A 144,179-nucleotide genomic window follows, 5' to 3' on the forward strand; every position below is an offset into this window, starting at 1 on the left:
TGCATTCTTTGATAAAAATTGTTTGCTTGGGTGTGTACTATTACCTCCTAAAATTTCGCCCATCTTTTTATATGAAAAGTGAATACTCAAATTCGAAATTCACGCATCTTAATATCGTTCTTTTTTTTAAAAAAAAAAAAAAAAATTATGCGGAATTTCGTAGCAATAATCATTGAAAAGGCGATCGAGAAATGAAATAGACTTAATTACAACGGAGTCTGTGCAGATTGAACGAATTAAAAAGTGAAGACTCAAATTTATTTGCAAGTCAAAATTTTCAAAATTTTTTACTTTTTATGAAAAAAAAAGTTCAGTGTGTTCAGAAACTATCTTGTGGGGTGCAAATTTTCCACTCAATTTATGCTTTTTAAAAAAAAATAAAAAACGTCGCTAGGGGTTTAGAAAAGTCTCCTTTTCCTGAAAATAGTTGCTTTTTTAGCCTTTTCAGGCAAAAAAAGTTGCCACAGTCGCCTTAAGCCAAAATAGTTGCATTTTAGTCGCCTGTGGCAACCCTGCGAAGTAACTTTTATTAGAGAAATTTAAGTCTATTTGGTTCTTCTAGAATTTTTTTTTTTTTGCATTCGTCAGAGAAAACGTAGTTATTTGTTTATGAACACTTCATTACTTTGAGGGTGATAAAAAAAACAACCCTTTAGTTGAAAATGTAAGCAGTTGAACATGGGCTTACACTTTCTGTGAACCAGGATCAATCTTTAGAAACCAGTGTGTTATGGAGACGGAAGAATAACAGCTTTTTGCTTTTAAGAAATATAACATGAAGACAGCTATTGTATTTATTGATTATTATTTAAAAATACATAAAATGGTCAGAAGCAAGGTATACAAGAAAGTCGTGATGTATGTCAGCGTCATCTTATCGTTTTTTATAACCGTCGTTGAACAGCCGACCCAATTTTCGGGTTTACGACTACAAATGTTCAACTCCGTAGCCTTGTAATTTTGAACCATATCCAGAAGACAAGGGAACTCCTGGATCAAGTAGTGGGAGAAATTTACCTTCGTGGAGGACTTCTTGATGGAACTAACCCGCATTTGCGTTACATGGAGAGGAAGACCACGAGAACCTCCCACGGTTAGCCTGATAGCAAGTGGACTCTAACCCTAGATCCGTCTACCACTGAGGATATTTCACGTCAGCACTGTGGTCGGTGCAAGCCGGATGCGGAATTCGTATCGACCAGCCATCGCAGGGATCGAACCCCGGTTCACCTTATTGGAAAGCGAACGCTCTATCCCCTGAGCCCTCGCAGCCCCATCTTATCGTTTATAAGCAAAACGGTATACAATTCTTTCTTGTCTTCATCTTTGATTTAACTTATATTTATTTCAAATGTATTTCATTGTAACAGTGCTATATTTTTGTTTTGTGTTAATTTCGATGCCTAATTAGTTAGTTTATGTTTTACATGGCTTCATGCCTGTCTTTGTGTTACTTAAGAAATATATAGTGAAAGAATCTTTGTATAAGAATACAGAATGTATCCTTAAGAGAATTGATACTTGATGGGCATGGCTTACTCAAAATGGAACGGAAAGAACAGGTGCTAACATAAACAAATGCCAAGTTTCAACAGCCAATCAGGATCGAGATACCCACACTAGGTCACCTGCAGGTATCCCATTTCATTACATATCAGCTTGATATTCAAATACTATGCCTATTAGATTATTAAAAACAAACACCAGTACATATTATGTTCAGAAATATATTTTTTTAAGGAAAAATTCAGGTTATTAAAGTTTTTTTAACATTTAAAAAAAAATTTACAAAAATTTTGGGCATTAGCTAAATATTTTCACACTATGGCGACATTATTCATTGACTGCTGCAGATGAGCAATTAAGAATAACAATGTAAGGACTCTGAGTCATATGGTCAAGAATCACAGTAATACAGCAAGCCAAGAGATGAATTAGAAATTGTGGATGGCTATTGAAATGAATAGCTAAAGATGCTGTTATACAGACAATTCCTGAAATAGTGTTATTTATGCATGACTACATGCTTCAACAGATGATTATTTTAAAAATAAAAGACTTGTTATAAATAAAACTGACAGAATTTCTAGTTAACCATTAAATTGAGAATGTATATCATTTAGCTTTAAATATAGTTCAAAAGTCAATCTAAATCGCAAGAGAAATATGAATTTCTTGTCTAACTACCACTAAATTTTTTTGAGCATTTAGATATTTCAGTCCTACTTTGATATTTTGTTTTGAAAAAAGTGCCTTCATATAAAATACAGTAGATGCTACAAATTTTGTTTAATAAATTCTTAAACTTTTGTGACTACTTGTTGATTTCAAATGTCCAGTGCAAAGTCTTTATGTGACCAGCAGAATCGATAAAGCTTCATGTTCATGCACTTCACATTTACCAACAGCATACCTGCCAACATTTCAGAAATAAAATAACGAAGATATTACTAGTGCAATTTTTTTAGGTTAAGAGTTGAAATTTGATGCATCATACATAATCATGTAAATCAAAAAAGAGAAATTCAAAATTGGAAGTAATATAAGCACTTACATTTAGCAAAGTAAAAAATATGTACATAAATCTTAACGAAAGATTTTTTAAACCATTATTTATATTTATTTAAACTATTAATACTCAGTATACTGCAGTACTGGCAATAGTACTATCTGTTAAGGAATAAGATAAGTATTTTTTCCATCAGCGGATATTTTATCATCAATTTTTTTTTGTTTAACAAATACGGACAAATGTGAGAATATATGGGTAAACAGGAGATAGTAGTAAAATACAGGAATCTCCGTTAAAAAATAGGAGAGTTGGCAGGTATGCAACAGTACCAATGTCTAAAAAAGATGAAGCTGTGATTCCAAGAATTTTTTAGTAATTTAAAGTTTAAAAACACCAATATTTTTAAAGAAAAAGATCCGGTCCAAAGCCAAAGCCTTGAATAAACTTAGTTTTTTATTAATAACAAAATTAAAACTCTTTAATTTTTGATTTATATCTAGATACATGGCCTACTTACGTTTAAGAAAAAAACTGCAATGCAAGCAAAAAAAAAAAAAAAATTAAACAACAAGTCTAAATGATCAATGCTAAGCTTAATCATAACTGTTCAGTAGTCTATTCTGTTACATACGTGGCACACAATGTTCCCCAAACTGCCTAAATTACATCAATCTTAAATACTATTTTCAAGTTTTTTCTCACAACTTCAATTAAAACTATATTAATTACATCAGTAGGCATTTATCTGTATTATTTACTTTTTAGTTTGTTGTGCGAAACATGCTTGTTTTATAGTAGTTACTTTTAATGGAAATAACAGGGATTGAAAAGATAAGTTTATCTAGTCAATAAAAGGCAAAAACGAGCATCTGAACTAGATTAAATAATTGAACTTGATTTAAAGTCTAAATTGATTATCATTTACAATGAATGAAGAAAAAAATTTATGGTCAAACCAAAAAACTACACTTTTAGTGGCCATGTTTAAAAACATGTTTCAATTTACATGCAGAGTATATAAAAAATGTATGGACATGTGTTCAATTATTTTTTTTTCACCAAAAATTGTGCTTTAACTTAAAATGCCTATATGCAAACCATTAAATAGTTTTTGCCTCCTTTCACTAACGTGTCTCTTTGAATTATGCCAACATTAAGTTTGTGAATCATATGGCCAATCTCCTCATATTTGTAGAGTTTCATTTCTTTTATCAAAAACACATATGATTATGGATAAACAAAAGTTTGTTTCACAGAAAAAAGAAAATTTGAATTTTGCAACAACTTAGGATAATTTGGAATCTTTTCCTTTACATAGCATTTTAAGAAAAACTTAAATATTTCCATCATAGCCATACAATTTTTAATGACAGGAAAAAAAAAGTACTGTGTTTTAAGGAGTGAATTGCCATTTTCATTATAGATGAGCTGAGCTGTATAAAAATGCTTAAAAAAAAAAAATTCAAAAAAATTTAAGCTAAGGATTTTTTTAAAATAAAAATAAAGTAATAGAGTTATTTTTAAATCGTGCTTCTACTGTGTGTTACTGGATATTTTTAAAAGAAACAAATTATACTGGTACTTAAAATATATATTTATTTTTAAAAAAATGAGGAGAAACAATGAAAAGCAAATGATACAAAAGACATCATGATCGCAGAACAATGAAATTGATTTTAGCAACAATAATTAAATCTGATTCTAAAAATTTATACCAAATATGATACCCACTGATGAAATATAACATAATAAGGGTGAAAAAACAGGATTATGAAGACTGTAACTACCACAGTATTATAAAATGTTCATAAAACGGTTTTTTTTTCTTCTTTTTCTTTTAAAGTGCACAGCATCTTAAGGTTGATTAGCGGCAGCCATGTTCATTGTTTCACTGCTACTACTGTTGCTTGAATCACTTACATCTGGAGGTCCTGTAACTGCAAAAATATGAAAAATGCATTTAGAATATTGCAAATTAACAGTATTTAGCAATTAACAGTTTTTGGAAATGAGCAATTAACAGTTTTTGGAATGTCTTTAAACAATGACACTTGGAGGGGAAGGAATGGGTTGTAGAATGAAATTGTAACAACGGAGAGGGGACAACAAGTATGACAACATACATTTTATTTAAAATAAAAACATTTAAGGATCGCAAATTAAATAATTTTATATTTTTCGTTTTTATGTTATTTGTTTTATATTTTTGTAATCAAAATAAGTAAGGTTAACAAATAAACTTTTAAATAAGATCTAAAGCATATTACTTTGTTTATGAATTATTAGTGTACGTTTATGAAATTTAGCAAAACACGTGACAAGAGAGGGTAGAAGTATGGTAAAATGTGACACTTTCTGACAAAAGGGAGGAAGGGGTCAAAATATTGAAAACTAAGTGACATTTTTGAATAGCCCCTTTACACAAAGCAATCTTTAGACTTTTAACATGGTATATAAATAGAGTAGAATATTAGCTAGATTGAAACTAACACTGTCAAATAAATTTAAAAAATAAACAAACAGTGAAACTAATATTTTATTAATAATTCAGAGGAAGACATTTCCAATAAAAAGGTTTAGGCAGACAGACATAAACAATCATATAAAATCCTGAAATTAGTGGGAATCAGACACAGAGAAATAAAGTTAAGCATGAAAATATTAGGATTCACAAAATCCATATTTGAGGATTTCTAAAACACAGAATTTTAAATTACCAAATACAGTCTATTCCTGATTATCCATGTGAAAATTATTCACAACTAAAATGGCTATTTGAGAAAGGACAAGAATCCTATTTTTGAAGTTTTAAAAGATTCAATGCTAAAAATGTATTCACTTTTGAGATAAATTATACATAGCAAGAGTTTTTTGTAGCAATGAAGTGTAAGCAGGAACACAATTTCATCTTATTTAGTCTTTCAAATTTAAATTTTTTTATAGAAAAAATTGCTGCTAAATCTTTTTTTATTATTTAGTAATCAATAATTTAAAAGTCAAATAAGAAGTAAAAAAAAAATAATGAAGTAATAGATTTATTTCAACTATTCAGTTTATATGATAAAAATTAATGTTAACAAATCAATAAATAAAAAATGATAAAAGAGAAATAAGCCTCAAGCCCTTTCTGCATTAAAATAAAATTGAGACCATTAAATTGTGCTTAGTTAGTAATCAGACTTATTTCATTTCAGCTCCAATATTTTTTTTTACTCACAAATCTAACAAAATCACTACTAACCTAATTTCATAAATAAATATTCCTAATATAAAATACTGAACTGTAAATATCATTTCTTATTTCAAAAGCATTTTCTTTATGCAAGATGATTATCTCTTGAGATATCTTTCCATTCTAAACTCTATTACTATCAGACTATCATCATCTTTCACGAGGTTTTGTCTTCGGACCATTCGTTCGGCAATATTTAGCCATAAAATTATTAGGAGAGACAGTGATAAGTATTTATAATTTCATTTTTTGAAATTATATTTTTTATTCACTTGCAATAACAAGAGTTGAAAAAACTTTATTCTAAAAAAATAAAAAAGGGAAGATCAAAAATTTTCTTTAATTATTTTGCAAAATATCTTCAATTTGCTTATTCGTAATTGCCCTGGATAATCAAAAGTTTACTGAATTTTATTTACTCAGACCAATCATCAAACAAGTTAACTCTTAACAAACTAATGCTGCCATAAAAAGGACATGACCCTTTTACTTGTGGGTTCAATGATGACACTAGTAACAACTAGTGTGATACACACTAGTAACAACAGTATTAGCATTTGATTTCCCTGTAAATACTTATATTAGTCATTATAATAAATTACTATAATTAATTATATTATAATTATACCTGGAGGAAAGTAAATTTGAACTACTTTGGAACCATTAAGGGTGAATAAAAAAATTTTGGTTCAGTTAAATTGTCCATATATACAAACTCATTAAGAACTTTAAGCATATTTTTCCATTTTCAAAAATTTTTTTAAGGGTAAATAAAAAAACGTTGGTTAATAGTGCAGTTGTTGTTGTGTCTTATACACAAAGTGTTAAAGTGTCCATATACACAAATTCATTAAGAACTTTAAGCATATTTTTTTTTCCATTTTCAGAAATGAAATTATTCAAGCCTGGTCACAGAATTGACCAGGTGATTTGATTTTGTTGGGATTAAAGATTTATGTAGTAAACCTGCAAATAATGGTAATCAGAGCAACCAGTCATTAAAAATATATAAACAAGTTTCTTTTTTTATTGTTACATCAATTTTAATGTCATTTGTTTTTTTTTCCCCCTAAAAAATTCACATTTGTTTATAACTAATATATTATTAATTTCAATAGTTAACTCACTAGTACGAAACTAATTTCTTATTAAAGGTTTTAATTTTGTGTCTTGTTTTAAAAAAGAGCACATTAGCAACTTTTAATACATTCCTGTAATTAAAACAAACATTTGCTTTAAAGTAAATGGCAATAAACTTGATGATTAATTATAAAATGTGAGGATTAATTACAAAACTATTTAGCTGCTATAAAAAATTTAACATATAGAAATTTATCATTAAATTACAGATGGGGAGGGGGGGGGAATTACACACTTCTGACTTATTAAGGCCATTACTTTCTAATTTATTTCTCTAATTATTTCTATTTACTCATTGTAACAAAGTTTCGATAATTAATGATTCATGAAACAGTACATAATTCTCGGACAGAATTGTCCATCCTTATGAAATTTAAAGACTAGGTCAAAACTGTTTTATTTAACAAAAAAATATCAATTTTTTTTTAACCATCTGTTTCTATGCTCTCAGATAAAAAATAATTCCTCAAAAGTTTATAAGAAAATTTTGAATAGAAATATGATAAGCGGACTTTCCTTTGAATTAAATTTTAATCTTGTAAAACAGTAAGTTTTTAGATTTGAAAAAAAAAAAAGTAGTTAATTTCTAAATTTGTTTTTAGTCATTTGAAATAATAGTAGTAATAATTAAAAGGTAAAAAACAAATTTCTTTGTAATTGCAGAATTTTATTTTAAATTTCATGTTTTCAACAAATTTAGTCATTTAAAATAATATAATAGCAATAATGAAAAAGTGAAAATCAAATTTCTTTATAATTCTAGAATTTCATTAAAAAACACCTAAAATTTTTCTTAATGATTATTATAGAATTTTATTTTTCTAAGATAATTAACAAAATTGCAATTAGAAGAACAAAGGTAAAAGAATACAATTTGACTTAAAGGAAGTAGAATTTAAAGATAACAAATTACCTGTTAAATAAAAATAAAAAATAAAAAAAAAGAGACCAAAGAAAATATTTCCTACTGATCTTGGTCATTTTAGAATGATAATAAACAACTCTTAAAAAATTAAATATTTACATTTTATACAATAACAATGAAAACAACATAAATTCCAATAATTAATTATGATGAAGGACATTTTACATGAAAATAATCTTTGGAAAAGATAAAACATTTTTATAAAATACATGCACATAACACTATTCGACATAAATTACATAAATGAGAAAACTATTTGAAGATAGGAAAAATTAATAAAAAAAAAAGACTACCTTAGTTCAACCAGAATATCTGTCTATTATTTGTCTACATATTTAAAAAATTTTTTTCCAGAATATAATTTGCTTCCATTACGCGTATATAAATCTTCTGGAAAGATAAATCAGTTAAAATTTTGAACAAGTAAAAGCAACACACACAAATGAAGAAAAAAAAACTAATATTTTTACCTTGTTCTCAGCAGTTCTGATATAATATAAATTATACAGAACTGATTCTCAAGGATAACCTACAAATATTTTATGGAAATAAACTACAACTGCTATGTAGTAAAAAAAAAAGATTTTTATCAAAAGCGCATGCATACAGACTTAAAAACTAAAGCTTGTGCACATGCAAAGCAAAGAAGTAACTAATGCGAAGGAATTTTATTAAAAAAAAAACAATAAAAGCATAGTTAACTGTGATTAATTCATGAAATATGCCAAGTTTCAGAGCAAAATATGTTAAAAATACATTGCTAACAGGTATCATTTAAAAACTTTCATAACATTTAAAATAATTTTAAGAAATTTGTAATACTTCAAGAATAAAATTAATAACACTTTACTAGTTTCTGAACTGTTTAAAGGGCCTTTTTCGAGTAATGTTATGTTGAAATATTTTTGAGATTGAGATAAAATTTATAAAAAGAAAATCCAAATTTAATTATCTAAAATTTTTTTCAAGATCTTTTTCTTTTCTTGATGGGGAGTTGGGTTATTCAAAATTTTACATGCATTAAAGAATTGGCCATATACTTGAAAATATAATAATAAATATAAATTACAAATTCTGTGCTTATTACAACTAATAAACTTCATGAAAAATGATGAATTGCACAAACACATAATGCACAAAAAAAAAAAAAAATTATTCTCTACTGTCAGGCATGTATAATATACACAAACGCCTTTAGGGAAAAATATTTTAGTATTACTGAAAATGAAAAAAAAAAAAAGGGGGGGGGAATCAAAATTTCCTTCTTTTAATGAGCAGATCAATTTATCAGATGTCAATGAAAGAATTTTTTTCTGCTTCATGCAGCTTCACTTTTATCGCAATTATGTAATTGCATTTGCCTTTTAGGGATGAGTTTTTCAGCTCTTTTTAAAATTTAATAAAAAAAAAAAATAATAAAAAAAAAGATTTTTTTTTTTAATTCTTGAAAAAAATTATCTTTTTTTAAGCGTATTCCTGACCATGTGGACGTGGACAAAATTGCTCCATTATTATCAAGAACAGAAAAAGATGACATGAACTACTTTAAAAACCTAGTAAGCAATGCAAATAAAATCATTTTTAAATTTTTAATTTAAAATATTGAAATAGTAACTTAGGTAAAAATTTTTTTAACATGTAATAGGATAGTCTCGATTTAATTGATTAAAATTTTTAAATCTTGTAATTAACTGAACTGTAACATCAAACCCTGAAATAAAAAATGTTTTCCTGTAATTCATTGAAAATTTCTTAGTGAACTGTAAAGCCCTAAGATAATTTTTTTAAAATTACTTTGAGTTAATAATTCATAAAGAAATTAATAATTCATAATACATATTTTAAACATTGAATGTTGAAAATGAACTGATCAACACCTATCAAGATTTTTTAAGGCACATTTCCTACTTCTTGATTACTGAATTTTGTTATCGGTTTTTGAACTGAATAGCATCACATAAAATATCAATTTTAACAATATAAATTTTATAAATATTTGCATTACTTAGACATCAAATAGTATTAAAGTTAAATAGTGAAACAGAATTTTTTAAACATATTTTTAATATTATTTGTAACATAATTTCAAAATAATTTACTTTGTGTAAGAATTATATATATATATATATATATATATATATATATATATATATATATATATATATATATATATATATATATATATATATATATATATATATATATATATAAAAGCCTTTAAAACATTTTTGAAATATCATAATTTATTTCATCGATATAATAAATAAAGTCATCAATATAAAAAAATTTCCTATAAAGCACAGAACAAATAATGCTTTAACGTTGAAAAAAATATGATTTCTAATTTAAGTTTACTTTTTAATGCGTCTTTATATCCCAACCAATTTTTTTTTTTCTAACTGAGAAACATTTTATATATATTTTCTTAATCTTTTAAAATAAAGCATTCCTTACTATTCTATCACAGTTATCACTTTACTTGTTAATGAAAACTTGATTTTTAAGGAATAAAAGTGCAATTAAGAAATAGGTTAAATAGAAAAATCAATAGCAGTGCAGAAAGTCAGTGCAAATGAAATTTACGTTTATTTTGTAAGCAGGCAGATGTAAAAAATTTAGAAAAATAAACAGAATACATAAGCTTTTTTAAATGTTTAATTATCAATTGAAAGAAAGATTTATTAAAAAAAAAAGATTTAGATAAGGTTTTAAAAATCAAAAGTAGCAACTAACCCAAAAGAATATATATATTTTTTTAAATGATTTTGGAGCTACAACAGCAATTTTGAATAATTAAACTGAATGAATGATAAAGCAAATGGAATAACTAAAATAAATATTTCTACTATCTTCCAAAGAGCGACAGCTATAGACAGTAAATATCAAATTAAAAAATATAAGTAAAACTTACCTTGTGTTTGAGGAGGACCGACCATTGGATTTTGCATTGGTGGTTCGCTGTTCATGTTAGGAGGATGGCCTTGGGTAGGTTGAGCTGATGGTACTGGTGGCATACCTATTAAAATAGAAAAAGATACATATTAATATTGCAATGAATTTAGTGATAAATTATATTAAATTTATTATCTTCTACATTAAATATAATAAAAAATTCATAACTCTGATTTTCTAAAAATTAAGAAGTTTTGCAATATTTACCAACAGAATATCAATTAATTATAATACATAAGTTCATAATCATTGAGGTAAGTTCATATTATACAGTACAGAACCTCTTATCCGGAAATCAGAATACCGGAAAACCAGAATGAAATTTAATACATTTTCCCGCCATTTTTTTTAAAAAAATTTTTTCCTCAAAAGATTTCAGAATTCTTCTTTATTTTTTAAAAGATGTTTACCATCATTTTAGAAATAATCATTAGTTCCCTACACTCTCAAAAAAGGAAGAGCTTTTTAAAATTATTTTAAATATACATATATTTTTTTTAGTTGAGTTTGACAGTAAAAAAAAGGCTTTTTGTAGCGATTCAGAAAACCGGAAAAATCAGTTATCCAGAATAGCAATGGTCTCGATCGTTCCGGTTAATCGGTTCTCTACTGTACTTATACATGCATCAGCACTCATAGATAATTTTAGATAAAATTCCTTTGCAAACAATTAGAAATTAAATTAAAAGTATTTTCCCACAATACTTTTGAGAAAAATACCTATTACCTACATTTCATACCGTATAATAAAACCAAATAAAATCCAGTTAAATATGTTTTAATGAATGAGAGGAATAATCTAATTTATTCAGTGAGACCTCGATATAAGGTCACCCTAAGGGACATCACAAAAGTGACCTTATAAGCGGGGTGACCTTTTAATCGATTCATTAGCAGTTCGTAACTAACATAAATAGCTAACTAAGTACATAAATAGTACACATTATGATTTTTTAAAAATGGTTATACAAACGAAAACGATCAGCCATAAATTAAATATTTCAGTCAATAAATTTTAACAGAATTAGTAAAGAATTAAAGAAAGATAGATTTTTAAAAAACTTTTAATTTAAAATAAAGTTGTTTACAAATTTCCTCAAAGTGTACATACACACATTACATCTTATCTTATTTAAATAATCATTTATGCGGGTCTGTCTCGTTTCTGGTTTCATTTTTCGAACAATGATTTCTAGATTTTGTAACTTCTCAAAATATTACTCAGCTCCCTCATGGTTTGTAAAAAAAATTCGTATGACATTGAAGGCTTCCACTTGAAGCTAGTCTCAGGATCACTGTCATTGTCCTCAACTTGTGAAACAATTTCAGAAATTGCAGTTTGTTCGTTGGCTGCAACATTTTCCTAAAACTCGAGAGGGGTAATTGCCTTGTAAGGAAGTTAAATAGGCTTTTGTTAGAAAAAAGCTTCCCTCACCTCAGATAAAAATGACCTTATAAGCGATAACGATTTTAACAACTTGACCATATATCCGATAGTCTGTAACAAAGAATTTCTATTCAGTGAGCCGGGACTTTGGAAAAGTGACCTTATATGCGGGGTGACCTTATATGCGGATGACCTTATACCGAGGTCTGACTGTATATTTACGATATTGGGTGCAGACAAACAATTTTTAATAACTTATTTAAAAATAAATAAATTAACAAAATATAACAAGAGTAAACTTTTACTGATAAATAAATTTAATTGGCTTCAAAGTGGTCACCTTAAGCAGCGATGCAAAAGCTTAACCACAAGTTCACAACCTTCAATTTTCCCTGTTAATCTTTAAATTACTGCTTTAGCAAATCCGAGCTCCTTTATACAGCATTTATGTAAGCAAATGATTTCAAATTGTCATTTTCCATGCAATAACAACTCTAAAATAGATTTTTTATTCAACATAGTAAAAGAGCCAGAAAAACAATATGTAAACTAAGAGATATATTTAAAACTAAAGTGGTAGACAAAAATAAATAAACACATAAATTAAAAAGAAATTAGTTAATTTCAATTCTATAATGCAATAACTTGGTGAGAGTTTTTTTTCTTTTTGCTGTACAATGTATATAGTTTAATAGTTTTATGCCAAAGTAATAAAAAAGAAATCAAGGTTAAAAAAAATATATAAATTACAAATCTGATATCTGAATTGAATTGTAAATCTGATAGTGATTACAGTCAGTATCTGATTTAAAATTTTTTTTTTCATTTTAGGTTAAGGAAAATCAATGTCTCTTAAAGGGATAGAAAATGTTACTTTAAACTTAAAAAGAAAAGAAAAAACTTTTACTTTTAAAAACTATAGCATGTTAAATGATTTTCCATACATTAAACATTAGCGCAGAAAGCACAATTCATTAAAGACATATTTCTATTAAAATCTCAAAAACTATTCACCAACAGCCCTATTTTTTAAAAAAAATTTAAATTTTAAATGATAATCAAATAAGCTAAGATTTTTTTTAATATTTCTATAATTCAACATTACGAATTTTTCAAAATATTTTCTTTTCCCTCCTTTCTTTTCTTTTAATGCTCCAAAATGAAGAAAATAAATGAGTAAATAAATCCTATGCACTTAGAAAAAAATTAGATTGATCCACACAGGCACCAGCTTTCCTAACTACCAATAAGTAATATATGCAGTTAGCATTTACAAAATTTTAATTAATTTTATGGTGTACTTAATTCTATATACAGTACAGAACCCGTTATCCGGAAACCAGAAAACCGGAACGTCAGTACATTTTCCCGCCATTTAAAAAAAAATTTTTTTTTTTTTTTCCTCATAAGATTTTAGGATTTTTCGTTCTTTTTTTGAAGATGTTTACCATACCATCATTTTGGAAATAATAATTAGTGTATTACTTCATCGTTTTTTCTTCTTTTTAAGATTATTTCCAATTTTTTTTTTTCAGTTGTGTTTAACAATAAAAAATAACGGCTTTTTGTAGCGATTCAGAAAACCGGAAAAATCAGTTATCCGGAATAGCGATGGTCCCGATCGTTCCGGATAATCAGTTCCCTACTGTAGTATACAATATTAATAAAAACGAGCATGAACTTGCAATTAAAAAATTTATATTCAGATAAAAGCACTAAATTAAAAATTATACACAGATCTCCCTAAAATAAAAAGACAGGATGCTTTTTCAAAAACAAGAGGACCTTTAGTTTTGAAGGACAGTTATCTTGTAAATTATATCTTTACATTAAAAAAATTTCCTGGGAGTGTAGTGTCACTCAGAAAAAAAAATTTAGTTTTTAAAATTTATTAAGCATGCAATATTTTGTATTTCATAATTTGAATTCTAATGTATGAGTGCATTGTTAGTACAGGAAAGTCAGCAGTGTCTGATAAAGAAAATAAAATTATGCATAACATTAAAAATGAAAAATTATAAGAGAAAGTGAAATGAAAAATTATAAGAGAAAGACAGAAAGGAAGAGAACACAACCCATAGAAGCAAGAAACTAAATTAAGGAAAATGTCAAATGCATGCATCTAAGAGCACCCATGAAGATGACATAGCAGAGCAAAGATATCCCTGTTCAGTTGAGAAGACAGGAGCCCAATCTTCCAAGAACTGTGCATTTGTTTAAACTGCAGTGCAACAAAAGAAAAATATATTAGTACCTTCCAGTTTTAAAGTGAAAGGTCAAACAATGACCAATTTAAAACTTTTAGTTTTAAATATAATACTGGTCCAGCGATGAAAGAAAAAAAAATTTATGCAGTAAACTAACTGAATAGCTTCGAAAACAAAACAAAATTTCTTGTTCTATGTATTTTAATACTTTAGACTCTGACTCAAATTGAGTGGATAATAAAGAAATGAAAAGATTTCCAATAAAATTAAATCAAAAAGAAAAAATTAAGATGAGTAATTTTTAAGGTCAGCTACCAGACACTGCTTGTACTAATAAGATACAAATATTTACAATCAAATAAATAACAACTATAAAGAAAAATATTCAAAATACTGAATTAAAACACTTGTGCCCTATGCAAAAAGATACTTTTAAACATTTAAACTGGAGTGGTAATTAGATTTTTTTCCTCACAAATCAAAATAATTTATTATTATTTTTTTATGAGCCTAATAAGACACTAAACAAATTGTTGTCAGAAGTCATTATCTATTTTGAAATCTCAATAACTTTTTTGTAGAAACTAAAATTTCAATTCAGTCTTGATTCTTCAGATTGAATTTTACCAATGTAGCAGAATTAATGTAATGCAATGTAAAATTAAAGAAACAAGAGCATACAACTTAGTTTCCTTAAAATTCAAGTTAAAATTTTATTGTAATCTTTTACAGAAGAATTCACTCTTGTTTTAAACTTTGCTATTATGTGAAAGTATAAATTAAAAATTGTCTCAATTTGACGAAGTAAGAAATTAATATGGGTACAAAGCAGCTAAATCATTCAAGTATTAAAATGCGAATAGATTATTTATTAAAAATAGTCTATTTTAATAGATTATTTATTTAAAAATAGTTTTGTAGTCTGCATAATATTAATTGTATTTAAAAAGTATTACAGAAAAATTTTCAGAAATAAAATTTGGTAAACTATTTCTACAAATATAAGATTAGACTGATAAATAAAATAGAACCTTTTCAAATGAAACTGTTATTTTAATTTAAAACTAGATACAATTTTATTAACTAATTCTGTGTGCTGATGCAATTGCTTTTGAAAAGCATAATTTCCATAACTTGAATAAACCACAAACAGAGATTAGAATAGGCGAAAAAATCTTTTTAGTTACTTAAATCAAAATTTTATAAAATTAGATATAAAGCTAGAGCCAAACTAATTAACTAACTCAAAGCCAACTGGTTAGTTCTTGCTTTCCAGTTTTTTAGAGAAAAAATTTTATTTATGCAATTCTCAAAAACTGAATACATAAAATTTGACCTAATTTTTCTAGAGTTGTAATACTTACAGTGTTATGTAGAAGCAAATTAATAATTTTTAGAATTATAATTGCTGCAGATTCAAAGCATTTATGGAAAATTTAAATTGTCATAGTTATAAAAGCTGTTAGCACTTATGAATAATCTTATCAGGGAATGCACAGAGTGTACCTGAAGAACTTAGCATTTCGCACACTGTAGCTAAACAAAAACCATGAAAAACACTAAAAATTCATATTAAATAAGGTACCAGTAATAATGTGCCTACCATGCTGAGGTCTTGGTACTCCTCCAGGCATCATGCCTGGTGACATCATTCCAGGTCCGGCGGGTCGAAGACCACCATGAGGCATCATTGTTCCATTTGGTGGATAATTTCCTGCGGGTGGATAGTGAGGACCGGGCATTGGAGGTGGGCGATTATGGTGCTGCATCATTTGAGGGGCCATTCCCATGTTGGGAGGGGGCCCAGGTTGTGGGTGCCCTTGCATATATGGATGCTGTTGCATGGGATGTTGCTGAGGCGGTGGTTGCTGCTGCTGCTGTTGTTGTTGTTGTTGAGGCGGAGGTTGCTGTTGTGGTTGTTGTCCAACATAAGGATGCATTGGCATTTGTTGATTGGAAGGAGGAATCTGAGGAGGTCCAGGAGAAGGTATAGGTGGGGCTGGGGATGGATGCGGAGAAGGATGTGGAGAGGGTTGAGAAGGAGGGTGAAGAGTCGGGGCAGCAGGAGAAGGAGAAGGTGGCACAGGGCTTGGACTGGGTTGGGGTGTTGTAGCAGTCACTGGTACTGGTACAGCATGCGGGGAAGTTATTGAAGGTGAAGCAACTGATTGATGGTTTACAGATGCACTAGTAGATCCAGGAGACTTGGAAGTAGGATAAGTGGCCCTTGCCTGGGGTGGACACTGACCTGACAATGAAACAGGAGAGTCACGTCCTTGTTCTCCACTGTTACTGTTAGGGGGTGTCATCATCATAGCATGAGCCTGCTGTCTGGCACGGAACTCGGCAGCTCTCAACTGCTCCATGTGAAACTGCTGCCGTTCTTGGATCAATTGTTGTCGCTGATATTCAAGCTGGAAGAGGGTTAAATTTTTATAAAATCTATTAATGCAAAAAGGTCACAAACAGAATCATATAATGTTCATAAAAATGTGAGATTTTTTAGGATATTATATTCTTATAATTCTCACAAAGCTAAAAAAAAATAGAGATTATATGAAATAAAACTATTAAAAGCTTACAATTTTCATGTAAAAAACTTCTTTAATTTGAATTTTAGTTATTAAAACAGAAAACAGTTCTTTTAATTTTGTTAATAAATAACTATAATATAGGAGAAATAAAAAAAATTTAAATAATGCAATTTTAAAAAAAAGTAAAAAAACTTAATGAACAGAAAAAATTTATTGACTAGTCATATTTTTTTGAAATGCTCATTCACGATTTTCTAATTATGAATAACAATAAGTTACTGTACGCTTTTTTAACTTTTAACAAGAAGATAACTCAAATTAAAAAAATAGGTTAGAAAAAAATAATGGAATGCAAGTAACATGAATTTTAATTTTAACAAGATTAAATTGCTATCCATTATTTAATAACTTTAAATGATAACAGGATAGATTTAGATAAAAAGTTGATCTTAGAAACATCATTTTGATTCAAAAAAATCTATAACTTTACAATTGATCATCTAATAAGCCACATTAAAAAATCCATACTTTCATTCTATGATCTCTATTTTTATCAATATAAGAACTCAAAACTGATTTCAATCATATTTTCCAGTTTGAGGTTAGCCCTATATCATGAGGGTAAAATATACAAACCCGTTGGGAAAAAAAATTTATTCAGAGAAAATACGTTGTTTGATATGATTTTGCACTCAAATGAGTTTTTATTATTTTGCTTGCTATACATAAAAAAAAAAAAAAAAAAATTAGATACCTACTTATTGATGTATTGTTTAATTTAACGTAAACTTTATCCCGAACTTTCAAGAAAGAAAATGCAGTATATAATGACTTAATTTTAAAGAAAATTAATACTTACAGTTTCTCTCTCTCTATCCATTATAGCTTCCAGTTCTTCAAAATGGCGAAGTTTGATTTCGAGTTTTTTCATTTGTGTTTCAACTAATAAAGCCACTAAAGATTTGATTTTTCTCTCTTCAACAGCAGCCAAATGCTAAAATAAAAAATAATTTATTGCAACTGACACAAACACATAAAACAAAATCTTTTAAGCAGTTTTCTCACTAACTTTAGCTTTCACTGCAGCAGCACCAAGAGCCGCTGCAGCAGCGGTAGACAGCTGAGCATCTTTTACAGTCCTTTCTTGCTCAGTTTCCGGAGCCTTAGGAGGAGTTGTCTCGATCGGCTCTTCTGGAGTATCCTCTTTCTCTTTTTCACCATTTACTTCAGCATTTTCTGGATTTTCGGGAACAGCTTCACCAGATTCTGAGTTAGCTGCATTTGGTGGCTTTTCAGCAGAAGTTTCAGTTTTATCTTGAGAAGATTGGTCAACATCCATTGGTTCAGTCTTAAAATAAGATAAATACAATACTGAGATACTTATCATACAACATTAAGATATGCAAATTTTGAATTTGAGTAATCACTTCTTCTTGCTTTATTTTTGCCGATTTCCTCTTAAATCCAAATGATTTTTCGACCCATTTTTTTCTTTTGCCAGTTTGTCTACAAATTTCCATGTGGTTTTTAAAATCCTGATACATTTAATATGATACAACAACTTGTGAGTTTTAAATTGTGCATTTTTTTACTCTCTTTATTTACATAAATTTCACTGTAAAACAAAATTTTTTAAAAAAAATAAATAAATCCTTTTTTTAAAGGCAGTTTTTGCTGAGCCTTATTACGTGATTTTGAAAATGCCAAATTTTCAATATATACATTTAAATAATCACTTTTTGATGCGCTTTATTCATACCGATTTCATCGTAAATCCAAGTTGTTTTTCAACTATTTTTCGGTAGTTATTTGATTTACATTTCTAGATGGTTTTAAAAATTGAGAATTTTATTAAAACATGGGAATTTTAAATAACGCATTTAAATAATTACTTATTGACATGATTCATTCGTGTCGTTTCCATTGCAATTTGAGCAAATTTTTTGTGTTGCAACTATTGCAATGTTTTTCCATGTGATTTTAAATAATTCCGTTTTTCCCCCAACTATGATGTTATTACAACATTAGAGTATTCAATCATGCATTGAAATAATCACTTTTTGATACAATTTTGAGTATTTTAAATCATAAATTCAAATTATTCTGCCACTGTTTTCCTGGCAGTTAGAGCCATGTATTCATATATTTTAATACAATGTAATCGCAACATGAAAAATTCATGAAGTGTCAGAAAACATGAATTTTTAAGGTGCTCACTATTTGCTATTTTTGCATAACTCATGTGATTTTTCAGGACAAAACCGACAAAGAAAACGTTTCCTATTTAAAATTCATGAAACCCCGTAATAATTGAAGAAAAAGAAGTAATATCTGAAGTATAATACCAATTAAATATTGAATTTTATTTTATACTATAAGTTTTACTTTAATCTTTGGTTTTTGTTTAAAACCTATAAATTTCCTTCAATTAAAATATTTAATTTAAATTTATATAACTCATCAAAATATGTATTTATTAGTTAATTTTTTATACTTTCATTCTGTAAAGATTATGCTTTTTTTTAAAAAAGTTTTTATTTTAAAATGATTTTTTGTACTAGGTGATATGACAAAAAAAGCAATAAATGTAATGAATTTTACAATGAATTTAATAAAATTTAAGTTTTGGTTTCTAGCAAAATTGGCCAAATCAAAAATAAAATCTTTTCAAGAGTCTCTGCCTTCTTATATTGAGTACTAAATGACACTGTTTTAAAACATATTAAACCAAAAAGTTTTGGTTCCTATCCCATTTTGGCTAAGAGTAAGCAGAAAATAAGCTTTCATTTAAAATGTTATATTTTGGAGATGGCCAATTTAGCAACTAAAATGACAATTATATTAATCAAAAGGTGATTGAAAAAATAATCTTGTTACATTAAAAATCAGTAAACATTCATTTAATTTTATCTGCTTTTTAAGTAGAACACTAAAAAAAAGTTGATTTTTTTTTCAATTATTAACTGTTTAAAAACTTCACTAACCTTTCCTTCCTCAACCTCCATTTTTATTTGTATGTTGGGTCCAGCAACTGCTGCTGTATCGTTTTGTTGAGCTGGAGCTGGCACATTTTCTTTCTTGTTTTCTTTATCAGCTCCTTCTTCTAAAGAGAGAAACATAAAACGTAATTATTTTTTAAAAACCCATTAATCCAAAATAGCTGGATGAACAACTAGTAAACACGTAGAGTTTAAGGTTTGAAATTGCAAAACAATATTTTCCCTCCTTGGTTCCTGAATTAGGCCTTAAAAACATTCCTTTTAAAGCTACTTGCTACACTCCAAAGTCGGAGTCACCAACCTATAGGGGATGAAATCTTCCACGATAAGTAGCCAAATTTTTGTATAAAATAAATATTTAATTTTAATCAATCCTTAACTAATTTATCATTTTTATATGAAACTTTGAACATTTTACAAATAAAAAACATAATTTAACAGGAAGTGTAAATTTGGATGGTAAACTATCATTCTATAATATTCAGTTTCTTGAGAAAATATTATTATTGGAAACTCCTATTATTTATGCAGTTTAAATTTTATAGATAACCCTATCGATTATTTGATAACCTTCCATTTTTTTCTATCTTGAAAAGTGTAAATTTTGTTGTTCTTTAAGTTATATATCCTGTCCAGACCTACTAACTTTAGACATTCAAAAGGTCTGAGACTTTCCATTGAATTGAATGTAAGTTTTAATGGCGCAAGGTCCAGAGAGGACAAGCTGCGCCCTGAGACTTTCCATATCCATGGCATAGCGCAAAAAGCAAAACAATAAATATATAAATATTTAAAAAAATAATAAATTTAAACACTTTTTTAATTAAATTTATATAAACAACTTTTTAACGTCTAAAAATTACAAAATAACATTAAAACAGATTAAGATTTAACAGATTTATTTAAAAACAGATTAAGTGGCTTATTTAGCATTTTTAAACGACGTTTAAAAACATTTCAGAAACTCTTTCTGGTTTACCTATCAAATTAGTTTGTTCTGATAAAGAACAGAATTAAGTCTGGATTTTCATCATAGGGCTAAATATTTTCTCCCAAGACAATACTGCCAGCTTTAACTAGGCCAACACAACACACTGTTGGTTTTACTTTTCCTGCAATTGATTTTACCCCATTTTGTATTTATCCAATCAAAAGAATAAAAAAATTCTGTTCCGAAATGTCTTTGCACCATAAAGTACAAAACAGAGTTTCTAGAATATCAAGAAACAGGCTTTGCTATTTTTTCCTTTAACTTTTGTGAACACAGAAAAACTATCACCAAAAATTTGGTACTCAAAAATAACAGTTGAATTATTACTCAAATTATTTATTTTAGCATGAATTGAGATATTATATGCTTTGCTAAAAGCTGTGTTATTATTTTTTTTAAAAAAGGTTTATCAGATATTTCCAAATATTTAAAAAGGTTTTAAAAAGAAATATTAACAATAAACTAAATGCACTCAAAGTACAAAACTACTGACATTCGGGAAAGTTTTCAGGGGTGAGCATGGACCCTCTTTCAATTTGTACACGTACTTAAAAAAAAAAAAAAAAAAAAAGCCTTAAAAATGCTTTTATGGCTTAAGGTTCTGAGAGTGAAAGCAAAAGTTTAAAACTCAGGCCTAAAGCCCGAGAGTTAGCAGGTCTGCCTGCCAATCCTATTTTACTAGCTCTTATATTCACGTGGTTCTTTTAAAATCTCATTTTAAGTCCTTTTATTGCTTTATTAATAAACAATGCTAATTTTAAAATAGATTTTTGAGCAATATAACTAATCTGACTATTGCATTTGGTTAATTAATCAATGTTAGGAACTCTTGACCCAATAATTGTATTTAAAAAAAAGGACTTGTTTCATTTAATGAGAAGCAGAGAATAAAATGATAAATCAAACATCCAACTCAGTTAACAAGAGAGCTTAAAAAAGATAAACTCACCTCCTTCTTCTCTTTCTAAAGTGCCAGCAATGCCAGTCATGTCTAATCCTGATTTAGGATCAGAATTACCATCAGCTGCGGCAGCTTCAACATTTTTTATGTGAGCATCAAGAAGAGCAGAAGGAACTTCGTCTTTTATTTTCGCAAACTCATCTGCAAAATTTATTGGAATGAATAAGAAGAGTTTAGCAATAATATCTGATAAAATAATCAACAAGTATTTTATCAGAAAGTACAATTTATTTATAATTAACATATCTATTATATTTAGATATCAAGATTCCATCAATCTTGGAGAAATTCACTTTCATGATACCAATACTAGATTAAAAATTAATATTTAAAATATATACATATTCTCAACTAGATTTAACCAATTGGCAGATTAGCAAATGGCCAAAATTGGGATATTAATTCTCCACAATACACTATTTCCTCTTCAATAACATGGGAAAACCGGTTTTGCTACACAAAGAAGACTGCGAGTTAAAATACAACTTTGTACGTGCAGAATCATCAGGTGATAAAAAAATGATCACAGATCAAAACTAGAACACATTCAATCAAAATTTTGAACATGCATTATCTTTATTAAAGCCCTTAAATGTTACAAGCCTGCATAAAAATTTCATTGCTAAGAAAATCGTTTTTTCCCCTCCAATAAATGAGATAAAGGAAAAAAAGCTGGTCGGTTGTAAAACAAAGCAACCACATTTTACTATGAACTCAGGTAAAGGATGGGCTACCAGTTACAAGCAAATAAGAAATGGCACTCATTACTTTTGAGTCCTTTCTTACAGCAAAAGTATGGTAAAGTTCATAAAAATCATAAGGGATTTAGGTACCCATAAGATTACACGTTATATACAGATACTGTTATTTAAAACTTTTTTAATATGGTTAAAAAAATTTTTTTAACTCTTACCCATAGCAGCTTGAGCTGCTGCAGCAGCAATGCGAGGATCAACAACTGATGCTAAAAAGGAGACTGTTGACATTATTGGATTTCCAGCCTTTGAAAATGGAATAGGTTGAAATGCTAGAGGACCTGTTAATTAAAAAAAAATAAATTATAATTTAGTAACACGTTTTATAAAAATTATTGCAAGATAAAAGATTACTTCCAGATAGTATTTTTTCCCCTAACTGATTAAAAATAACAAATAAAAAAAAGATTGTTCTTTTGGATAAAGTATTTTTTAAAAAACCCCTTTAAATCTATTTCACTGCTTTTACCATTCAGCATTCTGGTTTTGGTGTAAAATTGTTAATAACAGATATTCTCAACCTTAAAATGGTGAAACCATAAAGATAAAATAGGTCAAAAATTTTAAGAAAATATTGAGCCTAGCTTACGTTGAAGAACTTCATCAAAATACTTTGAAACTAATGTAGAAAATTTCTTTTTTTCTTAGACAGCTAATATTTTATGGTGACTTTTATTTAGTCACAAAGATCAAAAATGGCAACTGATAATTTTAAACTGTATCCAATTAAGTTAAAATAATTTTAGGTTCAGTTCGCTCAGGCTTCTAAAAATCCTATGGTGAATGAGTGTACTCTTACAAGGACAGAGGCAAATTCAAATATAACTAAAGGGAATATGTAATTGAAAAATTATGAAAAAAGAACACTTGGTCTAAAAATATTTAATCTTAACTAGATAGAGATTTTTAAACCAAAACTTGTTTTCTACTAGACTTAGGAGTTTTATTATTTCAAGCTGTACAAAAATGTCTTTAACCTAAATGACTAAAATTATAAAAGCATGAAAATTTCTGGCCCATTTTCACTGTATTATAACTAATTTATTTTTTAAAAAGTATATTAAAGTTCCTTAAAATTTACATAACAAATAAATATCTACTAGTCAATATAATAGAAAAAATTACATATTTCAAAACAATTACTTTTGCCAGAAAAAGAACAATTATTTAACAGTATCAAAAGTTTATTCTAAGGATAGCAGCACACTCATAAGTTGGTTATTAAAAAATTAAAAATTATTTTTGTAGAAACAAGCTTTTTGAAATATATTTTCAAGACAATGATCTAGGCTCATACAAATATTTTTTGAAAAGGCACACTAAAACTACATGGTTTATAATTTGTATTTCACTATTGTTTCTGAAATCATATCAACTTTATAAACTAATTAAATTTTAACTTCAATAGCTGCAAACATTTTTGAATACTTAGAGAATATTTTACCTAAGGCACCCCCTCCTGCTCCAGGATCATCAAGATATGGATCTTCGATCGGTAGTCTTAAGAAATGCAAGATGCATTCATCTTGAGTTCGGCTGCCAACATGCTCACATACTTTATTCCAATCATCTTTATACATTTCTAAAGCTTCTAATAACAGAAGAGTTTCTTGCTCTGTCCATTCTCTTGATACTGTTGCAGCTGCTTTGTTCTAAAGTATTCAATATTAAAGTGATATAATTTTAGACATATTTCAAAATAACTTAAATAATGTATCACAATAAAGATTTAGCAAAAGCAAAGTAATCAATAAATAAGTTAAATAATAATAAATAAGGCAAATTATAATAAAGTTAAATAATAATAAATAAGTTAAATAATACTTCAATTTCTTTTTATTAACATGTTTTCTTAGATAAAAAGCATAAAAAACGGATCCAGTTTTCATAAATGAACAAAAAAAAAAAAAAAAAAAAAAAAAATTGCCGATCATATTACGATATATGAGAAAATAGTCACCTAATTCTTCAAAAAGTCACCATTTTAAAAAACAAGTGCTTTTGGATGTTTTTTTTTTTTTTTTTTAAATTTTCTTCAAAAAATAAAACAGAAATAAATAAAAAAGGCAGCGGCAAACCCAATTTTAGATCTTTATTATTTTTTTTATCTAAAAAAGTAAACAGAATAGTTTCCTACTCTATTAATTCTCCTGATACTGTTGCAGCTTCTTAGTTTGAAAATACTTAATACTAACTTAATGATTTCATTTATACATATCCAAAAACAATATAAAATATTTATCAAATTTCCAATATAACATTTGCAGGCTTCTTAGTGGACTAATTAGAACAAAATTAGGAAATTTTTGTACTGTATACATATACCATACCATTCTTCTTCTAAAGCAAACTAAAAAATATAATTAAGATTATATTTTTAAATTCAGAATGACTTTGTTTAGAAAAAGTTTTATTTTATCAATACTGAATTAATCTTTAGTTCCAGTTTTATTTTAATATTGAATTACTCACAATAGTAAGTCAATTCATAGAAAAAATTTATATCACTGTAATATTTAAAAAATATTAATAATCAGAATCAAATCGATAATATTTCTTCGTACCAATCTTCATATATCTATCAATCTGTATCTCCCTATCTATCAATCCGTATGCTTACTCTAAGGGTGGTCCTCACAATGTCTGAGCCCCTATCCTGTAACATCCACCATGCAAAAGGGCGCAACCACAAACGATTTGTAGCTTACAAATTTTGGGGTGGGGTTAAATTTCACTGCTGAAATCAAAGCTGCTTACTTGCAGGCTTAGCATATCTGATATATTTAGCTATGTATATATTAGTTATGTATGTATCTGATATATTATAAGTTCCGATTGATAAACTTCAAACTAAATGATAAAGAATTTTTTATAATTACATTATATTTTGGAAAGTACATCACAAAAGCGATTTTTTTTTTTCAATTCCTTTCCAAACACTTTTAACGTTTTCCTTGATGGCATCACCCTTCATCGTTCTATAGTTGTTAGCCATGCTTTTAAAATTGCATCACACTCAGGTTACTATTACCATTTATTAAAAAATACAGTTTACTTTATTCACATTTGTTAACATTATTTCTTCAATGAATTACTTTCTAACTTGCCCTTAAGCCTAACTTTCCTCATGTAAGTATTGATAAAAATTTATCCTAATACAAAAACTTATTTTGTAAGACCAAAAAATATAAAATAAATAAAAAAATTTACCTTCATATAAGCATTTTTCTTGGCATATTGATCCAACCTCAAACCAAAGTTATCATTGATAGGAGGTTTTGTAACTCCTTCTTCAGTTTTGACTTCAGGAGTTTCTTTACCTTTATCCAGATTAAGCATTTGTTGTGCTGCTGAGGGCTAAAACATTAAAAGAAATTGTTTTATGAGAAAAATTTTAAAGAATGTGGGTTTATTACAACAGCAAACTAAAAATAAGAATTGCGGATTATCATGAATAAGTATCAAAAAATGAAATCTCAAATGACTCAAACTTATATCAATAGTGAAAGAAAACAATGTTTGATATCAATAGGAGATAGAGATGATCTCCGGGTCACTTTTAGAGGTCTGAGCCCACCTAAGCATTACTTAGACCTAATTTTTATGATCTAGTAAATCAACCTTTGATGTCTAAACAAGGAAATTAGTAAATTAAAAACTACTCTACCACCAATTGAAAGAAAAAGCAAAGAGGAAATCTGAACCAACCAAAACTCTAAGATGACTAAAACAAAAATTAAAAAGAAAATCAAAATCTTAAAGTAAACTAAAGTTATTCCACAATTAGCGCTAGCCTTACAAAGCAAAAGCACCAAACAAAAGCAGCAGATTGCTAAAATTTTCAAAGCTTATAAATTTTCTATTATTTATACTTAATAACAGAAACAAATGTTTGTTTCAAAGTGGTAAAAAAGTTGATGAAAATTTTATCCTGTTTTGTTCTTAGTTGACAAACCCGTCCCACACTTTATATAGCCTTCCCGCAAAGTACGGCTAAATTTTGCAATAATAAAATGCTGAATTTGCATTATTCATTAAATCAGATTGCTTTATGAGTTGTAAGTGAAAATGAAAAGCAATACTGAATGCATAAACAAATTTTCATTTGTTAATAAATAACCAATCATACATTAAAGAAAATCATAATAGCCAATTATACATTAAAGAAAAAACAGTAACTTTAAGGCAAACTATATTTAAACTCTAATAAAATGACCCCATTCATAAGCAAAGAGTGGACAGCATTTTTTGTTCTAAATGGAAGAGAGGCACGGTAATCTAAATTGTTTAATTTCGAACTTAATTTTTTGAAAAAAAGATGAAACTTACTCTTCAATCTTAAACATTTGATTAGATTGGCAAGATTTCGCACATTTCAATAAGGAGACATTGTCCTAAGTTTTAATTTTTCCTTATACACTTTGTCTTCCTTTCTTTTTATATATTTAGCTTCCTGGTACTCTTATTTTGATAATAAAATTCAGATGAATTAATACATTTTTACAAAATATATTTTAGTAAGTGTATTAGTAAGATTATTTAATTCACCTCTAAATTTTAGATTAAAATTGATTAGACTACAATTGATTTTGACTATATTTTCAGTTCACTAAAACTGCATGCCTTTCTTTTTAAAAAATGCTGTTTTACAACATTAATTTTTTTTAATTGGTACTAGCTTTAGGTACGGAATAAAATAAGAAACTAGAAAAGTATCTTAATCAAGATACCATCTTTTTTTGGAGGAGAAACTAAATGAACTGCAGTGATACATGGCAACAAAATCAAAACAATAAGGCAGGTAACAAAAAGAAAAACATTTACAAGCAATTTTTGACATTTTATTTAATTACTTACAAACTAACATTATAGGCAACTTAAATACCTGATTAGTGCGAGGAGGATTCAAGGGCTGGAGACCAGAGGGTGTATCAGCAAGAACATGGAAATGCGAGGTAGACGGTGGGCCCATAGGAGTTGGCCTACTGTCTGCATCAACTTGGTAGTTTACGAGACCCCACTGCTCCAAAAAGGCATGCACCCTGTTGATAAACAAGGAAACTAATGTTATTTTAAATGAATGCTAGATAAGTTATGATTTCTTTAAAAAATACATAAACACTCTGAGAACTGACCTTAGACTACATCAATACAAGGTTCGTCTCTAAGTGTTAGCGTTTTAATTCTTTTTCAAAAACAGAAGATAATTTTTAAGCATTCCTTACAATGATTTAATTCCTTATAATATGAAAATATTATACCAACACTCACAGCTTATTAAAATTATAAAACTGTATATAAGTCTAATAAAGAAAAGATCAATAAGGTACTCTTAAATAAAAGAATTAACCCCTTGAGGCAAATAAATTATTACCTCATGATTGCACAAACATCTCCAGCTAAGTTCCGCCTGCAAGCAGTTACAGTTAAATACTCTGTGGGATTCAGTCGATAAGTATCAATCATAAAATTCCTATATGCAATGTAGCTGTAAACACAAAAATATACAACAATGATTATTCAACACATAAAAGAAATTTAATGCTAAAATATTTTAAAATTATATTTTATATCCTTACACTTCTGGCGTTTTAGATTTGTTTTTTAAGTTGAAGAATTCCGGCAACCCTCTTCTTTCTATAGCATGAACACTGAAATAAAAACAATGTTTTTAATGGCGGTAAGGAAATTAAAATGTAAAGTTAAGAGAGTGAAATAAAAATATGTTTTACCTATTATAATCAAACCAGGCTGCATAACTAGGGATCACAATATGATTGGCTTGCTCAGTCACATTGTCATCTTGGTTGTCTTCAGGCAATTTATCTCGACTCTGACTGTTGGGAGAACCAGGACGTGATGTTTTCATTTTCTCTTCTTTGTCTCCCTAGAGTATTGAAAAAAAATTATTATATGCTTTTAGGGTGCATATTTTGTGCATTGCTTCCAACAAAAAATAAGCACCTTTTAAGAACTTTTTAAGCACTCAAAAAAATTTGACGCACTATATACATTAACAAAATGCAAAATTATTTTCCAAGACTTTACACGATCATGATAAAATAACTAATTTCAGACAAAGAACTTTTTCCTTGATTATATTAACCATCATAAAAAGATCGAAAGGTTTTTCAGTTCAATTTCAGAAGGTGGAAAATGAAGCATAGAACCATCTATACCAGGAAAACCTTCCTCATGGTATGCTATCTGTTACAAAAACAGTGGAATTTACCTAGAAATGCATCTAGCTCAATTGAACTCTTGAAGAAAAAAAAAAGATAATTGTTGCTATGTACAAAACAATCACCCAATATAGAACTTACAACAATGATCTTAATTTCCAGCTCATAAGCCAAACGAAATGATAAAGCAGCAAAAGAGGAAAAGTCATTTTGTAAAGTTTCTTAGATGCGATTAATTGTCTACCTCTACCATCAGTATCAAGTACATAATATATTCGTAAAAATCTGCTGCACAGGTTTAATGATTCGTTTTTTATTTATTAAAAAAATAAATAAATAAAAATCCTATTAAACAGCTTCATATGTCACATCTAATTTCAAATTTAAAAAATAAAATATTATTAACATAACACTTTTCGAAACTTCATGCAGTAAAAAGCATAACATACCTTATCGTCAGTGTCATTTCCATCTAATTCCAAAAGAGTGCCACCTTTCAAAGGCTGAGATTCATCTTTATTGCTTCTAGGATTATTTGCTATAAAGATTAACATGTTTTAACATTCGAAACAAAATTAAAACAACAAAAACCTAAGTAAAATATTTAAAACTAATTAAAATGGAAAATTCCACAATAGATAAACATAAACTTTATATTTTATACTATAATAATACACTAATTCAACATCTTTATTTAATTTATTGAAAACAAATTAAAGCAATTTTGATAGTAACCTAACTAAAGGCAATTTTATTTTAAAATTTCCAGTTAAGCTTGCCTTATCCTAACATTTAATTAGATTATTACTTGTCATCCAAAAAAAAACTGAGTTCTCACAACAGTTAATCTCAGTTTATATATAAGGTTCTCGCTAGTATTGTGACAATTGTCGCCAAACGTTCTGCAAGTGTTGCCAAATGCAATTCAAAATTTTTTATTTTTTAAGAAAAAAAGAATTCAGTGTGATCAGAAGCTCCCGCAGGCTTTCCATCCAATTTATGCTGAAAAAATCACTAGGCGTACAGAAAAGTCTCCTTTTCCTGAAAATAGCTGCTTTTTAAGCCTTTTCAGGCTAAAAAAGTTGCCATAGTCGCCTCATGCCAAAAATAGGTGCAAATAGTTGCATTTCAGTCGCCTGTGGCAACCCTGTGTAAACCATAACAGGAATTATGTAATAGTAAAGTTCGATTTTTTTTCTTCTCAAGTTTGCCAGCCATATTTAGTTTATGGACCCCTTAATGAATATCTAGGTGGTCCTATTGGACCATTAAATTTTCATTGCCAGTAAATGCAAACCTATATGATCAAGTCTATAAAAATAATGCTGTGCAGGTAAAACTTTATAAGCGAAAGAAATTATTATTAGTGAAGATATTTTTAAAAATGGACAGCCCTAAAATATATGAAAATACCCATATTAGTGAGATTTCCACTTAAGATAATCAGATGATTTATTGACATGAATTAGAACTGGCTACTGGCTTTTAGCAAAAGGTTCATCTTTTGATAAAACTTTTATACCCTTGAGTTTTCCTCGAGAGTTTTTAGAAACTCTGATTAAGGAGTAAAATGCACTTGAAACAAATTTTAAATAACATTGCAATATGAGTTAAGCAACTTTGTCTTACACAAACAGCTTTAATTAATTATTTTTCAATAAAAAATAGATTATACTTACTGTTTTTTTGAATGTGTACTTCTTGCACATTAGGTTCTGGGGATGGCTCTTCCATATCCTTTGTTAAATCATCCATTTCGTCATCCCCTCGCAATGATTTCTTTTTTGTTAGCAGAGTCGGCCCTCTACTGCTCCGACTAAAATATTAACAACACTTTATATTTACATTTCATATAATTACATTTCAATTAGCAAATGATTAATATATGAACCATGAATAACTGCCTAAAAAATGGGGTTTTGATTTTAATTCATATTTAGTGAATAACAGCCACAGAATTTGTATCTACCTAGCAAAAAAAAGAACCATGCCATGGGATTTTTACTCTAATAAAAATGCACCGTCAATAATGAGAACTGGTTTATGTGTTTACGTTTTTATGTTATATGTAAATATTATAGAACAATGTTCATAAGACAAATTTTAGTATAGTTCAGCCTTTTTCTCTAATTTTAGGATTGGAAATAAAATAAATTATTTACAAACATTTTTAAAAAATTGCTTTCAACAATGTAATTTTATTTATATTAAGTTTTTTCATTTTCATCTTGCTGTAGTTCTCATAAAAACTAAAATTTTTTTTTAATGTTATTAATTTTAATGACACTAATAATAAAAATCACATAAATTTTAAAAATATGTATTTACGACTACATAAATTTACACACTACTCATAATATAAAATAAAAAAACCTTTTGTTTTTGCGCTTTTCAGAAACAGGAGATGGAGATCGTTTTCGTTTCTTTCCTTTTTTGTCCTTTTTATCACTATCAACGCCAGCAAGTAACTGGAAAAAAAATTATGTTTTATTATGAAAATGTAATAAATTTGTCTCCAAAATTGTTTTTTAAACAATTAATTATTATTATATAGCAATGAACTTTCTAGAAAAATACTATAAACAAGTTGAAGAATAAAGTAGTTACATTTTTAGCTCAATAAAATAATTATTTTAAATAATAATATAATTTCAAATGCAAAGTTTATACCTCTTCAATAGTGTATTTGCCTCTAGGAGAACGCCGACGTCCCTACAATATAAAAGTTTAATAAGTCAGTTTCAGTATGCATTTAGAAATAACATTTAAAAATTTATAAAATCTAAAAATAAAATCACTCATAAAAAAATTATTCTAACTATACACAATTCAGTTTTAAATAAAGTTAGTGATTCTGCTGGACTTCTGAAATTACGTGTCCTTAAATTTATAACACTTTATTCATCTAATAATATTCATAATATTATATTATACATTGAGAGACAAAAAAACAAATAATTTCAAAAGAAGAGTAACATTTGAACTATTAAAGCTCTTAGGATTGATCATAGAAAGATAACGATTTAATTTAATATTGAGAGTTATAATAATTTTCAATACTCAACTATTAATAACAAAGGAAAAGAAATCTTCTGATATATGTTTGAAGTTCAGTTTTAATTTTGCCAACATAAATCTTAGTATATATATTTACACACACACATATATATATATTCCTTAGCTAAAGAATTATGCGTTCTGAGAAGACTGAGGGGGGTGACTTTAAATATTAATTAGTGCAAAACAATATTTTAAGTGACGAAATTGTACACAAAAACGTATTTTCTCAGAAAAAAAATACCCCCCCCCAACAGATTCGGATTTCCGGCCCCCAAAATATAAGGGATCGGGAATCTGGTTTCAATAGTTTGGTCAGGATAGCAACGAAAAGTTTGGAACCCTTAATGTTATTTTTACTTTTTGCATATTTCACCAAATCTCAAAACTTTTTCAACATTTCATTTTTAAAGTATTACATAACACGGTAAAATACAAACTTTGAGTGAAATCTGTTGGATACAGAGAGATCAAATTTTAAAAAAGTTCTAAATTTAAAATTCGATTCTTCAAGGACTATTCAAACAATTTTGATCAAATTTTGTGTTTTGCCATGTGAAATTAAGATAATTTAAAATGATGTAAAAAATTTTACACCTTACTATTCAAATTTTTTTAGACTAATATTAAATAAAAATATAAATATTTACAGAAATTATTTTTTGTATGGAATCATTTTTGGATAAACAAATTTTATAATTGTGTGCTAATATTTTATCAATTTGCTTCTTGAGATATGGTGGAATAAGCAAAAATTAAAATTAACATTGAGAGGTCAAAAGGTCTGACCGTTCTGCTGACCAAACTATAAGGACCTATACACCTCATAATTTGGAGGTCAAAAATCTGAATCCATCAAAAAAAAAAGTATGTTTATTCAGAGAAAATATGCCTTTGTGTCTGATTTCATAACTGCCTGCACTGATTAATTAACATATTTGAGGACACCAAACCATTAAGATAGAGTCCTAGAACATGAAGTTCAAAAGTTATTCAGAGTGGCCCCCTTTTTTTTGGCGCACTGTACAAGGGTAATTAAAATTAGCATTTATTATACAATAAAATCAGCCTAAAATATACAGAAACTGCAAGTTTTGAATAAGCAAGAATACTAGCTTGGTTTCAGGCATGTGATGTTGGAACAATAAGGTCCTTTTCCAGATGTGTGATAATGGACTCATCCCACCACAAGGTTATATTTTGAATAATAAGACCAGTATGGAGTATTAAATTTCAGAATGATGCAAAGAGTCATTTTTAGGTTATTAAATCAAATGCTTGTCTACACTAACCATGTGAAAATGGAATGTAACATAAGAATCAATATTCCTTTCAAATTTGTTTGATAAAAATTATGTTAAGTAAAATTAAAATTTTCTTAGCATCTTTAATGTATATATAAATGTAAAAAAAAAGACAAAACAAAATCTCATTTCAACGATATTTATTTTTAAAGCATAAAATTTCCCATAATAGAAATAATTATTTCTACTCTTTTAATGCCTTTGATTTAGAAGTTGTACCAAAACAAATTAAGAAAATACATTTCAACTAAAGAAAAAACTTACTAATGCATCCATCTCTACTTCATAATCATCAACATTCATCCACTCATTAAAAGTATCCAGATCAAGCAACCAACGAGCATTAACCTGAAAATATAAAATAACTTTGAAAAACAAGTCTTAAAATTTAGAAAGGTTAAAATACTTCAAAAAATTTAAAATACTTAAATTCAATAGTAAGTTTAAATTACAATAAAGCATTTTATCAACAATTCATTTAAATCCTATTGTTTTTATGTTATCTGCAGAAAACTTGTAACTAAAAATCAATCCAACTGTGCTCAGATACAAGTTGTTGATACTAAGTTGTAAATAAGATACTTAATTTAGATTGATAGTAAACGTAGTCTACAATAAATAAATACTAAAAATAATAAAGTGCTCCGGCGAAAGTCTGTTGTTTACTAAGGGGGTCATGATTAAAGCAATGTGGTTAGCATTGACTGCTAGTCACCTATCCCAAACAAGCTGGTACCCATCTAACTGAAGCTGGGTTCTTTATATTGATAGTTCACATTAACATGGCTCAACTTAATTTATACCTAATCAAATATTGTAAAAAATATTGTTAAGACAAAAAAAAAAAAAAACCTTTTCCATCAACAGTACTTAAAGCACATTTGATTAAACAGTCAATAACAGTATCTAATAGAAGGAGATTTTAATTTGAGAAGTTTAAATCACGAAAGATTAGATTTGAGCTCACATTGCAAACCAAATTAGAAGGACCACTGGTAAGTAAATATGAATCTAGTATAGATTACAAACAAAACTAATAAGTTACATTATTTTTTGTCACTTACCTCATAAGGCCCATCAACAGGATCAGGTATATCTGGTTCTTGGTCGATTTCGGCCCCAGTCACCCAAGTATCGAACCTAAAAAAAATATATATAATTTATCTGATTAAAATTAGTTCGAACAAAAAAAATTACTTCAAAATAAAAAATATTTTTCAAAAAATGAAGACCTGGCTAGTCTAATAGAAAAATCTGTGAAAAATGCTAAGTTAAATCACAGACTTCTTGCAGCTATAATGCAATAAATTTTTTAAAAAAACTTATGAGTTTCAGATCTGTTTAGATAATTATCACTTTTAGGGTTATTTAGGACTCTATTCCCTAAAATTTGAACTAAGTATTGAATTTCAATCAATCCTATATTTAAACTTCACTGATTTTCCAAAGAATTTGACTGCATTAAACGTGAGCGTTTGTGGTGGAGAGTATTAACATAATCAAAGACTTGAGTAGAAAAGGATCTGCTCTAGTAAAATGGCATAGCAACTGAGAGTTTTAGGATAGAAACCAGTATAAGGCAAAGCTGTGTTCTGTCCTGTCTGTTGTTCATTACTGTCATAGACTGGATTATAAAGAAAACCACCAAGAATAAAAGAACAGGAATTCAGTGGAATTCTACACACCTTTTTGAGGACCTTGATTATGCAGACAATATTGTTATGTTATCAGACAGATTCAAAGATATCGTATGAAAAACACAAGATACGACAGAAACTGTAGGCTTAAAGAGAAATACTGAAGAAACTAAAGCAATGATATTAAACAGCCAAATTGTAACTAAACTCAATGTCCTAAACACTAGATATCAAAGACATTGATATTTTTAGTTATCTTGGTTCAATAGTGTATACTACAGGTGGAACTGACCTGACTAAGATGTTACATCCAGACTGAAAAAAGCATGTGGTGTTTTTGAAACATTATATAAAATTTTGAGTTCTTCAGCATTAGTAATCAATAAACTACTCATCTTCAATTCAATGGTTAAAGCAGTCCTATTTTATAAGTGTGAAACTTGGAAACTTACTAAGCCTAAAGAAACCTTTGAATCCTTTCAAACTAAAGCTCTATCAGGGGTCTGTTTAGAAGAAATTTGTGTCTGTTAACGGACCCTTCACAAAATATATTTTCATAAAAATGGACCCTTCACAAAATATTTTAACTTAAAAACGGACCCTTCACAAAATGATTTTTCTTTTAATTGAACCCTTCACAAATTTGTTTATCTTCTTTATTGTTTTGTTAATTGAATAAATCCTTCCCAAGGAAGAAAACAAGGAAGATGGATGTAAACGAATTAAGTTTTGTCTGCTGCAGACGATTCTTCCATTATTCGTCCGAAATGAATATTTTGCGTTCAGCAGTATAGGCTAAATACCAAATATTTGTATGTTGCACCTCTAATTTAGATGCAGCAATTGCTGTTTATTTTTGAAAATTTAATTTTTTTTAAAATTTAATTTTACAATGCTGAGCATAATCCTGTATCAATTTACAATTTAAACACTCGTTGAAAAAGTTTTTTGCAATAACCGGACCCTATTTGCACAAATTCCTAATAGCAGGACCCTGGTTGAAAGAATGTGAGTAATTTTTTCACAATTTCACAAAAGCCGGACCTTTCACAAAATGTCTGGACAGACCCCTGTCTATGAAAGATTTTCAAAATCTTTTATCCTTTCATTATTTCAAAAGAGCAACTATATTGAGGGGACAAAACGAGACCCATTGCTGAGGTTAAATCAAACATTGAAGATGGATGCGGATGATACACATTCTGTGAATGCCTGCCACTTAGTTTCCTCATGTAGCTCTCACCTGGAAGCTGAAGGAGGGACAAAGGAAGCGAGGAAGACCGAAACTAATATGGTGAAGAATTATAACGCATGAAAGAGATGAGCTTCAATGGTATAGCTGAAGCTTGGCTATGGAGGACAAGATATGAAACCTTAGGAGCCAGAATGGTGTAAAAAAATCTTCATGATGATTCTCTAAAATATTGTACTTTAATTGCAAAAACCATGAACAGAACAGTAAAAACAATATTAAACAACGTTCCCCTAGTTATACAAGATTTTCATAAAAACCTTCCAGATTTAAAAAAAAAAAAAATTACCATTTATAATAATAAAAATAACTATGACAGATACAGCAGAAATATGTCTCAAACTTTGAGTATCACTTCCACAATTTTTTTTTTTTAAACAGGCATTTCATTAGTTGATTAAAAGGAATTGAAATACTTAAATGTTAACTATTCTTTATTTGATAATGTGAGAGGGAAGTGGGACAATGAGCTTATTATTAAGCTGTTGTTAGATATGACTTAAATGTTTATGCTAAAAAACATGTAGATATTTATTGCAAAAATAAACAATTAATGCAGATGATGACAGTGACACTCACTTGACTGTTTCTATTGTTATCTCTTAGATTACTTTATATAACATACTCAACTTAATCAAAAAAATAACTGCATTTCATTCCTATGCCAGAGCAGTTGCTGAAAAATTCTGAACTTTACATTTTAACACAAAATAACTTGAATCTTTAGATTCTACTTACGAGTCAGGATAAAACCACCAGTGTAGCATGACATTTTTATCCCGTCTAAAAACCACACGCACCCAATCTTCTGAAATTTAATAAAGAAAATTTAGTAAACATTTTAAAAATATGAATCTAAGGTAAAAATGTTTCAAAATAGTAGTCTACAAATAAACCAAAGAAAAATACAAGTTGCTAATGATAAGTACAATGTCTTAAAATAAGTTTTAAATTTTCTTTATTTTTTTTAAATTTTTTTAAAGAAAAGGTTTTAGAGTTAAGAATTCTGAAACATATTAGTTTTATTAACTAAAAATAAAAGCAAGAAATGCCTGAAATGTTTACAAGTTTTTACATAGCTGCCAACATGGATAAGAAAAAATCCAGTAGATTTTGCGGAATACTAAATATTTTACAATGTTTTATAATACATACAAAATACTAAATATGATACAATATACTAAATATTTTACATATAGGGAATTTTAGGGATTTTTATTGTCATCAAAATACAAAAACTTAATTAATGGTAAGTAAAATTTACCAGTTACGATTGACATTAAATGATGAACTTAAAATGCTTTTTCTTATGTTAACTCATAATTTTTAATAATAATAGACAAATAATTTATTATTGATAGTTTAAAGATATTCAATAGTTCAATTAATTTAAAAAGAGAATTCCAAATAAAAATAAACTCAGAATTTTTGAAAAGAAAAACTTTAAACTGAATACTATATATGAAGCTCATATCATTATGCAACACTAATTTAAATATTCACGCAAGCAATAAACTGAGAAAAACTCTATTTCAATAGGGATTTTTTTAGGCAACTTAATTTTAGGGAATTTTCTAAAATGTACAAAAACTGGGAGAAATTAGATGAAACCAGTAAAAGTGGCAAAATCCAGTAGTCTACTGGTAAATCCAGTCGAGTTGGCTATGTTTTTATCATATGATTTATATAATTTTGTATTGGGGCAAAATCTTCTGAACTATAATTATTCTCAATCCACATATGATCAATTAGAAGTTTATAAAAATATTGTCATACAGGTTAAATGACACCAATCAATTGACATGAATAATCATTGTCAATTTGACATGACAAGAAATTTATTGTGCTTAAATTTAAATATTTGTATTAATGTTTAAATATTTGCATTAATAAATAATTAAGTATTTGTATAAATTAAAATAAATATTTGTCACGTTTAAAGAATTTTTCGGTTTGAATCACAACTGAAATACTTTATGAATTAATTTATGCATATTAACTTCTGAATATTACATTTTAGCAAAAGGAAAAAAAAAAAGGAAAGAAATTCATACAAATCTAAACAAATGAATTTCAAATCAAATTCTTATTTTGAAATGAAATAACTCACCAGGTCCATCTGTAGTTGGTAAAGGTGGGTGTACTAGATGAGATGCATCATCAGGGTTTTCTGCTATAGTGCCTTGATGACGCTTAATGATGTCCTTTAATCTGGGTACCAACTGTTTTTCCACTTCAGGCATTATAAAAATGTGCGGAAGGGTTAAACATTTATTTTGGACCAATGTTTTTTCAATCGTCATGAACATTTCTACATTGCGATCCATACGAGATGGAGATTGAAAATCAAATCTGCGCCTGAAATAAAAGAATAAATTTCTTTATTGGATTGGACATCCAGGAACTAGATCGCATTAACATGTTTATAGTAGACATTCAATATAAATTTATTCTGCAAAATTTTTAAATGAGGAAAAAGATATTTAATTGCCTTCCTCATTTTATAAATCTATATTCAATGTGTAGTAAACACATTGATTTCCAAATTGAATTTCATTAATTGATGAGCAAAAGAGTTTGCAAGAGGATGAGAGTAGAGTAAAAAAAAGGGGAAATAAAAGATTCTTAAATATTTATCTTATGTATTTATAAATAGAATCTTTTAATTCTAGTATATAACAAAGATTATTAGATAAGTGGTTGGAAACAATCTTTAGAAAAAACTCAAAAAGTAATAACAAGAAATTAATTTATACAGTAGAAAGTCCAAAACGGAATCATTGAGAATGGATTCCCTACTGAGGAAAATGGATTTTTCGGGATAATAGATATTTAAGGTAAACGTGCACAATTCATTAAAAAAAAATCAACAATGAACAATAATTTTAATTTCACACAATAATTTAAATTTTTCTTCTTTTTTTTCATTTCATGAAACGAATTAACTGGACAGAAAAAAATTACATTAAGAAAAGCATCATATTCTAAAAGTAAATTTTAATTACTTAATATTATTCCATTTAATAAAAAAATAATAACATAAACATGGAACAGAATTGGGTGGATTTAGCTTGTAAAAACATTCACAATTTGTCTGCTGGTGTTTTTTTCAAACACTATCAAAATTAATCTTCATTAATATTCATAGTTTACTCTTCTTATCTAAGTTTATTTTCCTTTTTTTTTTAAATAAAAAAAAAATCTGCTCTTTTAGGGTGCTTATAGTAGCAAAATAATTATTATCCTTTTCCCTTGCATTGAAATGTTTTTTTAAACTATCTGTTTATTTTGATTATAAAGATGCAATTTTTTTTAGTAACTATAACAGAAAGAATTAAGTGTTACATTGAAAATACATACAAAACATACATACTTATTTTGCAACAAAAATAAAGAAAAAAATTAAATTATTTTTTGAATAACATAAAAAAATTGACAAAATATTACAGATTACATAAAGCAAACAAATTGTTTTTTTTTTTTTTTAATTACTTGCTATATTATATATATAGAAAGTGACATATGGTGAAGAAAAAAAAATTAAAGATAGATGGATCAAAAAATTTTCCAGCAATTTTAAACCCATGCTTCAGTTGCATAAAAATTATTTTTAAGCACGATTTCATTTTAACAGAAACTATTTGCAAAATGAAATTTGTCAAATAAAATTTCAATTCGCTGAAAAATAAATAAACAAAACATCAAATATTTACCATCCTTGTTCACTTTTGAACTTGTAAACAGCAGCCAAAATGTGACATAAAGATCCACTAGGTCTGAAGTCCAAAAAACACTTCATCTATAACAAAGGTAAAATATTATTTTAGATAGTCTTAATGTGGAATAAAAGAAATCGAGGCATAGGAGATACTATATTTACCGGAAGTCTAGTAAGAGGAGGTTTGCTGACAGTTCTGCCAAAAGCATCTTCTTGGAATTGTACTAGTTGGTTTACAAGAGCAGCTAAGCCTTTTGCAGTAGGTGGATCAGCTTGTATGTACTGCAATAATTAGTCAAATCAATCATGATGGTTTTACCAATAGACTTTTCAATAATTAAAAATGTTGTGGAAAACAAAATTTATTTAGACTTTGATTTAAAAAATTATAATAAAAAAAAGCAATTTTGAAAGCAAAATATTTTAATTGAAGTTTTACTGTAGGTTTGGTAAGAATTTGCTGCATGTAAACTGCACCTGGGGGGGGGGGAGGTCACCTATTTCCCATGGCAGAATAGTATGGACACAGTCCCAGATTGTTACTAATTTTTAGCAGAATGTTTTATTTGGGTAGCAAAAAAGTTTGATTTTCTTTTCAGCAGAATTCTTTTCAAAAGATACCTTTTTACTAATTTTGCTTTTATAATTTGGTAGAAATAAAATCAGTTCAATTTTTTAATATGATATTCATTGATTCAATATTTTCACAGTGTCACAGTCCCAGATTGTTTCTAAGTTCTAACAGAATGTTTTATTAACGAAGCAAAAAAGTGCGGTTTTCTTTTCTGCAGACATTTTTGAAGAAATGTTCTGCAGAATTCTTTTCAAAAGATAAATTTACTAATTTTGCTTTTTTAATTTGGTAAAGTAAAATAGATTCAATATTTTTAATATAATATAACGCTCATGAAAATTTTAAATGACATATTAAGTCTCCCCTTTTTTGCTAAGAACTCATGAAATTGTAAATGTATGTATGTAAATGTCTCCAGTTAAGATCAAAATTGGTTCAATACGGATCCTATAAGAACTTGCACCGAGGGACTTTTTAGGAGGCATGTCTAGGTTTTTTTAATACTTGTCCTAGAATGGCCGATATTATATTGGCCGAATAATGAATATAAAATATCAGGTTAATGTGACAATTTTATATAGAGCCGATATTGGTTGTAAAATATCCAGTGAATTGGATAATTCTATATCGGGTCAATATTGGAAAAATAACGGCTCTTTGAACCCATATTGAGCAAGAATTTACAAATATTGGTACAATAAGGGCTAACGCCCTGCAGCAGAGTCGTGGCAACATGGCGACATTGTCGCAGAACGTTACGGAGTTCTTGCAGAGACGTTTTTCCTTTGGGAAGTAAAAAAACTTGGGTTTTCCTTTCTGCAGAAATTTTTTTCCTTTTTCTTCTGTATTATAGTCGAAAGATGCTTTTCTTGCGCATGGGAATGAAAAAAAATGCTTGTAATTTTTCGGTTCTCATTTAAGGATAATAAAAAATAAAGAGCAATGAAGTAAATAGTTTGTTTTCTTTTCTACAGAAATTTTCGTTCTATTTTTTATGCAGTTATTATTATTAATTTACACATAGCTTTTAAAATCAAATATTTTTAATACTGTATTATTTATTACAACAACTGAATTTTAAAATGAAAACACGCATTTAGTAATCTCTTTTTGAAGAGTTTGAGATTTTGGGGTCGAACTTTTTTTCTGGTAGTTACTACTACGGATTTCACAATTTTTAAAAAAAAGCTACGATGATTTATAAAAGATGAAAAAAAAACTAATTAGTGTCTTTTCCTTCTACATAATGCAAGAATATCGACATATTAGAATTTAAAAAAAAATATTACATATGCAATTAAAAGTTTTTTTTATTGTAGTTGACGCTTCTGTTACTTTAAATTAGTAACATGCATATTTCTTGTTATTTTCAAAAGTATCTTGCAGAAAGATATTAGTATTAGAGACGTATGTTGCAGAAAGCCCGAAAATTATTATGCCGTTAAGGTAGTGTTTTGTAATTTTTTTTCAAGAATTGCTATGATATTACACTTGGAAGGCCAGATGTATTTCATTGCTCAGTTATTATCATAGATATTCAAGCAATCATTCTTTGGTATGCTTAGTTTGCATACACTGTAAATTTAAGGGGTCTTTCCACCATTTTTTTCCACTGTTATTGCTACGGATACTCACATTTTTTAAGAAAAAAAAATCTGAATATTTGTCTATAAAAATTTTATTAGTCCCGAATTTTGATTATTTATTTTCAATATCACCATACTTTTATTATGATGCGGGCATTTGATTATTTACTTTTAATATGGCCATACCATCACTTTTTTGACATAATCGCTTATTTACTTCTTCCCACGCTCAATGTACTCCATTAGTATAATAAATCCATGTAATTATTTCAATTGTTTTTTCGGCAGCTATTCATAATGATTATTGCATGTTTTTTAAAGATCTCAATATATTTCTGATAATATGGGAAAAGCGAATCGTACATTAGAGTATTTACTTTTTTATGCAAAGATTCTAATGTAGTTTTGATTAAGTTCTTGGAAGAAAAGAGTGTGATATTATAAATTAACACAAGATTATTATTGAAATGTTAACACTCGCAAGTTAATGCCACAAATTTTAAGATTTTTTAATATCTTTTTCATGTGATTGGGATTCACAAAATGCAAAAAGGGAGATAATGTATGTTTTTCTCCTACAAATATACCCCATAATATTAGAATATGTATTCTTTTTTTCAGTAGATGAAAAAAAAACTTTAGAATTAAAACTACACACAGTTTTGTTTTGTATGTACTTTGTGCAGGCTTTTTTTTTTTTTTTTTTTTAAGAAACAAATTGCTTCTGTTACTTTAAATTAGGAACATATAGGTTTGTAACTATCAAAAACCATTGCAGAAAGATATTAGTGCTACAGAGATTTTTCATAGAAAACAAGAAAAAAATTCTTCTACAGAGCAATGACAATAGAACATAACTCGCTTCAGCATTTGTTCAATCCATCACAATATTACAGCTTTTTTTTTACATCAATAAATAAATAAATATATAAAATATATTATACAACCATAAAACTCTTAATGGAGTGATCTGTTACACCAAATATAATGATCAATGCATGAATGACTTCAATACTTGCAGATGATTTGTGAAAAACAAGTAATGTTTGCTTAATGGTGACTGAATTTCCCTCCTTCAGCAAGACTTTTTCTTAGTTTCTCTTGTGCCACAGAACGCAAGTCCCCAAATCTTGATGATTGTTTTGGGGTAGATCACAACATTGAAAACTACACAATTTCATTATCATTATAAACACAAAAAATAATCACCAAGTCTCGCCAATTTCCAAACAGTAACCCACAAGAAAACTTTTTAAAAAAAAGATAAATAAACTGAACATCACTGAAAAAATGCACTCTAAGTGTAAAACTGCAAACTTCAAAAGTTTTTACTTTTAAATTTGAAAGTTTAAAATCCATTTGGTGTCTTAGTGGTTGTAGTGTGTGCAGCAGATCATGATAAGAAAATATCCATTAAAATACCAATAGTGCTTGTACATCAGATAAAAACGAACCATTTCAAAAAAAAAATTTATCAAAATTTTATTAAACAAATTTAAATTAATACACCTTATATATCAATAGCAGCCAATACATAAAAACAAATTTTGTAATAGCTTCTGCAAATAATCTTACTTCAGATATCAAAATTTGCAATAAAATTCAATTATGTAATTCTCTCTCACAGACAATATCGAATTAAACGGTTTTATTTGATTATCTTAACTATAAAATGTAATAAATATATGGAAAATTGAGGTATTGTTACTACTTAAACTATAATTCAAACTGAAATGCAAAATGAATAATTTAATCATTAACGGTAAAGGTAACACTAGAGCTTCTTTTTTTTTTTTTTCCAGTGTTATACTACGTTACCCAGCAATGCATATATCGTTTTATCATATATAATAATGTTCGAATCATAAGAAAGCAGTTACAGAAGAAAATAAGCAAATTGGTGTTAGATAATGATCAAATTGAAAGGTGAGTAACAGTTACACATTGAAAGTCAAACAGAAATGACAATTTACCTTTTTACAATTTTTTTGCAGCCATTGACGCACAGTATCAAACTGGGCGATTGTTTCAGGAGATTCGTAGAACTTGACGTTTGGCCCACCATCTTTCTTTCGATAGCAAGTCATTTTTATTTAACATCAAGTATCTTTCTTGATGAAATTATACGTTAATTACATTATTACGTAAAATATTTAATTGAAATTAAAAAAGCTATATGGATCGCTAAAAGCGGCTTTTCTTATTTTCGACATTGAGTCACTTCACTTCAGCTTCATTTTTTTCTTCCTTTATCTCTCATAAACTACAAATTTTAACATTTTAATTATGAAATAAGTTTTATTTTAATAGAAAAACTTATTCAACAACTTACAACTGAAAATATGATATAAATTTTAAAGTTGAAATTAATTAATGAACGAAACCATACCATAAACATCTCAACTTTTTTAATAACACGACTGCAAAACACGGCAGACGGCAACAACAAATTAATTACTTCATAAAAAAATAGTTTAGTAAATTCATATGAAGTTTAAGAATTCTATTATTAGCAAAATGGAATCAGGTCTGATGGTAATAAAAGTGTATAATTTGTATTATTGTTTCTATCTATTCTTTTCGGATCAAGAGAACCAATTGAAAATACAAGCTTCATTTATAAATATTGTGCATATTCTGTTACTTTTAACTTGTACCATTAATTAATTTTTTAAGTATTATAATTTTCTTTTTTCTCCAAGCTGTAATATTTTTTAAAGATTACCTTGTTATTTAATTTTTGGTACTTATACTTATTTACGAATGAGATTGGTTTCTTTGGTATTTTCTTCCTAATTTCCCATCTATTAAGAAATGTATAAATGAAAATGTAATTTTATAGGAACCTACTCTTTATTCTGTGGAAGCTATAGCTATTCTGGATAATGATGGAAATCGAATATTGGCTAAAGTAAGTTTTCCCCCAGCAGTTACAAAACCTATTACATGGTTATTACACTTGTGATATTTAAAAATTTTATAAAATTTTTGTGAACATTTTTCGCTTTAGTTGAGGTTATATTAAATTACCGGGGATATTTCCGTATCGTGATCTGTCGCGCCTACTACTCTCGCCAAAGTGCCAAATAAATTTTAAACTTTTGAATTTATATTTTAAAAAAATATTTAGATGTTTGCCTCTTTCTCCCATTTTTTTTTTTTTAGTCTGCAAGGAAGTTGCAAAAGACTTTGCGATTATTCTACCTCAGAATACGGAAATCTGAGTTATACCATGAAATTGCAATAACTTTCAAACATTAGAATTTTAGAAAACACCTTAGTAGCACTTTTTTTGGCATATTTACTTAGAATTTGTTTTAAACTATTTTATATCCTTATCAAACAATTTTTGTAAATTTGGAAGATCAGATTGCAAAAAATATGCATAACAGTGGCACATGTAGTAAATATTTTATTTTCTGAATGTGAAAGTATAATATAGGTGTGTACACATAATTTAAAAAAGCCTTGTGCCCCCTCAAAAATTTGCTTCATGCTATGCCTATGCCAACAAGTAATATCTTGTAAACTTTTATGTTTTATTATACTTCATAAAATCCTTTTTGTTAGCATAGCTATACAGAGAATTTAAAAGTATAATAAAAATTAGTAATGGTATCATATATTATGAAAAAAAAAATATTCAAATATTGTTTGTTATTTAATTTATGTAACTTTTAATCCTTTAATATACAGTTTTATTTTATCTAGACCAGTGATTCTCAACCTTTTTTTTGTTGCGGCACACTTTTAACGATTTCGAAATTTGACGGCACACAATGAAAAAAAAAAATTTTAAAGTTATTTACTTACCTATAATACACTGTGTTAATTAGTTTGTGATAATAATTTTGAAAGTGAAATAAAATAATATGTACTACAAAGGCACATTTATTAAGGGAATTATTATTTCTTTCGACTAATTTTTTATTAGTTAGTAACAGTTTTTTTTGCTAATTATTAATTGTTAGCCTGTTTTCTATAGTTATTAAATGTTGTTTTTATTACATTGTTATTTTTTGTGATTTCTTGTTAACTAACTTTTTTGCTAATTATTAATTGTTAGCTTATTATTTTTCTTGCTAGTTATCCTTTGTTAATTTGTTTTTACAACTATTAAATTCATAGCTTACTTTAATGATTAGCTTTTATTTTCGCTTGGAAGTTAGTATTTAGCTTGTTTTAGCCTTGATAATTAATAATTTTAATAGTCATTAAATTTCCTACTAATTTCAACATTATTTAAAATTGTGTGTCAAAGACAATTTAAACACTTCCTTCTTATTTTAAGATTGTCAGAGACAAGACAATCGCCCACAAAGAGATGTTCACCTGGTTAAAGCGTGAAAAAATTATAAAAAGTATATATATAATATTATATATCTATACACTTTTTTTTTAGTTTAAACTTTACTTGTAATAAAAAAAGCATTATAATTTTTATTGTACTATTTCTAATATTTGGCGGCACATTTTAAGAATTTGGCGGCACACAAAAGTGCCACGGCACAGTGGTTGAGAATCACTGATCTAGACTGACAGATAAACCTGAATTGTTAGACTGTTATAATTTATTAGGATGATATTTCCATATCGTGATTTGTTGCGGCAATTACAATCGCCAAGGCGCCATGTGGATTTTAAACTCTCAATTTTTAAAAAACAAAGAAACATGTAAAGGTTTGCCTGAGAGTGGTTACATGTTCGAGTTTGCACGCTTTAGCAATATTTTTTTTTAGTTTCTCGTGGGCTGCTGCCTGTAAGTTACTTAACCATGACAATTATTCTGCTGCAGATCAGGATATGGAAATCTTCCCTTTATTACTTACTGACTAAAAGTACTGTTACTAATTTTCTTAATAAATTAATATTTTTATTTTTAGTATTACGGAAAAACTTTCCCAACAGCCAAAGAACAAAAAGCTTTTGAAAAGAACTTATTCAAAAAGACACATCGAGCTAATGGTAAGCAGATTATAAAACTGAGGCGCCCTTTATGAAAATAAAGTTCATAATTATTTTTTTTTTCAATGTTTTCTATGTTTAAATTTATTTTCCAAGCATATTCCTGATGTTGTTTCTATTACAACATCCTTCGATAAAAATTTGATGATCAAATTGTAATATTTAATAAAACAATTTTTAAGGGTAGTTTCAAAAATATTGAAAATTAGTTACGTTTCATGATCAAAATTATCTCAAATTAAAATATTTATCAAGCAATTACTTTGAATTCTTTTTAGAATTATAAAAAAAAAGAAATGTGTTCTTGTACTTCTATTTTACGTGTTTCGTTTGGGGTAAGTTGTAAAGTATTGATCTACTTTAGAGCCCTGATTATCTGATGTCCATGGGATCAGAGTTATGTTAGAAAATTGAAATAGTTGGATTATCAGGGGACCTTTTCAAGTTCTTTTTTTTTTTTGTGTGTATATAACCAATTAAACATAAAACTATAAGTAAAAATATTCTAAGTAATTAAGCCAGTATAAAAAAAGCTACAATAAACTATATTTTTATCTTAAATATCGTTGTAGAACAATGTAAATAAGATCATTGATACATTTTATTTTCTATTTAAATATTTTGTAGCTGTCAAATTTTGGAATCCCTCTTACTGCAGTAATTGGATTTAACTGAATTAAATGTGGGATGTATTGGTAAAAGATCCTCAATGGAGCAGTAATTGAGTCAAGTCTTGAAAATGTGCAGCAATTTTGGAGCACTTGAACTTGTTAACTGTTATTTCCGATTTATATGTCTTTGAAGCAAATGAAGTTTTTAAAAATTAATATCTTTCCGCTTCAATTTCTTGGGATTATTTATTTAAGTATTAAACCTATTTTAAAAAATATTATCCGTCATTAGATAGCATTTGATGTAGTCATTCACTTAATTTAGAATGCATTTTAAACTATAATTGTTTCATTTAATTGTACTGTTTGTTTTTTTTCCTTTATAAAATTAAGAAAAATTGTGTTCATTGTAGAATATAACATTATATTTTTAGCTGAAGTTATTATGTTAGATGGTCTCACTGTAGTCTACCGGAGCAATGTTGACCTTTTCTTCTATGTCATGGGGAGTTGCCATGAAAATGAGGTCAGAAATTTTTGATATTGATTTGTATTTTTAAAACTTGCTCTTTTTTATTCACCATTTTTTTAAAATTTATTGATTTATACCAAGTTATAATTTTAATAATAGGTACTTTTATTCTCAAAAGTTTGCGTATTGATTTACTTTTATAAATTTAAGATGCTTTTCTTTTTTAAGAAATTTTTTTTTGTAGTCCTTTTAAAGGATTATAATAGTTAAAAAAGATTTAAAAAAGACCAACAATGTGTATTTTTTTTAATGATTCTACTGTTTCACTTACCATTTAGAAATTACTAAAAAATTTAAATTAACTCTCTAAACCTAGTTGCTTTCACACAGAGAAAACTATTGTAATATTCACTGAGAAATTATGTTTGTTATACAAATATTTTTACATTGTATCTAAGTATTGCAATGGTTTAAGGATGCGATGATTAAAATTTAGAATATTGTATTCTTCTCTAACAATTATGTATTCTTCTCTAAAGCACTGCTTGTTCATGACTTTCCTCGTGTGGCTATTGTTGCAACTTTTGGATTCGTGATAAAACATGATTATGTTCATGTGCATTTGTTTTGTTTAAACATTGTTGACTTTTCTGTATTTTCTATTAGTATGATTGGCCAGGATATGACTACTTTGCATTTGGGCTTTGCACTATTTGCTTTCTCTAATCTAATGGAGAAATATTGGGAGTGCCTGTGGTTTATTGACCAAATGACTGGCTTTTGAAAAATAAATATTTCATTGTAATGAAAAAAAAAATGCCATTTTATCATTATTGAATGCAGGTTTAAATATCATCAAATTAGGAAGGAAAAAAAAACTATTGCTTAGTTTCTAAATTTAGTAAAATATATTAAACACTTACAACATTGTATATTTAGAAATTGTAATGCTAATTTCTTTGATTTATTTATATTTGCCTTTTTAATGTTTAGCTTATTTTGGTGAGTGTCCTGAATTGCTTGTATGATGCTGTGAATCAAATTCTGAGGAAGAATGTTGAAAAAAGAACTCTCCTTGAAAATCTCGATATTATACTATTAGCTATTGATGAAATTTGCGATGGAGGGTGAGTGGAATGTTTTATTTTGTTCTTTTTCAATGATGGCAAATGAAGTTTAAGAATCATTTAAAGTGTATGAATCATTTGAACTAAATGTAATTTCTTAAAATGAATCATTTTAGAAACAACTTTGTAGAGTTAAATCACAAATATAGTAAACTCACAATCTACTAGATTAGGTGGTTAGAGTGGTCACAATCTACTGGATTAGGTGGTCACAATCTACTGGTGGTGGTGAATGTTTTATTTTAATCTTTTTCAATGATGGCAAATGAAGTTTAAGAATCATTTAAAGTGTATGAATCATATGAACTAAATGTAATTTCTTAAAATGAATCATTTTAGAAACAACTTTGTAGAGTTAAATCACAAATATGGTAAACTCGCAATCTACTGGATAAGGTGGCATGACAATTGCAAATAAGTTAACTGCAACTATTTTTATAAATTTAGTAATTACAAAGTATTTTTCAATATTGTCACCACTGCATTACTTTATGAGACAAATTTTGCTGGGAGATTAAATTTAAAAACATGTTTGAAATTTGATATTCATTTGTTATGAAATTTTTCTTTCAATTTTGCACTTTTTATGCTTTTTTATATCAGCCAGTATTTATTTTATGATATGTTAGAAAATGATAAAATATTTGTGAATTTGTTGAGTGTTTAAAAAAAAAAGTAAGTAAAGTACATTAAGAGCATTCTTGTAAGATTTGTGCCAATCAGAGTAAAAAAAATAAATTGTTTTTTTACTAAATTAATGTTATAAAAAATTGCAAAGAATCACTACAAACTGCCTTTTTTTTCTTATTGCACTGCCAACTTCACTAGTTTTTTTTAAAAAAAAGAATCACTACACTACAAATTACAAAAAAAGTAGTGACTACTATAGTTTCATTACTTGTAACTTGTAAATTTCCACCCCTGTTAATTCTGTAAAACAAAATACATAAATTAAAATATTTTTGATAAACTTTTATTTTATTTACAGCTAGATGTGAATGATTAAATGCACAAACTAATGCATAAATTGTAAGAGTGATATCAATTTAATGTAGGAAGTAACATCTGAAAATGTCAAAATTACAAATTACCATACATTATTGACTTCTAAAAGGAACTAGAAAGAAAATTATCAAAATTTTTTATCCTTGTATGACATACTGCTTTTAACATATTTCTTTCAGCAGTAAAATGGTGAAATTATAGAAAGATATTTGTCGAGATACAAATTTGTTATGCTAGTTTTTATTCACCATAATAAAGTGTAATATCTCTACCAATGGCTTTTGCAGATGCATAACATATCTTGTGCATTATATTTTGAAATGTGTTTATTTGTTTCACTGCATTCTTTACCTTCCTGAGTTTTGCAAATTTAACTGCATTGTTTAGATCTAATTTAGAAACTTGTATCATTGTTAAAATTTTTATTTTGATGCCATAAAATTTATTGTTGCAAGAAAAAAAAATCATGAATAATTGTAAGTTTATAGTATTTATATTTCTTTAATCTGTCACTTGGCATACTTCTTTCTTTTTGTTTAAATATGTGTGCAACCTTTGAATTTTAACCTAATGAAGTCACTCTGGAAAAATATGAATTTTCCAAGGACTTCAGCAATTATTGTTTCGGAAGTTGAAAATTTAAATTCCTATTGTATAAAAGAAAAATTTTTCTGTAATGTTAGAAATGTTTTTCTCTTACATATTTCTTACAGAAAAAAAGTAGTGTAAATGATGTGTTTCCTTTCACATAAATGCATCGCTGCAAACTTTTATATTCCCTTATAAAAAAAATTCAAATGGTAGTAAGGATATAGAGCAAAAATACTAAAGTATGTAAAAAAATATTTTATTTTTGTCAGTATTTAAAAAAAAAAAAAATGTTTTTCTATTGCGTCTTATATATATATATATGGCTTATTTATATGTTGTTGTAATCAGAGTAATTTTAAATCAAATTTATAATACCTGAAATTAAGCATAATTTTTTTTTTTTCATTTTAATAAAAATGTTCCTCGAAAAGCATAAAAGCTTATTAGTATGGAAATACAGTTTTTTAATTCTACTTTTAGTTTGCAACTTGTTTTACATTAAGTTGATGCAATTGTAAAATTGTGCTCGTAATTTCCTGCTCAAATTTATTACTTTAATAGAACTCTTAACTTATTTAGTGTGATGCAATTGAAATGTAATTGGAAGTTGGAACAATATAGTTCTAAAAAAATAATATAAAATAAATTTAGTTATGGTTAATTATCATCACTCCATAAATAAAATGCAGTCAACGTGCTTTTTGTATGCATAAATCTCTGGTTTCAAATTTGAAGATTGTATTTGCAACTTTTGTCACAATTGTATATTGGCTGGTGCAGCATTTCTGAAAATTTGAATTTGAAAAGTTTAGAATGGTGACCTGTGGGGTACACTTTTTAAATATACTTAAAAATTTATAAATAAATATCAAAATTAATGCAAAAATTTAAATAATAAGTACTGAAAACTTTCATATGTTTTTAGAATTGTACTTGAAGCCGATTCTACATCTGTAGTACAAAGAGTTTCTGTGAGATCTGATGACATTCCACTTGGAGAACAAACTGTAGCTCAGGTATTTATAAATTATTTCTGTTCTTTTTAATCATTTTTATCCTTTAACTTTACTGAATTGTTTAGTATATGTGTAAATCCTCAAATAATAAACTTGAAAAATCTTGCTTGTATGTTAATAATCTTGCTTGTATGCTTGTATATTATCCATAATAACTATAAAATGGGTGAAAAAGAGTCAGCTTTTAGGTGCTGCTAGAAAATATTAATAAGTAACGTGATTGCTGCTTCAAACTGCTTTATTTCATTTTCATTTCTCTCACCGTTTGTCTTGGATGAAAGTTTTAGTGGTAATGATATAAGAAATGCATCAATAATTGCAAGTAAATTCTTATATTTTGTCATCATCAAAACCTTGAATCATACGACTGCCAGACCTTTTACGTGTATACATAATGTTTTAGTTATTCATATATAATGGTGGCCAAATTCTTTTTAGATCTAATGAATCAAGAGTAAGTTATTACCAAATAGAATTTTCACTTTTTAAACAAAATTCTTGGAGGAAAAAAAAACTGGAAGAATTACCAGTTATGCACCTTAGATGAGATAACCTGTTCTTAGACAGCCTTTTTTTTTCCCTTTCTTAATTGCTCCTAAACCTGTCCCAATTCATTCTAGTTGTGTTCTAAACTGCTCAAAGGAAATAATGAAATAAACATTTAAAAAAAAAAATTGGTATCTGCTTGAAGAATTTAGTTATCAGGGTGAGGACTATTGGGGCATTTGTCTATGCCCTGTATTTTTAGAAGTCCCCGCACCAGAAGCATTAAAAAACAGTATTTTTTGCTATTATTCTTTATCAAAAAAAATTTTAATAATCATTTTTTTAATACTGAATATTTTAAAGCTTTTTTTTAAAAAAAAAAAATTGATTGTGGAAGGCAGCCTCTGACAAGGCTTTTTAAGTCAATGAGCTTCACACAAGAAAACTTTTCTTAGAAATCAGAATCTTAAAATTTTAAAAAAAGCAATAAAATATGTAGAAATTTTTTTAAATGGTTATTTAATAGCTGCTCTTAAATGAAAAATTTCTCGCTTCCGGGGGCTTCACACTTTATATATAATGTATAGAAATTAATCAGTGGTATAAAATTCCTTAGAAAAAGTGTACAATCTATTTCAAAAATGTAAGCAAAAAAATTTTGATTCAATAATTTATATCTATTTAAGTCTTATAACTTAGCAAAATTTATACTTTATGCTTGTAATTGAGATTGCTTTTAAAAAAATAAAATAAATTAAGAATAAAAATTATGCATTATTCTGAGACTGAGAAAGGAAGAGCACTGATTTCTACGGTGGTCTAAACTTACTCTCCCCCCCCCCTTTCATTCTTATCAAATTCATTTGAAATATTAATAGACATATTTTAAAACTGCACACCATTCTTGTTTTTTAATTATTTAAGTTCATTTCCTATTATCAAGTTCTATTCCTATTTTGAATAAAGTTCTATTTATCAAAATCATAATAAGGAGGCACCCTTTTCAACCTGCAATGACATTTTCAGCTATGGTTTGCTGTAAAATTCTCAATCCTTTTGACAACTCTTACCTCTCCGCTTGAAGATTGTAACTGCTGTACTTATAATTACCCTCTCAAGTCGTTTAGATGATAAGACTTGCTAACACTTTTGGAAAAATCATGTTTCTCCTTATCTTCAGTACTATTGTTTCAAGCTTAGTTAATAAAATATTAAAAATTTTAAAGGAAAATCCTATGTTTCAGAGGATTTGTAAAATTGTTAATTAAATATTTCTCATGTTTAATTTAAGCTTTGCATGTCACAATCTGCTAAGTACTTGTCAGTTATAAAAATAATGATACTTAGAAAATAATTATAAAAATATTTTTAGAATTATAATAATAATTTTTTTACATGGATTATTTTAACACAGTAAAAGATCTATGTAATGCTTTTCTATAAACTGCAACTTTCTATAAACCACATTAACTTTGTGGGTGTAAACAATGAAAATTGAATTGCAGTTAAGGAATTCTGTAACTGAGCAAAAACTATTAACTTTTTACATTTAATTGATTATTTCTTAAGAGGTAACAAACTTTAAAAGCTAAGCAAGCCAAAATTATTAAAATATTTCTTTTTTTTTCTTCTATAAATTATAAAGTGCATATTTTTTATGTTTTTAATTATTTTTATCTAAAAATTATTTTTAAGCATTTTAAGATTGATCTGTTTCAGACTAATATTGCCATGTTTAAAAGGTAAGTTTAAAGCTATATGAAATGATATGTATATATATAAAACAAAATTCTGTAAAACACAAAACCTTGCATTTCAAGCTCTTTCACAGAATTTTATTAAGTCTTCTGCATTATAAAGATCTTCTACTGTATATGCAAAGCCTCAAATTCCTTCTTCATTTCGTTTCAAAGTATTTTAAAATAAAAGTATAGTAAATGCAAAATAAAATTTAAATTTGTTGTTAACTTATTAAAAATTAAATTTTTGTTAGTTAAATTTAGTTTGTCCTGTTCTAATTAAAACTATTGTATTTCATAATGTCATATGGCTGATTAAATGTTGAAAGTGGATAATTAAATGGTCCTAAAAAGTCCAGAGATTCCATTAATTATGTACAAAAATATAAGTTATGCTGTTATTAGTTGATGAATTTGTATAGGATTAGAATTTAGGTAGCTACAGTAAAGTTAGTGTTCTCATATCTAACCTCATTATAAAAAAACTGTTGATTAATTTCATACTTTGAATTTGTAAGTCACTAGTTATTTATAAATTTTTATCTTATATTTACTTGTTTTTATATATTTCTTTTAGTTTATTTGTATTGAATATAGACTTTTTTAGAAACCTAAAATTTTTGATATGTGTAAATTTTATTTCTCTTTTAACATTTTTAAAGAACTTTTTATTAAACATTATTAAATGACTCTTATCTCTTTTATTGATCATGCCTTGAGTCTGAGGTAATTAAGGTTGCATTCAATTAAATTTTTTTACTAAAAAAGTAACAAGTCATATTCACACCATTTTAGGAACCCTTGTCTTTAAGTAGTCTAATGCCTCTATCACACGAGAGAAAAATATGTGCAACTGCAAGTGTAAGTGAAACTCTAAGCGCAATTCCTCCGTTCGGAGTTGCCGAAAGGGTTGCTTAATTGCCTGAACGGTTGCATGTAATAAGGTTACCATATTTTGTTATTTATCTTTACTTTTGGCTCATATTTTATTTTATCATATTTTATTATATCATAGTTTCTGAACGATGTTCGTAAAGGGAGGAAAAAGAAATCACAGGCGCTGTAGAATATTGATTGATTTTGATTTAATTTTTTACATTTGTATTTGTGTTAAGTCTTTTTTTCAGCAGCAAATTAAAATTCTAAAAAACTTTATTTCCCCAATAGTGAAGTAGCATAGTATAAAAAGGATTATGATTTCTACCTCATAATATGAAGATATCATTGAATTTCATGCTGCGTCCCTGAAAGGATAAGGGGGTGAAAGGGAGATGGACTTAAATACATGCTGCGTCTCCAAAAGGATAAGGGGGTGAAAGGGGGATGGACTTAAATACTATTTAGAATTTTGAAAATTTTTTTTATCTTGATTTGAGTGACTAAGGTATAAAACATGGTGCATTGCGTTTTTGAAAAGTGCTTAAAGGTGCTTATTTTCGATTTTCATTTTTTAAAGGCCCTTAAAGGTGCTTTTCTTAATGGGTGTTTTTAAAAGGTGCTTTATTTTCCCTTTTTGAAAATGAAATTTATGAAAGGGAATGTCGATTTTCGCCACGTATTATGTAAAAACGTGTTTTTCACATTTTTCTATTTCACGTTTTCAGAATTCATTCAACCACGATCAATTTCAGGGTACCGTCAGTCCATAGCGTATGAAAGCGCCAATCATTTTACAGGTTTGGTGAAGTACTTGTGAGTCCGCATGTGCGTCTAGTGAGCTGGGTTCGGTGAGATCCTTGCTTTCTCATGTGCAACTCTGCTGTATTTTGCAAGATATTCTCAATTTCAGGCTTTATTTTTCACCCTCTGAAATCGAACCTAAAAATCTCTTGATCATTTTTTTAATGGCTAATATAATCAAGAAAAGAGTTCTTTGTCAATTTCTAGTTATTTTATCATGATCATGTGAAGTCTGAGATTTATTTTGCATTTTGTCAATTTACATAGTGCTTAAAAATATTTTTTGAGTGCCTAAAATGTTCTTAAAAGTTGCTTATTTTTTGTTGAATTTGGCTCCGCACCCTGTAAAAGCATAGTTTATTTATATATATTTACTATCTAACATGCTAGCTAGGCAAGTGCGGTATCGTTATCTATGTTTACGCTAAATCGAATGAGAATAAAAACAAGCTGTCTGATTTAATAGTTTAGCTACTCGAAAATTTATAAAAGTTTCATGTGTAGAAAGGACAATTTTATGACTTATACCATTTTATGCAACTGACATTGCTATCTAAACAAGTAAGGCATTTCTTCAAATTTAATTTTTTAAGCTTAATTAAAAAACATAGTCCTTTGAAATAATTCTTTAGAAGAAATGAGGGTTTAATGTATGAAATATACAATTTTTGACTTTCCTTTTGCTCATAAAATATTTATAACATCAAAACTATTAGTTCTATCAAATCAATTCTATTTTTTTAATTTAGTCTAAAAAATACATAATAAATAATGTCTATACTACTAATGTCTATACTTGTCTATACTACAATGTGTCAGAATTTTATTGTCATCAAATTAATTTACGTTGCATTAAGGAATCATCACGCCCGGTGGCTGAGCGGTAGCTCTTCGCGCTGTTGTGCCACAGGTCCCTGGTTCGATCGTCGGGCCGAGCAAGGTTGACTCAGCCTGTCATTCCTTCAGTGGGTCGATAAATGAGTACCAAGCATACTTGGGAGCTAAACACTGGGGGTTTCACGTATGGCTGACTACCTAACCGGAACAAATGCTCCTGCATCCCAGAGCCCAAAGGTCAAGAAAACTGAGATGGGCACAGAAGGCCTTGGCCTTCTTTGGGCTGTACCGCTGAGTTTAGTTTAGCTTTTAAGGGATCATCAATTTTATTCATTTACACATTGCATATCAGGAGTATCACTTTTATGAAAATTATTTTTTCCAATTTCTAAGTAAAATTGCTTTTTAAATATAAGAGGATTTTTCAATGTCATACTTACAATTTATTATTGTAAAATTTAAAACATTCTTTATTGATATGAGATAATTTAATTAAAAATTATAGGATTTATTTTAGGACGAATTTATTGTAATATACAGTATATAAATTAAAATTTATTTATAACTATGAAAAAAAAAACAATATTTTATTAAGAACATACTTTTTATGTATCATATTATTTTGTTACAGACTTTTACATGTTTTGTTTTGCATTTTAAATAATACAAGAATCAATTTAAAAAACAAAACATTTATTGTCAAGTGAAACATTTAGAACATTATTCATTTTCATTTCTTATTTTTTAATTTCTTTCATAAAAACAGTATTGCATCTCTTTCCTTCTTCACCAGACAGACCTTACAGGATTATACGAAATATCTGAAATAAAAGAAAGAAATCACTTTCATGATAAAATTTTATCAACACATTATTAGAATAAGAGAGATTAAATACCATTAATTTGAAATCATTTAAGTCCTTAGGTATCCCCTTTAAACTTATTTTAAGTTTGACAGATATTTTGATTAGAGTTCTAAGATTATTCTATACACTAATGAAAGATGGCAGGTATATTTGGTTTTGTAGTTCTTATGTTTGGATTGAAATTTGTTTTAAGAAAAATAGATTGTATTTATGATCGAAGACTATTAAAAATTTATGTATATTGAAAAATTAGTAAGGTACACTTACATACTTACTGTCATTGTAGAAAAGCTAAGTATCAAAATATAAATGTGAAGTATAAATAAAAAGTAAAGTATCATTAGTAAATCATCACACACACAAAAAAAAAGAATTGAGGGGATGAATGTAGAAACAGACAAGGAGATTGGAAATTTGCATTTTAGATTTTCAAAAATTAAAAGAATTCTTAGGGAAGAATAAAATAATTAATTCACAAATAATTATAATAATAAAAAAATTTCAAATAATCGGACACATGCTTTTACAATCAACAGTAATAAAGTTTAAAATTTGAAAATAAAGAAATATAATCATTATTATATTTTATGTTATAATAATGTAACAAAGTTTGGCGAGTTGCTTGGCGAATATTTCAAAGTAAAGTTTTTCGCCAGTATAAATCTTTACATATATAAAAATAGAAATTATTTCTATTCAAAGTAATTAAAACTTTGATCGGAACAAATTATAATAAGTTTTAATTTTATTAGCTTAAAATAAATAAGTATTTTAAAAGAAAATTTATCTGTTATGGTAGTACATCAACTGCATTGAGATGGTTATTTCATCGTGTGAAAGTATTTTTAATGCTTTGATTTTAAAGAAAATGTTATTATTAAACTAAAAAACTGTTCCGTTTCGTCTATAAAAAAAATTTCATCCGATCATCCTCTTCACCAACGTCGCCGCCATTTTTATTTACATTTGTATACGTCATCACATAAAATTGAAACGTCATAAAAAGCAAATGATCTGATTGGTTCATGAAAGAAATTGCCTGAACGGTTGCAGATATTTCGTGCAACCGTGATTTCTATATCACACGAGCAATTTTTGGAGAAATTTCACTTACAGTTGCACTTACACTTGCAGTTGCACATATTTTCTCTCGTGTGATATAGCCATAAAAAAGGCTATAAAGAATTTTTTTTTAAAAATGTTTTAAAATTTTTTCAGTATTTTTTCTGAACGACAGCAATGTTAGTCATTTTGTGGTGGGTTGGATAGAATCATAGTACCTCTTGTATTCATATCAAAACCAAACATGTGTATTAACAGTATTGTCTTTTATGAAGAAAAAAAAAACATGATTTATGTTTCTTTAATTTTTTTCAGGTACTTCATTCTGCAAAAGAGCAGCTAAAATGGTCTTTACTGAAGTAAAAACAAAAATTAACAGCATTATGTTTATTGTCTTATTGTAATTTTTTTATCTGTTAAGTATGTTTGTGTTACTAATAAAATATATAAAAATTGAAGCTGCAATTCCTTATAAAATTATTGACTAATATATATATTTTTTTAAGATTATAGGACTGTATACCCTTAACATTGAAATATCCTAATAAATATAAGTCCAACCGTTAATGTTTCATATTAGAAAAACTCAATTTATTAAAATAAATTTTTTAACTTAAATTGTTTTAAAAATGTGTACTTTTTTTAATTTCAATGTTTTTTTTTAAAAATCTGTGCACATCATATCGAAACACTTTCTAATAAATAGTTATATAGTTAAATCTGAGTAAGTTGACCACTTGCAGTGAATTTTTTTATTAGTGGGTCCACTTAGAAAAAAAGATAAATATTTTTTTTTTTTTTTAAAAAAAACTTTATTTTGTCTAATTTCAATTTTCATGCTATTATATTCTATATTATCAATCAAAATATTGAAAAATGTACAAAAAAAATATTAGATAAATAAAATTTAAACATGACTTTAGTTTTATTTAGTAAATACTCTATATATCATAAGAAAATGTGATTAGTTAACATAATGAATTACTATTCCTTATTTAAAATTTATATTAAATTGATACCCTTGCAAACAAATATGTATATGCATACTTTAAAACGTGAAGCATGATAATTATTATAAATAATTTCATAAAGTATCGAAGAACAGAAAGTAGTTTATAAACTTAATTTTTGAATATTTATTTTGACTAAAACATTCTGAAATTTATTTTATACTTTTTTTTTTAACCATTTTATGTAAAACTTATTTACAAGTGTGTCCCTATATGATCAACTTACAATGGAATTTAAGCTAGCTTTCAATACTTTGCGGTTGAACCCCTATTATCCGATCAGTAATATGTCGAAAAATCAAATTTGTCAGATAATTGGGGGACCTTTTCAAGTTGATTGTTTAATTGTATAAACATTAATCAAGTGAAATCATTTAAAATAACTAGTGATTATAAGAAGGTTTAAAGAATCTTACATTTGTCTTATTTTTGTTTCAAAAATAAAGTTACAATGTTGTAAAAAAAAATTGATGATACTTTTTTTCTATATTTTTATTGTCTCTTGGAACCTAATTTCTAATTCGTCGTTAGAACTGTAATTGGATTGAAGTGAATACAGCGTTTAGTTACACAAAGTAAAAAAAGAAAGCAACAGTAATTGTGTAATACTTGTTGTGATAATGATATAATGTATGAAGCATGTATCTCATAATACTTGTGTTGGAATACCGGTGATCGAATAATTGGAGTTCTACTGTTTAATAAAATTCTGATCCTTAACATAATAGAATAAAAAATTTGCTTAAGTTTTTTCATTGATCAGATCATGAATTGTGAAAAAAACAATTTAATAAAACTTCTAGATGAATTAGATTTTTTTCAGTGGTAAATATGAAAGACAGACTAGTGATCCTAATAAAAAAAAAAAATGTATTTTTTTTTTTTTTTTAAAATTCAAGGTCATTTTGGTTTGTTGACTAGGCAGGATTTACTGTATTATAAGTATCTGTATGAAATATCAATTTGTTAAATTTTAATTTTCATGACATACAATGGATTTAAAATTATAATTAGTGAAATAGAAATTTTCAATATGAAGTAGTATGCTTCGATTTTAAATAAAATCAATTCCAAATTAAAATACTTTTTGGTTTCTACTTTTTAAGAATTTTCTTTATAGAATTCAAAAATAATGAAATGCGAGAGCTTTTATTTTGAAGGTTCATATTATTTACAAATAAATCATTTGAAAATGATTGCGGTCTTAATTTTTTTTCTTCTGATTTTTGTAATAGCCCTTTTCAGGAAATTATGAATGAATAATGTAAAAAATTTATTTTATATAATTCTCATTTACACGTTCACTAAGCTTCCTCTCTGGAGTAGTGACTATCATCTCAAAGTACTTTTTTTTCTTTAAAAGAAAAAGTCTGTTTTTAAAATAAACAATTAGTCTCAATTATTTTTCCACCAATTACAATTGTACAATTTTATTAATCGCAATTTTAATTTTAAAAAAAAGGTTGCAATTGGCTAAATCGTTGAAATTCTTAACTATACAAAATATAAAGGTTGGTTCTTTTTTCTGTGATTAAAGCGAATTTTTTAAAAATTATTTAAATGTAAGGCTGATTTCAGAAAAGTTATATTTGGAGGTTAATCCCTGTGGGTTCGGCTGACCATCCAACCTAAACATCTACTCCTGAAATCCAGATCCCGAGGTTAAGAAAACTGGGATGGGTGTATAAGACCTTGACTCTTCTTGGGCTGTCCTGCCATGTCACGATCAGTGCACTGAGTTTAGGTTTGTTTTGTATAGTATATTTTTTTGGTGAATTCAGAGAATAAACGGGATTTTGATTTCCAAGGCAGTCTCAATAATGAGAGAGAGGTGGTTGTTGTTTTTACCAGGCAAATATATTACCATTCAATGTGTCAATCGTATCCCTGATTTTTTTTTTTTTTTTCATGCAGTGAAGGGCATTTTCGCTGCATTCGATTTATGCACCTTCGATTACAAAATGCCAGCAATTAAGAATGAGAACCTAATTAATGAAATATTTTCCTCACAAAATTCAGCAATCAGGTTCTCTTCTTTTTCCAACGGCGATCGGACTTGCATGAATTGTAAGCAACGTGAACGGTTCATGAAACGCTTCTTGGAGTATTCTCGCTTCATCCATTTTATTGCACGTTTATGCAAATTGCGCATGCGCAACCAGCATGATGGCATCGCAAGTAGTGAAATTGCTTCTTGAGGTTGAAATTTATTTTTTGATATAGAGGAACTTAAGATAAACAGAAATAATCAATCAAAAGCTTATGAAAACAATCAATCAATCAAATTAGATAAACAAAACAGCCAACAATTTAATTCTTCCAGTAACATTTTAGGTGTCATTTTTTCCCTTCCTTAATTCATCGAAATAAAATATGTTAAACGAATTGAGAGTCGCTGTTGTCTGTTCCAGTAATCAAAATAGAAGTATGGAAGCGCATGCTTTTTTAAGGTAAAAATCTCATACATTTAGTCTTTTGCCTAACATGGCAAAAATTTATGTTGTATTTTTATAAGAACAGCATTTTTACTCCCGAGAAATTCATAAATAAATATTATATTTCAAAAAGTTGTAATGTACTCTTTTAGATATTAATAATATTTCTTATTTTAAGGAAAATTTTGCACAGCCTATATAAATATGTACATATTAGTAATCTGCTTCGTTTTTATTTATAAAACAGATATTACGAAAATTTTTATTTTAGTTGCGTAATGGGCATTTTTACAAACTAGTAAAACTATATATTAGGTTTCTTGAACTTTGTTTTCTGTTTTGCATGAAAAAAAATTATTTTAAAAAATATTGTTATTCAAAAAGGTACTAAAAAGAAAATTTCTGTGATAAATTATCGCTTCTAAAATTTATTGCACCAAAGTTCAAAATATTTATATTTATTTCAAAATATCTTGATTAATTAAAATTTTAAGTGGTGAAACTGCTTTATTTGCATACAAAAATATAAAGCAGATGTATTAGATTTTGTTAAAAAAATATTATAGTTATCTGAATTTTATGTATCATTGTATTAGTTCTATTTTCTTTCTAAACCAAAGATTTAAAAGTAGAATAGAAAATAAAGCACTCCCACGTTAGGCTTGTCATTGGTCAAGGGAACGAACTAGAGTTTGAAGCTGCACAATTTCATGATCAATAAAGTGATGTCAGCATTGTGCACCAGCTGCCTTTACTTTCTGGTCGATCTATAGTTTTGAAAGAGATTCTAGTCATTTCTGTTAAATTTTAATACCTATAATATTGCCAGTATTGATTTATAGTAGGTTACATAATTGAGCATTGTGATCTAATAGACTTTTATGTTTTATGTAAACATTGTTTTATCGATTCCTTTATTGTTACACTGTTCTGAGAACTTAAACAAAATAAATTTCTGGATAATTTTTTTTTTTGCATTTTGATTTATAAGTCTCAATTTGTTTAATAATTTTTTAAAAAATAAATAAATAAGATATTTGTTTGCATAAAAATACTTAAAATAAAAGTGTTGATTCTTATTTTTCTAACAAACAAGAAGATTGCTTGTTCTTAAATATTTGAATAAAAACAAATTACTTCTAGAATATTTCCATACATTTCATGAGACAATATTTTGTAAAGTTTGATCAATAATATAGGTGTTATTGGTACAGGGTATTTTTTTCCCCTATACAGGTTATTTAAATATGGTTCTGATGATGTTTTTTGGTACAATAAAGAAAAAAACTTGTATTTAAAAAATTTTTTTTTTTTATTTTTTTTTTTTAGCAAAAAGGGTTTTAAAGTAAGATCATTTGGCTCTGGAAATCAAGTAAAGCTCCCTGGACCAGCTCCTGATAAGCCAAATGTTTATGATTTCAGTATTTCATATGAACAGATGTATCAAGATCTGCTATCCAAAGATAAAGCCTTGTATCCTTTATTTACATTATTTTTTTATTTTTTAAATTATTATTTTGATAAATTCTTTTATTATGTAATAGATTTCTTATTCATCATTCATGGGGTTTTGTATAACTGTGAAAATAATATGACATGTAACTAATTAAACTACCATAAACATAACTCTTATAAGAAAAAAAAGACAAAAGAATATTATAACTTTGCTTGTCTAAATTTGAACTAAAAATTGTACAAATTGCAAATTTTTTCTTTATATAGCTGTAATAAAAAAAGTTGAATGAAGTGTTTCAAAATAATTTACTTTTCATTAAATACCCACATATGGTAATTAGGAAATTTTATTTTGCATTTTGTTCTGTCTGTAGAGGATTCATATTGTTGGATGATTTTATTAATAATATTTTGATTTCATTGGGCTGTACTTCTGGCAAAAATTCTGGCTTAGTTTGTTCAATTTTAGTTGCGACACATGAAAAATAACTGGTTTGTTTTCAAAATTCAAGCTAGTTTGTAGTGGATAAACTAAATCTGCCCTTAAATTTTAACTTAAAGGACATGATATATAAGTCCAAAATCGGCACATTAAGGGATCTTCCATCAACCTACATAGTTGAAATTCAAATCAACTAAAAACTATAATCATAAATTTGAATTTTCATTTGCTAAAATCATTCAACATTGCTTTTCGCCTACTGATCTTGATTCCCGAGAATCATTTCATATTCAGAAACATTCTAATGATTTTTCTAAAAATTCTTTTCTTTCCCAATATTTGGAAACCTATTCTAGTCAAATTTTTTGCTCTCTGGGGCTCGTAGCGTTTTTAAAAAGTGCTTATTTTTGTTTTTTAAAAGCCTTAAAGGTGCTTTTTTCATTGGGTGTTTTTAAAAAGTGCTTAATTTTCCCTTTTCGAAAATTAGATTTTTTCTTTACCATGTCAATTTTCGCCACATATTATGCAAAAGTGTGCTTTTCCCATTGTTCTATTCAACGTTTTCACAATTCATTCAACCACAATTTATGGTGGCGTATCGTCGGTCCATGCGTATGAAAGCTCTAATCATGTTACAGGTTTGAAGAAATACTTGCGGTTCCACATGTGCGTATACTGAGTTGGGTTCGGAGAGATTATTGCACTCTCATGTGCAATCCTGTTCCTTTTTTAAGGTATTCTCAATTTCAGGCTTTATTTCCCCCATTTAATTTTGAATCAAAAAATCTCTCTATCTTTTTATGGTAGCTAATATAATCAAGAAAAGGGCTATTTGTCAGAAACTAGTTTTTTTTTTTATCAGGACCATGTAGTCTTTGAGAATTATTTTGCATTTTGTTACAGTATGTAGTGCTTAAAAATATTTTTTGAGTGCTTAAAAAGTACTTAATAGGTGATTATTTTTTTATTGGAAGATTTGGCTACACACCTTGTGCTAAACCCGCTCACTCTTATTCCTTATTTACCATAACTATAATATGTTTATTTCTATAATATGTTTATTTTATTTGTGTTTTTTGTTTTAACTTGTCTACGTTAGAATCCGATGTCGGGGATGTCATCTAGAAGAAGAGACATCACGACACATACTCTGTGATTGTGAGGTCTATTCTGCTCAAAGATTTGAACATTTAGGGCAGCATATCGTCAATGCCTGGGAACTGCAAGATGTTCCTGTAAGGTGCTTGCTGAATTTTATTTCAGCCATAGGGCTTTCATGATAATCATGATTTTAGGGTTTGGGTACAATAGACCTCTGGTCGATGTGCCCTGCTCGTCAGAGCTGCCCAACCTCTAAGTCTAACTTGTCTACATTTTTTCAGCTTAAGAGAAAATTGCTTGTAATTCTTTTCATATGTTGTTATCATGAGAGGAATGCAAAGGATTCCTTAATGTGTCAAAGATATACTCAAAATGGTCTACTTCACATGTTAGATCGTAATCGAAGAATCAAATCTCATCCTGAAAGATTCCAGCAGTGTTATGACACTTTTGATGTAATTTTCACAGTAGAAGAGAGGGTATATGACCAGGTTGTTGAAGGTATTTTTATGTGCATTTATTTAGCTTTTTTTTTGTTTGTATTTTTGTTAATTCTTAGTTTTTGTTCAAATTTTTTTTTTTACGACAACTTAATACCAATATGGATATATTTCACGGACTTGTAATTAAGCACTCTTGTGGCGTTGTCGATTGAGGCGTCACTCATTTATCTGGTGGAGAGTTGGTGAATGAGTTCGACCCTGGTAGCCAACAATGCAATTGTCGTGTGGTATGCATACAGCAAGATGCTCATAAAATCTGTCGTGGCTGAAAGTCCTCTTGTTGATTGTAGTGTGAAAGTTTGGAGATCAGCTCAGGAGTTGTCCTAGTCGTCTCCATCAGGGTCAAAATTATGTGCACTCCTACCATGGCCGTTAAAAAGATAGTCTTAAAAATGGGGCTATGGGATTGACCGTGATTTGGTGATGTTTGATTTGTAATTATAATAAACATAGTGTTTATTTGTATGTGTGTACACTTGTATATCTTGTTAAAAACGTAAAAATAGTTTTTTTTTTATTTGGAGCTATCAACTTTATATGTAATGACTTTTAAAATTGCTAACTTTTTATTTTTACATTACTTGGAAAAAAAAAGTAGTCCCTTAATAGCTAAATTAAATTGAAAAAAAAATTTTTTTTTTAAATGCTTCCCTGTCTCATTATTAGAATGTTTCTAATTCTAATTATGCATGTTACACATATTGTAACTATGCATCACATTAAAGAATATATTTGACTTAAATTAATTATTTAAGTTAAGTCTTTTGGTAACTATATTTCAGCATGTTTTTACTAACAATCTGTTTTTTAGTTTAATTTTTTAATTAATTTCATTACAATTGCATTGTATACCTCAAATATTATTCAAACTAATAAAATAGACATAGAGTCGTGAACATTATGTTTTATTCTTAAAATTATTGCCTGTAATGCTTTTTGGGTAACTTTCTAACTTTTATTTTCCCATATATGTAATTTCCCGGCGTTTTCAGTTAAATACATGCCGAATTTTGAATTTTGATTTCATAACTTAAATATAATCTACACAGAAATTTTTTTTTTCTAAGGTTTATTTTTTAAACCATTGAGGTTGGATCTTAGTACATGAAAATCTAATTATTAGATTAAAAATTATTAAGGTGTTTTGTTTTTCCCACTTTACTAGAAAATTATCAATTCTTATTTCTTGTCAGAAGTATTTAAGAATAGGTTTTAAAATTTTGTACTTCCTTTTGAATATGTTTACGTGACTATTCATTTGTTGAAAAATTTTATTATTATTTTATTCAGAAACAAATGTTTCAAAATTGGAAATTAGAAATCATTTTTTATGTAATTGTTTGTTTATAAAATTTTATTCTTTTTCTACTGCATTTTTTTCAATAAATAATGGTTTATGAAAGCATTTATTTGCTAAAAAATTATTTAAAAACCGTAGAGTGTTAGTTTAGTTGTTTTTTAAAACTAATTTTTATTACATGTTTTCTAGTTTGCTTTCCTTTTCTGTAATGATGGAATCTTGCAATCGAAATTTGATCCTTTTCTGATTAGCTAGAATGCTCACATTTTAATTTTAGCTCTCTACTTGATGCCAATAAAAATTTCAATTATTTCCTGACAAAATTTATTCTTCTTTTTACCACCAATTTGAATTTATAGTTACTTAAGGTCCCAATAATTTTTCTCTTTAATAAAAAACCCCAAAAATTTTTCTCTTTTTTAGTTCTTTTTCAAGAACTTTTGAAAAAATTTTCATTTCATATTATTTATCATAATTCTAATAGAAATTGTTACTGTATAGTTTTCTGTATCATTAATATTGAGGGTATATGGCATAAATTTTTTTTTAATGTTATTCAAAGGGGGAATACTGCTTGGTTAATGTTTGTACAAATTTGTTAAATTAGAAGAATTATTAATAGTTTAATTTAAAGTATTCAATTTATATTTCAAATAATCTGCTTCATTTTTAATGAAGTAATACCTATCATATTTATCTTAATGGCACTCTAATTAGTGTTTATAAAATATTAATTTATTTTATTTATTATTATTTTTAGAATTAGCCAATAGGCCGCAGAAAGAAATTGCAGTTGTTCACATCGTTAACATTGATGTTCAGGACAATCATGAAGAAGCTACAATTGGTGCTTTCCTAATTTGTGAAATGGCCACAATGGTATGGGATGTTTTATTGTTTAGTTTTAAACTTTCATAAAACTATGGGAAGTATACTTCCTGTCAACTTCATTGGTTTTTAAATATTGATGGGAAGCTAAGACACTTCTTTCCCACCTTGGTATTTCCACATCAAGTCAACTAATAGTAAAAAAAAAATTTCAAGGTCAATTATTGAGAATTTTTTTTTGTATTTTTGTTAAACCCACTTGTGACATGAAAAATATTGAGTTTAACATTTTTTGCAATTTCAAAATTTTCAAACATTTATTAACCTGAGAACTTTTTGATCCTAAAGAGACAAATTTTGTATAATTTTGTTTTGAATCTAATGAGATTTTATAAAATATACAACTTTGCTAAATCATTTCCTAAAATAATTTTTTTACAAAAATTTAATTTTCAAAATCGAAATTTTAATTGTTAAAGAAAAGAACTTCCTTAGTAAGCTTTTTTTTTTTTTGGCAATGTTAGTGCCAAATTTCACGATGGTAATCTTGGGATCATAATAAAAAAATAATTTGCTGTTTAACATTGACATAAATATTAAAGTAAAAAAAATTGTTTATTTTCGCTATACTTTAACTACTAATTAAACTAAATTTGTTAACATATATGCTGAAGAGCCAAAAAAAACTGGTATACCTGCCTAATATCGTGTAGGGCCCCCGCGAGCACGCAGAAGTGCCGCAACGAGCAGGGCATGGATACGATCAATGTGTGAAGTAGTGCTGGAGATAATTTACTCCATGAATCCTGCTGGGCTGTTCATAAACCAGTTTTTTTGGCTCTTCAGTGTATTATTCATTTTATGAAACAGCTCTTAATAACACAAAAATTTTTTTATTTCAAAGATTAATTATAAATGTAAAAAAAAATGTAAAAATCAAAAAAGAAAAAAAAATCTTATATTAATTCTGAAATAAAAATAAAAAAGGAAGCATTTTATTCAACTCCTTCTTAGCAGCTTTTGTGTCTCATTTCATGATTGTGTTAATATAATATCATAAACAAAAATAAGTATACTCTCTGTTTCAATATTATCACGAATTTAAAATTTTTTTTATTCAAAACATACTTAAAATATTCAGTTCTAATGCAGGCATTTCTGCTTTTTATGTAAAATTTGTTTTGCTCTAGCCCTCTCCTCTTTTGAAACTTGATACTACTATTTTGATAAGACGCAATTTATATAAAATAAAGTTTTCTTCCTTGGATAAGTAAAAGAAGGTGATGGTCCATTTGGATGAAGTAAAACAATTTGATTTCTTCTTTTGCCTGTTCTTTAGAAAGGACATATGCCAGCCACCACTTATTGCCATATTCACAAGCAACTTACCTAGCAATTTCTTGAAAAGAAACGTCTTCAAAGGAGAATTAACATGAACTTTCTGAGTTTCAGTATAGTCTAAAAAAGAATAAATTTTAATTTGAATTTGGTAGTTAGGAAGATGAATGCATGAAACTTTTGAATGCCAGCAATGGACACAGCTTTCGCAAATCAGAATTTTAAAAACTTCTCTTCCACTATCTATTCTTGATTAGACATTTAAAAAAAGTGATGGATGGTAGATTTTTTGTGCCCTATTGTAAAGGTTGATATTTAATGTTAATATCTGGTTTTCCAAGAAATTTTTAAGACTGCAATCCTTTTTATGATGCCACCTTTACCATCACAAACACCTTTTTCATGTGCAGTGGTGAAAAAATGCCACTCAGACTTAATTTCATAAAAATCCTCTTTGTAGTGACAAAGATTTATGAATGATTTGCTGTTTTTGTACTGCAATATAGATGCATCTGAAAAGTAATATTTCTTCAAATAAGACAACACAACTCAAATACTCTAATGTATTTTTCTGAAAATCATGCATTAAAACATTATTGTGTGTTGTACAATCTGAGATGAATGTAATGTTTTCCTGTACCAAAATCTACTTTCTTGTCTCTTTGTCTTTGTAATACAAAGAAATATACGTACCGTAGCCATTGAGTTGATCCAATGGAAACCTTGAACTTCATCTTCTAAAGCAAAAGAATAATTTTTAGCCAAGTTGCGTGTTACTGCAGCTTAATTTTTTTTTTTAACATATCCCTTTAATCAGAAAACTAGTGGGGCTGTTTAGCTATAAAATAATGTCCTTTTAGTTGCACCAACTGGTTGCATTATTCTTCAACAGGTTTCATGATTGTTTCAAAAGTACAACAATCAACAGTAACCCATTATTTATAAGTTATATTTTCCACCGTTTCCTATTCAAAATATGTCAGTAAAGCTTCTTTTAAAAGTCAATTTTGTCAAACTTCTTTTAAAAGTCAGGTTTGAAAACTTTACTGTTTTCATTTAAAAAAACATGAGTGAGTTAGTGGATTGCACATAATTTTTTCTGTACTTTCTTGGTAAGTTTTAAATGGATTTTCTGCTTGGGATAGCATAATCTTCTAAAAGTTACCTTTAGTTATCATCAGCTTATTATTATTTGTGTGTTTTGCTGGCACAGGCAGAATGAGTGCTACTAGCAACAGCAATGCAGTTTTTAGGCCTCAGCTCTGAAAATTTTTAGAAACCAATTTTTAAATTGGCAAATTTTAATTAAAAATGTCTATAAACATCCTGCAAGTTTTCCAAAATAAGTCTATTTTGTATGCTTATATATTGTTGCTTGATTATAAGCAAATCTTAAGAATATAAGTTCTTCATTTTTGTATGAAAAATACTACGAAGTTGATAAAAATATTTGGTGATTATGCTTTAATACTGAAGCAGACTAATTTCAGAGGGCTGAGCATAAAAGTATTCATATACATATAGGTTGAACATTTTTAAAATATTAACATGGTGCGTAATATTTTAAAAAAGTGTTTAAAGGTGCTTATTTTCGTTTTTTAAAAGCTCTTAAAGGTGTTTTTTTCATTGGGTGTTTTTAAAAAGTGCTTAATTTTTCCTTTTTCAATATGAGATTTTCCCTTTACCATGTTGATTTTCGCTTCAAATTATGCAAAAAGACACAGTTCTCATTGTTCTACTCAACGTTTTCACAGTTAATTCAACCCCAATCTGTTTCGCTGTATTGTCAGTCCGTAGCGTATGAAAATGCAATTCGTTTTACATGATTCAAAATTTCAAAACAATGATTCAGAAACAATGCCAAATGTTTTTTTTTTTTTTTTTTTGACATGATGGTTAAAGCAAGATAAAACCGTCAATTGTCAAAAAATTTCCAACCCTGCCTAATTATGATATTTTTTAAGTGCTTGAAAATATTTTTTGAGTGCTTGAAAAGTATTTAAAAGGTGCTTATTTTTTGTTGAATAATTTGGCTACGCATCCTGATTAAGACTAATCTCAGTAACTTACTAAAAAGTGGAAGGGAAAACTGTGATAGATAATGTTGCATTTTTTTTACGTTATACCAGAGTAACAGGCTGAGAAACGATTGCGACAATAAGATCCTAATAGAGAATACTACTGAGACAAGCCTTTGCTAATAGCAGGCAGAATTGCTAAGGAAGAAAAAGAATAAATATTTAAATTTTTTTGTTGTTGTTATTATTATTCTTTTCAGCCATTGAAATGTTCTTTTCGAATTTAATGTATTTTAAAACTTTTCTCCTTATAATGTATTATTTAATTATTCTCAATTAAATAGTCCTCTGTCAGTTAAATAGTTTTCAGAACTTTTCCAGACAATCAATTCTTCTCTCCTGGTCTACGACTTTCATGGGTACCTCACGGTTTAGCTAAGAACATCTTTTTAATAACTTAATTATAATCCAATCTTATTAAATTTACTGAAAGAGTTTTATAACTTTTGTTCACATAATGTATTATTATTCTGAATTAAGTCTGTTAGTCTTATAATAGTTTCTGGATTTTTTACAGTTAATCAGTCTTCCTGGTATCCTTTTTTTTCTAAAACCAGACAGTTTAGCAAAGTAGATCTTTTAAGTGACTCAATTATAATACAATCTTATTGAGCGTTCTACCCATTTAATCCATTATAATGCTATAATTTTAGTGATATCTGGTTCTTTATATAGTTCGTAAATTTCTCAAGTCTTCAATGATTATTACACTTTTTTCCTTCTAAATATGCTTCTTAAAATTCTTCTTTCAAATATAGCGAAATTCTTATTTCTTTCAGTCTTTTCAGTTTTATAATCAAAGCTTTGTAACTCTCTTAAAGTTAAGTTGTTTGAAATTTATTATTTTTTTCTTCTTGCAGATGGCAGAATCTGAAGATTTGGATAATGATATTGATGAACTACTTCAAGAATTTGAAGCTAAAGCGCAAAGGCCTATATTACATACAATACGTTTCTATTAAAAATAAAATGAATTCACCTAAACGTTCTTTTAGCATAAAAAATACTTTGATTATTTCATATGAGTTATGATTATGGCCTGGAAGGCTTTATACAAAGAAACATTGTCATTGTAATATATGTCATAAAATAAATCATTTTCAATCTTGATACTGTACATATGAAGTAAAATCACTAGTTCATCCAATTAATGACTTTTACAACATTTTTACATGCATCATACATTGAAGATAACCTACTAACTTGGAAAAATAAATGCATTTATATTCAGTATTTACTCTACTAGGAAGTAATGTTCCTAGTATGTCTACTAGGAATTTAATGCCATTGCTCATATACAACTTGTATTTTTTTAAATAAATATATTATTTATTGTTTCATAACTTGTTTTTTTTTTGCTATAAATTCTTTATTTCTTCAAGAATTTTGAGATAATATATGCAGGCATGATATAGCAAAAAGAGGGGAAAAAGAAAGAAGAAAAGTCAAGGAAAGAATGCATTTGAAAAAAATTTCGACTATTTTAAGTGTAGCAAATTAATTGACTGACAATGTTTTTGTTTAAATGTTACTTCACTGGATTAAGAGCATTAAATTTAATATTTATTAATAATTATGTAACTTTATTACTAAGTAATTTATTGCAGCTTTTTTTTTTTACTTCAGCTTTTTGCATATTATGTTGATCTTTAAATGAACTTTTTAGTTATATTTAATTGATCACTAAATTGGTAAATGTGGCTTAAAATAATTGAATGAAATTAATATAAAGTTTTAATTTAATAAAATTTAATTACCAAATGAAATTAAGTTTTTAATATGAATATTTAAGACTTTTCTAAAACTGATTGTTTAAGTTCACAGTTTAATTTACAAAACTTTAAAAAAAAATAAATTTGTGAAAGATTGTGAGACAGTTTTGTGATTTTGTAAATAAGCCACATTTAGAAATCGAAATTGCAATCACCTAATCTCAATCTTTATCAATCAATGGATTTAAAGTTGTTTTGATTTAGTGTTTACATTTTGAGAAGGTGTATAGTTTGTCTACCATAAGAACTCGTCCCCAGTCACAAAGTCAGGTGCGGGGGGGGGAGTGTGGTATGGAAACAAGAATAGCCCATTTCAGGGAGGGTGGCTTCTCTTCATTCTAGGGCTAACACAAGAGACTGAAGAAAAAGATTCCCTCTCACAGACAGGATCCAAAACTTGTCCTAAACAATGACCTCACACCCCTACTTGAAAAAGTTATACTTCATTACCATAGTCACGGGTCCAGACGAATGGCTAAGGGAGTTCTTACTTTAGACAAACTGTAGTTTGAGCGTTTTGTGAAACACTTTAGACTGTGCTGTCATTTATCAAAATCTTGAAAGTATAGCAGAAAATGATTTTTAAAATTAAAACTAAGGAATATAATGAAAAAGACTAAAATTATGAATCCAAGGACGAAATTCATACCAGCATAATTTATAGCAACAAAATTTCTTGGTAAACAAGATTTACAATTGCTTATTTGTAAATTGTAGAACTTAGATCTTTTTTTAAATTGACTTTAATAGCTTTATAATATTTTAGATTTTAAATACTTGTTATAAACATTAAATTTTTAGTGTGTATCTAGTAAAAATAATAATTATTTGCCTGACCTAAAAAAATTTCTCTTAAATTTTAAATGATCTTATTTAGAAAAAAAAATAAATTCAGAATCAAAATATCACATTTATTTTGCAAATTTTATTGTAAATAAAGAAAATGTTTCAGATAGTAAATATTCAGATTAATTAAAATATATCATACTTCATGTCATGGAGATTCTATAATTGCTATTCAGAAGTATTTTACTGTATCTGAAACAGTAATTTTGCTTAGATTATTCCCCCCTGCTGATTATACATTTGATTACTTAAATCCAGGATATTTTAAAATGTATGCAGGTTCTATTTTTTCATTGGAGTATTATTCGGTTGTTTAACAGCTAATTCCAGATTTTATTTTTAGTATTTTTTCCCTATTTTAACATTTGATTGTTGCCTTTGGGTAGATTTCAGTTTTTTGTTTTATTATTTTTCTTTATTAAATCCTTTTCTCCTTTGAAAAATTATTTAGGTGTTTCATATTTTGAGATGACTTATTAATGGATAAGTAAAATAAAAATACTGTTTGAATTAAATCAAGTGGCATTGTGATATTATTAATCCAAACTTCAAAGGTGACAGGTTTAAAGACTTAAGAGGGGAGAGCATACTGCCAAGTCTCCTGTTTTTTAACGAAGACTCCTGTATTTTTCGAATTTGTTGAAGAAATTAAAGAAAAAAAAATGGTTATTAAATATCTATTAATGGCAAAAAATATTTCTCTTATTCCTCAACAGATGGTGCGATTGCCAGTACTGCAGTGTGTTGAGTGTTAATTATTTAAGTCTAGCCAAGATGGCTCAGAGGATTGAGCATTTGCTTTCCAGTGAGGGAAACCCAGGTTCAAATCCCAGCGATTACTGGTCAATACGAATACCGCACCGACCACAGTGCTGAAGTAAAATATCCTTAGTGGTAGACGGATCACGGGTTTAAGTCCCCTTGTCATTAGGCTAACTGTGTGAGGTATTGGTGGTTTTCCTCTCCATGTAACTCAAATACTGGTTATTTCCATTAAAAAGTCCTCCACAGAGGCGAATTTCTCCCAATACTTGATCCAGTACTTCCCTTGTCTTTGGATTGGGTTAAAAATTACAAGGCTACTGAGTTGAACATCAGTAGTCCTATACTCAAAATTGGGTCGGTAAGTAAAATTTCCGTCATTTTATTTCTTCAATGTTAGCAGGTATGAGAGTCCCTGATCTAGACATTTGAAAAAACCCTAAATTTTCCCAGTGGTGCTAAGACATTTCCAATCAATGTATCAATTGTAAAGCAGAAGCCACTTCAAACATCTGATTAACTGTGTTAAGTTGATACCAGGGACTAATATAGATACCTTCTGAAAAGGAATATAATCTGTCTATAGAAAGAATTCCCATTGCCACAAAGTCTAAGATCATCTGCTGGAAACACGAAATAGCACATTTGCAAAAGAGGTGCTTCTTTCTACCTGATTCCTTTTCTCTTTTCGACCCATGCCAAAATTGGTCTTAAATACTGATAGAACACCCCCATTTGAAATAGTTAAACCTCATAACTATTTTCACCAGCAATGCTCTACTAGAGGAATGGCGAAGGGAGATCTTCTATGCATAAACAGATGTTTTGGTGGTATTTTAGGTGAATGAACTCATGGATCTGATTCAGATCAGAGTGTTTGAGCATTATCATCATTAGTGACTTTAAAAAACAAACCATACTCTTATTGTGGCTTACATTTAGTTGCTTCTTCCAGTTAAACATAGTCTGTCTAAGCTAAGAACTCCTCTCGCCACAAAGTCTGAGGCTGTCTGGTGCTATGGAAACAAGAATGGCGCATTTTAGGGAGGGTAGCTTCACTCTCGGACTAACACAATAGACCGAAGACTCACTGGCTAAGCGGAAACTCCAAAACAGTGACCCGCACTCCTACTTGAAATAGTCATACCTCGTTTCCATAGTCACCGCCACTGGTCCAGACGAATGTCTGGAGGGGTTCTTATATTAGACCAACTATAGACCTCTTCTTTTATCAGGCATCAGTTAAAAATGTTTTCATGTTCAATACGAGAGAAAATGTTTAATATAAACTATTGTGTACATTAGGATTTTTAAGCTAACTCATAGTCATTTTGAATTATCTTTAAAAAAAGTAGCTTTGCACTGAATTGTCAAGCAACTTAATGAAAAGTTACTAAACAGTGTAGTAATTATGTAGAAAACATTTCTAATTTTGCTCAATATATTTTAATCTCTTCTGTTTGTTTCATATCAAATTTAATTCAAAAAGATTTGGCGATAACTACAAAATTACTTTGAATTCCAAAATATTTACATTATTTCAGCACTGTTTATGAATTATCAATGTGAGACATAGGATATCATGGTTTATGCACAAAAGAAAAAAGTAATAATTCAAGGTCTTTTCAAGGGAAAACAAATAAAACTTCAAGGATAACAATTGATTGCTGTTAAATTGTTTTAGACCTGAAATCTGTATCTTGATTTTTAACTCGGGTATCATTTAATCTTTAACGTGTTTATTTTAAAAATATAATAAAAATTGTTTTCTTTCTTAACAGTAAAATATCATTTTAAAATAAACAAAATATTTAAAGCAATTTAGAGGTTTGTGGCGGAATATTTTTATTACTTTGACAATATATATATATATATATATATATATATATATATATATATATATATATATATATATATATATATATATATATATATATATATATAAAACTGTGTTCTGAAGGGTGATTTTGTAACAGTAAACAGAAATGAACAAAATTCAGCGACTTAATAACAAAAGTAATGACTTTAATGTTATTTTTTAATTAGAGAATTGGAGTAAGGGTAAATGACAAATGTTATTTTAACAAAAATTATTAGAACAGCTTGATTTTTTTAGTTGAATTTTATGCATTTAAAGTCTGCAGGACATTCTTAAATGGTGGAATTATGCAAAAGGAAATACAATTTACATATTTTTTACGTTGCATGCACTTAACTGTTGAGGACAAATGATGATTGATTTCCATTATAATCCATTTACTACTCTTAATAAAGTTTTATTTCATTTTTTTAAATGTTTTATTGTAGTGTTCTTCTAAAAAACGCCTTTATTAGATCACTAAGATTTAAATATAATAATGAGTTGTATTGAAATTTATATTGTCTTGTTAAGTTGCAAGTGGAAAAACTTGCAAATTTTCCTTTAGTATAGAGCTTACTAGTCAATTTTATGGAGAGGCTGCAAGCAAATCAGGTTTGTACATGAAGTTTGTACATAAAATATTATCAAGACATTCTTTAGACTTGACACAAATTTTTAAAATAAAATTTTATTTACCATTTACATAACATGAACCAGAAACATTGTGATATAAATATTATCAACATATGGAAACATTTATCACATAAAACATTCATTATTTATATTCTGGCTCGAAAAACATTTAAAAAAAATTTGCACATTTACTTACAAGTCAATTTATGAATTAGTAAAAAAAACTTTTAAGTAGATCTGAAAGATGAAAAATCACTGTCGAATTTGGAATGACTATAGCACTTTATTGCCACAATAAGTACTGAAAGACCAATAAAATCACAAAAATAGTATCAAGTTGCATAGTACTTGTTCGAAAAAGGTAACTGTTTTTAGTTTTTTTTTAAAAAAGGAAAATAGTATTTATTCAGTTATTTGGGGTTAATATTAAATTTCATGAAACGAACTAGAAAAAGTGCTTTAAAAAAAATCCTTTTAAATAATTTTCGAAAAATTTGTTAATTTTTAGGTTGTTATGTAAAAAAGAAGAAAAACTTTAACATCTAAAAAATAAATACAATGTAATTGTATTTGTTGAATATAAAAAAAAAATGAATTCAAACAATATTAAACTAATATTATTTGTACTTTTTCTTTCGATTTTTTTAAAAATTGTTAATGAGTAAGTTATAAAAGTTATATTATCATCTCCAAAATAATTTATATATACTGCTATTAATAAAATTTAAAAGACATCAACAAAAAAGTCATGAGAAATGATGTTATGATAAATTAATTTTAAAATTTCATTAAATCCTAAAAATATTCGCTATGTTTAATTTAGTATGCATTTGGGTTTTCAGAATAATTAGGCAATGCAAATTTTCATGCTTACAAATTAGACCATTTTTGAAGATGTTGGTGATGTAGCATGAATAATAAATGGTATTTAATTTATATTCATTGATTTGCCCGATAAAATGAAAACTTAAAATTTCCAAATGATTTTGCCAGTTACCTTTTTTTCCCCTTCTCAAGCAATACATATACCTTCAGTTTCATTCAATGAATTTGTTAGATATTTAGACAATTTAAGAAATATTTGTAAAACTTCATAACTCTTTGGGTTTTAATAATTATACAGGTAGGTTACGATCATAACGGTGGCTCAAAAAGATATATAATTTGCCTCCGAGATTAAAAAAGAAGGAAAAGAAATCAACAAATCAAATGAGTCATTAAACAATTACAATATATTTCAAAATAATAATAAAAGCATGATTTTGTAGTGAATATTCTATAATCATCCTAAGCTTAAAAAAAACTTAATCGGAAAACAAAATATGCAGATGAAATAAATAACTTTATTTTGGAAGGAAAGGAAGATGAATTCATGATGGTGAAGTGAAAAAAAATTAAACAAATAAGAAAATAAACAACAAATGATTGTTAGTTATTCCCTAAAAATGCCCTTCAGAATGACGTGAAAAATATAAATAATACCCAATTTTTCAGTGACCTTAGAATGTGACTAAATGATAAGATAAAATAAGATAATAAAAGACCAATGTAAGATAATTAGATTTATTTAACTTGAAAATTTATAATATATTTTTTTTTCATTAAACAATCGTATCCTTGCGGTCAAAAGATGTATGTCTACGCCTCTCCTCCAAAGGAAGTCACTGAAATTAGTATCATAAAAAAACTGAAATTAATAACTGGAGCATTAATAAGTATTAACTGAAATTAGTTTTATAATGAAGCATTTGGCTTGTATGAACTCTTGTACTTTTCAATAAATATACAGTGAGTAAACTAGCTCTTACTTATCAAATTAATTTTTTTACTTATCAATTAGTACAAATTAATTTCTTACTCATGTTAATGCCTATTTCATAACAAAACAAAAAAAAAAAATTTTTTTTAAATTTTTTTTGGATAGTTTATTATCTTATCCTCCCTTAAACTAATTAAAGAGAAAAAATTGTAAGTGTACACCCGCTCAGATTTTGAGTCAGCTGCCAAAAAAAACAAGAAAAAAATACACATTAAAAACACAGCTCATTATGTTACAGTAAAGTTTTTACAAAGTATGAAAGTTTTGAACACTAACAGAAAAAATATTTGGAAGGAGGTTGCTATCTTCTCTCTGAACAAACACCATCCTTGCAAGCTTGGCAGAGCTCGCTGTTATGAGGGGTTCTTGGTTTACCAGCTCGTCTTGCTCTGTGGTAAGGTGCTTGTTGAAATCCATAATATACTTGTCCTACTCGGTTGTATATATTAACCAAAACCTACAGAAAAGAATTAATTGGTTTAAAAAGCTGGATAAAAAGTATTTAAGCAAATGAAGATTTCACATTTTTTGAGAGCAGTGGTATGATGATGTCAAAGTGGTCAGCAGCATTGGGACAGCTTGTTTTTACTTTCTGGACCATTGATTTTTTAGGCTGTTTTTCGAAGGTTTTTTGAGAAGAAAAATGTCGCCAAAATGGCGATTTTTAAAAAAGTTTTGAAATATTTAAAATTAAATAATTTTATGGCATACTACTCAAATAAGTTAAATATATAATTGCTCACAGTGTTCTTTATTTTTAAAACTATACTGATTACATAAAAATTTTCCCCTGCATTTTTTTTCTTATATGATGAAAATTTAGATTTTTTTTCTTCAATTTTATTTATATTTAATTTATACCAAACTTTTAAAATAGTCAAGTTATTTGTCTGTTCTAAAGCCCAGATAATTCTTCACTGCAAGATTACGTATATAGTTTAAAATCATCGCATTGCTTCAGGTATAAGGCACTTCAACGATGGCTTTTTTTAGTTTCTTTGACGACAGAACTTTGAAAAACAGCGTTAAGAGGACGTCACACGGAGAGAAAAACTTTTTTACCTCCAGAATTATTCTCTTTCACTTCCATAACTAATTTAATGTATAGAAAACGTGAGTTCAGACAAACCTAAAGTAAGCAATGAAAAAAATTTGAAAACATCAAAATGCAAACAAATTGTTGGAAAAGTTCCTTACTGCGTAATCCAAAGTTATCTTCTCTTAATTAATTCTTGTTTTGATATTTCGAAAATTTCCTTTTAGTATTTAAAATTTAATTGTTTACTCTAGGTGAACTCACCTATTCCATACTTTCTTATTGAGGTGAAACAGAATTTGCCATGAAAAGTTTCTCCTGTGGTATAACGTCCTAACAATCAAGTGCAAACTTGATCCCTGACTTGTCTCATATACAGATTATTTTCTTTTCTTATACTCCTCGAATTTTTGAGTATAGCTAAATGCTACAAATAATGTTAAACTAAACGAATTTTTAAAAACATCTCTATAAGCAGGGAGGGAAAATGTTCTTTGGCTTCCATTATTATTGAGTATTCTTAAGAGCAGGCTTTTTAAACCTAGCCTGAGGACCGTGGTCAGTCACATAATACCTGCTGCAAGAAGACCACGTTTGGAAATTCTCACTACCCATTCGCCTGCCTTCGGAAGAGGACAATTAGTTACATTTTCTTGAGCTGGTTTGGTTACGGAAATTAAATTAAGCATAAAACAATCCTATGGAAAACTTGATTTGTTGGCATCAATGAAACTTATAAATATATTACTATTTAGACATACCTTCAAAACTTCTTCTGGATACCACATGGCTGCTTCATAATTCCCACTTTTGCAGCGATCGCACTGTTGACCATAAAGCTTGAGGCAAACTACACCTTCTCCAGTGGCTGGATTGAGTACAAACCAAAAAGCAACGCGTCCTTTCATAGATGTCCAACCGTGTCCGCATTCCTGTGAATAGCAAATAACATACATTTTATTCTCCTGCTTAGATAATATCATAGAATTATCATAGAGAGGAAGAGTGTTTAGAAAATTACCTCGCAGCAAAATCGCACTTTGGCTGAATCCACGTTTGCGTTCCATATGCCGTCAGGTTTTGCGAGGACAGGTAACAGAAGCCATGAATGAGGTATGTACTGTGAAAATAAGGACTTGAATTCATACTGCCATACTTGTTCCATGCCACTGGAATAAGAAAATTAATTGATTAGATAATTAGTTTTCCACGCTAACGTTTTACAGACAATAGTTAAATTTCAAAACTTGGGTCATATATTGCCCTTGAATTGTTAATGTTCGCCAACATTTTCTAGCCAATAAATTATCGGGGGATTTTTGAGAAAAAAAAATGGGCTTGTCCACAGTTTCATAGCATTGTATACTGTTTCACTAAGTGCAGGAACAGGCCATGAATGTTGCAGACATGTTTTAGCACTAGAGCATTGAACATTGGTATTGTATATAAAGAAATGGTAAGAAACCAAAAATGACATAGGAATGACAAATGAGCGAGGATTTTAAAAGATAATAAATTAAAAAATTAAAGGAAGATTCCAAGCCAAAGACAAAGTGAGAGGGCATTTAGAAGCGTTATGCGACAACCGGTGTGAAGAGCCTAAGTAATTCTGTACTTAAAGAGACAGCCAAAGTTTTGACTATCTGCATTTATCCATCAAATTTTTGTTCAAGCATTTAAAGTACAACAAATTAAAGTAAATCTGATGTTTTGAGAGACTTGGGTCCGAGAACTATCAAAGCATCAGAGGGAGGGGGGGGGGTCAGAAAATATTTTCTTTAAGTCTAAGTTTCTGATCTAGTTCACAGCTTTTTTTTTTCAAAATATTGAAGTGAGGTTACGTTGTTTTGCCATTTTTGTTTGCGCAATGGGTTCACAATTCGTAGTAAAGTGTTATTTCTTATTAAAAAAAAAAAAAATGCTAATAAGTTAGACGAGAAAATTGAAAAATGCGTAAAAAAATATCATATTAATCAGATACTGCAACTAAACAATTTTAACTTACTTAATACCAACTAAGATATTCAGTTAAACAAAAAAGAAAAAAAAGAAAAAAAAGAAAAATCGAAAAGTATAACTTTTGGGGAAAATAAAAATTTTACCTTTAGTGAAAAATATACATTAGTATATATATATATATATATATATATATATATATATATATATATATATATATATATATATATATATATATATATATATATATATATATATATATATATATATATATATATATATATATATATATATATATATATATATATATATATATATATATATATATATATATATATATATATATATATATAAATATATATATATATATATATATATATATATATAATATATATATATATATATATATATATATATATATATATATATATAAATATATATATACATATATATATATATATATATATATATATAATATATATATATATATATAATATATATATATATATATATATATATATATATATATATATATATATATATATATATATATATATATATATATATATATATATATATATATATATATATATATATATATATATATATATATATATATATATATATATATATATATATATATATATATATATATATAATATATATATATATAATATATATAATATATAATATATATAATATATATATATATATATATATATATATATATATATATATATATATATATATATATATATATATATATATATATATATATATATATATATATATATATATATATATATATATATATATATATATATATATATATATATATATATATATATATATTAGGAGGACCGGGAAGTAATGCGCTGAAACGACATTACTTTCCGGTCCCCCTAATTCCGTTGAACTGAAGTTTGTAAATCATTCATCTTAATTTCAAATCTCAAAATTCTACATTATTATGTTTATACAGCGTTATTATATGTAATTAATATTATATGTAATTAATATTACATGTAATTAATATAATTTTTTTTTTTTTAGTTTTGTCATTCAAAAGTGGTTGCGTGAGTTGAATTTTAAAACAACTTTAATTTTAATGCATTTTTAGAGTTTTTTCCACATTAGTGTACATTGCATGCATGCATGCTAATATATATATATATATATATATATATATATATATATATATATATATATATATATATATATATATATATATATATATATATATATATATATATATATATATATATATATATATATATATATTACCATTGTATAGTTTATAGTTTGTTAAAAGTTGTTGTATATAGTTTGGTAAAATACTAAAAAAGATTAAAATAGATATTCATATGTTAGGTATATAATTATATTTTATATAATTTTAAAAAATGTTTAAAAGTTGAGCAAGAAAAAAGAAATTATCTACGTTTTAATAAAAATTTATCAGGGCACATTTTTTATTAAATTGTGAACACGAATATGGATGTGATTTTTTATTAAGTCGCATGAATACGAATCAAAGTGTGATTTTAAAACGGGGGAATGTAAATTTGAAATTGCGTTTACATGGCATGAAAAATGGCTACTTTTTTCGGGAATTTAAAAAAGCGGAATCTTTTTTGAAAATGACAATTTTTCTTTTTATTTAGTTGAAAAAATAGCAGAAAAAACTCATCCCTGTTTTTTTTTTTTTTTTCCTTTCTAAATTTTAGCTATTCCTTAACAAAAGATAGATTCATTTTTGTTCTTTTTCAAACGATAGAATTATTAATTATTCAGAATTAACGATAGAATAAAATTTTTTTTTTTGCATTATTAATTGCACAACATCGACACGGTGAATGTGCATATCGTGCCCAATGAATATTTACGACACCCTAACATTTCTTCACTTCGGTTTGTTAAACTTGATGTCTGTTTTTTGATGTAAAAAAAAAAATCAATCAATATCGTTTTCGTAACTGTCGTCTAACGGTAAAACATCGTTTTCTCACCATCTGTTTCATTTTACGGTAGTAATGATATTAGAAGAAGAGAAACGCTCTATCATCCTTGGAGATTTTATTGTTTTATTTTCATTTTTATATTCCCTGCTGTGTTCTGATTCACTTTTACAGATCCTTTTGATAAAAGAAAATAACACATCTCTTCCTCTACTGTTTCGATATTTTTTTTGTTTTTGTTTCAGTCTAATGAGTTTATGTGTGTGTCGCATTTAAAGTCTAGTGAAGGATTTCACAGCCATTTTGTTTTTATGTTTATTGTGACAGCTTATGCACCTAAAACAATGTCGACCTATTTGTGTTAAAATATAAAATAAAAAGAATTCGATTTTTTTTTTACCAAAAAATAATCATAATTATTATATTAATAACATTCATTATTATACTAGCTGAGGTAAAAAAAATGGTAAATGTTTACTGCACAAAATATGCATGATGCAGTACAGCAATGCTTAAAATTGAAAGATGTATATCGATGCAATTAAAAAAAAATCATATAATAATAATAATAATAATTAGTTTGGCCTTGCCATTCTCGCAGGCTTTACATTGTTCGAGTAGGATTAAAACACTTTTAGAAGTTCACCATATTAAAAACGACAAATTACCTATATTCGAACTACATCAAAAATATTTCTGGTGTATTGGCCTCTTTTTTCATGTTTTAATTACTGTTTATTACCGTTAAATTACGGTTCATTTACATTATTTATAATTATACAGGTAGAAACACGCTTCCCAAGCGCTACGCTTAAAAAAAAATTTGAAAACCTGCTTTTAAATCGCTTTTAAAATTTTTTTTAAATTGAAGACGTCGATTCTACGTGTCATCCACGTTGAATATATTTGTGCTCACCTCGTATAAAGGATTTGATACCTGCAGGTGAAGTCAGTGAGATTCGACACACACGCGTGACGTCATTTAGAGGTATCGAATTTAGCTAATTTAAGAGACATGATTAGGCGTAATCACTCCACTTCTTCTCGAGTTGCAAGTACCCTATTAAAGGTATATATATAGTCATTGAAGAACGTGCTGTACTCCAAACTTTTTTGAAATTCATTAATACATTTTTCATTAAGTAGAACTGTAAGTCAGTAAACATATATGGTGCTCTCTTTCAAATAATTGGAAGGGGAAAAAAAGAGATTCGTCTGCTGCAGCTAAAATTGTATCAATGTTTAATGCTACTCATAAGCATAAATTCGGTTTCCAAGCACCCTCTTCCTGGATGGGTTTTATAATTTTATAATTTGTTTCTTAGGGGCTTATATTATCGATGATCAAGGTTCAGTAATTTGTTCTGAAATTTTAAAGAAAAACGTTAAGACCAACTTTTTCTTATTATTAAGGCCTTTATTTTATTCAAAAAAAAAGTTTAGAATTATTTTATTTTTAATTATTATACTCGAATAGAGATATTTCTTTTTATTTTAAGTAATCAAAATATATTTTTATTTTAAGTGATTAAGTAAGTGGTTATTGTTACGTATATTATGTTATATTACTACAGTGGTTCCCAAATGCTGTTCCGCGGAACTTTGAGGTTATTAACTTACGGAACTTTTTGTAAAGAAAATGCAATATTTCTAATAATATATTGAAAAAATTATGAAAAGAACAAGCATTTTTAAAATGTTCTAGCCTTGTTTTGGAATTTGATACAATACTTTCTTCTGATTTAAAACAATTTCGAGTTCAAAAATAATTCATGCAGTTTTTTGCGGAGGAAGGTGGACATTTTGTACTACACATCGTTGTTTAATTTTTCGACTTGTATGTTCTGTAAAATGAAACCTAATTTTCTGTAAAATAAAACCTAATTTAAATTAATTTCTTTAACAAAATTTTAAAAAAATTATATCCTATACTTTACCACTAAAGTACAAGCAACTTTAAATGAAAATAAAATTAGTTGGGGAAGAATTAAGGTAATAAGAGAATAATGCATGAAAATACATTTAAAGCACTAATTTTTACACTTTTCTTTATTTTGCAGCTTTAATCAATGACAATCTGGTGATTGAAATGAATCTTCTGGAGTAGATCATGTGAAACAATCAAAAAAAAAAAAAAAAATTATAACTTCCAATGAATTGTTTAAAAAATTTTAGTCATCCTCATTTTTATCTGATTTAAAGCCACTAGTTTTAATTAAGATGCTCCAGGGATTTTAATTAAATCCTCTTAACAAAATTTTAAAAAAATTATATCCTATACTTCACCACTAAAGTACAAGCAACTTTAAATGAAAATAAAATTAGTTGGGGAAGAATTAAGGTAATAAGAGAATAATGCATGAAAATACATTTAAAGCACTAATTTTTACACTTTTCTTTATTTTGCAGCTTTAATCAATGACAATCTGGTGATTGAAATGAATCTTCTGGAGTAGATCATGTGAAACAATCAAAAAAAAAAAAAAAAAAAAAAAAATTATAACTTCCAATGAATTGTTTAAAAAATTTTAGTCATCCTCATTTTTATCTGATTTAAAGCCACTAGTTTTAATTAAGATGCTCCAGGGATTTTAATTATAATTTGTTTTCATCTCTTGATTTGAATCAGTAATTTGATTAAATTAATTAAATCGCATAAAATTTTCTTGATTCATTTTGAAAATAAATTGATTTGAATAAACGATGCAAATCCATTAACTCGAATAAGTTGATTCAATTCGATTTAATCTTAGACCATTCATTTGAATTTATTGATGCACAGATCAAATGTTTAATTTGAAATCAAACATTTTTATTTTAACAATTGCTTTTTCCGAAAATCCATGGCAATTAGCAGACTTTAAAGTGAGTGAACGTTCTTCACCAACCCTAACGGGACTCCCATAATAGATGCAAATAAAGAAACAAAAAAAAACAACAATAAAACTATTTAAGTATAAGCCCAATCAGACCGATTCTGAACATCCTTATGTTCTTTGTCAGCAAAAATAAGCAAATCAAACCCTTCCTATTCCTTTAGATGCTACTGATCATCCATATTATTGATTAAAAAAAAAAACACTGTTATGACTTGCTCATCAAGGATGTAGGAGGATTTTTGTATCCCAAGGCTTTGGATGAGTAATAGATATTTTGTCAAGTGAAAAATCGTAATAAATAAAAGAGTAAGAAATCTGCAACTTTTCAGAAGGGAAGCAAAGGAGAAGCCACCCACAATCAACACATTTCCTATCTTATCTTTTCTAAAATCTCAGACTAGAGACTTGCTGAAAACATTCACCGCCAAACATAGCCAAAGGCGATATGCACTAATAGCGACAAAGGAGACGTCTCAATTTACAAGGCCTATACCTTGGCCAAGGCCTATACCATCCACTTTCCGTCCCTTCTTGGTCACACTCGATTTCGAACAAAGGGGCCGAAGAGCAAACAACATTCGGGATATTGCATCCCAAACGTTCCACTCTCCCTGTCGGGTTGTTTCTTAATTGGTCGTAAATCCCAACACATATGCTGAGGATATCTTCTTCCACACAAGCATTTCCTTTTCGGTAATTTCTAAAAAAGAAAAAAAAAGACGCCAGCTTTGTGATCTCTTTTTCAACCCCAATCACTCTTTTATTGATGACATGAGTTGCTTTCTCTTCACCCGAATAATTGTAGGAAAAAACACCATCTCGCCTATTTAGTTTCCGGTACGATCCAGTTTTTATTGCACAAGTTTATAAACTTTGATATTCGAGCCTTTTATTTTGTTAACAACCAAGTTTTGCTTATATTTTTGCAACTTTTGCTTATATCATTGAATAATAGTTTTAGCAACTTATTATCGTTGAAAACCTACCTATGAAGTAGACCAGCACTTCAAGAAATAACTTTCACTTCTCAACTGAAAACTTTTTTCAATCGGAAAGGGAGGAAAATTAAATTTGCCTAATGAGGCGAAACTTTCAATATATTGTTATATATTAATGAGTTTTACAACCATATAATAGTTTTCTTCTATAAAACTAAAAACTTTTCTTTATCAAAATGAATAGTTCGGAAGAAGACTGAGAAGTTTTAATCTGATAAACAAATATCCGAGCATCTTGGTAAAATACAACTGGAAGCTCAGTTTTTGGGGACTGGAGAAATTACTTTAAAAAAATTCATTACTGAATCTCTTTAACGAAATTCGCTTTAATTTTCAAAAGATTATCAAATATTCAAGAAGTTAGTAACAAGCTAAATTCGCACTATTTATTCATTTATGGTTAAGTAAACAAGAGAACAAAAGGAGAGAAACTAATACAATTAGTATTATTTAGATTGATTTTAATTGACTTACTGACAAGGGACAACACCTCTTGAAATAAAAAAATGAATGGTAATCTTAAAAAGCCATTTAAATACTTTTTCAGTATACTAACAGTCTTTTAATATTGTTGTTACATATTTTTTATCCTACAAAAATAATGTAAGTTTGATAGTTGTAACCGGCGGAACTTAATGCAACTTAATTTGGCGGAACTTAATGCAAAAAGTAAGAGAAACTTATTCTATTCAAAATTATTACTATTACTGTACTTTTATAACTTTTTTTACTATTTACTATTATTTTTACTATTTTTTTTCTTCCGTAGAATATGTCAATGAAAAAAAAAAGAAAAAAGAAGAGCACGTAACTTCCAATTCGCGTTGAAAATTTTATGCTTCAAAAAAGTAATAACTTGTTAATTTTTGTTACGAAACACTCCATTTTGTTGGGTAACAAAAAATATGTAGGTGAATTTTCTTCTTGAGAAAATAAATTCACTCAAATCACTACAATTATTCTGCATAAAAAACTTGGCAAAAAAAAAAAAAAAAAAAAAAAAAAAAGCATCTGCGTATAAAACTTGGACAATAGATAATTTAATTGTTTTTCACCTTGCTTTTTCTTACGATTAGAGCTTTATCGCTACACACTGGGGAATTTTTATTTTTTTATTTTCGTCACTCGCTTTCCGAAAATGATGGCGAATAAAAATACAAAAAATTTTTACCAATTACAATACAATAGTTGTGGGAACTGAAAATTTCAGTGTTCCTAGTTCCAATTTTCTTAAGCTATAGCTATTTACTGTAGCATTTTAAACATATTCCTACAATTTTTATCAAAACATTAATTAAGGTGAAAAAAAAACTTAGTATATGATATTGATATGTATATTCTTATAGTTTAGATCGTAAGCATCGAATATTAAACCATGTTTTTATTATTAATTTGATAAAAAATCTCCAATAGCTTCCGAATTAATATCTCTTTAAAGAAGTGTTAAAATGCCCCGCATCCAAAGGCCATGGAATGCCGATGTATATAAATATTATAAGTCTCGTTGCCCGGATGGCTACACCATTTTAAAAATTATAATTACGGTATTCCTCGAACTTTTAATGAAAACAAATGCGAACTATAAATACGATTCTATCGTAATCCGCCGTAAATTGTGTTTTCTTATTTGAAACCTTAACCATTTTCTAACAAAGCTCCAATGCTTCGCGAACTAATAGGAATGTTATAATGTTAAAATACCGTATTCAAATCGAGGCCATAAAGTGTTTATATACATGAATGATGTTAAAAGTCTAATATTACATGGCCAAGGTTGAATGCTGTTCGTCTAGAAAAATATTACCCCGAGTGAACTGAGTATAATGAAAAAAGAGTGAGCGCATCTTGTTTAGGATATTCCAAAATCCGCAAAAAGCTTCCATGGAGAACAAGTAGCCGTAAAAAATGGAATGACAGTTGTTTTATTTTTTTTGCCTATGCGTCTGCTTTAAGTGGTCAGACAATGGTCCTGAGTTAAAATAATTGTTGATCTTGCAAGAAGGTGTGCTTTCCACAATGGGAATAGTTGCGTAGCTGCGCTAGGTGTATAACTCAAAACAGAATGCGTTGTAATTCATAAGGAAATTCCGGAAACGACAGCCCAAGGAATTGAATGTTCAGCTTATGGCATAAAATCTTTTTACAGGCGGTACTTTTTTTTCCATTGATTTATTTAAAGAAAAATAAAAGCATTATGGAAGATAAAAAAAGATGACGTTGGATTACTGGATCGAAAAAAAAGGGTAATTTAGAAAGTGATTCTGGATGTAGCTCAGTTTGAAAGAAGCTGTTAAAAAAATGGTCCAACTGATTTTACGCATGAGTTAAAGGAGAACGAATTGAGAAGTGGAATCTAGCGTTTTTTTTTATTTTATTCATTGTTATAACAGTTTGAAAGGCTAGATTTGTGAATCAGCTTGTATCATTACTTGTATTAATGGCTAATAAAATTAATGTTAGTGATTGTTAAGAATTAAAATTAGGCATTAACAATTAACTTTCTTTAAACCCTCCAGTATGTATTAAAGGTAATCATAAAATTCGTACTTAAGGATCGTTTAAATATTACGTAAGCACCTTTAAGGAAGGAGTTGGGGATTTGATTTGCTTATTTTTGCTGGCATGGGGGAGGGGTATGGATAATGAACTTAAACCCCCTTGAACCTCTAGAGGGCCATGGACAATGAACTTAAACCACTAATAACCTTTTATTTTAAATTTTTTTATATGTGGTATAAATGTAGGTACAAAAAAAATTTAAAAAAAACTTAATTCGGAAAAATTTAAAATTCCAAAAATTAGAACACTACAGTGAAAGTCAAAGCAAAAACTAAGTAATTTTGATGAGAAGGGGGTTGTATATCGATTCTTGTTGTTGACAAAGGGGAGTTTAAAATTGACGAACATACGCTTACGTAATTTTAGAAGAACTTCTATTTCCGGCAATTCTGCGATAGTAAATTTATCAACTAATATCTTTCTGTTTTTATACAAAAAAAAATCATTAAAATCAACACTTTTAAAAAGAATAAATAAAAGCTTTTTATACAAAAATGAAAATACGCTATATAAAAATGATTTTGAAAATTCTGTATGACCTTTAATTTCTTCTTATTTACTTTGTCTTAAATTTCCTAAACATTTTTATTTCTAAAAAACATTTGTTTAAAAAAATGTTTTATGTATAATGTATATTCACAATTACCTACATAATATTAATTATTGTATAAGATGATGCTTAATGTGACGATCTTATTTGAAAAGTGAACAACCAGTAAGAGTACTATTTGCTTTCATATAGTGCATAGGCTAATCTCATCATCTGGTAAAGATGAGGTAGATTTTCTTATTCTGTTTACCAATGTAGTACACTATAAAAAATGATACAAAACTTTAAAAGATAGGACAAAACTTACTAAGATTGCTTCCATGAAGATATTGCTGTAGACCCCACAAGATTGGAAGAAAAGGAAGGTCCATGGTTAAAGTAAATAGTCGATGTATTAGGCACAACAGTGGTAGGTAGTATAGTTAAAGGTGGCTCCATTGGTGGATTGGGCGGCAATATAGTAGGGGCCATTGGACAAACTCCTGGGGTACATTGTAGCACTGATTGTCCAGTTATAATTCTCGGTGTACATTGTACTAGTCCTGTAGTAGTCAAGGGTGAGTAGATGCACTTAGGTGGGGGTGTAAAATTTGTGGAAGTAACTTGAGTATTGGCTAATTTCGGAATATATGCTGACGTGAATCCTTCAGTCAAAGGTACTACAGGGTTAACACCGTTAGTCAATGAAACTAAATTTGTGGTTCCAGGGATTAAGTTTACACCACTGCAAGGAATGACAGTTGTTTCGGTTGCAGAGTCTGGTGGAGTATTTCTTGGACTAGATGGCGGTGGAAGACGGATTGTGGCGGAAGGGAGTACTGGTGGAGGTCCTGGAATAGGAGCTCCAGCTCCTATCAACGGTTGGAATCGTTGATTACATGTTATAGCAGGGATTGCACTTAATTGGCATAGTCCGGAAATGTAAGCAGCCGGAAGCTGCATCAGTGACGTGTTGCACACAACCATGACTATGGACGGCTTTTCAAGGAAGCCCCTGCAAAAAAATGAAAAATAAAGTTGAGCACAAAATGAAATATTGTTAAATACTATGCAATGACAAGTTAGAAGTCGATATGTGTGTTAGTTGAAATATTAGTTGTTAATTTCAGATTGACCGTAACCCCTCTCCAGACAAACCCTAATTTCCTGAAACATCCAGAAAAAAAATAGAAAATGTGCGATTAGAATATGTGATATTTCATTAATAATTAAAAAAATTAATTAAGTTTATATAATTATTATATTTATAAAAAATTATAAATATTAATTTAAATAAATTTAAGGAAACGACTGCGAAAATAAACAATTTTCAGAACATCACAATAATTCCATATTTATCAAAATGATAATAATAAAAAAATGCAAACGTGGTACAATTTTAACGCAGAGGCAACTGTTGGATTATTTTTTAATCGCCATTTATTATATCCAGTAGCCTTGTGGCCGATGGTGATCGTTAATTTTGCCCTAAAGGTCAAGCTGCATTTGCTGTAAAATAGCTAAGGAATAGAATACTTGAAAGAAACTAAAAAAAAAAGTAAGAAAAATGAAAATATATCGCTCTGTTTGTTTTTAACGTTATTTATATAATTTATTATTATAACATTCCGTTTTTTTTTTAACATTACAAGCCGCCTAAGAACACATGATTCATTGTAGTCAAATGAAAAAGTTATTTAGATCTTTTGGATAAAAAAAAAAAAGCGATGAAAACATATGATATAAAACTAAAGAAAATGCATAAGAGCAAGTTGTATCTTTTTGTCCGCAAAATTCATAAAAAATTATAAATGTAATCATTATTTTATTGAAGACGTTACTTTATTACACAATAACAGTTGTTTAATAAGAAAAAAAACCCCGATTTGTTTAATAATCACAAATCCAAATTCTTTGTGATTGAAGATGTTAGAAACTTCTTCCAATTATTTATTATCTAAATGTCCAAATTTATTTTTTATTTAACTTGATGTTTTCGAGTCTTTTACACTCTCTCGAATTAGACATTTTTTTTAAAAAAAATAAATGAAGATGACGAACTTCTGTTCAAGGTTTTGAAATGGTTAATGTTATTATTTCCCAACTTCAGTGCATCGAATCTTTATATTTAAACTTGTACTGTAGTCTTCCCCATGAGCCCAATATTATCAAGCCAAAGTTTATTTGTAAATAAATCGATGACTAGAATTGATTAAAAACAGAAGATTGATTACAAACTTTTCATTAATTTTGTTTTAAGTGATGAAAGAGTTATATATAGTTTATTTATTTATTTAATTAATTAATTTACTTGATTTTTTAATTTATTTAATTTTTAAAAATTTATTTGAAAGATCATGAACGAGAAAGTTTCTTTAAACTGAGGATAGAGGATTTCTGAGATATTTTATTGTGCACAATTTTAAATAAGTTTGCCCTCTCATCATATTGAACTTAATTTACTTTGTTGTCTTAGTACAAAAAATAATTGGTAATTGCTTGAATGATGGCTAATTATACCTAAACTTTATTTATACCGATGCTATTAAGTAAACAGAATTTTGTTCGATTCTTCTAAAATGTTATTTCTGGTTAAAAATTAAAATAAAAAGTAAGTAATGTATTATTACAGTCTTACTAGCACTAGAAGATATAAGCCTAAAAGTTGCAATAAACTAATGAAAATTATCTGAAAAAGTATCTGGAGATATACTAAAACCGAACACAAATTTGTGTTAGCTAAACCGAACACAAATTTGTGTTAGCTAAACCGAACACAAACTGTCTTTAAACAGACTGGCTCTAGAAGATATAAGCCTAAAATACGCAATAAACTAACAAAAAATATCTTAAAAAAGTGTCTGGAGATATACTAAAACAGAACACAAATACTGTTTTTAAACAGACTGGCTCTAAAAAATATAAACCCTAAAGTTGCAATAACTAAAAAAAAATACCTAAAATAAAAAGTCTTGCGTACTATCTAAACCAAAAAAAAACTTTCTAATGGTTTTTTTTTTTCCTCACACATTTTCTTAAAAGTTTTTTTGCGTAAAATTTAATTAAAATTTCTTTTCTAATAATCCAACTGCGTAATTGTTTATCTTTTGTTTGACACGAATATCACACTAAATTGTTAATATTACGGTAAGAAGTATCTGGCTGGGAAAATAATTTCAAGTTCGTAACATAGTATTTTATGAAGTTTACACATTTTTGTTCCGCTTATACAGCATTCATTTCTAAATCAGTCAAAAAAAGTTTTATTTTTTATATCTAACCAAATACAATAACATCTACAATTCAAATTATTTTCTTTTTTCTACTATCTCTCCGCCAGCGTAACTTTCAACAATTACTTCTCAAGCACAAGGTTTGCATTGTACTACCTATACCTCTGATTTACGACCCAAACAGCCCGCAGCGCCAGAAGGTGGTTGACGAAACAATTGGGCAAATTCTCTGTGGATAAAGAATCAGTGATGACGTTTATGAGTCTACTGAGTCTAGATAGCTCGTTTTATATTGGGTACTAAATATCATCATCTCTCATTCTACTTTGGACAAGGCTTACGATGGGGAAAAGTGTTTCATGGGATACAGACTGAAGAAGATTAATTGTATGCAGGAAATGATGGAATATAATTGTTTCTTTAAATTTTAAATCATTTTGAGCTTTTTCATATTTTTCTCAATAAATGAGAACTAAATAGTCAAATTTACTAAAAAAAAAAATGCTTCATACTAATCTAACGTCATAAAATAGTGTCTTCTATCAAGATAATCTTACTAAAAGAGAAATATTTTGAAGGAAGAAAAGAACAATTTTCTAGCAAGCGATTCTTAGAATGAATTTATGAAATCGTCTTCTAATTGATCTAATATCATAAAATGAAGCTAACCTAATACCTTAAAATAATGTTAGTGGTTTCTGTTCAGATAATCTTACTCAAAAAGAAATATTTTAAAGCAAGGGAAAAAAAATTAGCTAGCGGTTTTTTAAATGGTGAATCAGAAATCGTTTTCTGATTCACCTGATTGATAAAAAGCAGTTTTCATAATATATTTTTGTAGTATAATCTAATGTCATAAAATGATTTTATTGTCTGTCTACTGTTCAGATAACTTTACAAATAAAGTAATATTTTAAAGATAGAAAAAATTTTTTAGCAAGCGATTCATGAAATAATGAATCCATAAAATCGTTTTCTTATTTCCACTTTTTAAACTTATTTTTTAACTAATCGCAGCTGGTTACGATATTTTTACGATAGCGAATTCCTTTCAAAGACATATTTCCTATAAGGTTAGAAAAATGTGAATGTGGAAATTTCCTATGCTTAATGGGAAACCAGCAAGTGACGTAGTGTGGCTATCTCGATTTTGATTGGTTGTTGAAACGCGGCACTGTTCTTTCTATTCTATTTTGAGTAAGCGAAGCCCGTTACCCATTCTATATTCTTACTCAAAGATTTTTTTCACAAAGATTTTAATTCTTTCACTATATATTTCTTAGTTAACAAAAGCAGGCATGAAGCCATGTAGAACATATGCAAACTAATTATGCTTCCAAGTTGCCTTGTACACATAACAAAAATATATCATGGTTACAATAAAATACATAAACAAATCGAGTTAAAGACGTAAACGAGAAAGAATTATATTTCAACAAATTCGATGCGCGAGACGGCGCTGTATTTAATTAACTTCACGTTAATTAACATTCTAACTGATGTGCAGTGAAACTTAGCAAAACTTAGCACGCCATTTTGCTTAGAAACGATCAGCTGGCTCTGACGTTATCGGTCACGTGTGGGTATCTGTGATCTTCTTGAAGTGTAAGTACCCAATTATATAGGAACTTATTAAAATTTTAAAAGGATAGAAATTTTAAGGATGGTGAAGAATTCAATATGCGTAGCTTAACACAAGAATTTGTCGAAAATTAAAACGAAATAATGTTCCAAAAAAATGAAGTATTTTCAGCAAACGATCCTGTAAAGTGCATGTATGGAATCGTTTCCTAATTTTCTTTTAAACTTGATTTGGAACAATTGCATTCTCGTCAAAATGAAAAGGTAAAAATTCTTTCGATTTTACGAAATAAGAGAATAATTTAGAATATTTAGGAATATTTTCGAGATTTTTATAGTAAAAAAAATGCAAAAACTATATTACACGAACAACTAAAATTTTAAAATGACTGCCATATCTTACGGTTGACAAATGGACATTGATATAAAAAACGTTTTTATCTTCTTTTTGAATTCATAATTTTTAACAACAATAACGCAATTTAAATTTAAAACATATTCTTGTCATTTAAAAATAAAAGATTATTTAAATCACATAATAAATGAGGCTCATTTCATTGTGTAGCTAAAATACTCATCTAAGTCCTAACTTTTTATAAACTTCTCCGATTTTATTGAAAATTTATCGAACTAATTTCATAAAATATGCAAATTGAAAACATGCAATTTCATAAAATATGCAAAAATTGAGATTATTATTATTTTTTTTTTTTATTAAATAAGAAATCAGGAGATACTGGCAAACTTCAAGGTCAACTGAAAAATTCAGAGTTGGCAGCTTTGTATATGTAAAAGGCCGTGTGAATTTGAGGTTACGAAATTCCTTCTCAGTTAATAAATGCGAATGTAGTTTTTCTACATTAAATAAAGTAACAACAATCTTAAGGAAACTACTAACAACTTTTCAACATTTTAACTAGAGTTAATAGTCAGTGGAGCTCATTAGATAAGTTTGGAATATTAAAAAAAGAAATTCCCTTCTCTGTATGAAATAAGTACACATGTCGCTATAATATTTTAACTTTCAAAATAAATGCTGTAATTATTTAAACTAAAAAAAAGTTCAATGCATGGAAATAATTTTTGAAGCAACAATTTACTTTCTAATTTTAACTGAAGATGATAATTACTATTCAATTTAATCAAATTATTAAAATATCTTTTCAATTATAAAAAATGTCTTAAATATTTATATCCACTAGAAGAAGGAATTGTGGCTAAGCTCATTGGAATACGAAATTTTTTTTATTTATTTATTATTTTATCAATTCGAATAAAATCGAAACATATTTCCTAAAATGTTAATGACAGTTTAATTGCTTCAAATTTCTGAAAAAATTATCGGTGTACTAGAAAACCATAACTATAATATTAACTATAACTATAAACTGGTAAACTATAAAATTCTGTCTTGCAAATTTCGTGGCTAAATATATTAATTCGGAAATAACATAGTGGTTAATACAAAATTATCTTGCCGGGCAAAATTTAGGTTCAAAAATTTAGCCAAGGGATCGAATGTAGGGGAAAGTGGGGTAAGAGCGGTTAGCTAAGATTCGAAGGTCTGTTGAAACTGAACTGTCAAATTCAATCAAGATATTCATTGCTTAGTTATTATTCTAAATGATTTTTTCCCAGAGAAAGTCAAAATGCGGGTACACATGTAAACTCCATGGGAAATTTAGAAATACTAAAAATTCAATGAAAAAGTAGTAGACGTTTCTATTTTATATGACAATTTAAGAAAATTATGCATCTAATTTACATGTGATGTGGTCAAGGCTGGACTAAAGGGAGGAGACGATTGTCCTGGGGTCCGGGGCTGGCGAGACCCCGACTGGAATTCTTAATAAAAAACCTAGTGAAAAAAAGAGCATTAGGGAGTTGATATAGTGGAAAAACTGCGCAGGTGCCATGAAATAATCAACAACACACACAATATGGTAGGTTCTTCTCCTTGACTTGCAATTTAGAGTTTGTCTCCTTGAAGAACTAATTTCGACACAATAGAGGTGCCTGGTTTCACCCTATTACACGGTCTTACCCGAATCTCCCCTTCGTCTACATAGTACCGATTTGTTTATATTTTTCATTATAGAAAGGGATTGTTTAAAAGCTAAAAAAATTACAATATATATATAGTGGTATAGTATATACAAAACTGGAGGAAAATTGTATCGCAATATTTGAGAGAAAGATTTTGCGGGGTATACTTGATGGTGTAAATGAAAACAATAACTGGAGAAGGAGATTTAACTTTAAACTGTACAAGATTTATAAGCAACCTGATATTATTAAATACATAAAAATAAATATAATGAATTGGATCTCCCACGTGATTCGAATGAGTGACGACAACACAGTAAAAATGATACTGCTTTTTAGACCCACTGGAAAAATAAAGCGGGGAAGGCCGCGGCTGAGATGGGCTGACTCAGTGGATTTTCTCGCAATTAATGAAAACAACTGGAGATCAAAGATAAAGCGGAAGTCGTCATTGAGAAATCTTCAGAGGAAGGCATTGGCTCACATTGGGCTGTCTGGTCAACTATGATGATGATATAGTGGTGTACATTATTCTTAAAAATAAACGAACAGTCTTTATTCCACCCTATTCATGTTGTTTTTTTATTCCCTCTTTATTTATTATTTTATATTTAACTATGTGAATCAGTATGATAAATGACTTGAATAGTTGTCAATTATCTTTTAATAATATAGTGATTTATTTAGCAAAAACGGATAAATTCTATACATTTATATGCTCATTGGAGAAACATGACTTATTTTAATATCATGCATTAAAATTAAAACAATTAACAGTCTTAAAGAAATTAACAGTCGTATTTTTACATTAAATTTAGATTTTATGCAAATAAATAAGTATTCACTCCCATTTTTCACAAACATGAGTAAAAAAGTTATTAAAATTTGCGTAAAAATGATTTTGAAATTTAACAACTAGACTTCGATTATTATAACTCCATTTTCATTGATTCCTCAGATTTCAATAACTCCTCCTTGTTGGATGTTGAATTTTAACTTTTCCCTTAATTAATTTCTTAAGAATTCTAAATAATCATATTAATATTTAAGGAAAGCAATTACAGAACACTTTGCGAAGCACACAGATCGCACACACAAAAATAGATAGTCATTTATGACAATATACATACATAGGTGTTTTGAATAAAAGCGCACCAGGTGCGAGGGAACTACACTACAATCATATAGTGTATATTTTTAAATTCTAAATGATATGTAAGTGAAGGGGTGAGGCCAAGGGGTGAAGCAAGTCAAACCCCCTTCATTCACTGCATAACTGCCAGCAAGATTTGGTTAATTCTAAAACTATACTCCTAACACCTGTTCAGAGCAACAAATGCACATGAAGTCTTTATTGAAGTGACCGCCTATTGTATTCTTATCTTCCAAACTGAAATTTCATTTTAACTAATAAAACATTTAAAATTTTTTTTTTTTCTTTTCTTATTTGAGTACCTCTTCTTAATGCAATTAAGCTAAAACTGGAAACAACTAATATCAATTTGGACGACAAAATCTGAAATTTTTTTCATATAAAATGATTTGTTCGTATAAATGGGTTATTCGGTTATCCGATATGCATTACAAGTGAGGATGACTTTATTACCGAAACTTGTTATAGTTATGGATGTTATAAATTTATAGCCTAACCATTTAAAATAAATCGCGTCACTTCATTTCATCATTAATGCAACCAAGTATAAAATATAAATTTAGTAAACTGTTGAAGAAAAAATTCAACAAATAATAAAATAAATCATAATCAAAAGCAAAAACAAGTTCTGGTTACTGCCAATAATTTGAAATATAGCTAACCTGACATCAAAAAGTATTTGAAAATTTTGGTAAATTTGGTTTAATAAATTGTGAACAATTTCAAACAAAATTAAAGTCTCTTCTAAGTCAAGAAGTTATTTAATAGTATTTATTTTCATATAAATTACTAAATTAGGATTAAAGTTACTTTTCAATCTTAAATATTCATATACACTTCATTTGATTTAAAATCAAATTAAATATGAGCATTTAAATTAATACTGTATTACAAATAATTCAGCACAGCGCATAAAATGAAGAGATTTTAAAAGGAAAGCCAAAGTCTGTGTTAAAATGGTCAGTTTTAATGATTATATTATCATAGTTTATCAACCAATTGACTTCAAATAAAAATAATCAAATTAAAAACTGTTAAAATGTGCACCAAGACCAAAGCAGGAGCAACAATGAAAAATAAATTCTTTGTAAATCGAATTCTGACGGAATGTATAAAATTGGCTATCTCAACATAAGCCTAGATAGAACACCTCTTGATACCCAGTAACATATCAAACCTTAATAGCTACTAGTTATCCTAAATTTCACGCAAAAATATGGTCAACAAAATTTTTTTAAAATGTAATTGAATTTATTCAAATGCAAAAGTATTTAATGTTTAATTAACTATTAATATTAAGGAATCAAAATTAGATAGATTAATTATAGCTATATTAATATGCTATATTAATATACTTTTTTCTTATTAAGCATTATATTACCTTTAAACATCTATCATTAACTATGATATAAAATATTAATACAAAAGGCTTAAATGTTTAATTAACACATATTGGGAAACTAAAATCAATATTAGCTATTAGATTAATTATAGCTACAATATGCGTATTTTTTGCGTATTATGCAATATTATATTGCCAAAATATGAATACTAAAGTTTTAAATGTTTAATTAAGTTCATAATATTAGGAAACTAAAATCAAAGTTATTTCAATAGTTATAGCATTATTAATATGAGCACTTTTTCTATGTATAATAGAATAAAATAGTGGGACATTTGTAGTACTTATTCTACAAGATAGCATTAATATGCAATATAAAATAAATTCACTTATTTTTATCTTTCTCTGTTGTAATAATTATTAATTTTAATACAATGTAATATTGCATGCAATCAATAAAATAAACATCATCAGCGCTTTATAACTAAGATGTAAAATGCGATACATTCTCGTAAGTAACTTTAAGGGATTAATTTGTATTATTATTGCAACACTTCGATTTTTTATTAAACTTAAAATTTCTCTACATAATTAATATTTTTAATTTATACTTATATTATTAAATTTAGTAGCTTTAGTTTATTAAATCAAGCCACTATTTTTTTTCTAGCTGTTGATATTTATATACTAATATTAGTACTTCATTAATTATAATTATGCCATTTATTAGTGCTTTCATTGCAATGCTTTTATGACTTAATAAAGGCAGAAATAGAACACTATAGAAACTTCACATGCAACACAAACAATAACTAAAATATTAAATACCATAATTTCCTTCAAGTAAATATAAAGGGCTAATTTGTTTTCGTATTGCCACAATTCCATCTTTAAATTTCCATGCACAATTAATATTCCAAACTTATACGTATATTATTTAATGTGGTAACTTTAACGTAAAACGCTAATTTAGAATAATTAGCTGCTAATTTTTTTCTAGCTGCTGATATTTATACATTATTATTAGTTATTCATTACTTATTATAATTATACAGTCTGTTAGTATTTTTAGTGTAATGCTTTTATTGCATAATAAAGGCAGAACCTTTATATACAACACAAATATTAACTAACATTAAAAATGCTATACTTCCTTGTAAGTAACTATGAAGGGCTAATTTGTTTTCGCATTGCGATAATTCAATTAATCTTCAATTTTTATACATAATTAGAGTTTTAAATTAATACGTATATTTCGTAATTTAGTAACTTTAACCTAGAACGTTCATTAAGATTAATTAGCCTCTTATTTTTTTTCCGAGCTGTTGATATTTATATACTATTAGTAATTTATTACCTATTATTTATTACCTAAATTATATCATTTATTAGTAGTTTCAGTGTAATGCTTCTATGACAATTATTATTTTATAATAACATGAAGGCAGAAATAGAACAATATAGAAACTTCACTTACCTAAAAGTCCTTAAAAAGATGAGACAGCGAAATCTGTCTTCCTTGCAGCACGTGATAATAAAATAACGGTATGCTACCGGAGCGAAATTTACTATTTGTAAAAAAAAACTTAAGCGATTGTCTTATTTGGCGTAGGTATAAAATCGCCAAGGTAATATCTTCTTAGGAAACAAACTTCAGAGAGTTATGCGGAAATATCGGAGAAGATGAATTCGTGCATTTGTAAAAAAGCTTTTGTGAAGCGAAGATGGAACATCACATAAGATATAAACTAACAGTACATGGTTGCTTGTCGGAGGGGGGTCATGGGTTTTTTACCCCATTATTCTAATAGCCAATGGCTATACGCTGGTACTGCGGACACCTGACCATTGGCTGGATAATGCCTTTGCCCCTACAAGAAGAAAGTCCCTTAAATGGTTTAGGGGTCAGAGGAAATATACAAGTAAAAAAATTGTCACAATGTTTTAAGTAGAGGAGGTTTGGACCTACAAATAATAAAAGTCCCAAAATGTTTACATTTTAACAAAAAAGGTTTATATTTGATAAAGTTTACGTAATAATTTTTATTACGATAAACAAAAGAATTTTTGATGTTATTTTTTTATTACCCATTTTTAAAAAAAAATATTAGCAACTAGTTTGAAGACGTTCTAAAAAAATAATATATTAAAAAAATTAATTAATTAATTGTAAATTTATTTTTTTATTTTAAAAAGGCTTTTATTTTAAGTTAACTATAAACAGCTTTATTTAACAATTTTTACTGTTATTTACGACCTTTCAAATCTTACGTAAGCAGATTTTTGAAAATTTTTGTCTCTTGTCAGCAAAAATAAGCAATTTGCAAACCATGCGTATGTATAAGAAAATCAGAACTCTCCCCCTTGGTTTTTACTTTAATTTTGACATAAGCTGCAATTATCTTATTTCAGGATTAAATTCAAACTTGGCATTAAACAAAATTTATGTTTTAATTCACTTTATAAAATTTTGAGTCGAATATTCTTTAGAAATCTTTATAATTTTCTTTTTTGTGGTCTCTGAAACTTTCGGAGAAAAAATTTTCCAATCGTTTTTTTCTTTTTCTTCCCTGAATTAAATTTTTATTCCTGTGTTTTTGTTAAATTTTTATTTTGCTTTTTAAGAAAATTTTGAAAATGATATATCCCTCCCTCCATTTGTCAACAAAGGTAAGAAAATCACAAACCCTTTCCACCTATTATGTGCTTACGTATTATTTGGACGGCCCCTATTCGCAAAGAAATTTTTGTAATCATCACTAATTAGTTTTCAATTTTAATGATAGTAAATTTGTTCTATTGCAACAAAAAACAATTTTAAAAATTTTGTTCTATTGTAACAAAATTATTTTCTTTACTGCCTGTAGAGATTGTTTTCGATGTCGTATTTTAGAATGTCTCAGTTGGCAGAATTTCTTTTTTTTTTATGGGGTCCTCTTTTCTTTTTCTAGACCTTTTTTTTTTTATTTTTTTTTTTTTTTATTTTTCTGCAGTGACTAAGGCACTTAGCTGTCATTTTAAAGGACTGGTGGCAACTTAAAGCCCAGTAGCGTGCAGAAGAGGGGGCAATAGTCACAGGTATTCAACTGAATAGGGAGCATAAAATGGAGAAAAAAACTACTCATTACACTGTAAAAAAAAAAAAAAAAAAAAAAATCATGATCTAATTACGGTAAAAAGTACAGGCAATTTGAGTGCAGCATCTGTAAAACCAATTTTATCGTAAAATTTATTTTTACCGTAAAATTTTATATCGTACTTTTTACAGTAATATTTATTTAATTACAATAGTTCAGTGATTTCAAAATAAATATCACTGTAATAATTGCAACACATCAGATTTTCGTTTCGCAAAACTTTACGGTCAAAATTGCCTTTACGATGAAAGCACTGGCATTCTGAGTGCCGGTACGTTTTACCAGAATTTAATCCAGAATTTTTTTTACAGTGTAGTTTATGAAATTAATTACCAATCAATTTAAAGAATATAAAGCAAAAAATCAAATGTTTAAATTTTTTATTATTTTTTATAACCGTCGTTGAACAGCCGACCCAGTTTTTATGGGTAATGTTTTAAATTACGGTAAAAAGTACCGGCACCCTGAGTTCCGGTACTTTCTTACTGTAACTTGATCCTGAATTTTTTACATTGCAGCATATTACCGGCTCCGAGCTTTTACGAAAATATAATTATTAGGAAAAAATATCTCATGAGACAGAGTTATGGTGTAAATCAAAGCAAAAAGAGAGTAATGAGAATTTGTCATACAAAATATTTTTCCCGAATCAATAAAAATCATTATCTTTAAAATAGCCTAATTTCTGATAAAAATAATTGTTATTTTAACGAATATTATTATTATTCTTCGGAAAGTCTGCAGAGTTTTGATGTTGTTGCAGGAAAGAATCGTAGGAAATAATTAAAATTCTACTTACAGAAACAAAATAATCTTCCAGAAACAGTAAAAACCAATACGCTCATAATGGTTTAATTAAAAATAAAACACTTGTTAATTCAGAGAAAATATTATTAATAATCTTTAAGAGACCCTGCTATCATTGTTAGTAAGTAGTAACATAAGAGAATGCAGCATTTAGTTAAAAGCTGTTCAAACAACAGTATAAATTATTTTTTATTTCATTTATTTGTGTCAACGTTAAGGTCATTTGTTTTATTGATTTCTTGAATTTAATTGTTTTTGATGTTATAAGCATAATGTGTAAACTAAACTAGCAAATGATAGAGTGGCATTGTGAAACCACGGAGTTAGGTAACTTTTTCTACAACGTTACGTTGGCTTAAAATTTTTTTAAAAATGTCTTTCCGTTGAATGTTTTTCAAAGTTAGCTTTTAGCTTTTTTAAAAAATAGATAAAATAAATTTATTTTACGACGATTTTTTTTTGTTGTTAAAAACCTTTATTTCTGATTTTATTTATTAATTACTTTTTATTTGTTAGGTTCGACCAAGCTTGTCACCAAAAACAGCAATTTTTTTAAAGTTTTTTTCCTTCCTTTTTTAAAATAGCAGTTGCGAGAAATACTAGTTTTACCACTACTTTACGGTTACTATCAACGATTCTTTTTCTTTCATCTTTACCGAAATGAGGCTTTTATTCAATTTTTTCAATAGAAGATGGATTAGGGTTGAACAGCCATATTTTAACTTCAAATATAACAAGGGCCATTTTATACAACTTTTGATCATTCATAGAAAGATGATGAATACTATACTTCTTTGAGAGAACAAGAGATAACAATAGTAAAGGGTTTTTCAAAATGATAAGAAGTCCTTTAATAGAAACCGAGCAACCGCACACGTTGTTGATAGTGAAGAATTTTTCCATTTCCAGAAAAATTACTGTTTTTCATTAAGAAAAAATGATATCCCATATAAAATAATGTAAGCACAAAAAAATAGCAATTGCGAGAAATGCTAGTTTTTAACACTATTTTACCGTTGCTATCAACCTCAACTGATTTTTTTCTTTCATCTTCACCAAAATGACGTTTTTATTCAATTTTTTCATCGAAGATGGATTAGTCTTGAGCAGTCCTTATTTACTTCAATTGTAAGAAAGGCAATTTTGTACAACTTTTATTCATTCATACAAACGTGTTGAATACTATACTTCTTTGAAGGAACAAGCGATAACAATAGTAAAGGATTTTTCAAAATGATAAAAAATCCTTTAATAGAAACTGAGCAACCGCACACGTTGCTGCCAGTGATAAAATTTTAAATTTCTGAAAAAGTGCTGCAAAATAACAAAACGTCTTTTTTTTTTAAAATTTTTTAAAATGAAGTATTTACAGGCCAAGGATCTTTTATAGTATACCAATCATGAATATTATAAAGTGATAAACTATACGTTTATTTTTCTTTAAGAAGAAATAATATCCCATCGAAAATAATATAAGCGCAAAAAATAATATATAAATAAATAAACTAATAAAAAATTAAAAAAAAAGCATTGCCAATTAGAAGATTGTAGAAGTTTTTTTTTAAAGAAGTATTAAAAATGGTAAATGATATTTAAAATTAATGGTGGAAGATTTGAATAGTTTAATTTTCATTTTTACTTTGGCTTCACTGAAAAATGAAGTAATAAAACTAAAATTTTTGAACTTTTAAAATGTTGAAATTTTTAAAATTGAAATAAAATAGGAAAATCATTTTTGTAATGTATAGCTAGAAAAAAGAATCAATGAAAAATTAATATGATATTGACTCTTTGATATTAATATGATAGCCTTTTTTTATGTTTTCCAGCTTGATAACCTTTCTACTTACTAAAAACTTAGTTACTAACCACATTAATATTTTCACCAACTATATTTAAAACTATATATTCGTCATCAACAACAACGATTTAAAATTACAAATAAAATAAGAATTTTTTTATCAGGCACATTAGAAAATGTTTCAGTAAAGATAATCATTTATAAATAATTAACTTTCCTTGATAATGTGTTAAATAAAGAAATAGTTTATCGTATTTTTTTAAAATTTTATTTCAGTCCTATCGTGCTAATAATTTTCATGTCAATCATGCTATCAAAAAAGTTCACTATAAAAAAAGAAGCTATTCTGTTCTTTTAATTTTTTATGTTTGTGTAACGAAATAAGTATTTAAAAAAATAGATATAAAATTAAGAGAGATATTTTGAAACTTCACAACAGAAAAAATGGTATTTAATTCGAAAAATGCAATTTATTTTAAAAAATTTACTGCTTTACTTTAATAAATTTTGATCTTTTACATAAAAATCATTGCATTTTGTATTTTAATAATTCATAGAATTTTCACTAACATTTTATTTTTTTCCATCTTCCTAAGGAAAGGTCATTTATTAATAATTCATGATTGAAAAAGAATAGTAAAGAACTAAATTTTTTTACATGGTTAAAAACGTGGTTTACATGGTCAACATTATACATATTCGTCTTCACGTTTGCATTTTACATTTCTAAACAATTTTTTAAAAAAGGGCAAAAAAGCAACGTTCATTTACTTAAATATTTATTTAAAGGTTTAAAATCTAAGTAAATAAACAAATGAAGAAAAATTCCGTGCAATAGTTTATACAATAATTTCATTATAACTACTAAGGTAATTTTAGCAGACTTGAGTTCTTATTTTATTATGAAGTATATAAAATTCTTATAAATTGTTATAAAAAATATGTTATATTGTTATATAAATTTTTATATTGTTATATAAATAATTATAAAATTGTTATAAAAAATATGTTATATTGTTATATAAATTTTTATATTGTTATATAAATAATTATAAAATTGTTATAAAAAATATTGATAAAAAAAGTTATAAGTGTTAAATGCATTATCAAAACAATAAAAAAAATTTTCGTTGATCCTTTTATCTGGATATACATTGTTTTTATTATGTAATGCGAAAAACCTTACGGATTATTAATAATATGCTCAAACATTTCATATTAAAATAAATTGTTTGTTCACTAAAAACATGCATTAAAAGAGTTCCAAATTATAAGAAAATCTCTTAAATAAAATATTTAAAATACATCGCAATTACGATGTAACAAGTTTTATGATTACTGCATCATAATTACTATTTTAAAAGTTTTATACAAGTTAGAACTTAGTGGCCTACATTTTCAGGAAAGCGCATTTAAAAAATTAAATAAATAAATAAAAAGCATGCGTAATATACATATTACCCTCTGACAATGTAAAGTTAATCAGAATTATAAAAGTTTTACACTCTTAAATACATGTTTAAATACGTGTATTTTAAATACATGCAATGTCTCAAACTTGATAATGATAGTAAATGTGTCATTTTCAGGAAGGCATTTTAACAAGGGGAAACAACGGGTTTGAAAGGGATTCTAGGAAGTACATAGCTGGAGGCACATACGGCAAGTTCAAAGGTAATTCCTTACAAAGAGAAATCTTTCTGTCCTTTCAGAATATCAGAATTCATCTGGAAGACTGTAATGAATCTTTCAATCACTGGTAGGCCAAAAAATGGTATACTGGATAATTTTTTCCCTCGCTGATTTTAATTTTGTTTCGCAGGATTTAATTCTTAGCGACAATTTAATCATTCCAACATATATTAAAACTGTAAAGGTCTACAAAATAGATGTAAAGAAAAAACACCGGAAAAATATACAGTGGAAAAAGTCTGGAAAAATGTAGCAGAAAAAAAAAAAGAGTATCGCAGAAAAAAAAAAAGAAAAAAAAAGAAGAAGATCACCGGAAAAAAAGCATCGTTTAAATTATTGGAAAAAATGTAATGACTAATTTAATTCGGGCCATCGAACTCGATTTTAATACGATTAAATAATTATTCGGATATAATTATGCATTTCTTAAAAAAATTAATTAATATACAGTCCCTGGTCAAATTATTAGACGCACTGAAAGATTCTATGTAAAATCTTAACTATCAGGTGAGACTATACAGCTTTATTGTTGCTATGTGACTGAAAAAGGGTTTGCTCTTGTTTACGTTCGTGTCTCAATTGGTTAAATTTGACGATATATAATGAAAATTTGACGATATATTATATAAATATAGAATATTTTTTATATCAAGCCTTATATTAGTATATTATAATACAGTAGGGAACCGATTATCCGGAACGATCGGGACCATCGCTATTCCGGATAACTGATTTTTCCGGTTTTCTGAATCACTACAAAAAGCCGTTTTTTTTATTGTTAAACCAATTTAAAAAAAATATTTGGAAATAATTTTAAAAAGAAGAAAAAACTATTAAGTAATACACTAATGATTATTTCCAAAATGATGGTAAGGTAAACATCGTTCAAAAAAAAAAGAAGAAAAATCCTAAAATCTTACGAGGAAAAACATTTTAAAAAAAAAAATGGCGGGAAAATTTATCGAATTTCATTCCGGTTTTTTGGTTTTCCGGTTTTCTGATTTCCGGATAACTGGTTCTGTACTGTACTAATATAAGCATACTTATATTAGTGCGTCTAATAATATGGCTAGGGACTGTATGAGGATTTAATTGAAAGTATAGGGTACGAACCCTATATTTTTCCATTTCATTCTATAAGACTATTTTTCGATGGCTCCGTCGTAATATGAAACGATGCTTTTTTACGAATAATATGCTATTTTTATAACTGCCTTGAGTGAGTTAGCAATTATTACTCACGACTGTTAGGTCAAGTTTAGTCTATCTAAAGCCAAAGCTGTCTACGCTTATTTTGAAAATGGCGCAAAATGTCAACATGGAAAGAAGCCACAATGTTGTGAAAATGAAAAGTGTTTGAGATCTAATTTTTCAATATTTAAAAATTTTTTTCCAGTGCATTACTTGGGCTCATAAAAATTTGCAAACACTGAGAATAAGGCAGTGATTTTTATCATTTTCATCAGGGTGTAAAAATGCTGGCAAATAGTCGATTTTGTAAAAAAGTTTAATTACTTTAAAAATATTTAAGATATTTGTCTGTTCAAAGGCCCAGATAATTCTTCACGATAAAACAATTCGGCCCAGACAATTCCTTCACGTCGCATTGCTTCAAGTGTAAGGCGTTTAAACTATGGCTTTTCTATTTTCCTTGGCGACACAGCTTCGAAACACAGCGTTAATAATTTGATTAAGATTCCCAAGCAGTTCTGAAATTGTTCTAAATTTCACTAAAAATTCTTTTGTAGCGTGATATAATAGTATGCAAACAATATTTTTTTCAACTAGTTAGCTTTTTCTTAAAAAAAAAAAAAGAAAATTTAATTAAATTGAAATATTTTTTCCTCTTTCCTATTTTATCCTCTTTGTTAATATTTTTAACTCATAAAAATTTCTACCCCAATTAGAGACTATTACTAATTGACGAACTACCTATAATAATACATTAATTAATTGTATTTTCAATTAAAAATATATAAAGCATTAAAAGTTTCGTTCTGTCGATTTCAAAATAAACTTTGCACATTATTTAATTTTGCTAAGAGGAATTAAAAAGCCACAGTAACTTTAAACTCTTAACTAAACTTTAATTTTAAGCTAAGTGTACCTTTGAATTAAGTTATTCATACGAATATTAAAAAAAAAAAAAAAAAAAAAAAGCTCTAGAATATTTTCAAATTTTGAACAAGATGATCCCAAAAGCTTTTCTTTCTCTTAAAACTGTAAATAATTTTCAAACTGACATTTATCACCATGATTACAAAAAAAATTGCTTGCTAAAAAAGACGAATAAAATTCAACGGAATAATAAAAGACGAATAAAATTGAATTAATAAATGTTACCAACTCTCAACCGTTAAAAAAATAAATAAATAAAATAAATTATTATCTAAAATGCATTAGTTCAAACAATGATAGAGCCTTAGAAATATTAAATATTCATTCAAATATTGAAAATGTTAAACTGACATTTTGAGCCATTTTCACTATTAAAATTGATATTGTTAAATGAGAAGCAGAAAATTTAACACTCATTTATAAATGTTAATTAATGTATGTTACTCACAACAGTAAGAATTGATAAATAAATAAAAGAACATATCATATTTTTTAAAAAAGTGTTCTTTCAAATCATGACAGAGCCTTTGAAATATTAAAAAATATTCCTTCAAATATTTATAATGTAAAACGGACATTTTGATGCCATTTTCATTATTTGAATTGAGAATTTGCTTACTAAAAATGCGCAAAGCTTAACAATCTTGAAGAAATGTTACAAACTCATAACTGTGAAAATAAATAAATAAATAAGCATATTATTTTTTGAAAGTGTTATTTCAACTTAAGACAAAGCTTTTGAAATATTCAAAAATATTCATTCAAATTAACAGAAAATTATAAATTGTTTTTAAATATTAAAAAAGAAGATCACAAAAGCTTTTTTTTTCTTCCTCAAAACTCTAGCTTTTCTTTATTTTAAATGTTACAAACTCACAAAAATAGCATGTATTTTATTTTTCTAAAAAATATTATTTCAAATAGTGACAGGACTATCGAAAAACGCTTTTAATCAAGCCTCAATTGAAAAAATAAGTGAATGAAAAAAATAAATAAACAAATTAATTAAAAAAAACAAACAAACAAATTAATTAATAAATAAACAAATTAATTAATAAATGAATAAAATGACTGATAAAACCAGTAGATTCTAATAAACAGTTCACTTGGTATGCTTATTTTACATTTATATCAATAGAGCCTTATGAATTCGATATTCATTATTTGTAAATTATAGTAAATAAATATTTCTCCCAGTCGATAAAAATTATGTACAATTTATTCATTAATTTAGAATTAAGTAATAATTCTATGAGGTAGATAAGGCTAATCATTAAGGCCCGGATTTTGATGACATTTGCATTTTTTTGCATTTTTGGACATTTTTTGTCTTTTAGAGCATTTTTTTAGATTTATAGGGCATTTTTCTTTAAATTTAGGGGCGTATTTTGCATTTTAATGCATTTTTTAAAGTTTTTTGTTAATTTTTTCCAATTTTTATTATTTTTTTTTATCAATTTTCATTATTACACTGGCTTCCAAACAATGAAGAAAATCTATAGAATATTAGCAGGTGAAGCAAAATCTTTTCAAATTGAAGAAGAATTCTCAACAAGTGAGACCGTCTTTTTCAAGTACGCACCTATAACATCAGTAGACGTTGAAAGAAGCTTCTGCAGGAATGAAAATTTACTTTCAGACAAGAGACGCTCGTTTACATTTCAAATTATCGAAAAACATTTAATAATCCAATGTAATTCTGATATTTAGTAATATTATGAGATGGAAGTTGTTATATCTATTAAAGTTTCTATACAAAATAAAAATATTTTGGTGTCAATATATTTTCCTTTTTTTGTTATTTTTGGATATAAAACAAATTTTTAAAACTTTAATGAACGTAGAAAAAGTATTGCATTGCTTTATATTTTTTAAATGACTCATAATAATTTTAAGGAGCAAAAAAATTTTTTAATTCAATATTTTTACTTTATTTAAGGCATTTTTTACGCAATTTTTGGATTTTTAAGGGCATTTTTTGCCTTTTTCAAGGGCATTTTTTGCACTTTTTGAGGGCATTAGTTGAGATTTTTTAGGTCATCAAAATCCGGGCTCTACTAATCATCATTAAGATTTCGATTTTTAAGATATCACTTTTTTCTCTCCTTTCAGACTTTTCCTTTTTATAATTAAATAATATTTCATAGAACTTAGTGCATGCTTTTGTGAGTTTAAAACCGAGGTAAAATATAGCCGGGCAGTCGGGCCCTATAGGCCGATTAGGTAACAAATCATTACGAGCAATAACTATGGGTATCGCAATCAAGTAACCAATATATAAAAATAAAATCAATAGAAGTGGATCATTAAACTGGGATTCTTAACATCGAAAATAATTTTCATGCAATCATGTTTATCACTGTACATGTTGTGATATATTAGTCAGCATTTTCCACATGATGCATAAAAAAAAGAAAGGTTTTCCTCGTGATCGCTATTCATGAGTGAGTATTAAATAGAATGGAACTAAAAACAAAATTGTGTTTCGCAATCAATCTTTACATCGATTTTACACCAATAATATTCTTCACTACTTTCGATTTCAGCTGCAAGACTAATTTTCTTATACAATAATCAAAATTATTATCACTATTTTTTAAAAAAAATAGATTATGTATAATATATTATACGTAATGTAGCGTGGCTAATATATATATATATATATATATACACACAGTGCACTCCCGATCACCGGGACAGGTTGCACGGACAATCGACAAACACGGATAATCCGAAAACTCCTTTTATTGAAGAAAAATTCAATATCAGTACAAAAAATATAAAAATTACTGACATTTGCATGCCTAACATCAAACTAGGAATTTTCCTTATTAAAAAATGAGTAATGCGTCTTCGCAATATATCGATACACGTATTTTACGAACCGCAGTAATATCACCGTAATCAAATCCTCCCATATAATCTAATAAAGTTTCCACAGAGCAGCAGAATGAGAAACTGTATTTCATTCATTTACTACATCTTCTGCATCAGTTACTATCATCACTATTTGATTTAACAACATAACGATGTCTTCATCAGTCAAATACTGGAAGCCAGGCTCACATGCATAACTTTGAAAGCAATCTTCTAAATTTCTTCATCAAGAATTTCGAAACCTTAGATTTCATTTGCTTGTTCGAGAATACTGTTATCATAAATTTCTTGAACATCTGAAGAGGTTTGTTCATCAAGCGGTATGATCTTTCTCCAAGATTGTGATAACGTAGACGATTTTACCATTGACCATGCTGCTGATATTCCATATACTGCAATCCAATAACGAATATTGTTTCCAAAAATTTGGTAGTGTGATAACTTCATGAATCAAATTTTTTTTAATGTTGAAAATGTTTCTCTTCATATTTTTTGTGTGACTCCGGAATGAGCACGGATAATCCGCACACGGATAATCGAGAATGTACTGTAGTATGAATGTAATGTATATATATATATATATATATATATATATATATATATATATATATATATATATATATATATATATATATATATATATATATATATATATATATATATATATATATATATATATATATATATATAATTCGGTAAGCAAGCAAAAGAATGCAATAGGGGTAAACTGCCGTATAACAAAAAAAACAACGGAAACAAAAGTAAATTTAAAATTAAAGTTTTTAGGTATTTGGCATTTTTGTTTGATAAACTATAAATTGAAAATAAATAATAATAAAGAAATATGAGAAAGCAAGGAAAAGAAAGAAAATCAGAAATCAATTTTTTTAACTTCTATTTAAGCGTTGAAAGAAAAAGAAAAATAATTGTCACGCAGTTTTTATTAAAGTCCATAGAGAAGAACTTATGTTTTCTCAGTTGCACAGCAGTATATTGGTCTTGTGTTTTTTGCACCAACTCAGCACTTCCAATCATTTTTCAATATTCCTAAGCAATAAAAAATAATGTTCATCTAATTCTAGCAAATTGACGCAAATAGGAAAACAGGAATTTTAATTTGCTGGCATCACTTGGTTCGGACTACAGTTCCAAGTTCAACAGCTCAGTTCACTACAAAACATCAAGGGAACCGGCAGACAGGTAACACACTGAAACTCCTATTCAAAGAAGCTTGATTATTCTAAAAGCACAATGAACAACCTTTTTAAACGTGACGGTTACGGCACGAGCTAGGAACAGGTGTAAGACTAGAAAAGGGTTGAGGTCTTTTATTTATGGAAGAAGGCGGGCCAAGCTTCACACATACTTGTATGTTTTGCCATGATACTGAGCAAAGAAAAAAATATGCCACGTGACAACAATAGCAAAGAAGTACTTTGAAGTACCGTTCACCAGGAAAGCCCCAAATTACTTTTAGTTATTAATAGTAATAAATGCAATTACTTGATTGCTTCTATTTACAATTTAAATTAAATTATTTCAATTAGAGAAATTTTAAACTAAATCAAAATACAAAACAGTAACCTAAACATGCTACTAGGAACATGCGACCGAATATAAGTAGTAGGTATAGCGGGGCATAGTAGATAAATATAAATTGGTGTCACAGTATTGCATGATAGAGAGTAGAAATAAACGTAAGTACACTGTAAAGATTCAGGATCAAAGTGCCATAGAAAGTGCCGGCACTCAGAATACCGGCACTTTACGCCGTAAAATCTATTTTTACTGTAACATGTTACACAACAAAAATTTGATTTACCGTAATTTTTACAGTAATATTTATTGTAAAATCACTGAATCATTCTGCTTAAATTAATATTACTGCGGAAAAAAATGGTACAGTATTTTACAGTAAAAGTGCATTTTACGGATGATGCATTCAAAGTGCTGGTATTTTAAATCGTAGTTTGATTGGATGTTTTTACAGTTTTTTTCTTTCTCCCTTTTACATGATGGCAGTCAATTTTACATAACATTTCAATTCAAAGGGCTTCCGAATTTTTATAAATATATAAGTAGTTGTTGTTGTTGTTGTCGTATGCCATTGAGGTAGGGTGCGATCAGCTGCTAAGAATTCGACTTCTGTCAGACCCACACCGCACACCTTTTTATAAAGCGGACCCACTCATACATCAATTCATTCATCCACAGATCGTAATTTTGACTTGAATCAGAGAATGATCAATCTCTAATTCAGGACCACCGGTATAATTTGTAATGGGAACATGAAGGACATGGGGACTCGACAGATTTAACGCGCACGAGACACCATTTGCTACATGGAGAGTCTTCGGTTGACTGGATTCGAAGTCCCGTTCTCACGAATGAGAGTCCAGCGCCTTACCAACCAGGCTGCCCCGTCCCATATATAAGTAGTATATCAGTTTAATGTCAAACTGAAAAAGTCATTGAATTTGTTTAAATATTTTCTTTTAAAAACTCAAGTTTATGAAATAATGAATCTTAATTATAAAAAAAGAAAAAAATGCTTATTTTACATATTTACGAAATATTATCTCCCTTATTACTCTGAAACCAGGCCCTACGTTTGACCATTTTGCTTCAAAACTGGTTGTCACAATGATCTGCGAACTTTTATTTTAAATTGATTTTCCAAATGACTTATTTTCTTCTAATGTTCATAAGCTTTTTTCCACGTAGTCTTCAAATGCGTGATTATAAAACCAACTTTTCTAAGAACATGATTAAAAATGACGGGATAATAAAACGAATAGTTGATATTGAAAAATTAAAATCACTTTATTTTAAATTTTTCGTATGAACAAAAAAAAAAAAAAAAAAAAAAAGTGAAAAAGTTACCCTTGAAAAAATTATAAATTTGAAACATAAGCTAAGTTTGAGCAGGAAAAAAAATGTTAAGAAAAAATTCCCTTCTGGGTTTCAGAGGTCAAGAGTTACCAAAAGATTCCTAAACAGTATTCAACTCAAAATTTTAGAAAATGAATAAAAACTTATAATTTATATAAAAGTAAATAATTTTTTTGAATTTAATCCTAAAGTGAGAGTACTGCAGTAAAAGTCAAAGATAAAATCAAGAGTTGTTACAACTTTCATACATGAAGCTGCAACACTCGCATGGGTAAAAGGTAGCGAGCGATTTGCTTTCTTTTGCAGAGAATAGGGGAGTCCGGGCGAAATTGACCACAAAATGCTTATGCAATGTTTGAACGAACCATCATCTAAGAAAGACAGCTAATGTCGTGTCTTACGCTAATTTTATTTATAAATGTGATTTCTTTTGGACATCCTAAAATATCATTCTGTAAAAATAAATTTAAAAAAGGCCGATAGATATGTAAATATTAATACATTGCAGAAATATTGAATTATATTTGCTAAATTCGAACAAACTTTCACTTAACAATGTATATCGGACAGCACTACACTGCATATTAATTACATCGCGGTACCTTTTGTTGGTTAGTTTTCTAGAGATTGGATCCTAAACACATGCTGTCAGATTCACAGCTGGTTAAATGTTCACGGCTTCTCTTTGTAAAACTGTCAAACAGACGTTACTTCGTTTGGCTCCAAGTTTGCATCCCATTCTAAAAACTTCCAAGAACTAATCCAAACAGAAAATTCTAATCAACATGACTAAATAACTCAAAAAAACACCGCTTGTAGATTGCTAACTAATACCCCAACAACTTGATGGGAATTCCTTGCCCGAGGACAGGAAGAAACTAATCAATGTCTATTGATGGCTGGCGGAGATCTGAAACCTCAGCTTGAAATCTTTTCTTTAGAAAACTCAAAGAAACGTAAAAGGTTCGTAAATACCCTTGTCTTATTTGACGGTAACATCAAAGACCAAAGCATGTTTGCCAAAGACCACTCATGAAACTTATTCAATTATTTTCGAGTTCTGATTATGATGCTAAACAATATGTGATTTCCCCCAGTGATTTGATGTGTCTCATTTTTCTATTATATTTCATTGGGGAGAAATGAAGACATCAAATTATTGTTTGTTTGCTTTCTATTGTGATTTTTTTTTCTAATAACGTTCGTTTTCTAATAAAGATTCTTTGATACTTGCTTTATCTGTATGAAATGGTTTATTAGGCAAGAAAAAATAAATTTTAGTCCCAAATTATAATAATCGTTTTTTTTTTTTTTTAACCCCGCTTTCTCAACTTTTCTTAATGTTTAGGAAATTGTTCGATGAATTGCAACATTTGTTTGAAAAAAAAAAGGAAATGAAAAATAAAAAGGCAATTGGGAAATTTTAAATATTAAAATGTTCGTGATTTCTTCAGCATCATTAGAGATTATTATATTTATTATTTTCAATAAGTATACTATGACAACAAAATCTTCGGATGTTAGGGGACATTTCTTAACCCCATTTTCTGAATTTTTCTAAGACCATATACAGCCCCTGGCCGATTCTAAGTAAAATCTTAATTACCACGTGGTACTATACAGCTTTATTGTTTTTACGTATAATATAGTATAATTATCAGGTATTATATAAGTATATTATAATAATTAGACCAAATTATTCGGCGTACTGTTGTGTTTTAATAATTACATGTTTTGCAAGTGTTTATATGCAATACTTTTATATTTAAACAATGGGTTTTTATTCAGAATATTTTGCACTTCCTATTTGTGCCTATTTTTAACGTATTGCATTAAAATGTTAACCAATTGATACACGAAATATAAACCGGTTTCAGTTAATTAAGATTTTACATGGAATCTTATAGTGTGTCTAATAATTTGGCCAGAGACTGTATTTTGTCAATTGTTTAATGAATAACTAAATTTGATTAAATTTAAAAAAAGGAAGAAAAAAAAAGGAAATGAGATGAAAAAGAATATAGAGGAAAAGAAAAAAGTAAAAAGAAAAAGAAGTATAGAACAGAAAATTTCAGATAAGTAATATCTGATTCAACCAATATGATTAGTTCATTATTATTAAAATAATTTTACTAGGGTTATTTTGACCGTAACAAGGAAGTTTTAAAATTTTAATGAAACATTATCTGAAATAGGCAAATAAAACTAAATTGTTTTCAATTTCTTATTTAATATTATAATTTTTTTTTCTTTGCTTTGGTACTATCTGGGGATTAACCAATTTGACCGATTACTTTAATGCACTTTCCAAAAAATCAGATATTAAAATTTTATCTTTCTATTACAATAATTTTAATAACACTTTAAAATCATACATATTCTCACTATTAAGAATGTGATAAAATAAAAGTTATGTTCAGACATACAATTCTGCAGTTTCTTTTTTAAAACACATTTTTCAGAATTATCTAATACGTTCACTCGTATTAAATAATTGATATTTTTTTATTATAAATTATGTGGTGATTGAATTTTAATTTGTAAGCATCTTTTCAATGTTCGATATTTTTATATTGATCAAATATTTTAAAATTTTTTCTGATTAATTGATGTATGAGACTGCAAACACTTCGAATAGGTCAAAAATAGCATTTTTATTCCGAAAAAGTACATATTTCTACGTTAATCATATATTTGAAATTTCAGTAATTGATTCGTATTATGAAACTGTAAACACATTGAATAAGTCGAAAGTAGTGTGATTATTCCGAGAAAATACATATTTGTATGTTAATTATATATTTTGAAATTTCTTTTTTTAATTAATATTATGAGACTGCAAGCACTTCGAATGGGTCAAAAATGTTAAGCGTATTTAGAAAAAGTTCGTATTTTTAAGTTAACCATGTATTTCGAATTTTTTTTTCATTAATTACTCTGATGAGACTGCAAACACTTCGAGTAGGTCGAAAATAGTGTGCTTATTCTGAAAAAGAACACATTTTTATGTTATTCTTGCATTTCGAAATTTCTGTAATTAATTACTCTGATGAGACAGCAAACACTTCAAATAGGTCGTAATTGGTATGTTTATTCTAAAAAGGTTCATATTTTTTTGTCTTATTCCATAACGCAATTTTCTTTTTCTCTCTCTTTAAGTAGCATATCCTAAATCGATCGTTTGACCCATGGAAATTTAAAAATATCATCAGATTTTTCCTTTCTTTTTAAGTTTTGTTTGACATTTTTTTTTCGAGGGCATTTCATAAAGCAATTCCATAATTTTAAGCTATACACTGGCCTACAATAATGTAAGGGAAGAAACACTCCCTGTCATTTTTAATTTTCTTTTCTTCAAATTTCTCAAGAAATACTTAAAGGATTATTAAGCAATTTGAGAGATGCTTAGGACAGGTGACAACTCATACTCATCAGTAAAGTTTAAGACGTTCAGAGGTTTGAAGAACCGGCAACAAATTACGAATGACAATCAAATTTTCCGGACATTCTATATTAGAACATATAGCAATAAGTTAATGGTATCAATTACTTTGGCAAAAATATAAGTTTTTATAAAATAAAATCGACCATGTAGTGAGAATGAGCCCAGAACGAACAGCATTAAGAGTCTTTAATGCAACCCCCTCCAATAAAAGACCAAGAGGAAGGCCCAAAATGAGATGGAAAGACTGTGTGGATGAGGATTTTACCATCCTAAAGGTAAAAAACTGGAAATCAATTGCTGGGAGAAGGCCAGAATGAGAAATCCTTCTGAAGAAGGCCCAGACTCACAAAAGGCTGTCGGTCCAATGCTGCTGCTGATGAAATCGATATATCTATTAATTTTTCAACTGGCTTTACGAAATTTTATGCAGTTATTGCATAGAATGACAGAAATAATTCTTACTTATTGATATATTCTTGGACATAGGGTTTTCAAAAACACTCTTTTTCATCTATAAATAATTACCGGTCTCTCAACCCTCTGAAAGTTTTAAACTTTATAGCTGAGGATAAGAAATCGTATAACCTAAACACCTTTGAAGTAAAAAAATAATTCGTATTCTTTGAGAAATATGAAAAAGCATCAAAAACTGAAAGTGTCTCTTTCATCTTTGTTGGGAAGTGTATACATTATTTTTATTTTATAACCGCTGTTGAACAGCCGACCCAATTTCCGGGTTTATGACTACTAATGCTCAATTCCGTAGCCTTGTAATTTTGAATCCAATACAGAAGACAAGAGAATTCCTGGATCAAGTATTGGGAAAAAATTTGCCTTCGTTGAGGACTTTTTGATGGAACTAACTCACATTTGCGTTACATGGAGAAGAAGACCACGAGAACCTCCCACGGTTAGTCTGACGGCAAGGGAACTCTATCCCGTGATCCGTCTACCACTGAGGATATTTCACGTCAGCACTGTGGTCGACGCAAGCCGGATGAGGAATTCGAATGAACCAGCCATTGCTGTGATCGAACCCCGGTTCACCTCTTTAAAAGGCGAAGGTTCTATCCCCTGAGCCATCGCGGCTCTGGGTAGTGCATATATCCTTTTGCTGTAAAAAATTATCTGGTTATTTAAAAATGACAAAATTAATATTTTTTAAAAGTTATTGAACTTTTTCTAAAAATCGCTTATTTAGCGAAATCTTTCCTCCCAGATGAAAATTATCAAAATCAATGAATAATTTACAATTTTTGCAAATTTTGATGTTGCCACATTTCCTGAATCCATTTAATATTTCTTAAAAATAAATAATCTCATGAAAACTTATGTGCAAAAAAAACAAAAAGAAAAACGTAAGTTTTTATGAGGTCGTCAAAATATCTTGGGATCTTTTTAGAAGACTATGCTACCTACCATCATTATGCGTGGTCTTCTCTAATATCGCCCTTATTAATTTCTTTTTTGCGCAAATATAGTGTAATTTCATGATTTATCTTGGGATCATTTTTTGCAAGACTATACTACTTATATATATTTTATGTTAATTTAGTAATGCGGTAATTATACTGTGATAAAAAAAATTATTTCATGTTCTGATTTTCCTCTTTAATATTGTAAAAATTCATGCATTAAATTTGATTAAATTTTATTTTATGTTTTTCATAAAATATTTTTCTTCAACCAAATATTTACCTGTTAAAAAGTTTTACTAACGAAAAAGGGAATTAGATGTAGTTCGAACATCAAGTAAGCAACTAACTGAGGCTTGCAATTTGCTGATTTTCGCTCGTAAGGAAGAAAGGGTGAAAGCAATGATTATGTGTGACATTAGAAGTCTCTTACTTTTTAAAATTTTCTTAAAATGCAGAAAAAAAATAACAAAAATTATAATTGGAACAATATCAAATTTGGAATAAAAGTTAAATTTGGAGAAGGAAAAAGTTGAAAATGAATTTCTTCAAAGAGTTGCAGAAATAAAGAATTCTGATAACAGAAGGATAGCACAAGAGATTCTTAAAGAATATTCAACTTAAAATCAAACAAAATGAATTAAAACGTAAAGTTTGTTTTACGCAAAGTTATAACTTTTAGTTGAATTTAATTTTAAAATTAGATTTCTGCTGTAAGTTCAAAGCAAGCAAATTCAGAACCCGGAGAGTTGGGTTATGCTGACTTTTTTACGTAAGCATGGGACGAGGGTTTGTGATTTGACATGACAAAAGGGGAGGAGTCCAAAATTGCACAAAAAACCTGCCTTCGTAAACCTGCCCATCTTTATCTGCAATAGGCTACCCCAACACAGAAACAATCATATTACTTAAATGTCTAATAAAAATATATTTACATTAATTTGTATCTTACCTAAATTTTTCTTTAAAAACAGATTTTGATTCAAGTACAACGTTTAATTTCATTTGATAATAATGTATCGAATTTTCACAACACATTCCATAGCTCTTTTAACTTAATCAGGATAAAAAAAAATGAACTAGATTTCCAATTTAACTGCAACTGCTGTTCAATTTCGATAAATGGTATTTTTGTTTGGACACTTATTCATGTCAGCTGTTTAATCTTTTAAAGAAAAACATTAATTTTATGATCCGTGTCATAATCGATAGACTAGAATGATTTTGATATTTTTTTCTTCTTCTCTTTTGTATTAAATACAGTTTTCTCTTGATTTAAATGGCAAGAAGAGAACGTGATTGTTCGAATTTATCTTTAAACTAGATTTGATAAGGAAACGAAAAAGAAAATACGCATAGGATAATGTAATATCTATGCCATTTGTATACAAATATCTGATTAGTTGTATTGGTTTGATCATATAATATTAAAAATAATTTGAGTGACCGATATAATCTGATCGAAATGCTAGCATCTGCAGCTGTTGATGAATTGCAGGTTAGAGAGGTGGTTTCAAACTTCTTCGTTTCCTTTTTCTCAAGACTCAGAAAATATAGCCTCTTCTGTAAAAATCTACCCTTTTTAACACCTGCTTGGATTTCTAAGAATTTTGTGGGAGACTCCGGATGCTAGAGGGGAAAGAATTCGGGAATCAGCTGTCCATGATGTTACACTATATATACTATACATATCTAACTTTTACTGACTTTATCATACCCAAACACACGTAGATATACTCTAGGATTACGGCGAACCCGGTGAAGGAGCAATCCTGTAGGGTCCGAAGCAAGACGTTTTCGATGTCGAAAAAATGATTTTTTTCAACCATATCGACGAGCCATTTTTTCTTAATATTAAATACATTTTAAAACTTTAAACTTTACATTTATGAAAACTACATATTAATATCATTCAATAACAATAAAAAGGAATTTAATATGTTCATAAATTTAATATTTATAAATATTTGAAAATTCAATGTATATATAATTTTTTTTTTACCAGACATAGCTTTCGGTACGCTCAAAAAATTTTCTACATGAAATATCAACAAAAAATTGGCATACACTCATGTAAATATGTTTGAAAAATCAGGTGAAATAGTTTGTTTCATAATATGTGCAGAATATATTATATATAAGCAAAATAAGTGTAGTATTTCTGAAAAAAATGCAAAATTTCGTTCAAATTTTGAAATACTTCCCCTGTATAACAAAATTATAATGAAAAAAATAAACTTTATATAGTTAATTAAATGTAAATAAGGTATATGTACAAGCATAGAAATTTTCATAATTTTACAATGATTTGTTTTTTGTACGAGCGTACCGAAAGTTATGTCTGGTAAGAAAAAAATTATATTTACATTAAATTTTCAAATATTTATAAAAATTAAATTCATAAACATTTTAAATTCCTTTTTATTGTTATTGAATTATATTGATATGTAGTTGTCATAAATGTAAAGTTTAAAGTTTTAAAATGTATTTAATATTAAGAAAAAATGGCTTGTCGATAAGGTTGAAAAAATCATTTTTTCGACATCGAAAACGTCTTGCTTCCCTTAAATTTAGTACAGTGAGCAACCCGGTACGAGCGGTGGTCTTGCGAGGATGACCGGGTCACTGTTTTAGCAGAGGTTCACAATGTTCTTTAATGTAAATAGTTTTATTATGTATATATTCTAGTATTGCTCTTTTAATTCATTTACATACTTATTTGTTTTTTTGTATATAGTTAACATATTTTTACTTTCATGCAAATTTATCATAACTATTTTTACTTCCATCTTAGCCCGACTTAAAACGCATATTGTGTATTTGACAACTAGCCCCTGGCTATACCTATACTATATATACATACTATATGCTATACATACTGTAAATAACATACTATATTGGAAAATATATTTCTGTGTAAACCAATCTAATTATTTTATTTCGATTATGAAAGCACGATGTAAAATACTAATGCAGTTTTTCATAATGCAGGTTCTTTTCATAAATTCGGATCTTTTTCATAATTTATGCAAATATTGTTATTAGAAAAATAATAATTAAACGAGAAAAAAAAATCGATTTTTTATTCATAGTAATTTTACTTTAATTTCATGAAGTGAGTCGAAATACTAAATAAATATTAAACTATTAATTAGATTTAATTTATTAATTAGATCTAATTATAAATTCAGATTTTCGACAAACATTACTGTAAGGTAAAAACATGCTGTTACTCTTGGAACCCTTTTTACCCTGTCGCGGAACACCATTGGGAAACCCAGCTCGGTTAGAGTCTATAGACTTCGGGTTGGTCAAGGAAGGATTTTTCAATTCTTATCTCTACTTAAGGCCCTTTCTACGCTGACGGACAAGTCAAATTGAAGGAGCTGTGGGTGGGAGAAAGGGAGGAATAGGCGTGGACATTAGTGGACATAGGGGGAGGAGATATACTGAGCGACCATGGAAGTCCGGGTTACATTTTTTGGCAAAACTCAATATTTAAAGGGTGCGCCAAAAATAGATCACGCAACTATATTTATTACTTTTTCACTATTTTTGGTGTATTGGTCGGAGGTAGTGTGATTCCTTGTTACTCCTCTTATTTATTTAATTATTTTTACACCATTCATATTTCGTCATCATTCCAAATACTGGTAATATCAAATAAAATTTAAAATAATGTATGACACTGTCTTTTATTCCTTAATATTAGGAATGCCTTAAAACATTACTCTGCTCTAGAAAAAGATTTATATTATAAATATTAATAGTCTAACTAACAATAATTTTGTATAAATTGTTTTGGGTCTTTCAATCTTCTTTCTGCGTATCCCCAACAGTAAATAAATATTACAGCCTCGATATCATTTTGAATTTTCTTTCACTCACGTAACTATGTAATAGAGCGTGTATATAGTCATTACATCTCCGAATATTTCAAACCATATTTTACTTAAGAATTAAAGTGCGCAAGGGTTTTACTAAACCGGGGACAATTAACTTGCATTTAATGGTGATCCTAAAGGTATATTCAAAGGTATATTTTATATTTCTGATGTTATTGAAAAATGTGAAAACTGTATTTTTCATGATTCACGACGAATAAATCTTAATGTCTTTTTCTACATTCTCTTGAAGTTTCAATAGATCTAAAAAAATACAACTGAAAAATTAAATTATAAACTTTCAAAAATTTAATTTTAATGTATGCAAAATTTTTTATTTGAAAAAAAAAGTAAGTAACTTTAAAATAACACAGTAGTCATTTAAGGATTAAAAGAAAATACAACATAATGTGAAATTAATATTTTTACAATGTCTAAACAAAATAATTCATAAAATCCAAATTTAAATAAAATATAAAAGATAAAAAGCGTAATTTCTTAAATGTGTGCTCCGTATATTTTATAAAACAATGTGTAATAACAATACTATAGACTAGTTTTTTACACGTTATCTATCAGTTATAAACCGATATACTAGATTTTTTTTTGTTAAAGTTATCTTTATCATTTGCAATTCTAAGACAAGAATTTTGTTTTAAAATTTTTTAAACAGAACTAACGTATAGTTACTATTAAATTACAATTGACAAAAATCAAAGAACAAGCATTTTATCAGAGACCTCTACAATTTTTAACAATCACAGGTGGTACTTTAGTAGATGAATAAAAGGTAGCATATACTTTCAAATGTAAACATTAATAAGTTTACGAGTAAAACAAAAAGCAAGTAAAAGAAAAAAAATCTATATATCTAACTGGTCCGAGAGGTCCTGGCTAACAAAATTATATACTTACTCTAACTTTTGAATTGGATTCTTCAAAAATACTTGTAACAACGAGTTAGAGGATGATGTTTTAACATGAGAGTTATCTTAATTTTATTATCTGCTGGGTCTTAAAAAATAGCAGTAAAAAATATATTTTAATATATCATTTCAAAATTAAGTACAATTAATTTCCTTTAACTTAAATTAATAATTTTATAAACTTTTCTGCATTCAGGTATAGATACTTTAATTTTGTAGATGAAAATAGATGAAAAAAAGCAAACAAAACTGTTAAGCGAGTCTCGCTTTTTATAACTCATTGCTTCGTTTCATTAGGAAAAAGCCGAAAATTTATTTACTAAAACGAGTACACTATTGTGGTAGTCAACCTTAAAACCGAAAATTAAAAATTTTCTTTCATTTTAATTATTTTAATCTTATTTTTATTACAAAAATTTTAACGCAGAAGAAGTAAGAACCACTGAGCCTACATAGTTTTCAAATAAAACAGAAATCTTTGTACAAATTAAAGAATTTTTGATGAGTTGGGTTAAAAAGTGTTTGATTTAAGTACTTCACGAAGCAAAAGAATAAGTAAAGCAGTTTATACGAAGTAAAATATATCATAAAAACTAGATGAGAAACATTCAAGTAATTTTCTCTAACGAAATCATGCTTTATTAATACCCAAGTACAGATCTCGACAGTTTTCAATTTATCTCTTTTGATTAGATATAATATTATCATTTTGATAATAATGTATTTTAAACAAACTCTACGTATTCCATGCATACTTTTCCAAATAAAAATGTTTAGCGGGTAGTAAAAGGGTATCCTCTTTTCTTTATTATTTTATTCTCAGACTATTTACAATGACGCGGAAGTAACACTCCCTCCTCCTTCTAGTTGAGGGGAGAGTAAAACTGGTTCTTAAGCCCCGACCCCCCAACCCCTAAACCTCCCCCGACCCCCCAACCTCCAAACAAATGCCAAGAAGGCTTTTGGAAACCAGCCTCAATCAGAACCATGAGCTTGTAGGGAATAAAAATAATTATTTTAATGATTATCCATAGTAATTTTTTTTAAATTTTTTAATGCTTTCATAATTTATAATATTATTTTTATAAAATTAGTTTATTTCATTATTAATATTTTACCATTTTCAGTTTATTTTACATTATAATTTGTTTAAATTATCATTTTTATTTTCGCTTCAATGCTTTAGCATGAAAAGCATACTTATTAAAATTAATTTTTAATATTTTTTTCTTCAAATTTTGTAAAAAAATTTAAAAATTAAAATCTAACTTAATTTACTTTTTAATCCAAATATATGACATACATAAAGAAATTCCATGATTAATGCAATTACTCTCACCTAATAAACATTAAAACTAGTAGACATTTACAATAAAACAAGCTAATCTGCTCTTGATACTTAATTACAATCCATTTAATTACAAAAATGTATAAGATGTAGAAAAGGGATGAAAGAGTTGAAAACAAACGAAGATATTTATCTCAACTACATGTTTATTATGCCATAGTGTTTTAATTAAATAAAATCCGATAAATGCGTTATAGAGTATTTGAAATCAAAATCTCGGATAATATCTAAGTGAAGTTCTTAAATCAAGTCATTGTCCCTTTTCATCTTTAGTTATATTATTATTTAATCAAGATGACAGATTGGGTCACTGAAGTATTCCTAATTCGATAACATCCTAACGAAATTAAATACTTAATATCCCCTCAAAAAATAGTATACTATCCCCTCAATATATATTGAGGGGATATTAAGTATTTAATTTCGTTAGGATGTTAAAAATAACAGGCAATTGCGAGGATTGGAGAACGAATCGAGTATGAAACAAAGCCTTCTAGTAATTCATATTATCACAATATATAATGCATTGCTCGATATGTGTTAATATATAATATATTGCTCGGTATGTGTTAATATATTGCTCGGTATGTGTTAATATATAATATATTGCTCGGTATGTGTTAATATATTACTCGATATGTGTTAATATATAATATATTGCTCGGTATGTGTTAATATATAATAAATTGCTCGATATGTGATGATATCCTATATATAGACTATCAGCAGCATTTATTTCCGATGACAACAGCGAACAATACATTTAAAATTTAGTGCAAAAGAAATTAAACTATAAAAACTGGGGTAGTAGTGAAAAAAGTGAATTAGAACAATATCACGAGTAATTGAGTAGTTCCGGAGTGCGAGTATGTGGAGAGCGACTGCAAACAGAAGGATGTACTCCCAATTTTCTAAAAATACATTGTAGAATCTGTGAAGAAGCTAACTATTTTCAATGGTAGTTTAATTTATTCTGCTTCAAAGAGTGAAAAACATGAATTATATTATGTTTAACTTTTCACTCTTAAAAATAAATCACTTAAAGCTATTATATCGAATTTAGTTTTTAAAGTTTTTGAATAATATAATTAAAACAGGGGATCTGGGTAAATACCTTAACCATGATCATCCTAAATGATAATAAAAAATACTATATATATATATATATATATATATATATATATATATATATATATATATATATATATATATATATATATATATATATATATATATATATATATATATATATATATATATATATATATATATATATATATATATATATATATATATATATATATATATATATATATATATATATATATATATATATATATATATATATATATATATATATATATATATATATATATATATATATATATATATATATATATATATATATATATATATATATATATATATATATATATATATATATGCACAATTGTGTGCACAAGGGATGCTGTGAGTACTTTATTCTTTAGACATAACTCAGAAACGCATTTTTCTTAAAAACAAATACATAAGTAATTGAATCAGAAAAATTCCCAGAATGATTAAAGGGGCCAGGATAGCCTGGTTGGTCGGGCACTGAGCTCATGTCCAAAAGGTTGTGTGTTCGACCCCAACCGGCCGAACATTCCCTGTGTTTACATGGTGACTGATGCACGTTAAATCTGTCGATTCGTAAAGTCCTTCAGGAGTTTCCTTGTCTTTTGGATTGGTTCAAATTACAAGGCTATGGAGTTAAACATTAGTAGTCGTAAATTTAAAACTGGGTCAATCGTTCAACGATGGTTATAAAATATAATTATAAAAGATCAGTGGTAGCTCAGGATAAAAAGCTCGCCTCCCAAATGAGGAGAACCAATTTCGAATCTCAGCGATGGCTGGTAGATATGAATTTTGCACCTGGCGACTCCCCAACCGCAGTACTGTTTTAAAATATATCCAGTGGTGGACGGACCCTGGGTTAGAGTCCCCTTGCAGTTGAGCTAACCGTAAGAAGTTTTCGTGGTTTTTCTCTCTATGTACAGCAAGTGTAAGTTAGTACCATCAAAACACCTTTCACGGAGACTAGTTTCTCCCAATGCTTGATCCAAGAGTTCTCTTGTCTTCTGGGTTGGGTTCAAAATTACAAGACTATTAAATTGAAGAATGATAGTTGCAGACTGAGAACTAGGTCGGCTTTTCACCACCGGTTATAAAATTAAATAAAATAATTATAAAGAGAGCTACGGAGGCCCAGGGGATAAGGCATACGCTTTCCAATTTGGAGACCCAGGTTCGAGCCCAGAGGTGACTGGTTGATACGAAGTTAGAATTCCATCAGGGTTAGAATTCCATTTTCAGTTGAGCGAAATGTGGGAGATTTTTGTGGTTTTCTTCGCCATGTAATGTGAATGCCGGTTATTAGTTTAAAGAAGCTACGAAGGTTAGTTTGTTTCAATGCTGGATCCAGGAGTTCCATTTAATTCTGGTTTATTGTTTTAGATTAATCAGCTTCGAAATGATAAAAGACTTTAAAAGTTATAACTAATTAAAATAAGTCTAACATTGATTTTATAAAAAATTTGCTGTATAATTTCTGATTAAAATACGTATTTACAATCTAATTTAATCTATCATGATTAACTTAATATTAGTCGATTCTTCACTACTTGTAAAAGTATTGAATGTCTGTTGTATAAATTGAAAACAAATCGTTGAGCGTAGTAAATAGCATACAAATATTTTTGGCATGCTCATTTAAAATTTCTTCAAATTTAAAATCTTTATTGTAAGAAATGTACTCACAATACTTATAAATATGAATATGTTATCAAAATATTTGGCAATCCTTGGTAGTTTAAAGTTATTGTATGAAAAAAGGATTTGCTAGAAATTAAATGGTTATTAGAAAACGAAGCAGGGGTATTAGTTTATCGACATTTCAGTTGCTGATAGATATGGTTCCATTTTTTATGGAAGATTCCGATAAAACAAATACATTATACGAATATATATATATATATATATATATATATATATATATATATATATATATATATATATATATATATATATATATATATATATATATATATATATATATATATACATACATATATTATGTATGTATGTACAATAATCGGTCAAAATAATCGAAACAATCCACTACTAATGCATTTTTTCATATTTTTCAAGGAATACTTAGAAAATTATTTAGAACTTTTGAAGTGTTGAAGTCATGCGTTTTCTCATATATATTAATAAAGTTTAAAGCTTTTAGAGATTTGAGGGACCGGTAAAAAATTAGGAACCAAGAATAATGTTTTTGAATACCTTAATCGAAAACAATAAGCGAAAAGCTTGTGAATCATGTCAATAATGTTGATTATCATATGAAATAACAATCGTATACATACTAATATAATTAAACTTCTATTATAAAACAATCTGATTTTTTTAATATTTTGAAAAGTTGTTTTATTATGCATCAGAAAGTCTTATTTTAGTTCTATTATACATAAAAGCTAAGCAAGCGAGGCATCTTAGTTCATACAGTAGTCCACCATCTCATTTTAGTTGAAAGATCGTCTTCTCCCTAGTACAACTACACATTTGAATAGCCAGAAAAAAACCGGTTTTATGCATATACCCCATAGTAACAGGAAGAGATGGATACAGTTTCTTGTTTTTCTTATATTCATTATTTAACTTATTTCCTTTTTCTTTTCTTTGTTTTCTTTTCAGTTTTCGTTTTTTATACTGTTTACGCTGTTTCGAAAATATAAAGTAAACGCGCGAGGGAGGCGAGATGCGAATACATGGGGAGGGGACATAAAGATTGTATACAGCTGGAAATTGTATTAGTATAAATTATTTATTTCCGAAATCTTATCAATAATGATTTACTATATTTTATTATTTTCTTTAAAAAAACTGGCAACTGTCAGGAAAAAAAATTAAGATCGTAAGGAATAAAATAAGATTTCACTATTTGTGATTACAAAATATTCATCAACATTTATTTTTTTCGGATAAAAAAACTGTCCCGTATCTTTATTATAACTGTCCGAAAATATATTGATATTTATGGATTAAAAGTAAGAAATGATTTTCTTACCGGTTTCCAATATTTCCATTTTTTTTTTCTCCCTTCTTTTACTTCTTTTTTTTTTTAGTAATTGTCGTTGAACAGCCAACCCAATTTCCAGTTTATGACTACCAACTCCGTAGCCTTGTATTTTTGAACACAATCCAGAAGACAAAGTAACTCTTCAATCAAGTATTGGGAGAAAATTTGCCTTCGTGGAGAACGTTTTGAGAGAACTAACCCGTCTTTGCGTTAGGTGGACATGAAAACCACGAAAACCTACCACGGATAGTCCTAACGGATCCATGATCCGTCTGATTTTTTATTAGCATTGCGCTCGGTGTGAGCCGTGGGCGGATTTCGTATGACCAACTATCACTTGGATTCGAAATCGAATCACCTCATTTGGAGGAGAGCACTCTATCCCCTAAACAACCACGGCTCTTCCATTTTGATACGTATGTTACCGGCAAAGTTTGTAAGTCAACATTCTGTGGAATGTCAAGGCGTTGTTATACCTAAACTAGCCAGTGCCTGAAAGGACTCTTATTTCTCCCATTTTCTAAGCATTCAATGTAATGAAAAACCTGCAAAGTATAAAATATGTCTATGATTCGTTTCGAATGTGTAATGAAATGTAATTCAAACGTCTTTGAAGCTTACCATATCAGAGCAAGTAGATTAATTTTAATTTCTTCATTTGTATATGAAAATTTTGTTTCCCTTCATATGGCATGGATTCTTCAAGGCATAAATTTTGTTTTATCCAACTTTCATTTTCTCTACGCATCTTGAATACATTTATTTAATGGCACTCTCATTATTTTTTACGAATAACATTTAAATTATTGAGAAATGCGCGTGATTTACAGAATAGCCTTATCAGGATGATCTTTTTTCTTACTTTGCCTAAATATCATTTGTCATTCTATAGAATGTGTAGCTATTACATATAGTGTCTAGGGAAAGTATGTAATAATTCTCATATTTCGTGCTTGGCAAAAAAAAAAAAAAAAAAAAAAAAAAAAAAAAAAAAACTGGCATTCTATGCAATGTTATGGAATGCCGGTGTTTTATACTTTACCCCGGTAACAAATGTATTATTTATTATTTATAAGAAAATGTATTATTTATTGAAGGGGTAAATCATGTGTTATTTTCTGAATATAAATTCATGTATCTAGTTTCAAAAGTTTAATTTAGAATTATTAAATAATGTAATTTCTCTTTCCATCGAAATTAGATTATTCCATTAAATAATCAGCACAATTTCCCATTAGAAAATTTATATTTTTTCTGAATTTTTTTGTGAGTTTGCTATAAGAATTGCGAATAATGAAAAAATTAATAACAGTACATATTTTTACTTTTCAGAAGAAAATAATGTTTACTATTCCTTGAAATAAAAAAAAATTGTATTTTGCTAATAACCTGAAAGTTGTAAAAATCGCAGAATCAATTTATTCCAAATAAAGCTTCATATAACTTTTCCCCTGAATTCCTGTTTTTAATGTATGGGTAAATGCATATTTTGTAAACTCAATTCAAATAAAATTTATTGAGAGTAATTTCACAGTTAATGTTTTTAAATTTGTGAAATTTTTTTACCGATAACTCAAAAATAATTTATTAAAAACTTTTGCAAATTTTCCGATTTGTTGATTTCTATATTTTAATGAAAGAAATACAGAATCATTCATTCAGGGGAAGGGGGTTGATTATGAGACGGACGCGCTGCCTAGTTCGCTATCGAGGCTCGGTGAGGGGTTACTAACTGCTGACTAAATAATAACAATAAAGTATAGTGTCTTTCCATTTGTATAATACCAGATTTCATTGCATACCCATAATATTAATTCTTATCTTTTATTCCGGAACTTTAAGAATCGAAGGAAAGATCAAAGACGTAAAGCGTTTTCCAAAATAAAATTCGCAAAACATTAAGAAATTTCTACAAGTAAAGAAAATCACTTATTCTACCAGTAAGGAGAGGCTAAAATTTGGCTACTTTTTTCGAATGAACCGCCATTCCTTAAACCAATCAGTGACCAGCCGACTAAGGGGGTTGCTTTTTTTTCACTTCGCATAATTAGGTAAATCAACGCCTTCATTGTAGGTGGCAGCACAATAACTCAGTTAGCTTAGATTTAAAGTTCAAATTTCGTGATGTCTTTGTACCATTTTTCTCGGTCAAATTTAAAAATAATTCTATTCTTTTTTTTTTAAATGAAAGATAAGAATTTAACCTTAATTTTCCCTTCTTAAAAACTAGATGAGAGAAAAACTACTATGGATAAAAACTGTTGGAAGTTGGAATGAGTTTTTCGAATTTAAAAAATAGTAAAAAATTTTTTTAATTTAATTCCAGACAGGATAATAAAGATATTTTTATTTTCTTTCGTTTCCAAAAAACAGAACGTTATTATCTTGAAAATTGACGATTTTATGCAGTACTGAACTGTCCATAGAATAACATGGGGGTTGCTTTTCTCCCGATCGAGCGAGCGAACGGCCTTAATTGCTGCCCCCGGCCTCATGTAAGTTGGAAACCCCTGTTATACAAGGTATCTTCTTTTACAGGTTCGACTACCGGCTGAAACCATATCCTCTCTGCATAATGGAAGACAGGTTTCACCGTCTCTTGGACAATTTTTATTGCGGGCCTCTACCTCAAAATGCAAGTCTTTTTCTGTGTGGGCCTATTTTGTGAGTCTTTTTCGGGATTTTTGGAGAAGCATTTTTCCAAAGATTTAGTTTATATTTTGATAAACGGAATACCTATTTCCATTGTAATATGCTAAAATAACTTCCACTTGTTTTATTAATGCTCTTTCTTAACTGACTTCTCATTTCATGAAATACCTAGTTCGCAGTATTCTATGAATTAAAAAAATTCTATACTTTAACGGTAACGTATACACGTGCATAATTTAAGTTTTTTAAATTCATATTTTAATTTTTATTACACATGCTGTAATTACTTCTTATACAATAAAAATAATCAATTCACTGAAGGGAAGTAAAAGTAGACACGAATGAAAAAATAAAATCAAAACTCGTTATGACGAATTAAACAGGAAATAAAGACGCAATGGAAGAATTTATTACAAAAACATTTTGGTAGCACAAAGTTTTATTTTTTATCCAAATCGGAAAAAAAGTTAGACAACGGTGCAGTGAAAAAACGTGACAAAGTTTCATTTTTTCTTGAATAACAGACGCATTTAGCAACATATTTCTGGAATCAAACAATAGAGACCGAAAGAGAACCACAAAATGCTACTAACTTCTTTTGGAAACAAACCTTTCATAAATAAAGAAATAACTGCACTTTTTGAAACAAATTTTTCATAAATGAAAAAAAAAAAAACAACAAATAACTGCTAATATCAAATATGAAATAAACTATAAATAAATACAATTTTAGACATGAATGTTCTACGTAAGAAATAAATAATTGATTAGCTTACAGTACTATTCATGGAATATTTTTTCTGTGTTAGTCTTTGTTTAACCCTTCGACGCTGGGGTCCCTTTTATATATATTTTTTCCTGACACCCTAAATTACGGTCAAAAATATATTTTAATACTTCTTAAATATATAAAAACAGTCTAATAGTTACTAAAAAGGATCTATTAGATTATCGGAATTATATTTATGCTAAAGTATGAAATCCAAAATAGTAGTAGCGCAAGGGGGGGGGGGCACACTTCTTGTTTTTAGAAAACTGTTCGTCTATTTTGAGTTTCATACATACATTTATACATACAAATATACCTACATATACCTATATTATTCATATACATACGTATATTATTTTATAACCGTTGTTGAGCAGCCGGCCCAATTTTGGGTTTACTACTATTAACTACGTAGCCTTGTAATTTTGAACCCAATCCAGAAGACAAGGGAACTCCTGGATCGAGTGGAAATAAATATGCATATATACATAAAACGAAAAATAAGCGGTCAGTTTTCTAAAAACAAAAAGTATTCCCCCACCCCCTTACGATACGCATATGCTCTTAGATTTAAATAACTGCAAATAAGTGCAAATTTTAAAACTTGTTAAGAAGTGATCCGAGTTCGGAAGATTTTACTTTCAACGCGGAAAAAATAAATAAATAAATAAATAAAAAACACAGGTGCTTTATGCTGTATTTTATAATCATAAATTACTAAAATGCTAAATATAGGTTTAATGCTAAATATAGGTAAATGCTAATAATACACTTTGTAAATTAAAGAAATTTCAATGATGAATAGCTGTTTCTCTTAGATCCAAATAACTGAAAATTTTAAAACTTGTTAAGAAGTTTACCGAGTTCGGAAGATTTTACTTTTAACGCAGAAAAAAAAAAAAAAAAAAAAAAACCGGCGTTTTATGCTGTATTTTATAATATTAAATTACTAAAATGCTAAATATAGTTAAGGTTAATAAATGTTAATTTTGTAAATTAAAGAAATTTCAATGATGAATAACTGTTTCTCTTAGATCTAAATCACTACACATAAGCGCAAATTTGAAAAATTATTATTTGGAAGTGAGCCATGTTGTGCTTGAAAGATTTTTACCTTTAAAGCGGAAAAAGATACCGGTGTGTGATGCTGTATTTCATTACCATAAGTTGTTAAAATAATAAATATAGTCTTTTTCACTTATTTTGATATAAATTACTACAAAATAATGAAAAAAGAATGAAGAAATATGTTTAATACAAATTCTGCGTCAAAGGGTAAACTGTCGAAATCATTAGTACTTTGTCGGCGAAGAAGAAACGCCAGTTTGCCTCATTTCTATACTCTTCAAGTCTATAACCCACAATGCTTCTTTTCAAACCATGTTTTTTTTTTTCCAACAATGACTTTGTAACTCTTTAAGTATACAAAACAGGTGTTCCTGAACACTTAGCAATACAAGACCGAAAATTCCAGGTAACATATAGAGTTGAATCCTTTGACACCTACTTCAAATAAAAGGGTTGTCTTCGGACTTCTGGATGCTGTCTTTAGTGATAAATGGGTTAGGGGGTGAAGCGAATTCAATAATTGAGGTTGCACATGAACTTTAACGGCCTGGTGCTTTGCACGTGACTGGCTACAGGAAAACGCGTGCTTTGAAGAATGTCTTTGATGCTATTGAAAAGCTTGAGTATGAAGTGTGCCGCTACTGTCATTCAAAAGATATACCGCAACATGGCAGATCCATGACAGTTCTTTCAATGGCGCTCTCCGAAAAATCAGTTCATAAGGTGAATCATGATATTGGTTCTTTGAACAAATATTCTAGTTCAATATCATTTATATCGTTTGGCATACAGTATTAATAAGGAATTAAGCTGCCTCTACTCTCGCCATTTTGGATTGTAGATCTTAAATTTGTGTTTTCTCGATATTTTTTTTTCGCACTTGATATTTAATAAATTCTTTTTTTTTTTTTTAATAATCGTTGTTGAACAGCCAACCCAATTTCTTGGGTTTGCAAATACCAGTGTTCAACTCCGTAGCCTTGCAATTTTGAACCCAATCCAGAAAACAAGGGAACTCACGGATTAAGTATTGGGAGATATTTTCCATCGTGGAGGACTTTTGCATGGAACTAACCCGCATTGCGTTACATGGAGAGGAAAACCACGGAAATCTCCCATGGTTAGCCTATCGGAAAGGAGACTATAACCCATGTTCCCATCTTTTTATAATCGGCGTTGAACAGCCGACCCAATTTTTTGACTTTACGACTACCAGTTTTCAACTCCGTGGCCTTGTAATTTTGAGTCCAATCCAGAAAACAAGGGAGCTCATGGATCAAGTATTGGGATAAATTTGCGTTCGTGGAGGACTTTTTGATGGAACTAACCCGCATTTGCGTTACATGGAGAGGAAAACCACGAAAATCTTCCATGGTTAGCCTGTCGGCAAGGGGACTTTAACTCATGATCCGTCTACCACTGAGGATATTTTAAGTCGCACTGTGATCTGTGCGAGCCGGGTGCGGAATACGAATCGTCCAGCTATCTCTGGGAATTGAACCCGGGTCACCTCATTAAGAGGCGAGTGCTCTATCCCCTGAGCCCCCGCGACTCGTTTACAAACTGTTGATGTTATAGTATTATTAAACAGACCAATACCTTGCAAAAAAGATAGAAAATAAAAAGGTCGCTTTATTAGATTAGGAGAAATAGTGCTTGATAATTTCTAGAATATCTATGAATTTTTTTCTCAAAACTATAAAGCGATAAAATTTTGAGTAAGTTTGTGGTTTTAAGAAAGTTATTTAAAACTACACGTTTCTCAGTTTTCAGATTTTTTTAAGACGAATCTTATCTTTGTTTAAATTTGTAAAAAACGATTTCAATGACGCTAAAAATTCTCTTCGTCGTAAATGACACAAGAATGAAGATACTTATCAACAATTTATTAACTGTTTACTACTTCAATATCTTTCAACGATAATTTATTGCAGAATTGTATTGGCATAATTTTGAGAGAAAAAAAAATTAATAGAGAATCTAAATTAACGCACGCTTTATATCTCAAATTCTGATTGGGTGACGTCCCTATATTTTACATGCATTGAAAGATAGTGACAAATAGAATAAATATCCATCATCAGTTTATTTGTGAAAATTAAATAAAAAGGATTAAAACATATTTAGAATTTTCCTTCTTCGTCTCCATCCCTTCGACGGTTGAGTTCAATCGGGAGAGGAAGGGCCTCTTAAATTAAGGTATTACTAAGGTACTCAATAAGGTATTAAAAACCTTGTTTCCGTTTATCGCATCGTATGTAATAAAGATCGAAAGGTACTATAAAATATGTTTCAATCCTGCACGACATTAAAATTGCAGCTGATTTGAACCGTATTAGGGGTTAAAATGCTCCAAAAGTTCTAACAGCTGCTTGCATTTTACTTTATTTTTTTTTTTTACTAGAAATTTTTTGTAATTGAAACCTTTTGGCGTGTTTTAGAGTTGCCGTCATCATTGGCTAGGCAGCCCGGGGTGGGTCCTGGCCTTCTCGAGGATTTTCTTCCATCCTGACCTGCTCTCAGCAACAGTTTTCCAATTTTTGCAATTCAGTATGAATAGCCGCGATGGCTCAGGAGATAGAGCGTTCGCCTTGCAATGAGGCGAGCCGAGTTCGAATCCCAGTCGATACGAATTCCGAATCCGGCTTGCACCGACCACAGTGCTGACGTGAAATATCCTCAGTGGTAGACGGATCATGGGTTAGAGTTCCCTTGTCGTCAGGCTAACCACGTGAGGCTCTCGTGGTCTTCCTCTCCATGCAACGCAAATGCGGGTTAGTTCCATCAAAAAGTTCTCCATGAAGGTAAATTTCTTCCAATGCTCGATCCAGGAGTTCCCTTGTCTTCTGAATTAGGTTCAAAATTACAAGGCGACGGAGTTGAACATTAGTTGTCGTAGACCCATAAGATTGAGTCGACTGTTCAACGACGGTTATAGAATAAAATAAAGTCTTTATCTACAGAATAGGATCATCTGAGCTTGAGTCTTATCCCCTTGGTCTATTTTCAGCTATCCTAGTTATAAAAATCGTTTTAGGTGTACATTTATCTGGTGACAGCATTAGATGACATTTCATCCTTTAAAGTGTTATGAATATAGTACAGATAATTTACTTAAAATAGTTTTAGCAAAAAGTTTTTCTTATCAATTAAAGGGAGGAAGACAAAATCTCATCATGTGACCCTAGGCGGTCTTTATCCGTTTCCTAATGGTTCAAAAAATGGGGCGGTTATAGAGTTTAGTGGTATGCATGAGATCTGTGAGTGGCTATACTGCGCTGATCAAAAACTGCATTATGAACTCGAAGGGCTCGAAATCAATAATAAATAATACTGCTGAAGTACTGGTGTAATACTAAAACAAAGCCTGACCTCTGGGTCACGTGAACTTGAACACGTCCTTAAGAAGACTAACTTGAGGGAGAGTTAGAGTAAAAATGTTTTTTATTTGAACTGTTTTTTTATATTTATTAAATTCTATAAATGTTCTAAATAAAGCAGTTCATAGCTGATAATTTTATTTCATAACCGGCGTTGAGCAGTTGACTCAATTCTGAGTTTAAGACCATTAATATTCAACTCCGTAGCCGTGTAATTTTCAGCCCAATCCAGAAGACAAGGGAATTCATTGATCAAGTATTGGGACAAACTAACCTTCGTGGAGGATTTCTTTTATTGAACTAACCCACATTTGTACTATATAGAGAGGAAAATCACGAAAAATTCCCACGGTTAGCCCGAATGCAAGGGGAATCTAACCCATGGTCTTTCTACCACGGAGGATATTTTTTCATCCGCATTGTGGTCAGTCAGAGACGGGTGCAGAATTCGTATCAACCAGCCACCGTTGGTATTCGAATCTAAGACACCTCATTCAGATGCAAACACTCCATAGCTGGTAATTAAATTAGTTAATAATTACAATTCTGATTGTAAGTCAACGAAGGGGTATGCAACAGGTAGAAATTTTCTGATGTTTAATTCATTACGCTAGTGTGCAGCATTACACTAGCGCATGATTAGTTCATTATACCTTTAATTACACTAGTGTGTTTGTTTTTTAATCAAGCTAAATAATACTGATACATAAAATACACTGATACTGATACATAAAATTAGGTTTTTCCCATGATAATTCGTGTCTTTTTATACATTAGTACGTTAAACTCTCAATCTTCTATTTACGCCTTTAAATATTATATTTGATAAAAATTAAACTTCGTCTTAACAGTCTCGTACTAATCCTATTTGCTGAAATAGCGAATCCAACTTAGGTATCAATCGCATAAATCAATATTAACATGTATCAATCATATAATTGTTTCACTCAAAGGGATCAAGAGATCACACGTCTAAACATGTACTTTGAAAACTGGTTCATTATTTTTCACACAATCGATAATTTCATACAGAATTGAGAAAAATGTAATAAGGAAATCATAGTAAATGATCACAATTTTAATCGTCATGAAATTACAATTTTAATCATAATTACCACTAATATTGAAATGCAATTAAAAGTAACTACGATTATACCTAATCTTGATTACAATTATAATATTTATTATAAATACATTTATTGCAGTTAATAATATTAGGGGGCCAGGAAAGCAATGCCGTTTCGATGCTTTTGATATTTGTTATCAAGATTTTATTTTTAATCTATAATGTATTCACTCTCGTTACCTTTCAATGCCGGTTAGAAAATGAATCGGAAAAAAAAATGAATTGGTTTTTAAGACTAACAAATATTTAATGCGCCGAAACAACATTACCTTCCGGTCCCCCGCTAACTCTATATTGCTAACTCATAGGTTTTAAGATTTTGATTTCTCAAGAATTTTTCTACCTATTTAGCTCTAATTTTGTATTTCGCATATAAATTTTAACTTAAAATGATGTAAAAAATTGTATACCTTATAATTCAAAATTTTTTCCAACTATTATTAATGTAATAATAGAGAAAAAAAAAATACTGAAAATTAGATTTTGCTTGGAATTATCTTAGGATAATAGAATTTTATAATTGTGTGCAAAATTTTTGCCAATTCCCTCAAAAAGTTCTCGAAATATGGTGAAATACGCTAAAAATAAAATTAACATTAAAGGGTCCAAATTTTAGATATTTCTCTTGACCAAACTATTGGTATCATATTTCCCAGATTGCGGCTATCGCCTATATTTTGAGAGTTAAAAATCCGAATCAGACGTAAAGAAGGTATTGTTGCTGTTTCTAATGCTACTTGCCATACTAGAAAGCCTGCTTGGTGAAACCGAGCAAATTTAAGACGGAGTGTGCGTTTCTTGTTTTCCAGTGGCACCATCTATGGCCAAGAATTCAGCTTCTGCCACACCATACGTCGCACCCGTTTATAGGGCGGACCCATTCATACATTCATTCATTCATCCGCAGATAGTAATTCTGACCTGAATCAGAGAACGATCGATCTCCAATCCAGTACCCCCAGAGATATTGATTTGTTATTTAAGCATGGAGGACTTTTGCGACTCTACAGATTTAACGTGCATCAGTCACTTTACTGCACGGGGAGTCTTCGGCCGGCGGGGTTAACACCCACGAACTCTCGGACAAGGGCCCAGTGCCCTACCGACCAGGCTATCCCGGCCCAAAGAAGGTATAACTATTAAGAGAGAGATTACGTTTTTGTGTCTGGCTTTTTACTTCAAATATCGTTTGCACTATTTAATTAGCATGTTTGAGGTCACGCCCTTCAACAATTAAGATTGAGATATAAAACGTTAAATTTCGATCATAACATGAAAAGTTGTTCAGAATTGTCCCTTTTTAATTTTGAGCACTGTACAAGTTCATCCTTTGTTGTAAACATTTGTTCAAGCCAATGATAAAATAAACTATCTAGGTGAGAACTAATTTTTGTTCTTTTTGAAGCATAGCTGTAAAAACACAATTATTCACCTAGAAAAATTTATAGCTGTAAAAGTGTAAAAAATTTCATCACATAAAATAAAAGTACTTTCGGTTTCGAGCATGGTCAAAAAATAGATTTTGCGTTTTAAATTATTAAAGCTACCTGCTTAGTTTGTAGCACAGGATACAATGCAATATAAATTATAAATGTAGGAAAAAAAAGTAAAAAAATAAATAAAAATAAAGCGGAAGATTTTGTTTTTAAGAAGGACTTCAGATGTCGTGATATTTGTGTTGATGCATTGTTTTGCTACAATCACGCTTTGTAATAAAGTTGTATTTTTTAATATAAACGAAACAAGCGAAATATAATTTCCTATGAAAACAATGCGGGGGTAGAAACAAAAGGAGCGCATCGCGTTTAGATCAAATAATAGTTTCAATTCGCGATATAAATATACAAAAAAAGTTTCTCTTAACTATATGCTTTCTGAGCATTTATATAGCTTCACGAACGAAACAATAGAAACTTAAAAATTTTAAGAGTAATTAATTTTAATAATTGTTGTAATAAATAATTAATATGTAATGTTAATATGTTAATGTTGTAATAAATAATTGTTAAATTAAAAATTTTAACAAATACTCAAAAAATAGTAATTGATTTTTGTTAAGAAAAAAATAAGAAATTTAATTAATTAATTTCAAATGAAAAAAAATTTAAAAAAAAAAAGCAAGCGCATTTTTTTTAAAATAAATTTTGCTGCAACGATTTTTAGACTCATTTCGATTGATGTATACATATTTCTTAAAAAATCCAAAAATCCAAGATTTTTGCATACAAGAGAGAAAAATCCAAAGAGGTGATTTAGAGGTTCGATTCTCAGAGATGGCTGGTCGTCCCGAATTCCGATCCCGGTTCACACCAACCACAATGCTGTCGTAAAATCCATCCGTAATGTCCATCAGTGGTAGATGACCAGCGCCTTGTCTAGATCAGTGGTTGACGGACCTTGTCCTCTGAGTTGGGTTCAAAATTACAAAGCTATGGAATTCAACATTGATACCAATAAACTAAATTGCATTTACGCAATGGCGATGAAAAGCTGCAAACCCACATTGCAGTTGGCTGGCCACCTGCTGTGGCCAAACGAAACTAAATTTCATTGGGCCTGGATAGTCTGGTAGGTAGGGCACTGGGCCCATGCCCAAGAGGTCGTGGCTTCAATCCCCGCCGGCCGAAGACTCCCCTTGTAGTAAATGGGGACTGATGTACGGTAAATCTGTCGAGTCACAAAGTCCCCCAAGTTTCCATAAAATCATACCTCTGGAGGTACTGATCCAAAAGTTTCCTTGCCTGCTTGATTGGTTCAAAATTACAAGGCTACGGAGTTGAACAATAGTAGTTGTAAACTCAGAATTGGGTCGGCTGTTCAACGACGGGTATTAAAAAAAAAAAGATTGCAGGTCAGCTGTTTTACGCCGCTTATAAAATAATTTCTCTAAACTTCAGGCATGCTTAGTCGAAATTGTCTCATTTGAAATTTATTAAATTGGATATTTATTTTGCATTAAGTTAAAATACATCGTTATTTTTTTAGAAAAATTATCTATTTACTTCTAATCTTTCTTCTAGTATTGTTTCGAATTAGGTACTTTACATATTTCTGGAATTTCTATTAGGTAATAGATCAGGGCACTAATAAACATCGCATTGCCTATTATGTGGCTTATCATTACATTGCCCAAAACTAATTTTTTTTTGTATCAAAATGTGTTTTGATTTCTTCGTTATGCTTTCATCATCAAAAATGAATAGTAATTTTATTTTTCATACTATATTAAATTAAATTTTACGGTTACGACAATTATGACTTACTATGACTACTATAAATAATTGGGCGATATATTTTTTTCCTTATTTATTTATATTTTTTTTTAAATTTATTACAATTACGAAGATATTTGGATGCTTATGCTAGCTGGATAATAGATTATGAGGATCAAAATTGATTATACTTTAAAATTGCAATTTTGATCGCTGAAAGTGTGATCTTCATATAAAAAAACATATATCAATAATTAAAGTTAATATTATTATTTTAAAGTTACTGCTCTGTTTTTATTATTTTATAATTGCGCATTTCAGAATATACTTTATCACCTCTGAATATTATATTTAAATCCCAAAGTGTAGGAAAGTATTTACTTCTTTTCTATTTTGTGACCTAAATATGTAAGATTTTTTTGTTTGAAAGATAAGATTAGTGTCCAGTCTGGAGATAATTGTGTTTTATGACACTAGACCTGATAAAGTTGTTTCTTAAACTGGAGTATTGTTAGTTCAAATGTAATTTTAGTAGTTGGTGTGATAAGAACATTACATAAAAATCATTAGCTGATTATCTAATCCACCCCTAAATGACTTTTATTCGAAAAAAAAAAAAAAATAGAAAGGGGGAGGGAGAATGAGTTATTAAATTTTTTTTCTTTGATTATGATTCATAAATGAGTTATTTTTCTTTAAGTTAGGTCTAACTTAATTTTATTTGCGAAAAAAGTTTGCAATGACTGATCCTACTAGTTTCAGAGTCCTCTACAAAATCACTCGTTTTTTTACGTGGTAATCTGGTAATTTTCTTATTAAAGAATTAAAAATTCAGAGCTTTATGCATGGTGCGCTGAAACGCCGTAAGAGAAAATATTAATTGGCTTTATCAAATATATTTGAGATTAGATATTTTAATCTTTGCAACTTAACTTTTTTTTATTTTAATTAATTGGAAAATTTTTCAATGTTCATTCGTCATTTTAAAAATTTTCTGGAATGTATGAAAATGAATGTCTGTCTGTTTGTCACAGCATAATGTCAAATGATATCGAATACAGTTAATTTTTATTCTGATGGAATAAACTATCGAAAACGTGTTTTGCTTAATATAATAATGTAAAGTCACATATAAGAACAAAATATAATTAAAAAGCTGTAATTACTTTGGCTTTATTCAGTGCTTTGTTATGTGTATTTCACTTTTGTGTATGATTTCGTTGTTTCCTTCAGTACTAATATAATGATTGTTTACTTTTTTAATACCGTACGAAGAGCGGGTATAAATGAACAAACAAATAAACGAAAACAAAATGCTATAGTATTTATATTATCTTCCTACAAAATATGAATTAACTTCCTACAATAGCATACGTGCCAACTTTTAAGCATTTGGCGTAAAATTTAATTTCTATACTTAAAGTGGTAGTAAAATGTATACTTTCTATGTATTCCTTGCATTTAAAAACTTAATTTATTATCTTTTTGACCACCACTATTTTTAAAAAAATTAGGCATATATATTAATATGTATTACTGTTGAGGTAATCCATATACGCTTTTTTAACATACAGCATATGTTTCTGCCAAAAATTGTAGTTTAAATTCTATTGTACTGCCACCGGGGAAAATCATCCTCGAAAGGATTAAAAGTTGGCAGGTATGCAATAGTTTTTATATTATCTACAA

General features: G+C 28.1%; 4 protein-coding genes across 9 annotated transcripts; 2 read left to right on the forward strand and 2 right to left on the reverse strand.

Moving 5' to 3' along the window:
* Nucleotides 1–4,088: 4,088 nt before the first annotated feature.
* mor (SWI/SNF- related protein mor) lies at nucleotides 4,089–44,159 on the reverse strand. 3 transcript variants are annotated; one of them, XM_016052416.5, is made up of 26 exons: nucleotides 43,879–44,159; nucleotides 39,908–40,027; nucleotides 39,741–39,826; nucleotides 38,138–38,385; nucleotides 36,766–36,835; nucleotides 34,203–34,278; nucleotides 33,403–33,486; nucleotides 31,448–31,489; nucleotides 31,151–31,245; nucleotides 30,457–30,593; nucleotides 29,227–29,315; nucleotides 28,328–28,482; nucleotides 28,175–28,246; nucleotides 27,970–28,083; nucleotides 27,481–27,637; nucleotides 25,806–25,952; nucleotides 24,040–24,247; nucleotides 22,754–22,876; nucleotides 21,829–21,981; nucleotides 19,874–19,992; nucleotides 17,959–18,237; nucleotides 17,749–17,883; nucleotides 15,959–16,769; nucleotides 10,721–10,825; nucleotides 8,103–8,199; nucleotides 4,089–4,449 (listed from the first exon to the last, which is right to left on the reverse strand). In XM_016052416.5, the coding sequence occupies exons 1-25, from the start codon at nucleotides 43,990–43,992 to the stop codon at nucleotides 8,129–8,131; spliced, it is 3,810 nt and encodes a 1,269-aa protein (XP_015907902.3). In that variant the 5' UTR covers nucleotides 43,993–44,159; the 3' UTR covers nucleotides 4,089–4,449; nucleotides 8,103–8,128. The 3 variants fall into 3 exon arrangements, with proteins under 3 accessions (XP_015907902.3, XP_015907977.3, XP_015907833.3); XM_016052491.5 differs by having other exon boundaries at nucleotides 8,103–8,196; nucleotides 43,879–44,140; XM_016052347.4 differs by lacking the exon at nucleotides 8,103–8,199 and having other exon boundaries at nucleotides 43,879–44,158.
* Nucleotides 44,160–44,282: 123 nt separating this feature from the next.
* zetaCOP (COPI coat complex subunit zeta) lies at nucleotides 44,283–58,820 on the forward strand. Of its 2 annotated transcripts, none has more exons than XM_043043540.2 (7): nucleotides 44,283–44,440; nucleotides 44,748–44,816; nucleotides 46,789–46,870; nucleotides 47,916–48,007; nucleotides 48,947–49,080; nucleotides 51,602–51,692; nucleotides 58,678–58,820. In XM_043043540.2, the coding sequence occupies exons 1-7, from the start codon at nucleotides 44,393–44,395 to the stop codon at nucleotides 58,723–58,725; spliced, it is 564 nt and encodes a 187-aa protein (XP_042899474.1). In that variant the 5' UTR covers nucleotides 44,283–44,392; the 3' UTR covers nucleotides 58,726–58,820. The 2 variants fall into 2 exon arrangements, with proteins under 2 accessions (XP_042899474.1, XP_071040253.1); XM_071184152.2 differs by lacking the exon at nucleotides 58,678–58,820 and adding an exon at nucleotides 53,898–53,939.
* Nucleotides 58,821–61,522: 2,702 nt separating this feature from the next.
* Nucleotides 61,523–72,190, forward strand: Ssu72 (Ssu72 CTD phosphatase). Its single transcript, XM_016052788.5, has 5 exons — nucleotides 61,523–61,822; nucleotides 63,137–63,280; nucleotides 65,167–65,306; nucleotides 67,369–67,487; nucleotides 71,713–72,190. Exons 1-5 carry the CDS (start codon nucleotides 61,746–61,748, stop codon nucleotides 71,812–71,814), a joined length of 582 nt encoding a protein of 193 aa, XP_015908274.1. The 5' UTR covers nucleotides 61,523–61,745; the 3' UTR covers nucleotides 71,815–72,190.
* A 4,575-nt stretch (nucleotides 72,191–76,765) lies between these two features.
* Nucleotides 76,766–121,074, reverse strand: LOC107440074 (uncharacterized). Of its 3 annotated transcripts, none has more exons than XM_071184153.2 (5): nucleotides 120,952–121,074; nucleotides 90,789–91,475; nucleotides 80,603–80,750; nucleotides 80,343–80,513; nucleotides 76,766–79,002 (listed from the first exon to the last, which is right to left on the reverse strand). In XM_071184153.2, the coding sequence occupies exons 1-5, from the start codon at nucleotides 121,035–121,037 to the stop codon at nucleotides 78,847–78,849; spliced, it is 1,248 nt and encodes a 415-aa protein (XP_071040254.2). In that variant the 5' UTR covers nucleotides 121,038–121,074; the 3' UTR covers nucleotides 76,766–78,846. The 3 variants fall into 3 exon arrangements, with proteins under 3 accessions (XP_071040254.2, XP_071040255.2, XP_042899442.2); XM_071184154.2 differs by lacking the exon at nucleotides 120,952–121,074 and adding an exon at nucleotides 103,752–103,882; XM_043043508.3 differs by lacking the exon at nucleotides 120,952–121,074 and adding an exon at nucleotides 101,293–101,573.
* Between the last annotated feature and the right edge of the window lie 23,105 nt (nucleotides 121,075–144,179).

This window comes from Parasteatoda tepidariorum, chromosome 10 (assembly GCF_982258835.1).
Source record: "Parasteatoda tepidariorum strain Cologne lab strain chromosome 10, Ptep-v5.0, whole genome shotgun sequence".
NCBI lineage: Eukaryota > Metazoa > Arthropoda > Arachnida > Araneae > Theridiidae > Parasteatoda > Parasteatoda tepidariorum.

Excerpts from the sequence above, each read along its gene's own strand:
- LOC107440074 (XM_071184153.2), bottom strand. The coding sequence starts at position 121,037 with ATGTGTTGTGAAAATTCGATACATTATTATCAAATGAAATTAAACGTT. Across the intron at positions 80,751-90,788 it reads TCTTCATGGAAGCAATCTTA|TGGCATGGAACAAGTATGGC; the intron begins GTAAGTTTTGTC and ends TTCTTATTCCAG. Across the intron at positions 79,003-80,342 it reads ATCCAGAAGAAGTTTTGAAG|GTTTTGGTTAATATATACAA; the intron begins GTATGTCTAAAT and ends TCTTTTCTGTAG.
- mor (XM_016052347.4), bottom strand. The coding sequence starts at position 43,992 with ATGACTTGCTATCGAAAGAAAGATGGTGGGCCAAACGTCAAGTTCTAC. Across the intron at positions 19,993-21,828 it reads TTTAGAAAGAGAAGAAGGAG|AAGAAGGAGCTGATAAAGAA; the intron begins GTGAGTTTATCT and ends TTCTCTCTTTAG. Across the intron at positions 16,770-17,748 it reads TGGATAGAGAGAGAGAAACT|CTTGAATATCAGCGACAACA; the intron begins GTAAGTATTAAT and ends ACCCTCTTCCAG.
- zetaCOP (XM_043043540.2), top strand. The coding sequence starts at position 44,393 with ATGAAGTTTAAGAATTCTATTATTAGCAAAATGGAATCAGGTCTGATG. Across the intron at positions 44,441-44,747 it reads AAATGGAATCAGGTCTGATG|GAACCTACTCTTTATTCTGT; the intron begins GTAATAAAAGTG and ends GTAATTTTATAG. Across the intron at positions 46,871-47,915 it reads AAAGACACATCGAGCTAATG|CTGAAGTTATTATGTTAGAT; the intron begins GTAAGCAGATTA and ends TTATATTTTTAG.
- Ssu72 (XM_016052788.5), top strand. The coding sequence starts at position 61,746 with ATGTTAAACGAATTGAGAGTCGCTGTTGTCTGTTCCAGTAATCAAAAT. Across the intron at positions 63,281-65,166 it reads CTATCCAAAGATAAAGCCTT|ATATACTCAAAATGGTCTAC; the intron begins GTATCCTTTATT and ends AATGTGTCAAAG. Across the intron at positions 65,307-67,368 it reads ATATGACCAGGTTGTTGAAG|AATTAGCCAATAGGCCGCAG; the intron begins GTATTTTTATGT and ends TATTATTTTTAG.